Genomic DNA, 144,179 nt, shown 5'->3' on the forward strand with positions numbered 1-144,179 from the left:
AAACATCAGGCGCACTAGCCTCAATAGAATGGGAAATAGAGAGGAACAAGTATCCGAAGGAATGGATTTTCCCTAAGGAAATAACTGGAACTATTCCCTGCACATTCACTAATTCCACAGTAAAAGTTTCCTGTTAAGAATCCCTTGATCAGCTTTAGATATACAGAAGATAATGCATCTTGTATAGAAAGTCCAGTTGAAGCAAATAGGAGAGAATTAACATCAACTATAAAGTTACTAATTGAAAAGGAAACAAAGGGAAAACTAGACTCAATAGAATAGGAAATAGAGAGCAACAAGTATCCACAGGAATGGATTTTCCTAAAGGAAATAACTGGAACTATTGCCTGCACATTCACTCATTCCACTGTAAAGGATTCCTGTTAAGAATCCCTTGATCAGCTTTAGATATACAGAAGATAATGCATCTTGTACAGAAAGTCCAGTTGAAGCAAATAGGAGAGAATTATCATCAACTATAAATTTACTAATTGAAAAGGAAACATCAGGCACACTAGCCTCATATGGAATGGGAAATAGAGAGGAACAAGTATCCGAAGGAATGGATTTTCCCTAAGGAAATAACTGCAACTATTGCCTGCACATTCACTCATTCCACTGTAAAGGATTCCTGTTAAGAATCCCTTGATCAGCTTTAGATATACAGAAGATAATGCATCTTGTACAGAAAGTCCAGTTGAAGCAAATAGGAGAGAATTATCATCAACTATAAAGTTCCTAATTGAAAAGGAAACATCAGGCACACTAGCCTCAATGGAATGGGAAATAGAGAGGAACAAGTATGCGAAGGAATGGATTTTCCCTAAGGAAATAACTGCAACTATTGCCTGCACATTCACTCATTCCACTGTAAAGGATTCCTGTTAAGAATCCCTTGATCAGCTTTCGATATACAGAAGATAATGCATCTTGTACAGAAAGTCCAGTTGAAGCAAATAGGAGAGAATTATCATCAACTATAAAGTTCCTAATTGAAAAGGAAACATCAGGCACACTAGCCTCAATGGAATGGGAAATAGAGAGGAACAAGTATCCGAAGGAATGGATTTTCCCTAAGGAAATAACTGCAACTATTGCGTGCACATTCACTCATTCCACTGTAAAGGATTCCTGTTAAGAATCCCTTGATCAGCTTTAGATATACAGAAGATAATGCATCTTGTACAGAAAGTCCAGTTGAAGCAAATAGGAGAGAATTATCATCAACTATAAAGTTCCTAATTGAAAAGGAAACATCAGAAACACTAGTCTCAATGGAATGGGAAATAGAGAGGAACAAGTATCCGAAGGAATGGATTTTCCCTAAGGAAATAACTGGAACTATTGCCTGCACATTCACTCATTCCATTGTAAAGGATTCCTGTTAAGAATGCCTTGATCAGCTTTAGATATACAGAAGATAATGCATCTTGTACAAAAGTCCAGTTGAAGCAAATAGGAGAGAATTAACATCAACTATATAGTTCCTAATTTAAAAGGAAACATCAGGCACAGTAGCCTCAATAGAATGGGAAATAGAGACCAACAAGGATCCACAGGAATGGATTTTCCTAAAGGAAATAACTGGAACTATTGCCTGCACATTCACTCATTCCACTGTAACGGATTCCTGTTAAGAATCCCTAGATCAGCTTTAGATATACAAAAGATAATGCATCTTGTACAGAAAGTCCAGTTGAAGCAAATAGGAGAGAATTAACATCAACTATAAAGTTCATAATTGTAAAGGAAATATCAGGCACCCTAGCCTCAATAGAATGGGAAACAGAAAGGAACAAGTATCCGAAGGAATAGAATTTCCCTAAGGAAATAACTGGAACTATTGCCTGCACATTCACTCATTCCACTGTAAAGGATTCCTGTTAAGAATCCCTTGATCAGCTTTAGATATACAGAATATAATGCATCTTGTACAGAAAGTCCAGTTGAAGCAAATAGGAGAGAATTAACATCAACTATAAAGTTCATAATTGTAAAGGAAATATCAGGCACCCTAGCCTCAATAGAATGGGAAACAGAAAGGAACAAGTATCCGAAGGAATAGAATTTCCCTAAGGAAATAACTGGAACTAATGCCTGCACATTCACTCATTCCACTGTAAAGGATTCCTGTTAAGAATCCCTTGATCAGCTTTAGATATACAGAAGATAATGCATCTTGTACAGAAAGTCCAGTTGAAGCAAATAGGAGATAAATAACATCAACTATAAAGTTCATAATTGAAAAGGAAATATCAGGCACCCTAGCCTCAATAGAATGGGAAACAGAAAGGAACAAGTATCCGAAGGAATAGAATTTCCCTAAGGAAATGGCCTGCACATTCACTCATTCCACTGTAAAGGATTCCTGTTAAGAATCCCTTGATCAGCTTTAGATATACAGAAGATAATGCATCTTGTACAGAAAGTCCAGTTGAAGAAAATAGGAGAGAATTATCATCAACTATAAAGTTCCTAATTGAAAAGGAAACATCAGGCGCACTAGCCTCAATAGAATGGGAAATAGAGAGGAACAAGTATCCGAAGGAATGGATTTTCCCTAAGGAAATAACTGGAACTATTCCCTGCACATTCACTCATTCCACTGTAACGGATTCCTGTTAAGAATCCCTTGATCAGCTTTAGATATACAGAAGATAATGCATCTTGTACAGAAAGTCCAGTTGAAGCAAATAGGAGAGAATTATCATCCACTATAAAGTTCCTAATTGAAAAGTAAACATCAAGAACACTAGCCTCAATGGAATGGGAAATAGAGAGGAAGAAGTATGCGAAGGAATGGATTTTCTCTAAGGAAATAACTGGAACTATCGCCTGCACATTCACTCATTCCACTGTAAAGGATTCCTGTTAAGAATCCCTTGATCAGCTTTAGATATACAGAAGATAATGCATCTTGAACAGAAAGTCCAGTTGAAGCAAATAGGAGATAATTAACATCAACTATAAAGTTCATAATTGAAAAGGAAATATCAGGCCCCCTAGCCTCAATAGAATGGGAAACAGAAAGGAACAAGTATCTGAAGGAATAGAATTTCCCTAAGGAAATAACTGGAACTATTGCCTGCACATTCACTCATTCCACTGTAAAGGATTCCTGTTAAGAATCCCTTGATCAGCTTTAGATATACAGAAGATAATGCATCTTGTACAGAAAGTCCAGTTGAAGCAAATAGGAGAGAATTATCATCAACTATAAAGTTCCTAATTGAAAAGGAAACAAAGGGAAAACTCTAGACTCAATAGAATGGGAAATAGAGAGGAACAAGTATCCACAGGAATGGATTTTCCTAAAGGAAATAACTGGAACTATTGCCTGCACATTCACTCATTCCACTGTAAAGGATTCCTGTTAAGAATCCCTTGATCAGCTTTAGATATACAGAAGATAATGCATCTTGTACAGAAAGTCCAGTTGAAGCAAATAGGAGAGAATTATCATCAACTATAAAGTTCCTAATTGAAAAGGAAACATCAGGCACACTAGCCTCAAGGAATGGGAAATAGAGAGGAACAAGTATCCGAAGGAATGGATTTTCCCTAAGGAAATAACTGCAACTATTGCCTGCACATTCACTCATTCCACTGTAAAGGATTCCTGTTAAGAATCCCTTGATCAGCTTTAGATATACAGAAGATAATGCATCTTGTACAGAAAGTCCAGTTGAAGCAAATAGGAGAGAATTAACATCAACTATAAAGTTCATAATTGAAAAGGAAATATCAGGCACCCTAGCCTCAAGAGAATGGGAAACAGAAAGGAACAAGTATCCGAAGGAATAGAATTTCCCTAAGGAAATAACTGGAACTATTGCCTGCACATTCACTCATTCCAATGTAAAGGATTCCTGTTAAGAATCCCTTGATCAGCTTTAGATATACAGAAGATAATGCATCTTGTACAGAAAGTCCAGTTGAAGCAAATAGGAGAGAATTATCATCAACTATAACGTTTCTAATTGAAAAGGAAATATCAGGCGCACTAGCCTCAATAGAATGGGAAATAGAGAGGAACAAGTATCCGAAGGAATGGATTTTCCCTAAGGAAATAACTGGAACTATGCCCTGCACATTCACTCATTCCACGGTAAATGTTTCCTGTTAAGAATCCCTTGATCAGCTTTAGATATACAGAAGATAATGCATCTTGTACAGAAAGTCCAGTTGAAGCAAATAGGAGAGAATTAACATCAACTATAAAGTTCCTAATTGAAAAGGAAACAAAGGGAAAACTTGACTCAATAGAATGGGAAATAGAGAGGAACAAGTATCCGAAGGAATCAATTTTCCGTAAGCAAATAACTGGAACTATTGCCTGCACATTCACTCATTCCACTGTAAAGGATTCTTCTTAAGAATCCCTTGATCAGCTTTAGATATACAGAAGATAATGCATCTTGTACAGAAAGTCCAGTTCAAGCAAATAGTATTTAATTAACATCAACTATAAAGTTCCTAATTGAAAAGGAAACAAAGGGAATACTAGACTCAATAGATTGGGAAATAGAGAGGAACAAGTATTCGAAGGAATGGATTTTCCCTAAGGAAATAACTGGAACTATTCCCTGCACATTCACTCATTTCACTCTAAAGGATTCCTTTTAAGAATCCCTTGATCAGCTTTAGATATACAGAAGAAAATGCATCTTGTACAGAAAGTCCAGTTGAAGCAAATGGGATTTAATTAACATCAACTATAAGGTTCCTAATTGAAAAGGAAACAAAGAAAACTAGACTCAATAGAATGGGAAATAGAGAGGAACAAGTATCCACAGGAATTGATTTTCCTAAAGGAAATAACTGGAACTATTGCCTGCACATTCACTCATTCCACTGTAAAGGATTCCTGTTAAGAATCCCTTGATCAGCTTTAGATATACAGAAGATAAGGCATCTTGTACAGAAAGGCCAGTTGAAGCAAATAGGATTTAATTAACATCAACTATAAAGTTCCTAATTGAAAAGGAAACATCAGGCGCACTAGCCTCAATAGAATGGGAAATAGAGAGGAACAAGTATCCAAAGGAACGGATTTTCCCTAAGGAAATAACTGGAACTATTCCCTGCGCATTCACTCATTCCACGGTAAAAGTTTCCTGTTAAGAATCCCTTGATCAGCTTTAGATATACAGGAGATAATGCATCTTGTATAGAAAGTCCAGTTGAAGCAAATAGGAGAGAATTAACATCAACTATAAAGTTCCTAATTGAAAAGGAAACAAAGGGAAAACTAGACTCAATAGAATGGGAAATAGAGAGGAACAAGTATCCGAAGGAATCAATTTTCCGTAAGGAAATAACTGCAACTATTGCCTGCACATTCACTCATTCCACTGTAAAGGATTCCTGTTAAGAATCCCTTGATCAGCTTTCGATATACAGAAGATAATGCATCTTGTACAGAAAGTCCAGTTGAAGCAAATAGGAGATAATTAACATCAACTATAAAGTTCCTAATTGAAAAGGAAACATCAGGCACACTAGCCTCAATGGAATGGGAAATAGAGAGGAACAAGTATCCGAAGGCATCGATTTTCCCTAAGGAAATAACTGGAACTATTGCCTGCACATTCACTCATTCCACTGTAAAGGATTCCTGTTAAGAATGCCTTGATCAGCTTCAGATATACAGAAGATAATACATCTTGTACAGAAAGTCCAGTTGAAGCAAATAGGAGAGAATTAACATCAACTATAAAGTTCATAATTGAAAAGGAAATATCAGGCACCCTAGCCTCAATAGAATGGGAAAGAGAAAGGAACAAGTATCCGAAGGAATAGAATTTCCCTAAGGAAATAACTGGAACTATTGCCTGCACATTCACTCATTCCACTGTAAAGGATTCCTGTTAAGAATCCCTTGTTCAGCTTTAGATATACAGAAGATAATGCATCTTGTACAGAAAGTCCAGTTGAAGCAAATAGGAGAGAATTATCATCAACTATAAAGTTCCTAATTGAAAAGGAAACATCAGGCGCACTAGCCTCAATAGAATGGGAAATAGAGAGGAACAAGTATCCGAAGGAATGGATTTTCCCTAAGGAAATAACTGGAACTATTCCCTGCACATTCACTAATTCCACAGTAAAAGTTTCCTGTTAAGAATCCCTTGATCAGCTTTAGATATACAGAAGATAATGCATCTTGTATAGAAAGTCCAGTTGAAGCAAATAGGAGAGAATTAACATCAACTATAAAGTTACTAATTGAAAAGGAAACAAAGGGAAAACTAGACTCAATAGAATAGGAAATAGAGAGCAACAAGTATCCACAGGAATGGATTTTCCTAAAGGAAATAACTGGAACTATTGCCTGCACATTCACTCATTCCACTGTAAAGGATTCCTGTTAAGAATCCCTTGATCAGCTTTAGATATACAGAAGATAATGCATCTTGTACAGAAAGTCCAGTTGAAGCAAATAGGAGAGAATTATCATCAACTATAAATTTACTAATTGAAAAGGAAACATCAGGCACACTAGCCTCATATGGAATGGGAAATAGAGAGGAACAAGTATCCGAAGGAATGGATTTTCCCTAAGGAAATAACTGCAACTATTGCCTGCACATTCACTCATTCCACTGTAAAGGATTCCTGTTAAGAATCCCTTGATCAGCTTTAGATATACAGAAGATAATGCATCTTGTACAGAAAGTCCAGTTGAAGCAAATAGGAGAGAATTATCATCAACTATAAAGTTCCTAATTGAAAAGGAAACATCAGGCACACTAGCCTCAATGGAATGGGAAATAGAGAGGAACAAGTATGCGAAGGAATGGATTTTCCCTAAGGAAATAACTGCAACTATTGCCTGCACATTCACTCATTCCACTGTAAAGGATTCCTGTTAAGAATCCCTTGATCAGCTTTCGATATACAGAAGATAATGCATCTTGTACAGAAAGTCCAGTTGAAGCAAATAGGAGAGAATTATCATCAACTATAAAGTTCCTAATTGAAAAGGAAACATCAGGCACACTAGCCTCAATGGAATGGGAAATAGAGAGGAACAAGTATCCGAAGGAATGGATTTTCCCTAAGGAAATAACTGCAACTATTGCGTGCACATTCACTCATTCCACTGTAAAGGATTCCTGTTAAGAATCCCTTGATCAGCTTTAGATATACAGAAGATAATGCATCTTGTACAGAAAGTCCAGTTGAAGCAAATAGGAGAGAATTATCATCAACTATAAAGTTCCTAATTGAAAAGGAAACATCAGAAACACTAGTCTCAATGGAATGGGAAATAGAGAGGAACAAGTATCCGAAGGAATGGATTTTCCCTAAGGAAATAACTGGAACTATTGCCTGCACATTCACTCATTCCATTGTAAAGGATTCCTGTTAAGAATGCCTTGATCAGCTTTAGATATACAGAAGATAATGCATCTTGTACAAAAGTCCAGTTGAAGCAAATAGGAGAGAATTAACATCAACTATATAGTTCCTAATTTAAAAGGAAACATCAGGCACAGTAGCCTCAATAGAATGGGAAATAGAGACCAACAAGGATCCACAGGAATGGATTTTCCTAAAGGAAATAACTGGAACTATTGCCTGCACATTCACTCATTCCACTGTAACGGATTCCTGTTAAGAATCCCTAGATCAGCTTTAGATATACAAAAGATAATGCATCTTGTACAGAAAGTCCAGTTGAAGCAAATAGGAGAGAATTAACATCAACTATAAAGTTCATAATTGTAAAGGAAATATCAGGCACCCTAGCCTCAATAGAATGGGAAACAGAAAGGAACAAGTATCCGAAGGAATAGAATTTCCCTAAGGAAATAACTGGAACTATTGCCTGCACATTCACTCATTCCACTGTAAAGGATTCCTGTTAAGAATCCCTTGATCAGCTTTAGATATACAGAATATAATGCATCTTGTACAGAAAGTCCAGTTGAAGCAAATAGGAGAGAATTAACATCAACTATAAAGTTCATAATTGTAAAGGAAATATAAGGCACCCTAGCCTCAATAGAATGGGAAACAGAAAGGAACAAGTATCCGAAGGAATAGAATTTCCCTAAGGAAATAACTGGAACTAATGCCTGCACATTCACTCATTCCACTGTAAAGGATTCCTTTTAAGAATCCCTTGATCAGCTTTAGATATACAGAAGATAATGCATCTTGTACAGAAAGTCCAGTTGAAGCAAATAGGAGATAATTAACATCAACTATAAAGTTCATAATTGAAAAGGAAATATCAGGCACCCTAGCCTCAATAGAATGGGAAAGAGAAAGGAACAAGTATCCGAAGGAATAGAATTTCCCTAAGGAAATAACTGGAACTATTGCCTGCACATTCACTCATTCCACTGTAAAGGATTCCTGTTAAGAATCCCTTGATCAGCTTTAGATATACAGAAGATAATGCATCTTGTACAGAAAGTCCAGTTGAAGCAAATAGGAGAGAATTATCATCAACTATAAAGTTCCTAATTGAAAAGGAAACATCAGGCGCACTAGCCTCAATAGAATGGGAAATAGAGAGGAACATGTATCCGAAGGAATGGATTTTCCCTAAGGAAATAACTGGAACTATTCCCTGCACATTCACTAATTCCACAGTAAAAGTTTCCTGTTAAGAATCCCTTGATCAGCTTTAGATATACAGAAGATAATGCATCTTGTATAGAAAGTCCAGTTGAAGCAAATAGGAGAGAATTAACATCAACTATAAAGTTACTAATTGAAAAGGAAACAAAGGGAAAACTAGACTCAATAGAATAGGAAATAGAGAGCAACAAGTATCCACAGGAATGGATTTTCCTAAAGGAAATAACTGGAACTATTGCCTGCACATTCACTCATTCCACTGTAAAGGATTCCTGTTAAGAATCCCTTGATCAGCTTTAGATATACAGAAGATAATGCATCTTGTACAGAAAGTCCAGTTGAAGCAAATAGGAGAGAATTATCATCAACTATAAATTTACTAATTGAAAAGGAAACATCAGGCACACTAGCCTCATATGGAATGGGAAATAGAGAGGAACAAGTATCCGAAGGAATGGATTTTCCCTAAGGAAATAACTGCAACTATTGCCTGCACATTCACTCATTCCACTGTAAAGGATTCCTGTTAAGAATCCCTTGATCAGCTTTAGATATACAGAAGATAATGCATCTTGTACAGAAAGTCCAGTTGAAGCAAATAGGAGAGAATTATCATCAACTATAAAGTTCCTAATTGAAAAGGAAACATCAGGCACACTAGCCTCAATGGAATGGGAAATAGAGAGGAACAAGTATGCGAAGGAATGGATTTTCCCTAAGGAAATAACTGCAACTATTGCCTGCACATTCACTCATTCCACTGTAAAGGATTCCTGTTAAGAATCCCTTGATCAGCTTTCGATATACAGAAGATAATGCATCTTGTACAGAAAGTCCAGTTGAAGCAAATAGGAGAGAATTATCATCAACTATAAAGTTCCTAATTGAAAAGGAAACATCAGGCACACTAGCCTCAATGAGAATGGGAAATAGAGAGGAACAAGTATCCGAAGGAATGGATTTTCCCTAAGGAAATAACTGCAACTATTGCGTGCACATTCACTCATTCCACTGTAAAGGATTCCTGTTAAGAATCCCTTGATCAGCTTTAGATATACAGAAGATAATGCATCTTGTACAGAAAGTCCAGTTGAAGCAAATAGGAGAGAATTATCATCAACTATAAAGTTCCTAATTGAAAAGGAAACATCAGAAACACTAGTCTCAATGGAATGGGAAATAGAGAGGAACAAGTATCCGAAGGAATGGATTTTCCCTAAGGAAATAACTGGAACTATTGCCTGCACATTCACTCATTCCATTGTAAAGGATTCCTGTTAAGAATGCCTTGATCAGCTTTAGATATACAGAAGATAATGCATCTTGTACAAAAGTCCAGTTGAAGCAAATAGGAGAGAATTAACATCAACTATATAGTTCCTAATTTAAAAGGAAACATCAGGCACAGTAGCCTCAATAGAATGGGAAATAGAGACCAACAAGGATCCACAGGAATGGATTTTCCTAAAGGAAATAACTGGAACTATTGCCTGCACATTCACTCATTCCACTGTAACGGATTCCTGTTAAGAATCCCTAGATCAGCTTTAGATATACAAAAGATAATGCATCTTGTACAGAAAGTCCAGTTGAAGCAAATAGGAGAGAATTAACATCAACTATAAAGTTCATAATTGTAAAGGAAATATCAGGCACCCTAGCCTCAATAGAATGGGAAACAGAAAGGAACAAGTATCCGAAGGAATAGAATTTCCCTAAGGAAATAACTGGAACTATTGCCTGCACATTCACTCATTCCACTGTAAAGGATTCCTGTTAAGAATCCCTTGATCAGCTTTAGATATACAGAATATAATGCATCTTGTACAGAAAGTCCAGTTGAAGCAAATAGGAGAGAATTAACATCAACTATAAAGTTCATAATTGTAAAGGAAATATCAGGCACCCTAGCCTCAATAGAATGGGAAACAGAAAGGAACAAGTATCCGAAGGAATAGAATTTCCCTAAGGAAATAACTGGAACTAATGCCTGCACATTCACTCATTCCACTGTAAAGGATTCCTGTTAAGAATCCCTTGATCAGCTTTAGATATACAGAAGATAATGCATCTTGTACAGAAAGTCCAGTTGAAGCAAATAGGAGATAAATAACATCAACTATAAAGTTCATAATTGAAAAGGAAATATCAGGCACCCTAGCCTCAATAGAATGGGAAACAGAAAGGAACAAGTATCCGAAGGAATAGAATTTCCCTAAGGAAATGGCCTGCACATTCACTCATTCCACTGTAAAGGATTCCTGTTAAGAATCCCTTGATCAGCTTTAGATATACAGAAGATAATGCATCTTGTACAGAAAGTCCAGTTGAAGAAAATAGGAGAGAATTATCATCAACTATAAAGTTCCTAATTGAAAAGGAAACATCAGGCGCACTAGCCTCAATAGAATGGGAAATAGAGAGGAACAAGTATCCGAAGGAATGGATTTTCCCTAAGGAAATAACTGGAACTATTCCCTGCACATTCACTCATTCCACTGTAACGGATTCCTGTTAAGAATCCCTTGATCAGCTTTAGATATACAGAAGATAATGCATCTTGTACAGAAAGTCCAGTTGAAGCAAATAGGAGAGAATTATCATCCACTATAAAGTTCCTAATTGAAAAGTAAACATCAAGAACACTAGCCTCAATGGAATGGGAAATAGAGAGGAAGAAGTATGCGAAGGAATGGATTTTCTCTAAGGAAATAACTGGAACTATCGCCTGCACATTCACTCATTCCACTGTAAAGGATTCCTGTTAAGAATCCCTTGATCAGCTTTAGATATACAGAAGATAATGCATCTTGTACAGAAAGTCCAGTTGAAGCAAATAGGAGAGAATTATCATCAACTATAAAGTTCCTAATTGAAAAGGAAACAAAGGGAAAACTTGACTCAATAGAATGGGAAATAGAGAGGAACAAGTATCCACAGGAATGGATTTTCCTAAAGGAAATAACTGGAACTATTGCCTGCACATTCACTCATTCCACTGTAAAGGATTCCTGTTAAGAATCCCTTGATCAGCTTTAGATATACAGAAGATAATGCATCTTGTACAGAAAGTCCAGTTGAAGCAAATAGGAGAGAATTATCATCAACTATAAAGTTCCTAATTGAAAAGGAAACATCAGGCACACTAGCCTCAATGGAATGGGAAATAGAGAGGAACAAGTATCCGAAGGAATGGATTTTCCCTAAGGAAATAACTGCAACTATTGCCTGCACATTCACTCATTCCACTGTAAAGGATTCCTGTTAAGAATCCCTTGATCAGCTTTAGATATACAGAAGATAATGCATCTTGTACAGAAAGTCCAGTTGAAGCAAATAGGAGAGAATTATCATCAACTATAAAGTTCCTAATTGAAAAGGAAACATCAGGAACACTAGTCTCAATGGAATGGGAAATAGAGAGGAACAAGTATCCGAAGGAATGGATTTTCCCTAAGGAAATAACTGGAACTATTGCCTGCACATTCACTCATTCCATTGTAAAGGATTCCTGTTAAGAATGCCTTGATCAGCTTTAGATATACAGAAGATAATGCATCTTGTACAAAAGTCCAGTTGAAGCAAATAGGAGAGAATTAACATCAACTATATAGTTCCTAATTTAAAAGGAAACATCAGGCACAGTAGCCTCAATAGAATGGGAAATAGAGACCAACAAGGATCCACAGGAATGGATTTTCCTAAAGGAAATAACTGGAACAATTGCCTGCACATTCACTCATTCCACTGTAACGGATTCCTGTTAAGAATCCCTTGATCAGCTTTAGATATACAAAAGATAATGCATCTTGTACAGAAAGTCCAGTTGAAGCAAATAGGAGAGAATTAACATCAACTATAAAGTTCATAATTGTAAAGGAAATATCAGGCACCCTAGCCTCAATAGAATGGGAAACAGAAAGGAACAAGTATCCGAAGGAATAGATTTCCCTAAGGAAATAACTGGAACTATTGCCTGCACATTCACTCATTCCACTGTAAAGGATTCCTGTTAAGAATCCCTTGATCAGCTTTAGATATACAGAAGATAATGCATCTTGTACAGAAAGTCCAGTTGAAGCAAATAGGAGATAATTAACATCAACTATAAAGTTCATAATTGAAAAGGAAATATCAGGCACCCTAGCCTCAATAGAATGGGAAACAGAAAGGAACAAGTATCCGAAGGAATAGAAGTTCCCTAAGGAAATAACTGGAACTATTGCCTGCACATTCACTCATTCCACTGTAAAGGATTCCTGTTAAGAATCCCTAGATCAGCTTTAGATATACAAAAGATAATGCATCTTGTACAGAAAGTCCAGTTGAAGCAAATAGGAGAGAATTAACATCAACTATAAAGTTCATAATTGTAAAGGAAATATCAGGCACCCTAGCCTCAATAGAATGGGAAACAGAAAGGAACAAGTATCTGAAGGAATAGAATTTCCCTAAGGAAATAACTAAAACTAATGCCTGCACATTCACTCATTCCACTGTAAAGGATTCCTGTTAAGAATCCCTTGATCAGCTTTAGATATACAGAAGATAATGCATCTTGTACAGAAAGTCCAGTTCAAGCAAATAGGAGATAATTAACATCAACTATAAAGTTCATAATTGAAAAGGAAATATCAGGCACCCTAGCCTCAATAGAATTGGAAACTGAAAGGAACAAGTATCCGAAGGAATAGAATTTCCCTAAGGAAATTGCCTGCACATTCACTCATTCCACTGTAAAGGATTCCTGTTAAGAATCCCTTGATCAGCTTTAGATATACAGAAGATAATGCATCTTGTACAGAAAGTCCAGTTGAAGCAAATAGGAGAGAATTATCATCAACTATAAAGTTCCTAATTGAAAAGGAAACATCAAGAACACTAGCCTCAATGGAATGGGAAATAGAGAGGAACAAGTATGCGAAGGAATGGATTTTCCCTAAGGAAATAACTGGAACTATCGCCTGCACATTCACTCATTCCACTGTAAAGGATTCCTGTTAAGAATCCCTTGATCAGCTTTCGATATACAGAAGATAATGCAACTTGTACAGAAAGTCCAGTTGAAGCAAATAGGAGAGAATTATCATCAACTATAAAGTTCCTAATTGAAAAGGAAACATCAGGCACACTAGCCTCAATGGAATGGGAAATAGAGAGGAACAAGTATCCGAAGGAATGGATTTGCCTAAGGAAATAACTGAACTATTGCCTGCACATTCACTCATTCCACTGTAAAGGATTCCTGTTAAGAATCCCTTGATCAGCTTTAGATATACAGAAGATAATGCATCTTGTACAGAGAGTCCAGTTGAAGCAAATAGGAGAGAATTATCATCAACTATAAAGTTCCTAATTGAAAAGGAAACATCAGGAACACTAGTCTCAATGGAATGGGAAATAGAGAGGAACAAGTATCCGAAGGAATGGATTTTCCCTAAGGAAATAACTGGAACTATTGCTGCACATTCACTCATTCCATTGTAAAGGATTCCTGTTAAGAATCCCTTGATCAGCTTTAGATATACAGAAGATAATGCATCTTGTACAATAAGTCCAGTTGAAGCAAATAGGAGAGAATTAACATCAACTATAAAGTTCCTAATTTAAAAGGAAACATCAGGCACAGTAGCCTCAATAGAATAGGAAATAGAGACCAACAAGGATCCACATGAATGATTTTTCCAAAAGGAAATAACTGGAACTATTGCCTGCACATTCACTCATTCCACTGTAAAGGATTCCTGTTAAGAATCCCTTGATCAGCTTTAGATATACAGAAGATAATGCATCTTGTACAGAAAGTCCAGTTGAAGCAAATAGGAGATAATTAACATCAACTATAAAGTTCATAATTGAAAAGGAAATATCAGGCACCCTAGCCTCAATAGAATGGGAAACAGAAAGGAACAAGTATCCGAAGGAATAGAATTTCCCTAAGGAAATAACTGGAACTATTGCCTGCACATTCACTCATTCCACTGTAAAGGATTCCTGTTAAGAATCCCTTGATCAGCTTTAGATATACAGAAGATAATGCATCTTGTACAGAAAGTCCAGTTGAAGCAAATAGGAGAGAATTATTATCACCTATAAAGTTCCTAATTGAAAAGGAAACAAAGGGAAAACTTGACTCAATAGAATGGGAAATAGAGAGCAACAAGTATCCACAGGAATGGATTTTCCTAAAGGAAATAACTGGAACTATTGCCTGCACATTCACTCATTATACTCTAAAGGATTCCTGTTAAGAATCCCTTGATCAGCTTTAGATATACAGAAGATAATGCATCTTGTACAGAAAGTCCAGTTGAAGCAAATGGGATTTAATTAACATCAACTATAAAGTTCCTAATTGAAAAGGAAACAAAGGGAAAACTAGACTCAATAGAATGGGAAATAGAGAGGAACAAGTATCCGAAGGAATCAATTTTCCGTAAGGAAATAACTGGAACTATTGCCTTCACATTCACTCATTCCACGGTAAAAGTTTCCTGTTAAGAATCCCTTGATCAGCTTTAGATATACAGAAGATAATGCATCTTGTACAGAAAGTCCAGTTGAAGCAAATAGGAGAGAATTATCATCAACTATAAAGTTCCTAATTGAAAAGGAAACATCAGGCACACTAGCCTCAATGGAATGGGAAATAGAGAGGAACAAGTATCCGAAGGCATGGATTTTCCCTAAGGAAATAACTGGAACTATTGCCTGCACATTCTCTCATTCCACTGTAAAGAATTCCTGTTAAGAATCCCTTGAACAGCTTCAGATATACAGAAGATAATACATCTTGTACAGAAAGTCCAGTTGAAGCAAATAGGAGAGAATTAACATCAACTATAAAGTTCATAATTGAAAAGGAAATATCAGGCACCCTAGCCTCAATAGAATGGGAAAGATAAAGGAAAAAGTATCCGAAGGAATAGAATTTCCCTAAGGAAATAACTGGAACTATTGCCTGCACATTCACTCATTCCACTGTAAAGGATTCTTGTTAAGAATCCCTTGATCAGCTTTAGATATACAGAAGATAATGCATCTTGTACAGAAAGTCCAGTTGAAGCAAATAGGAGAGAATTATCATCAACTATAAAGTTCCTAATTGAAAAGGAAACATCAGGCACACTAGCCTCAATGGAATGGGAAATAGAGAGGAACAAGTATCCGAAGGAATGGATTTTCCCTAAGGAAATAACTGCAACTATTGCCTGCACATTCACTCATTCCACTGTAAAGGATTCCTGTTAAGAATCCCTTGATCAGCTTTAGATATACAAAAGATAATGCATCTTGTACAGAAAGTCCAGTTGAAGCAAATAGGAGAGAATTATTATCACCTATAAAGTTCCTAATTGAAAAGGAAACAAAGGGAAAACTTGACTCAATAGAATGGGAAATAGAGAGCAACAAGTATCCACAGGAATGGATTTTCCTAAAGGAAATAACTGGAACTATTGCCTGCACATTCACTCATTATACTCTAAAGGATTCCTGTTAAGAATCCCTTGATCAGCTTTAGATATACAGAAGATAATGCATCTTGTACAGAAAGTCCAGTTGAAGCAAATGGGATTTAATTAACATCAACTATAAAGTTCCTAATTGAAAAGGAAACAAAGGGAAAACTAGACTCAATAGAATGGGAAATAGAGAGGAACAAGTATCCGAAGGAATCAATTTTCCATAAGGAAATAACTGGAACTATTGCCTTCACATTCACTCATTCCACTGTAAAGGATTCCTGTTAAGAATCCCTTGATCAGCTTTAGATATACAGAAGATAATGCATCTTGTACAGAAAGTCCAGTTGAAGCAAATAGGAGAGAATTATCATCAACTATAAAGTTCCTAATTGAAAAGGAAACATCAGGCACACTAGCCTCAATGGAATGGGAAATAGAGAGGAACAAGTATCCGAAGGCATGGATTTTCCCTAAGGAAATAACTGGAACTATTGCCTGCACATTCTCTCATTCCACTGTAAAGAATTCCTGTTAAGAATCCCTTGAACAGCTTCAGATATACAGAAGATAATACATCTTGTACAGAAAGTCCAGTTGAAGCAAATAGGAGAGAATTAACATCAACTATAAAGTTCATAATTGAAAAGGAAATATCAGGCACCCTAGCCTCAATAGAATGGGAAAGATAAAGGAACAAGTATCCGAAGGAATAGAATTTCCCTAAGGAAATAACTGGAACTATTGCCTGCACATTCACTCATTCCACTGTAAAGGATTCTTGTTAAGAATCCCTTGATCAGCTTTAGATATACAGAAGATAATGCATCTTGTACAGAAAGTCCAGTTGAAGCAAATAGGAGAGAATTATCATCAACTATAAAGTTCCTAATTGAAAAGGAAACATCAGGCACACTAGCCTCAATGGAATGGGAAATAGAGAGGAACAAGTATCCGAAGGAATGGATTTTCCCTAAGGAAATAACTGCAACTATTGCCTGCACATTCACTCATTCCACTGTAAAGGATTCCTGTTAAGAATCCCTTGATCAGCTTTAGATATACAAAAGATAATGCATCTTGTACAGAAAGTCCAGTTGAAGCAAATAGGAGAGAATTATCATCAACTATAAAGTTCCTAATTGAAAAGGAAACATCAGGAACACTAGTCTCAATGGAATGGGAAATAGAGAGGAACAAGTATCCGAAGGAATGGATTTTCCCTAAGGAAATAACTGGAACTATTGCCTGCACATTCACTCATTCCATTGTAAAGGATTCCTGTTAAGAATCCCTTGATCAGCTTTAGATATACAGAAGATAATGCATCTTGTACAATAAGTCCAGTTGAAGCAAATAGGAGAGAATTAACATCAACTATAAAGTTCCTAATTTAAAAGGAAACATCAGGCACAGTAGCCTCAATAGAATGGGAAATAGAGACCAACAAGGATCCACAGGAATGGATTTTCCTAAAGGAAATAACTGGAACTATTGCCTGCACATTCACTCATTCCACTGTAACGGATTCCTGTTAAGAATCCCTTGATCAGCTTTAGATATACAAAAGATAATGCATCTTGTACAGAAAGTCCAGTTGAAGCAAATAGGAGAGAATTAACATCAACTATAAAGTTCATAATTGTAAAGGAAAAATCAGGAACCCTAGCCTCAATAGAATGGGAAACAGAAAGGAACAAGTATCCGAAGGAATAGAATTTCCCTAAGGAAATAACTGGAACTATTGCCTGCACATTCACTCATTCCACTGTAAAGGATTCCTGTTAAGAATCCCTTGATCAGCTTTAGATATACAGAAGATAATGCATCTTGTACAGAAAGTCCAGTTGAAGCAAATAGGAGAGAATTATCATCAACTATAAAGTTCCTAATTGAAAAGGAAACATCAGGCGCACTAGCCTCAATGGAATAGGAAATAGAGAGGAACAAGTATCCGAAGGAATGGATTTTCCCTAAGGAAATAACTGGAACTATTCCCTGCACATTCACTAATTCCACGGTAAAAGTTTCCTGTTAAGAATCCCTTGATCAGCTTTAGATATACAGAAGATAATGCATCTTGTATAGAAAGTCCAGTTGAAGCAAATAGGAGAGAATTAACATCAACTATAAAGTTACTAATTGAAAAGGAAACAAAGGGAAAACTAGACTCAATAGAATAGGAAATAGAGAGCAACAAGTATCCACATTAATGGATTTTCCTAAAGGAAATAACTGGAACTATTGCCTGCACATTCACTTATTCCACTGTAAAGGATTCCTGTTAAGAATCCCTTGATCAGCTTTAGATACACAGAAGATAATGCATCTTGTACAGAAAGTCCAGTTGAGCAAATAGGAGAGAATTATCATCAACTATAAAGTTCCTAATTGAAAAGGAAACAAAGGGAAAACTTGACTCAATAGAATGGGAAATAGAGAGCAACAAGTATCCGAAGGAATGGATTTTCCCTAAGGAAATAACTGCAACTATTGCCTGCACATTCACTCATTCCACTGTAAAGGATTCCTGTTAAGAATCCCTTGATCAGCTTTAGATATACAGAAGATAATGCATCTTGTACAGAAAGTCCAGTTCAAGCAAATAGTATTTAATTAACATCAACTATAAAGTTCATAATTGAAAAGGAAATATCAGGCACCCTAGCCTCAATAGAATGGGAAACAGAAAGGAACAAGTATCCGAAGGAATAGAATTTCCCAAAGGAAATAACTGGAACTATTGCCTGCACATTCACTCATTCCACTGTAAAGGATTCCTGTTAAGAATCCCTTGATCAGCTTTAGACATACAAAAGATAATGCATCTTGTACAGAAAGTCCAGTTGAAGCAAATAGGAGAGAATTAACATCAACTATAAAGTTCATAATTGTAAAGGAAATATCAGGCACCCTAGCCCCAATAGAATGGGAAACAGAAAGGAACAAGTATCCGAAGGAATAGAATTTCCCTAAGGAAATAACTGGAACTAATGCCTGCACATTCACTCATTCCACTGTAAAGGATTCCTGTTAAGAATCCCTTGATCAGCTTTTGATATATAGAAGATAATGCATCTTGTACAGAAAGTCCAGTTGAAGCAAATAGGAGATAATTAACATCAACTATAAAGTTCATAATTGAAAAGGAAATATCAGGCACCCTAGCCTCAATAGAATGGGAAACAGAAAGGAACAAGTATCCGAAGGAATAGAATTTCCCTAAGGAAATAACTGGAACTATTGCCTGCACATTCACTCATTTCACTGTAAAGGATTCCTGTTAAGAATCCCTTGATCAGCTTTAGATATACAGAAGATAAGGCATCTTGTACAGAAAGTCCAGTTGAAGCAAATGGGATTTAATTAACATCAACTATAAAGTTCCTAATTGAAAAGGAAACATCTGGCGCACTAGCCTCAATAGAATGGGAAATAGAGAGGAACAAGTATCCGAAGAAACGGATTTTCCCTAAGGAAATAACTGGAACTATTGCCTGCACATTCACTCATTCCACTGTAAAGGATTCCTCTTAAGAATCCCTTGATCAGCTTTAGATATACAGAAGATAATGCATCTTGTACAGAAAGTCCAGTTGAAGCAAATGGAATTTAATTAACATCAACTATAAAGTTCCTAATTGAAAAGGAAACAAAGGGAAAACTAGACTCAATAGAATGGGAAATAGAGAGGAACAAGTATCCGAAGGAATGGATTTTCCCTAAGGAAATAACTGGAACTATTCCCTGCACATTCACTCATTCCACGGTAAAAGTTTCCTGTTAAGAATCCCTTGATCAGCTTTAGATATACAGAAGATAATGCATCTTGTAGAGAAAGTCCAGTTGAAGCAAATAGGAGAGAATTATCATCAACTATAAAGTTCCTAATTGAAAAGGAAACATCAAGAACACTAGCCTCAATGGAATGGGAAATAGAGAGGAACAAGTATGCGAAGGAATGGATTTTCCCTAAGGAAATAACTGGAACTATCGCCTGCACATTCACTCATTCCACTGTAAAGGATTCCTGTTAAGAATCCCTTGATCAGCTTTCGATATACAGAAGATAATGCATCTTGTACAGAAAGTCCAGTTGAAGCAAATAGGAGAGAATTATCATCAACTATAAAGTTCCTAATTTAAAAGGAAACATCAGGCACACTAGCCTCAATGGAATGGGATATAGAGAGGAACAAGTATCCGAAGGAATGGATTTTCCCTAAGGAAATAACTGCAACTATTGCCTGCACATTCACTCATTCCACTGTAAAGGATTCCTGTTAAGAATCCCTTGATCAGCTTTAGATATACAGAAGATAATGCATCTTGTACAGAGAGTCCAGTTGAAGCAAATAGGAGAGAATTATCATCAACTATAAAGTTCCTAATTGAAAAGGAAACATCAGGAACACTAGTCTCAATGGAATGGGAAATAGAGAGGAACAAGTATCCGAAGGAATCAATTTTCCGTAAGGAAATAACTGGAACTATTGCCTGCACATTCACTCATTCCACTGTAAAGGATTCCTGTTAAGAATCCCTTGATCAGCTTTAGATATACAGAAGATAATGCATCTTGTACAGAAAGTCCATTTGAAGAAAATAGGAGAGAATTATCAGCAACTATAAAGTTCCTAATTGAAAAGGAAACATCAGGAACACTAGTCTCAATGGAATGGGAAATAGAGAGGAACAAGTATCCGAAGCAATGGATTTTCCCTAAGGAAATAACTGGTACTATTGCCTGCACATTCACTCATTCCATTGTAAAGGATTCCTGTTAAGAATCCCTTGATCTGCTTTAGATATACAGAAGATAATGCATCTTGTACAATAAGTCCAGTTGAAGCAAATAGGAGAGAATTAACATCAACTATAAAGTTCCTAATTTAAAAGGAAACATCAGGCACAGTAGGTTCAATAGAATGGGAAATAGAGACCAACAAGGATCCACAGGAATGGATTTTCCTAAAGGAAATAACTGGAACTATTGCCTGCACATTCACTCATTCCACTGTAAAGGATTACTGTTAAGAATCCCTTGATCAGCTTTAGATATACAGAAGATAATGCATCTTGTACAGAAAGTCCAGTTGAAGCAAATGGGATTTAATTAACATCAACTATAAAGTTCCTAATTGAAAAGGAAACATCAGGCGCACTAGCCTCAGTAGAATGGGAAATAGAGAGGAACAAGTATCCGAAGGAACGGATTTTCTCTAAGGAAATAACTGGAACTATTCCCTGCACATTCACTCATTCCACGGTAAAAGTTTCCTGTTAAGAATCCCTTGATCAGCTTTAGATATACAGAAGATAATGCATCTTGTACAGAAAGTCCAGTTGAAGCAAATAGGAGAGAATTAACATCAACTATAAAGTTCCTAATTGAAAAGGAAACAAAGGAAAAACTTGACTCAATAGAATGGGAAATAGAGAGGAACAAGTATCCTCAGGAATGGATTTTCCCTAAGGAAATAACTGCAACTATTGCGTGCACATTCACTCATTCCACTCTAAAGGATTCCTGTTAAGAATCCCTTGATCAGCTTTAGATATACAGAAGATAATGAATCTTGTACAGAAAGTCCAGTTGAAGCAAATGGGATTTAATTAACATCAACTATAAAGTTCCTAATTGAAAAGGAAAAATCAGGAACACTAGTCTCAATGGAATGGGAAATAGAGAGGAACAAGTATCCGAAGGAATGGATTTTCCCTAAGGAAATAACTGGAACTATTGCCTGCACATTCACTCATTCCATTGTAAAGGATTCCTGTTAAGAATCCCTTGATCAGCTTTAGATATACAGAAGATAATGCATCTTGTACAAAAGTCCAGTTGAAGCAAATAGGAGAGAATTAACATCAACTATAAAGTTCCTAATTTAAAAGGAAACATCAGGCACAGTAGCCTCAATAGAATGGGAAATAGAGACCAACAAGGATCCACAGGAATGGATTTTCCTAAAGGAAATAACTGGAACTATTGCCTGCACATTCACTCATTCCACTGTAAAGGATTCCTGTTAAGAATCCCTTGATCAGCTTTAGATATACAGAAGATAATGCATCTTGTACAGAAAGTCCAGTTGAAGCAAATAGGAGATAATTAACATCAACTATAAAGTTCATAATTGAAAAGGAAATATCAGGCACCCTAGCCTCAATAGAATGGGAAACAGAAAGGAACAAGTATCCGAAGGAATAGAATTTCCCTAAGGAAATAACTGGAACTATTGCCTGCACATTCACTCATTTCACTGTAAAGGATTCCTGTTAAGAATCCCTTGATCAGCTTTAGATATACAGAAGATAAGGCATCTTGTACAGAAAGTCCAGTTGAAGCAAATAGGGATTTAATTAACATCAACTATAAAGTTCCTAATTGAAAAGGAAACATCAGGCGCACTAGCCTCAATAGAATGGGAAATAGAGAGGAACAAGTATCCGAAGAAACGGATTTTCCCTAAGGAAATAACTGGAACTATTGCCTGCACATTCACTCATTCCACTCTAAAGGATTCCTGTTAAGAATCCCTTGATCAGCTTTAGATATACAGAAGATAATGCATCTTGTACAGAAAGTCCAGTTGAAGCAAATGGGATTTAATTAACATCAACTATAAAGTTCCTAATTGAAAAGGAAACAAAGGGAAAACTAGACTCAATAGAATGGGAAATAGAGAGGAACAAGTATCCGAAGGAATGGATTTTCCCTAAGAAAATAACTGGAACTATTCCCTGCACATTCACTCATTCCACGGTAAAAGTTTCCTGTTAAGAATCCCTTGATCAGCTTTAGATATACAGAAGATAATGCATCTTGTACAGAAAGTCCAGTTGAAGCAAATAGGAGAGAATTATCATCAACTATAAAGTTCCTAATTGAAAAGGAAACATCAAGAACACTAGCCTCAATGGAATGGGAAATAGAGAGGAACAAGTATGCGAAGGAATGGATTTTCCCTAAGGAAATAACTGGAACTATCGCCTGCACATTCACTCATTCCACTGTAAAGGATTCCTGTTAAGAATCCCTTGATCAGCTTTCGATATACAGAAGATAATGCATCTTGTACAGAAAGTCCAGTTGAAGCAAATAGGAGAGAATTATCATCAACTATAAAGTTCCTAATTTAAAAGGAAACATCAGGCACACTAGCCTCAATGGAATGGGATATAGAGAGGAACAAGTATCCAAAGGAATGGATTTTCCCTAAGGAAATAACTGCAACTATTGCCTGCACATTCACTCATTCCACTGTAAAGGATTCCTGTTAAGAATCCCTTGATCAGCTTTAGATATACAGAAGATAATGCATCTTGTACAGAGAGTCCAGTTGAAGCAAATAGGAGAGAATTATCATCAACTATAAAGTTCCTAATTGAAAAGGAAACATCAGGAACACTAGTCTCAATGGAATTGGAAATAGAGAGGAACAAGTATCCGAAGGAATGGATTTTCCCTAAGGAAATAACTGGTACTATTGCCTGCACATTCACTCATTCCATTGTAAAGGATTCCTGTTAAGAATCCCTTGATCAGCTTTAGATATACAGAAGATAATGCATCTTGTACTATAAGTCCAGTTGAAGCAAATAGGAGAGAATTAACATCAACTATAAAGTTCCTAATTTAAAAGGAAACATCAGGCACAGTAGCCTCAATAGAATGGGAAATAGAGACCAACAAGTATCCGACAGGAATGGATTTTCCTAAAGGAAATAACTGGAACTATTGCCTGCACATTCACTAATTCCACTGTAAAGGATTCCTGTTAAGAATCCCTTGATCAGCTTTAGATATACAGAAGATAATGCATCTTGTACAGAAAGTCCAGTTGAAGCAAATAGGAGAGAATTAACATCAACTATAAAGTTCATAATTGTAAAGGAAATATCAGGCACCCTAGCCCCAATAGAATGGGAAACAGAAAGGAACAAGTATCCGAAGGAATAGAATTTCCCTAAGGAAATAACTGGAACTAATGCCTGCACATTCACTCATTCCACTGTAAAGGATTCCTGTTAAGAATCCCTTGATCAGCTTTTGATATATAGAAGATAATGCATCTTGTACAGAAAGTCCAGTTGAAGCAAATAGGAGATAATTAACATCAACTATAAAGTTCATAATTGAAAAGGAAATATCAGGCACCCTAGCCTCAATAGAATGGGAAACAGAAAGGAACAAGTATCCGAAGGAATAGAATTTCCCTAAGGAAATAACTGGAACTATTGCCTGCACATTCACTCATTTCACTGTAAAGGATTCCTGTTAAGAATCCCTTGATCAGCTTTAGATATACAGAAGATAAGGCATCTTGTACAGAAAGTCCAGTTGAAGCAAATAGGGATTTAATTAACATCAACTATAAAGTTCCTAATTGAAAAGGAAACATCTGGCGCACTAGCCTCAATAGAATGGGAAATAGAGAGGAACAAGTATCCGAAGAAACGGATTTTCCCTAAGGAAATAACTGGAACTATTGCCTGCACATTCACTCATTCCACTGTAAAGGATTCCTGTTAAGAATCCCTTGATCAGCTTTAGATATACAGAAGATAATGCATCTTGTACAGAAAGTCCAGTTGAAGCAAATGGAATTTAATTAACATCAACTATAAAGTTCCTAATTGAAAAGGAAACAAAGGGAAAACTAGACTCAATAGAATGGGAAATAGAGAGGAACAAGTATCCGAAGGAATGGATTTTCCCTAAGGAAATAACTGGAACTATTCCCTGCACATTCACTCATTCCACGGTAAAAGTTTCCTGTTAAGAATCCCTTGATCAGCTTTAGATATACAGAAGATAATGCATCTTGTACAGAAAGTCCAGTTGAAGCAAATAGGAGAGAATTATCATCAACTATAAAGTTCCTAATTGAAAAGGAAACATCAAGAACACTAGCCTCAATGGAATGGGAAATAGAGAGGAACAAGTATGCGAAGGAATGGATTTTCCCTAAGGAAATAACTGGAACTATCGCCTGCACATTCACTCATTCCACTGTAAAGGATTCCTGTTAAGAATCCCTTGATCAGCTTTCGATATACAGAAGATAATGCATCTTGTACAGAAAGTCCAGTTGAAGCAAATAGGAGAGAATTATCATCAACTATAAAGTTCCTAATTTAAAAGGAAACATCAGGCACACTAGCCTCAATGGAATGGGATATAGAGAGGAACAAGTATCCGAAGGAATGGATTTTCCCTAAGGAAATAACTGCAACTATTGCCTGCACATTCACTCATTCCACTGTAAAGGATTCCTGTTAAGAATCCCTTGATCAGCTTTAGATATACAGAAGATAATGCATCTTGTACAGAGAGTCCAGTTGAAGCAAATAGGAGAGAATTATCATCAACTATAAAGTTCCTAATTGAAAAGGAAACATCAGGAACACTAGTCTCAATGGAATGGGAAATAGAGAGGAACAAGTATCCGAAGGAATCAATTTTCCGTAAGGAAATAACTGGAACTATTGCCTGCACATTCACTCATTCCACTGTAAAGGATTCCTGTTAAGAATCCCTTGATCAGCTTTAGATATACAGAAGATAATGCATCTTGTACAGAAAGTCCAGTTCAAGCAAATAGTATTTAATTAACATCAACTATAAAGTTCCTAATTGAAAAGGAAACAAAGGGAATACTAGCCTCAATAGATTGGTAAATAGCGAGGAACAAGTATGAGAAGGAATGGATTTTCCCTAAGGAAATAACGGGAACTATTCCCTGCACATTCACTCATTCCACTCTAAAGGATTCCTGTTAAGAATCCCTTGATCAGCTTTAGATATACAGAAGAAAATGCATCTTGTACAGAAAGTCCAGTTTAAGCAAATGGGATTTAATTAACATCAACTATAAAGTTCCTAATTGAAAAGGAAACAAAGGGAAAACTAGACTCAATAGAATGGGAAATAGAGAGGAACAAGTATCCACAGGAATGGATTTTCCTAAAGGAAATAATTGGAACTATTGCCTGCACATTCACTCATTCCACTGTAAAGGATTCCTGTTAAGAATCCCTTGATCAGCTTTAGATATACAGAAGATAATGCATCTTGTACAGAAAGTCCATTTGAAGAAAATAGGAGAGAATTATCAGCAACTATAAAGTTCCTAATTGAAAAGGAAACATCAGGAACACTAGTCTCAATGGAATGGGAAATAGAGAGGAACAAGTATCCGAAGCAATGGATTTTCCCTAAGGAAATAACTGGTACTATTGCCTGCACATTCACTCATTCCATTGTAAAGGATTCCTGTTAAGAATCCCTTGATCTGCTTTAGATATACAGAAGATAATGCATCTTGTACAATAAGTCCAGTTGAAGCAAATAGGAGAGAATTAACATCAACTATAAAGTTCCTAATTTAAAAGGAAACATCAGGCACAGTAGGTTCAATAGAATGGGAAATAGAGACCAACAAGGATCCACAGGAATGGATTTTCCTAAAGGAAATAACTGGAACTATTGCCTGCACATTCACTCATTCCACTGTAAAGGATTACTGTTAAGAATCCCTTGATCAGCTTTAGATATACAGAAGATAATGCATCTTGTACAGAAAGTCCAGTTGAAGCAAATAGGGATTTAATTAACATCAACTATAAAGTTCCTAATTGAAAAGGAAACATCAGGCGCACTAGCCTCAGTAGAATGGGAAATAGAGAGGAACAAGTATCCGAAGGAACGGATTTTCTCTAAGGAAATAACTGGAACTATTCCCTGCACATTCACTCATTCCACGGTAAAGTTTCCTGTTAAGAATCCCTTGATCAGCTTTAGATATACAGAAGATAATGCATCTTGTACAGAAAGTCCAGTTGAAGCAAATAGGAGAGAATTAACATCAACTATAAAGTTCCTAATTGAAAAGGAAACAAAGGAAAAACTTGACTCAATAGAATGGGAAATAGAGAGGAACAAGTATCCTCAGGAATGGATTTTCCCTAAGGAAATAACTGCAACTATTGCGTGCACATTCACTCATTCCACTCTAAAGGATTCCTGTTAAGAATCCCTTGATCAGCTTTAGATATACAGAAGATAATGCATCTTGTACAGAAAGTCCAGTTGAAGCAAATGGGATTTAATTAACATCAACTATAAAGTTCCTAATTGAAAAGGAAAAATCAGGAACACTAGTCTCAATGGAATGGGAAATAGAGAGGAACAAGTATCCGAAGGAATGGATTTTCCCTAAGGAAATAACTGGAACTATTGCCTGCACATTCACTCATTCCATTGTAAAGGATTCCTGTTAAGAATCCCTTGATCAGCTTTAGATATACAGAAGATAATGCATCTTGTACAAAAGTCCAGTTGAAGCAAATAGGAGAGAATTAACATCAACTATAAAGTTCCTAATTTAAAAGGAAACATCAGGCACAGTAGCCTCAATAGAATGGGAAATAGAGACCAACAAGGATCCACAGGAATGGATTTTCCTAAAGGAAATAACTGGAACTATTGCCTGCACATTCACTCATTCCACTGTAAAGGATTCCTGTTAAGAATCCCTTGATCAGCTTTAGATATACAGAAGATAATGCATCTTGTACAGAAAGTCCAGTTGAAGCAAATAGGAGATAATTAACATCAACTATAAAGTTCATAATTGAAAAGGAAATATCAGGCACCCTAGCCTCAATAGAATGGGAAACAGAAAGGAACAAGTATCCGAAGGAATAGAATTTCCCTAAGGAAATAACTGGAACTATTGCCTGCACATTCACTCATTTCACTGTAAAGGATTCCTGTTAAGAATCCCTTGATCAGCTTTAGATATACAGAAGATAAGGCATCTTGTACAGAAAGTCCAGTTGAAGCAAATGGGATTTAATTAACATCAACTATAAAGTTCCTAATTGAAAAGGAAACATCAGGCCCACTAGCCTCAATAGAATGGGAAATAGAGAGGAACAAGTATCCGAAGAAACGGATTTTCCCTAAGGAAATAACTGGAACTATTGCCTGCACATTCACTCATTCCACTCTAAAGGATTCCTGTTAAGAATCCCTTGATCAGCTTTAGATATACAGAAGATAATGCATCTTGTACAGAAAGTCCAGTTGAAGCAAATGGGATTTAATTAACATCAACTATAAAGTTCCTAATTGAAAAGGAAACAAAGGGAAAACTAGACTCAATAGAATGGGAAATAGAGAGGAACAAGTATCCGAAGGAATGGATTTTCCCTAAGAAAATAACTGGAACTATTCCCTGCACATTCACTCATTCCACGGTAAAAGTTTCCTGTTAAGAATCCCTTGATCAGCTTTAGATATACAGAAGATAATGCATCTTGTACAGAAAGTCCAGTTGAAGCAAATAGGAGAGAATTATCATCAACTATAAAGTTCCTAATTGAAAAGGAAACATCAAGAACACTAGCCTCAATGGAATGGGAAATAGAGAGGAACAAGTATGCGAAGGAATGGATTTTCCCTAAGGAAATAACTGGAACTATCGCCTGCACATTCACTCATTCCACTGTAAAGGATTCCTGTTAAGAATCCCTTGATCAGCTTTCGATATACAGAAGATAATGCATCTTGTACAGAAAGTCCAGTTGAAGCAAATAGGAGAGAATTATCATCAACTATAAAGTTCCTAATTTAAAAGGAAACATCAGGCACACTAGCCTCAATGGAATGGGATATAGAGAGGAACAAGTATCCAAAGGAATGGATTTTCCCTAAGGAAATAACTGCAACTATTGCCTGCACATTCACTCATTCCACTGTAAAGGATTCCTGTTAAGAATCCCTTGATCAGCTTTAGATATACAGAAGATAATGCATCTTGTACAGAGAGTCCAGTTGAAGCAAATAGGAGAGAATTATCATCAACTATAAAGTTCCTAATTGAAAAGGAAACATCAGGAACACTAGTCTCAATGGAATTGGAAATAGAGAGGAACAAGTATCCGAAGGAATGGATTTTCCCTAAGGAAATAACTGGTACTATTGCCTGCACATTCACTCATTCCATTGTAAAGGATTCCTGTTAAGAATCCCTTGATCAGCTTTAGATATACAGAAGATAATGCATCTTGTACTATAAGTCCAGTTGAAGCAAATAGGAGAGAATTAACATCAACTATAAAGTTCCTAATTTAAAAGGAAACATCAGGCACAGTAGCCTCAATAGAATGGGAAATAGAGACCAACAAGGATCCACAGGAATGGATTTTCCTAAAGGAAATAACTGGAACTATTGCCTGCACATTCACTAATTCCACTGTAAAGGATTCCTGTTAAGAATCCCTTGATCAGCTTTAGATATACAGAAGATAATGCATCTTGTACAGAAAGTCCAGTTGAAGCAAATGGGATTTAATTAACATCAACTATAAAGTTCCTAATTGAAAAGGAAACAAAGGGAAAACTTGACTCAATAGAATGGGAAATAGAGAGCAACAAGTATCCACAGGAATGGATTTTCCTAAAGGAAATAACTGGAACTATTGCCTGCACATTCACTCATTATACTCTAAAGGATTCTGTTAAGAATCCCTTGATCAGCTTTAGATATATAGAAGATAATGCATCTTGTACAGAAAGTCCAGTTGAAGCAAATAGGAGATAATTAACATCAACTATAAAGTTCATAATTGAAAAGGAAATATCAGGCACCCTAGCCTCAATAGAATGGGAAACAGAAAGGAACAAGTATCCGAAGGAATAGAATTTCCCTAAGGAAATAACTGGAACTATTGCCTGCACATTCACTCATTTCACTGTAAAGGATTCCTGTTAAGAATCCCTTGATCAGCTTTAGATATACAGAAGATAAGGCATCTTGTACAGAAAGTCCAGTTGAAGCAAATAGGGATTTAATTAACATCAACTATAAAGTTCCTAATTGAAAAGGAAACATCAGGCGCACTAGCCTCAATAGAATGGGAAATAGAGAGGAACAAGTATCCGAAGAAACGGATTTTCCCTAAGGAAATAACTGGAACTATTGCCTGCACATTCACTCATTCCACTCTAAAGGATTCCTGTTAAGAATCCCTTGATCAGCTTTAGATATACAGAAGATAATGCATCTTGTACAGAAAGTCCAGTTGAAGCAAATGGAATTTAATTAACATCAACTATAAAGTTCCTAATTGAAAAGGAAACAAAGGGAAAACTAGACTCAATAGAATGGGAAATAGAGAGGAACAAGTATCCGAAGGAATGGATTTTCCCTAAGGAAATAACTGGAACTATTCCCTGCACATTCACTCATTCCACGGTAAAAGTTTCCTGTTAAGAATCCCTTGATCAGCTTTAGATATACAGAAGATAATGCATCTTGTACAGAAAGTCCAGTTGAAGCAAATAGGAGAGAATTATCATCAACTATAAAGTTCCTAATTGAAAAGGAAACATTAAGAACACTAGCCTCAATGGAATGGGAAATAGAGAGGAACAAGTATGCGAAGGAATGGATTTTCCCTAAGGAAATAACTGGAACTATCGCCTGCACATTCACTCATTCCACTGTAAAGGATTCCTGTTAAGAATCCCTTGATCAGCTTTCGATATACAGAAGATAATGCATCTTGTACAGAAAGTCCAGTTGAAGCAAATAGGAGAGAATTATCATCAACTATAAAGTTCCTAATTTAAAAGGAAACATCAGGCACACTAGCCTCAATGGAATGGGATATAGAGAGGAACAAGTATCCGAAGGAATGGATTTTCCCTAAGGAAATAACTGCAACTATTGCCTGCACATTCACTCATTCCACTGTAAAGGATTCCTGTTAAGAATCCCTTGATCAGCTTTAGATATACAGAAGATAATGCATCTTGTACAGAGAGTCCAGTTGAAGCAAATAGGAGAGAATTATCATCAACTATAAAGTTCCTAATTGAAAAGGAAACATCAGGAACACTAGTCTCAATGGAATGGGAAATAGAGAGGAACAAGTATCCGAAGGAATCAATTTTCCGTAAGGAAATAACTGGAACTATTGCCTGCACATTCACTCATTCCACTGTAAAGGATTCCTGTTAAGAATCCCTTGATCAGCTTTAGATATACAGAAGATAATGCATCTTGTACAGAAAGTCCAGTTCAAGCAAATAGTATTTAATTAACATCAACTATAAAGTTCCTAATTGAAAAGGAAACAAAGGGAATACTAGCCTCAATAGATTGGTAAATAGCGAGGAACAAGTATGAGAAGGAATGGATTTTCCCTAAGGAAATAACGGGAACTATTCCCTGCACATTCACTCATTCCACTCTAAAGGATTCCTGTTAAGAATCCCTTGATCAGCTTTAGATATACAGAAGAAAATGCATCTTGTACAGAAAGTCCAGTTGAAGCAAATGGGATTTAATTAACATCAACTATAAAGTTCCTAATTGAAAAGGAAACAAAGGGAAAACTAGACTCAATAGAATGGGAAATAGAGAGGAACAAGTATCCACAGGAATGGATTTTCCTAAAGGAAATAATTGGAACTATTGCCTGCACATTCACTCATTCCACTGTAAAGGATTCCTGTTAAGAATCCCTTGATCAGCTTTAGATATACAGAGGATAATGCATCTTGTACAGAAAGTCCATTTGAAGAAAATAGGAGAGAATTATCAGCAACTATAAAGTTCCTAATTGAAAAGGAAACATCAGGAACACTAGTCTCAATGGAATGGGAAATAGAGAGGAACAAGTATCCGAAGCAATGGATTTTCCCTAAGGAAATAACTGGTACTATTGCCTGCACATTCACTCATTCCATTGTAAAGGATTCCTGTTAAGAATCCCTTGATCTGCTTTAGATATACAGAAGATAATGCATCTTGTACAATAAGTCCAGTTGAAGCAAATAGGAGAGAATTAACATCAACTATAAAGTTCCTAATTTAAAAGGAAACATCAGGCACAGTAGGTTCAATAGAATGGGAAATAGATACCAACAAGGATCCACAGGAATGGATTTTCCTAAAGGAAATAACTGGAACTATTGCCTGCACATTCACTCATTCCACTGTAAAGGATTACTGTTAAGAATCCCTTGATCAGCTTTAGATATACAGAAGATAATGCATCTTGTACAGAAAGTCCAGTTGAAGCAAATGGGATTTAATTAACATCAACTATAAAGTTCCTAATTGAAAAGGAAACATCAGGCGCACTAGCCTCAGTAGAATGGGAAATAGAGAGGAACAAGTATCCGAAGGAACGGATTTTCTCTAAGGAAATAACTGGAACTATTCCCTGCACATTCACTCATTCCACTGTAAAAGTTTCCTGTTAAGAATCCCTTGATCAGCTTTAGATATACAGAAGATAATGCATCTTGTACAGAAAGTCCAGTTGAAGCAAATAGGAGAGAATTAACATCAACTATAAAGTTCCTAATTGAAAAGGAAACAAAGGAAAAACTTGACTCAATAGAATGGGAAATAGAGAGGAACAAGTATCCTCAGGAATGGATTTTCCCTAAGGAAATAACTGCAACTATTGCGTGCACATTCACTCATTCCACTCTAAAGGATTCCTGTTAAGAATCCCTTGATCAGCTTTAGATATACAGAAGATAATGCATCTTGTACAGAAAGTCCAGTTGAAGCAAATGGGATTTAATTAACATCAACTATAAAGTTCCTAATTGAAAAGGAAAAATCAGGAACACTAGTCTCAATGGAATGGGAAATAGAGAGGAACAAGTATCCGAAGGAATGGATTTTCCCTAAGGAAATAACTGGAACTATTGCCTGCACATTCACTCATTCCATTGTAAAGGATTCCTGTTAAGAATCCCTTGATCAGCTTTAGATATACAGAAGATAATGCATCTTGTACAATAAGTCCAGTTGAAGCAAATAGGAGAGAATTAACATCAACTATAAAGTTCCTAATTTAAAAGGAAACATCAGGCACAGTAGCCTCAATAGAATGGGAAATAGAGACCAACAAGGATCCACAGGAATGGATTTTCCTAAAGGAAATAACTGGAACTATTGCCTGCACATTCACTCATTCCACTGTAAAGGATTCCTGTTAAGAATCCCTTGATCAGCTTTAGATATACAGAAGATATTGCATCTTGTACAGAAAGTCCAGTTGAAGCAAATAGGAGATAATTAACATCAACTATAAAGTTCATAATTGAAAAGGAAATATCAGGCACCCTAGCCTCAATAGAATGGGAAACAGAAAGGAACAAGTATCCGAAGGAATAGAATTTCCCTAAGGAAATAACTGGAACTATTGCCTGCACATTCACTCATTTCACTGTAAAGGATTCCTGTTAAGAATCCCTTGATCAGCTTTAGATATACAGAAGATAAGGCATCTTGTACAGAAAGTCCAGTTGAAGCAAATGGGATTTAATTAACATCAACTATAAAGTTCCTAATTGAAAAGGAAACATCAGGCGCACTAGCCTCAATAGAATGGGAAATAGAGAGGAACAAGTATCCGAAGAAACGGATTTTCCCTAAGGAAATAACTGGAACTATTGCCTGCACATTCACTCATTCCACTCTAAAGGATTCCTGTTAAGAATCCCTTGATCAGCTTTAGATATACAGAAGATAATGCATCTTGTACAGAAAGTCCAGTTGAAGCAAATGGGATTTAATTAACATCAACTATAAAGTTCCTAATTGAAAAGGAAACAAAGGGAAAACTAGACTCAATAGAATGGGAAATAGAGAGGAACAAGTATCCGAAGGAATGGATTTTCCCTAAGAAAATAACTGGAACTATTCCCTGCACATTCACTCATTCCACGGTAAAAGTTTCCTGTTAAGAATCCCTTGATCAGCTTTAGATATACAGAAGATAATGCATCTTGTACAGAAAGTCCAGTTGAAGCAAATAGGAGAGAATTATCATCAACTATAAAGTTCCTAATTGAAAAGGAAACATCAAGAACACTAGCCTCAATGGAATGGGAAATAGAGAGGAACAAGTATGCGAAGGAATGGATTTTCCCTAAGGAAATAACTGGAACTATCGCCTGCACATTCACTCATTCCACTGTAAAGGATTCCTGTTAAGAATCCCTTGATCAGCTTTCGATATACAGAAGATAATGCATCTTGTACAGAAAGTCCAGTTGAAGCAAATAGGAGAGAATTATCATCAACTATAAAGTTCCTAATTTAAAAGGAAACATCAGGCACACTAGCCTCAATGGAATGGGATATAGAGAGGAACAAGTATCCAAAAGAATGGATTTTCCCTAAGGAAATAACTGCAACTATTGCCTGCACATTCACTCATTCCACTGTAAAGGATTCCTGTTAAGAATCCCTTGATCAGCTTTAGATATACAGAAGATAATGCATCTTGTACAGAGAGTCCAGTTGAAGCAAATAGGAGAGAATTATCATCAACTATAAAGTTCCTAATTGAAAAGGAAACATCAGGAACACTAGTCTCAATGGAATTGGAAATAGAGAGGAACAAGTATCCGAAGGAATGGATTTTCCCTAAGGAAATAACTGGTACTATTGCCTGCACATTCACTCATTCCATTGTAAAGGATTCCTGTTAAGAATCCCTTGATCAGCTTTAGATATACAGAAGATAATGCATCTTGTACTATAAGTCCAGTTGAAGCAAATAGGAGAGAATTAACATCAACTATAAAGTTCCTAATTTAAAAGGAAACATCAGGCACAGTAGCCTCAATAGAATGGGAAATAGAGACCAACAAGGATCCACAGGAATGGATTTTCCTAAAGGAAATAACTGGAACTATTGCCTGCACATTCACTAATTCCACTGTAAAGGATTCCTGTTAAGAATCCCTTGATCAGCTTTAGATATACAGAAGATAATGCATCTTGTACAGAAAGTCCAGTTGAAGCAAATGGGATTTAATTAACATCAACTATAAAGTTCCTAATTGAAAAGGAAACAAAGGGAAAACTTGACTCAATAGAATGGGAAATAGAGAGCAACAAGTATCCACAGGAATGGATTTTCCTAAAGGAAATAACTGGAACTATTGCCTGCACATTCACTCATTATACTCTAAAGGATTCTTGTTAAGAATCCCTTGATCAGCTTTAGATATATAGAAGATAATGCATCTTGTACAGAAAGTCCAGTTGAAGCAAATAGGAGATAATTAACATCAACTATAAAGTTCATAATTGAAAAGGAAATATCAGGCACCCTAGCCTCAATAGAATGGGAAACAGAAAGGAACAAGTATCCGAAGGAATAGAATTTCCCTAAGGAAATAACTGGAACTATTGCCTGCACATTCACTCATTTCACTGTAAAGGATTCCTGTTAAGAATCCCTTGATCAGCTTTAGATATACAGAAGATAAGGCATCTTGTACAGAAAGTCCAGTTGAAGCAAATGGGATTTAATTAACATCAACTATAAAGTTCCTAATTGAAAAGGAAACATCAGGCGCACTAGCCTCAATAGAATGGGAAATAGAGAGGAACAAGTATCCGAAGAAACGGATTTTCCCTAAGGAAATAACTGGAACTATTGCCTGCACATTCACTCATTCCACTCTAAAGGATTCCTGTTAAGAATCCCTTGATCAGCTTTAGATATACAGAAGATAATGCATCTTGTACAGAAAGTCCAGTTGAAGCAAATGGAATTTAATTAACATCAACTATAAAGTTCCTAATTGAAAAGGAAACAAAGGGAAAACTAGACTCAATAGAATGGGAAATAGAGAGGAACAAGTATCCGAAGGAATGGATTTTCCCTAAGGAAATAACTGGAACTATTCCCTGCACATTCACTCATTCCACGGTAAAAGTTTCCTGTTAAGAATCTCTTGATCAGCTTTAGATATACAGAAGATAATGCATCTTGTACAGAAAGTCCAGTTGAAGCAAATAGGAGAGAATTATCATCAACTATAAAGTTCCTAATTGAAAAGGAAACATCAAGAACACTAGCCTCAATGGAATGGGAAATAGAGAGGAACAAGTATGCGAAGGAATGGATTTTCCCTAAGGAAATAACTGGAACTATCGCCTGCACATTCACTCATTCCACTGTAAAGGATTCCTGTTAAGAATCCCTTGATCAGCTTTAGATATACAGAAGATAATGCATCTTGTACAGAAAGTCCAGTTGGAGCAAATAGGAGAGAATTATCATCAACTATAAAGTTCCTAATTGAAAAGGAAACATCAGGCACACTAGCCTCAATGGAATGGGAAATAGAGAGGAACAAGTATCCGAAGGAATGGATTTTCCCTAAGGAAATAACTGCAACTATTGCCTGCACATTCACTCATTCCACTGTAAAGGATTCCTGTTAAGAATCCCTTGATCAGCTTTAGATATACAGAAGATAATGCATCTTGTACAGAAAGTCCAGTTGAAGCAAATAGGAGAGAATTAACATCAACTATAAAGTTCATAATTGTAAAGGAAATCAGGCACCCTAGCCTCAATAGAATGGGAAACAGAAAGGAAAAAGTATCCGAAGGAATAGAATTTCCCTAAGGAAATAACTGGAACTATTGCCTGCACATTCACTCATTCCACTGTAAAGGATTCCTGTTAAGAATCCCTTGATCAGCTTTAGATATACAGAAGATAATGCATCTTGTACAGAAAGTCCAGTTCAAGCAAATAGTATTTAATTAACATCAACTATAAAGTTCATAATTGAAAAGGAAATATCAGGCACCCTAGCCTCAATAGAATGGGAAACAGAAAGGAACAAGTATCCGAAGGAATAGAATTTCCCTAAGGAAATAACTGGAACTATTGCCTGCACATTCACTCATTCCACTGTAAAGGATTCCTGTTAAGAATCCCTTGATCAGCTTTAGACATACAAAAGATAATGCATCTTGTACAGAAAGTCCAGTTGAAGCAAATAGGAGAGAATTAACATCAACTATAAAGTTCCTAATTGAAAAGGAAATATCAGGCACAGTAGCCTCAATAGAATGGGAAACAGAAAGGAACAAGTATCCGAAGGAATAGAATTTCCCTAAGGAAATAACTGGAACTAATGCCTGCACATTCACTCATTCCACTGTAAAGGATTCCTGTTAAGAATCCCTTGATCAGCTTTAGATATATAGAAGATAATGCATCTTGTACAGAAAGTCCAGTTGAAGCAAATAGGAGATAATTAACATCAACTATAAAGTTCATAATTGAAAAGGAAATATCAGGCACCGTAGCCTCAATAGAATGGGAAACAGAAAGGAACAAGTATCCGAAGGAATAGAATTTCCCTAAGGAAATAACTGGAACTATTGCCTGCACATTCACTCATTTCACTGTAAAGGATTCCTGTTAAGAATCCCTTGATCAGCTTTAGATATACAGAAGATAAGGCATCTTGTACAGAAAGTCCAGTTGAAGCAAATGGGATTTAATTAACATCAACTATAAAGTTCCTAATTGAAAAGGAAACATCAGGCGCACTAGCCTCAATAGAATGGGAAATAGAGAGGAATAAGTAACCGAAGAAACGGATTTTCCCTAAGGAAATAACTGGAACTATTGCCTGCACATTCACTCATTCCACTCTAAAGGATTCCTGTTAAGAATCCCTTGATCAGCTTTAGATATACAGAAGATAATGCATCTTGTACAGAAAGTCCAGTTGAAGCAAATGGAATTTAATTAACATCAACTATAAAGTTCCTAATTGAAAAGGAAACAAAGGGAAAACTAGACTCAATAGAATGGGAAATAGAGAGGAACAAGTATCCAAAGGAATGGATTTTCCCTAAGGAAATAACTGGAACTATTCCCTGCACATTCACTCATTCCACGGTAAAAGTTTCCTGTTAAGAATCTCTTGATCAGCTTTAGATATACAGAAGATAATGCATCTTGTACAGAAAGTCCAGTTGAAGCAAATAGGAGAGAATTATCATCAACTATAAAGTTCCTAATTGAAAAGGAAACATCAAGAACACTAGCCTCAATGGAACGGGAAATAGAGAGGAACAAGTATGCGAAGGAATGGATTTTCCCTAAGGAAATAACTGGAACTATCGCCTGCACATTCACTCATTCCACTGTAAAGGATTCCTGTTAAGAATCCCTTGATCAGCTTTCGATATACAGAAGATAATGCATCTTGTACAGAAAGTCCAGTTGAAGCAAATAGGAGAGAATTATCATCAACTATAAAGTTCCTAATTTAAAAGGAAACATCAGGCACACTAGCCTCAATGGAATGGGATATAGAGAGGAACAAGTATCCGAAGGAATGGATTTTCCCTAAGGAAATAACTGCAACTATTGCCTGCACATTCACTCATTCCACTGTAAAGGATTCCTGTTAAGAATCCCTTGATCAGCTTTAGATATACAGAAGATAATGCATCTTGTACAGAGAGTCCAGTTGAAGCAAATAGGAGAGAATTATCATCAACTATAAAGTTCCTAATTGAAAAGGAAACATCAGGAACACTAGTCTCAATAGAATGGGAAATAGAGAGGAACAAGTATCCGAAGGAATCAATTTTCCATAAGGAAATAACTGGAACTATTGCCTGCACATTCACTCATTCCACTGTAAAGGATTCCTGTTAAGAATCCCTTGATCAGCTTTAGATATACAGAAGATAATGCATCTTGTACAGAAAGTCCAGTTGAAGCAAATGGGATTTAATTAACATCAACTATAAAGTTCCTAATTGAAAAGGAAACAAAGGGAAAACTAGACTCAATAGAATGGGAAATAGAGAGGAACAAGTATCCGAAGGAATGGATTTTCCCTAAGAAAATAACTGGAACTATTCCCTGCACATTCACTCATTCCACGGTAAAAGTTTCCTGTTAAGAATCCCTTGATCAGCTTTAGATATACAGAAGATAATGCATCTTGTACAGAAAGTCCAGTTGAAGCAAATAGGAGAGAATTATCATCAACTATAAAGTTCCTAATTGAAAAGGAAACATCAAGAACACTAGCCTCAATGGAATGGGAAATAGAGAGGAACAAGTATGCGAAGGAATGGATTTTCCCTAAGGAAATAACTGGAACTATCGCCTGCACATTCACTCATTCCACTGTAAAGGATTCCTGTTAAGAATCCCTTGATCAGCTTTCGATATACAGAAGATAATGCATCTTGTACAGAAAGTCCAGTTGAAGCAAATAGGAGAGAATTATCATCAACTATAAAGTTCCTAATTTAAAAGGAAACATCAGGCACACTAGCCTCAATGGAATGGGATATAGAGAGGAACAAGTATCCGAAGGAATGGATTTTCCCTAAGGAAATAACTGCAACTATTGCCTGCACATTCACTCATTCCACTGTAAAGGATTCCTGTTAAGAATCCCTTGATCAGCTTTAGATATACAGAAGATAATGCATCTTGTACAGAGAGTCCAGTTGAAGCAAATAGGAGAGAATTATCATCAACTATAAAGTTCCTAATTGAAAAGGAAACATCAGGAACACTAGTCTCAATGGAATGGGAAATAGAGAGGAACAAGTATCCGAAGGAATGGATTTTCCCTAAGGAAATAACTGGTACTATTGCCTGCACATTCACTCATTCCATTGTAAAGGATTCCTGTTAAGAATCCCTTGATCAGCTTTAGATATACAGAAGATAATGCATCTTGTACAATAAGTCCAGTTGAAGCAAATAGGAGAGAATTAACATCAACTATAAAGTTCCTAATTTAAAAGGAAACATCAGGCACAGTAGCCTCAATAGAATGGGAAATAGAGACCAACAAGGATCCACAGGAATGGATTTTCCTAAAGGAAATAACTGGAACTATTGCCTGCACATTCACTAATTCCACTGTAAAGGATTCCTGTTAAGAATCCCTTTATCAGCTTTAGATATACAGAAGATAATGCATCTTGTACAGAAAGTCCAGTTGAAGCAAATGGGATTTAATTAACATCAACTATAAAGTTCCTAATTGAAAAGGAAACAAAGGGAAAACTTGACTCAATAGAATGGGAAATAGAGAGCAACAAGTATCCACAGGAATGGATTTTCCTAAAGGAAATAACTGGAACTATTGCCTGCACATTCACTCATTATACTCTAAAGGATTCTTGTTAAGAATCCCTTGATCAGCTTTAGATATACAGAAGATAATGCATCTTGTACAATAAGTCCAGTTGAAGCAAATAGGAGAGAATTATCATCAACTATAAAGTTCCTAATTGAAAAGGAAACATCAGGCACACTAGCCTCAATGGAATGGGAAATAGAGAGGAACAAGTATCCGAAGGAATGGATTTTCCCTAAGGAAATAACTGCAACTATTGCCTGCACATTCACTCATTCCACTGTAAAGGTTCCTGTTAAGAATCCCTTGATCAGCTTTCGATATACAGAAGATAATGCATCTTGTACAGAAAGTCCAGTTGAAGCAAATAGGAGAGAATTAACATCAACTATAAAGTTCATAATTGTAAAGGAAATCAGGCACCCTAGCCTCAATAGAATGGGAAACAGAAAGGAAAAAGTATCCGAAGGAATAGAATTTCCCTAAGGAAATAACTGGAACTATTGCCTGCACATTCACTCATTCCACTGTAAAGGATTCCTGTTAAGAATCCCTTGATCAGCTTTAGATATACAGAAGATAATGCATCTTGTACAGAAAGTCCAGTTCAAGCAAATAGTATTTAATTAACATCAACTATAAAGTTCATAATTGAAAAGGAAATATCAGGCACCCTAGCCTCAATAGAATGGGAAACAGAAAGGAACAAGTATCCGAAGGAATAGAATTTCCCTAAGGAAATAACTGGAACTATTGCCTGCACATTCACTCATTCCACTGTAAAGGATTCCTGTTAAGAATCCCTTGATCAGCTTTAGACATACAAAAGATAATGCATCTTGTACAGAAAGTCCAGTTGAAGCAAATAGGAGAGAATTAACATCAACTATAAAGTTCATAATTGTAAAGGAAATATCAGGCACCCTAGCCTCAATAGAATGGGAAACAGAAAGGAACAAGTATCCGAAGGAATAGAATTTCCCTAAGGAAATAACTGGAACTAATGCCTGCACATTCACTCATTCCACTGTAAAGGATTCCTGTTAAGAATCCCTTGATCAGCTTTAGATATATAGAAGATAATGCATCTTGTACAGAAAGTCCAGTTGAAGCAAATAGGAGATAATTAACATCAACTATAAAGTTCCTAATTGAAAAGGAAACATCAGGCGCACTAGCCTCAATAGAATGGGAAATAGAGAGGAACAAGTATCCGAAGAAACGGATTTTCCCTAAGGAAATAAGTGGAACTATTGCCTGCACATTCACTCATTCCACTCTAAAGGATTCCTGTTAAGAATCCCTTGATCAGCTTTAGATATACAGAAGATAATGCATCTTGTACAGAAAGTCCAGTTGAAGCAAATGGAATTTAATTAACATCAACTATAAAGTTCCTAATTGAAAAGGAAACAAAGGGAAAACTAGACTCAATAGAATGGGAAATAGAGAGGAACAAGTATCCGAAGGAATGGATTTTCCCTAAGAAAATAACTGGAACTATTCCCTGCACATTCACTCATTCGACGGTAAAAGTTTCCTGTTAAGAATCCCTTGATCAGCTTTAGATATACAGAAGATAATGCATCTTGTACAGAAAGTCCAGTTGAAGCAAATAGGAGAGAATTATCATCAACTATAAAGTTCCTAATTGAAAAGGAAACATCAAGAACACTAGCCTCAATGGAATGGGAAATAGAGAGGAACAAGTATGCGAAGGAATGGATTTTCCCTAAGGAAATAACTGGAACTATCGCCTGCACATTCACTCATTCCACTGTAAAGGATTCCTGTTAAGAATCCCTTGATCAGCTTTCGATATACAGAAGATAATGCATCTTGTACAGAAAGTCCAGTTGAAGCAAATAGGAGAGAATTATCATCAACTATAAAGTTCCTAATTTAAAAGGAAACATCAGGCACACTAGCCTCAATGGAATGGGATATAGAGAGGAACAAGTATCCGAAGGAATGGATTTTCCCTAAGGAAATAACTGCAACTATTGCCTGCACATTCACTCATTCCACTGTAAAGGATTCCTGTTAAGAATCCCTTGATCAGCTTTAGATATACAGAAGATAATGCATCTTGTACAGAGAGTCCAGTTGAAGCAAATAGGAGAGAATTATCATCAACTATAAAGTTCCTAATTGAAAAGGAAACATCAGGAACACTAGTCTCAATGGAATGGGAAATAGAGAGGAACAAGTATCCGAAGGAATCAATTTTCCGTAAGGAAATAACTGGAACTATTGCCTGCACATTCACTCATTCCACTGTAAAGGATTCCTGTTAAGAATCCCTTGATCAGCTTTAGATATACAGAAGATAATGCATCTTGTACAGAAAGTCCAGTTCAAGCAAATAGTATTTAATTAACATCAACTATAAAGTTCCTAATTGAAAAGGAAACAAAGGGAATACTAGCCTCAATAGATTGGTAAATAGCGAGGAACAAGTATGAGAAGGAATGGATTTTCCCTAAGGAAATAACGGGAACTATTCCCTGCACATTCACTCATTCCACTCTAAAGGATTCCTGTTAAGAATCCCTTGATCAGCTTTAGATATACAGAAGAAAATGCATCTTGTACAGAAAGTCCAGTTGAAGCAAATGGGATTTAATTAACATCAACTATAAAGTTCCTAATTGAAAAGGAAACAAAGGGAAAACTAGACTCAATAGAATGGGAAATAGAGAGGAACAAGTATCCACAGGAATGGATTTTCCTAAAGGAAATAATTGGAACTACTGCCTGCACATTCACTCATTCTACTGTAAAGGATTCCTGTTAAGAATCCATTGATCAGCTTTAGATATACAGAAGATAAAGCATCTTGTACAGAAAGCCCAGTTGAAGAAAATAGGATTTAATTAACATCAACTATAAAGTTCCTAATTGAAAAGGAAACAAAGGGATAACTAGATTCAATAGAATTCGAAATAGAGAGCAACAAGTATCCAAAGGAATGGATTTTCCCTAAGGAAATAACTGGAACTATTGCCTGCACATTCACTCATTCCACTGTAAAGGATTCCTGTTAAGAATCCCTTGATCAGCTTTAGATATACAGAAGATAATGCATCTTGTACAGAAAGTCCAGTTGAAGCAAATAGGAGAGAATTATCAGCAACTATAAAGTTCCTAATTGAAAAGGAAACATCAGGAACACTAGTCTCAATGGAATGGGAAATAGAGAGGAACAAGTATCCGAAGGAATAGAATTTCCCTAAGGAAATAACTGGAACTATTGCCTGCACATTCACTCATTCCACTGTAAAGGATTCCTGTTAAGAATCCCTTGATCAGCTTTAGACATACAAAAGATAATGCATCTTGTACAGAAAGTCCAGTTGAAGCAAATAGGAGAGAATTAACATCAACTATAAAGTTCATAATTGTAAAGGAAATATCAGGCACCCTAGCCTCAATAGAATGGGAAACAGAAAGGAACAAGTATCCGAAGGAATTGAATTTCCCTAAGGAAATAACTGGAACTAATGCCTGCACATTCACTCATTCCACTGTAAAGGATTCCTGTTAAGAATCCCTTGATCAGCTTTAGATATATAGAAGATAATGCATCTTGTACAGAAAGTCCAGTTGAAGCAAATAGGAGATAATTAACATCAACTATAAAGTTCCTAATTGAAAAGGAAACATCAGGCGCACTAGCCTCAATAGAATGGGAAATAGAGAGGAACAAGTATCCGAAGAAACGGATTTTCCCTAAGGAAATAAGTGGAACTATTGCCTGCACATTCACTCATTCCACTCTAAAGGATTCCTGTTAAGAATCCCTTGATCAGCTTTAGATATACAGAAGATAATGCATCTTGTACAGAAAGTCCAGTTGAAGCAAATGGAATTTAATTAACATCAACTATAAAGTTCCTAATTGAAAAGGAAACAAAGGGAAAACTAGACTCAATAGAATGGGAAATAGAGAGGAACAAGTATCCGAAGGAATGGATTTTCCCTAAGAAAATAACTGGAACTATTCCCTGCACATTCACTCATTCGACGGTATAAGTTTCCTGTTAAGAATCCCTTGATCAGCTTTAGATATACAGAAGATAATGCATCTTGTACAGAAAGTCCAGTTGAAGCAAATAGGAGAGAATTATCATCAACTATAAAGTTCCTAATTGAAAAGGAAACATCAAGAACACTAGCCTCAATGGAATGGGAAATAGAGAGGAACAAGTATGCGAAGGAATGGATTTTCCCTAAGGAAATAACTGGAACTATCGCCTGCACATTCACTCATTCCACTGTAAAGGATTCCTGTTAAGAATCCCTTGATCAGCTTTCGATATACAGAAGATAATGCATCTTGTACAGAAAGTCCAGTTGAAGCAAATAGGAGAGAATTATCATCAACTATAAAGTTCCTAATTTAAAAGGAAACATCAGGCACACTAGCCTCAATGGAATGGGATATAGAGAGGAACAAGTATCCGAAGGAATGGATTTTCCCTAAGGAAATAACTGCAACTATTGCCTGCACATTCACTCATTCCACTGTAAAGGATTCCTGTTAAGAATCCCTTGATCAGCTTTAGATATACAGAAGATAATGCATCTTGTACAGAGAGTCCAGTTGAAGCAAATAGGAGAGAATTATCATCAACTATAAAGTTCCTAATTGAAAAGGAAACATCAGGAACACTAGTCTCAATGGAATGGGAAATAGAGAGGAACAAGTATCCGAAGGAATCAATTTTCCGTAAGGAAATAACTGGAACTATTGCCTGCACATTCACTCATTCCACTGTAAAGGATTCCTGTTAAGAATCCCTTGATCAGCTTTAGATATACAGAAGATAATGCATCTTGTACAGAAAGTCCAGTTCAAGCAAATAGTATTTAATTAACATCAACTATAAAGTTCCTAATTGAAAAGGAAACAAAGGGAATACTAGCCTCAATAGATTGGTAAATAGCGAGGAACAAGTATGAGAAGGAATGGATTTTCCCTAAGGAAATAACGGGAACTATTCCCTGCACATTCACTCATTCCACTCTAAAGGATTCCTGTTAAGAATCCCTTGATCAGCTTTAGATATACAGAAGAAAATGCATCTTGTACAGAAAGTCCAGTTGAAGCAAATGGGATTTAATTAACATCAACTATAAAGTTCCTAATTGAAAAGGAAACAAAGGGAAAACTAGACTCAATAGAATGGGAAATAGAGAGGAACAAGTATCCACAGGAATGGATTTTCCTAAAGGAAATAATTGGAACTACTGCCTGCACATTCACTCATTCTACTGTAAAGGATTCCTGTTAAGAATCCCTTGATCAGCTTTAGATATACAGAAGATAATGCATCTTGTACAATAAGTCCAGTTGAAGCAAATAGGAGAGAATTAACATCAACTATAAAGTTCCTAATTTAAAAGGAAACATCAGGCACAGTAGCCTCAATAGAATGGGAAATAGAGACCAACAAGGATCCACAGGAATGGATTTTCCTAAAGGAAATAACTGGAACTATTGCCTGCACATTCACTAATTCCACTGTAAAGGATTCCTGTTAAGAATCCCTTTATCAGCTTTAGATATACAGAAGATAATGCATCTTGTACAGAAAGTCCAGTTGAAGCAAATGGGATTTAATTAACATCAACTATAAAGTTCCTAATTGAAAAGGAAACAAAGGGAAAACTTGACTCAATAGAATGGGAAATAGAGAGCAACAAGTATCCACAGGAATGGATTTTCCTAAAGGAAATAACTGGAACTATTGCCTGCACATTCACTCATTATACTCTAAAGGATTCTTGTTAAGAATCCCTTGATCAGCTTTAGATATACAGAAGATAATGCATCTTGTACAATAAGTCCAGTTGAAGCAAATAGGAGAGAATTATCATCAAATATAAAGTTCCTAATTGAAAAGGAAACATCAGGCACACTAGCCTCAATGGAATGGGAAATAGAGAGGAACAAGTATCCGAAGGAATGGATTTTCCCTAAGGAAATAACTGCAACTATTGCCTGCACATTCACTCATTCCACTGTAAAGGATTCCTGTTAAGAATCCCTTGATCAGCTTTCGATATACAGAAGATAATGCATCTTGTACAGAAAGTCCAGTTGAAGCAAATAGGAGAGAATTATCATCAACTATAAAGTTCCTAATTGAAAAGGAAACATCAAGAACACTAGCCTCAATGGAATGGGAAATAGAGAGGAACAAGTATGCGAAGGAATGGATTTTCCCTAAGGAAATAACTGGAACTATCGCCTGCACATTCACTCATTCCACTGTAAAGGATTCCTGTTAAGAATCCCTTGATCAGCTTTCGATATACAGAAGATAATGCATCTTGTACAGAAAGTCCAGTTGAAGCAAATAGGAGAGAATTATCATCAACTATAAAGTTCCTAATTTAAAAGGAAACATCAGGCACACTAGCCTCAATGGAATGGGATATAGAGAGGAACAAGTATCCGAAGGAATGGATTTTCCCTAAGGAAATAACTGCAACTATTGCCTGCACATTCACTCATTCCACTGTAAAGGATTCCTGTTAAGAATCCCTTGATCAGCTTTAGATATACAGAAGATAATGCATCTTGTACAGAGAGTCCAGTTGAAGCAAATAGGAGAGAATTATCATCAACTATAAAGTTCCTAATTGAAAAGGAAACATCAGGAACACTAGTCTCAATGGAATGGGAAATAGAGAGGAACAAGTATCCGAAGGAATCAATTTTCCGTAAGGAAATAACTGGAACTATTGCCTGCACATTCACTCATTCCACTGTAAAGGATTCCTGTTAAGAATCCCTTGATCAGCTTTAGATATACAGAAGATAATGCATCTTGTACAGAAAGTCCAGTTCAAGCAAATAGTATTTAATTAACATCAACTATAAAGTTCCTAATTGAAAAGGAAACAAAGGGAATACTAGCCTCAATAGATTGGTAAATAGCGAGGAACAAGTATGAGAAGGAATGGATTTTCCCTAAGGAAATAACGGGAACTATTCCCTGCACATTCACTCATTCCACTCTAAAGGATTCCTGTTAAGAATCCCTTGATCAGCTTTAGATATACAGAAGAAAATGCATCTTGTACAGAAAGTCCAGTTGAAGCAAATGGGATTTAATTAACATCAACTATAAAGTTCCTAATTGAAAAGGAAACAAAGGGAAAACTAGACTCAATAGAATGGGAAATAGAGAGGAACAAGTATCCACAGGAATGGATTTTCCTAAAGGAAATAATTGGAACTACTGCCTGCACATTCACTCATTCTACTGTAAAGGATTCCTGTTAAGAATCCCTTGATCAGCTTTAGATATACAGAAGATAATGCATCTTGTACAATAAGTCCAGTTGAAGCAAATAGGAGAGAATTAACATCAACTATAAAGTTCCTAATTTAAAAGGAAACATCAGGCACAGTAGCCTCAATAGAATGGGAAATAGAGACCAACAAGGATCCACAGGAATGGATTTTCCTAAAGGAAATAACTGGAACTATTGCCTGCACATTCACTAATTCCACTGTAAAGGATTCCTGTTAAGAATCCCTTTATCAGCTTTAGATATACAGAAGATAATGCATCTTGTACAGAAAGTCCAGTTGAAGCAAATGGGATTTAATTAACATCAACTATAAAGTTCCTAATTGAAAAGGAAACAAAGGGAAAACTTGACTCAATAGAATGGGAAATAGAGAGCAACAAGTATCCACAGGAATGGATTTTCCTAAAGGAAATAACTGGAACTATTGCCTGCACATTCACTCATTATACTCTAAAGGATTCTTGTTAAGAATCCCTTGATCAGCTTTAGATATACAGAAGATAATGCATCTTGTACAATAAGTCCAGTTGAAGCAAATAGGAGAGAATTATCATCAAATATAAAGTTCCTAATTGAAAAGGAAACATCAGGCACACTAGCCTCAATGGAATGGGAAATAGAGAGGAACAAGTATCCGAAGGAATGGATTTTCCCTAAGGAAATAACTGCAACTATTGCCTGCACATTCACTCATTCCACTGTAAAGGATTCCTGTTAAGAATCCCTTGATCAGCTTTCGATATACAGAAGATAATGCATCTTGTACAGAAAGTCCAGTTGAAGCAAATAGGAGAGAATTAACATCAACTATAAAGTTCATAATTGTAAAGGAAATCAGGCACCCTAGCCTCAATAGAATGGGAAACAGAAAGGAAAAAGTATCCGAAGGAATAGAATTTCCCTAAGGAAATAACTGGAACTATTGCCTGCACATTCACTCATTCCACTGTAAAGGATTCCTGTTAAGAATCCCTTGATCAGCTTTAGATATACAGAAGATAATGCATCTTGTACAGAAAGTCCAGTTCAAGCAAATAGTATTTAATTAACATCAACTATAAAGTTCATAATTGAAAAGGAAATATCAGGCACCCTAGCCTCAATAGAATGGGAAACAGAAAGGAACAAGTATCCGAAGGAATAGAATTTCCCTAAGGAAATAACTGGAACTATTGCCTGCACATTCACTCATTCCACTGTAAAGGATTCCTGTTAAGAATCCCTTGATCAGCTTTAGACATACAAAAGATAATGCATCTTGTACAGAAAGTCCAGTTGAAGCAAATAGGAGAGAATTAACATCAACTATAAAGTTCATAATTGTAAAGGAAATATCAGGCACCCTAGCCTCAATAGAATGGGAAACAGAAAGGAACAAGTATCCGAAGGAATAGAATTTCCCTAAGGAAATAACTGGAACTAATGCCTGCACATTCACTCATTCCACTGTAAAGGATTCCTGTTAAGAATCCCTTGATCAGCTTTAGATATATAGAAGATAATGCATCTTGTACAGAAAGTCCAGTTGAAGCAAATAGGAGATAATTAACATCAACTATAAAGTTCCTAATTGAAAAGGAAACATCAGGCGCACTAGCCTCAATAGAATGGGAAATAGAGAGGAACAAGTATCCGAAGAAACGGATTTTCCCTAAGGAAATAAGTGGAACTATTGCCTGCACATTCACTCATTCCACTCTAAAGGATTCCTGTTAAGAATCCCTTGATCAGCTTTAGATATACAGAAGATAATGCATCTTGTACAGAAAGTCCAGTTGAAGCAAATGGAATTTAATTAACATCAACTATAAAGTTCCTAATTGAAAAGGAAACAAAGGGAAAACTAGACTCAATAGAATGGGAAATAGAGAGGAACAAGTATCCGAAGGAATGGATTTTCCCTAAGAAAATAACTGGAACTATTCCCTGCACATTCACTCATTCGACGGTAAAAGTTTCCTCTTAAGAATCCCTTGATAAGCTTTAGATATACAGAAGATAATGCATCTTGTACAGAAAGTCCAGTTGAAGCAAATAGGAGAGAATTATCATCAACTATAAAGTTCCTAATTGAAAAGGAAACATCAAGAACACTAGCCTCAATGGAATGGGAAATAGAGAGGAACAAGTATGCGAAGGAATGGATTTTCCCTAAGGAAATAACTGGAACTATCGCCTGCACATTCACTCATTCCACTGTAAAGGATTCCTGTTAAGAATCCCTTGATCAGCTTTCGATATACAGAAGATAATGCATCTTGTACAGAAAGTCCAGTTGAAGCAAATAGGAGAGAATTATCATCAACTATAAAGTTCCTAATTTAAAAGGAAACATCAGGCACACTAGCCTCAATGGAATGGGATATAGAGAGGAACAAGTATCCGAAGGAATGGATTTTCCCTAAGGAAATAACTGCAACTATTGCCTGCACATTCACTCATTCCACTGTAAAGGATTCCTGTTAAGAATCCCTTGATCAGCTTTAGATATACAGAAGATAATGCATCTTGTACAGAGAGTCCAGTTGAAGCAAATAGGAGAGAATTATCATCAACTATAAAGTTCCTAATTGAAAAGGAAACATCAGGAACACTAGTCTCAATGGAATGGGAAATAGAGAGGAACAAGTATCCGAAGGAATCAATTTTCCGTAAGGAAATAACTGGAACTATTGCCTGCACATTCACTCATTCCACTGTAAAGGATTCCTGTTAAGAATCCCTTGATCAGCTTTAGATATACAGAAGATAATGCATCTTGTACAGAAAGTCCAGTTCAAGCAAATAGTATTTAATTAACATCAACTATAAAGTTCCTAATTGAAAAGGAAACAAAGGGAATACTAGCCTCAATAGATTGGTAAATAGCGAGGAACAAGTATGAGAAGGAATGGATTTTCCCTAAGGAAATAACGGGAACTATTCCCTGCACATTCACTCATTCCACTCTAAAGGATTCCTGTTAAGAATCCCTTGATCAGCTTTAGATATACAGAAGAAAATGCATCTTGTACAGAAAGTCCAGTTGAAGCAAATGGGATTTAATTAACATCAACTATAAAGTTCCTAATTGAAAAGGAAACAAAGGGAAAACTAGACTCAATAGAATGGGAAATAGAGAGGAACAAGTATCCACAGGAATGGATTTTCCTAAAGGAAATAATTGGAACTACTGCCTGCACATTCACTCATTCTACTGTAAAGGATTCCTGTTAAGAATCCATTGACCAGCTTTAGATATACAGAAGATAAAGCATCTTGTACAGAAAGCCCAGTTGAAGAAAATAGGATTTAATTAACATCAACTATAAAGTTCCTAATTGAAAAGGAAACAAAGGGATAACTAGATTCAATAGAATTCGAAATAGAGAGCAACAAGTATCCAAAGGAATGGATTTTCCCTAAGGAAATAACTGGAACTATTGCCTGCACATTCACTCATTCCACTGTAAAGGATTCCTGTTAAGAATCCCTTGATCAGCTTTAGATATACAGAAGATAATGCATCTTGTACAGAAAGTCCAGTTGAAGCAAATAGGAGAGAATTATCAGCAACTATAAAGTTCCTAATTGAAAAGGAAACATCAGGAACACTAGTCTCAATGGAATGGGAAATAGAGAGGAACAAGTATCCGAAGGAATAGAATTTCCCTAAGGAAATAACTGGAACTATTGCCTGCACATTCACTCATTCCACTGTAAAGGATTCCTGTTAAGAATCCCTTGATCAGCTTTAGACATACAAAAGATAATGCATCTTGTACAGAAAGTCCAGTTGAAGAAAATAGGAGAGAATTAACATCAACTATAAAGTTCATAATTGTAAAGGAAATATCAGACACCCTAGCCTCAATAGAATGGGAAACAGAAAGGAACAAGTATCCGAAGGAATAGAATTTCCCTAAGGAAATAACTGGAACTAATGCCTGCACATTCACTCATTCCACTGTAAAGGATTCCTGTTAAGAATCCCTTGATCAGCTTTAGATATATAGAAGATAATGCATCTTGTACAGAAAGTCCAGTTGAAGCAAATAGGAGATAATTAACATCAACTATAAAGTTCCTAATTGAAAAGGAAACATCAGGCGCACTAGCCTCAATAGAATGGGAAATAGAGAGGAACAAGTATCCGAAGAAACGGATTTTCCCTAAGGAAATAAGTGGAACTATTGCCTGCACATTCACTCATTCCACTCTAAAGGATTCCTGTTAAGAATCCCTTGATCAGCTTTAGATATACAGAAGATAATGCATCTTGTACAGAAAGTCCAGTTGAAGCAAATGGAATTTAATTAACATCAACTATAAAGTTCCTAATTGAAAAGGAAACAAAGGGAAAACTAGACTCAATAGAATGGGAAATAGAGAGGAACAAGTATCCGAAGGAATGGATTTTCCCTAAGAAAATAACTGGAACTATTCCCTGCACATTCACTCATTCGACGGTATAAGTTTCCTGTTAAGAATCCCTTGATCAGCTTTAGATATACAGAAGATAATGCATCTTGTACAGAAAGTCCAGTTGAAGCAAATAGGAGAGAATTATCATCAACTATAAAGTTCCTAATTGAAAAGGAAACATCAAGAACACTAGCCTCAATGGAATGGGAAATAGAGAGGAACAAGTATGCGAAGGAATGGATTTTCCCTAAGGAAATAACTGGAACTATCGCCTGCACATTCACTCATTCCACTGTAAAGGATTCCTGTTAAGAATCCCTTGATCAGCTTTCGATATACAGAAGATAATGCATCTTGTACAGAAAGTCCAGTTGAAGCAAATAGGAGAGAATTATCATCAACTATAAAGTTCCTAATTTAAAAGGAAACATCAGGCACACTAGCCTCAATGGAATGGGATATAGAGAGGAACAAGTATCCGAAGGAATGGATTTTCCCTAAGGAAATAACTGCAACTATTGCCTGCACATTCACTCATTCCACTGTAAAGGATTCCTGTTAAGAATCCCTTGATCAGCTTTAGATATACAGAAGATAATGCATCTTGTACAGAGAGTCCAGTTGAAGCAAATAGGAGAGAATTATCATCAACTATAAAGTTCCTAATTGAAAAGGAAACATCAGGAACACTAGTCTCAATGGAATGGGAAATAGAGAGGAACAAGTATCCGAAGGAATCAATTTTCCGTAAGGAAATAACTGGAACTATTGCCTGCACATTCACTCATTCCACTGTAAAGGATTCCTGTTAAGAATCCCTTGATCAGCTTTAGATATACAGAAGATAATGCATCTTGTACAGAAAGTCCAGTTCAAGCAAATAGTATTTAATTAACATCAACTATAAAGTTCCTAATTGAAAAGGAAACAAAGGGAATACTAGCCTCAATAGATTGGTAAATAGCGAGGAACAAGTATGAGAAGGAATGGATTTTCCCTAAGGAAATAACGGGAACTATTCCCTGCACATTCACTCATTCCACTCTAAAGGATTCCTGTTAAGAATCCCTTGATCAGCTTTAGATATACAGAAGAAAATGCATCTTGTACAGAAAGTCCAGTTGAAGCAAATGGGATTTAATTAACATCAACTATAAAGTTCCTAATTGAAAAGGAAACAAAGGGAAAACTAGACTCAATAGAATGGGAAATAGAGAGGAACAAGTATCCACAGGAATGGATTTTCCTAAAGGAAATAATTGGAACTACTGCCTGCACATTCACTCATTCTACTGTAAAGGATTCCTGTTAAGAATCCATTGATCAGCTTTAGATATACAGAAGATAAAGCATCTTGTACAGAAAGCCCAGTTGAAGAAAATAGGATTTAATTAACATCAACTATAAAGTTCCTAATTGAAAAGGAAACAAAGGGATAACTAGATTCAATAGAATTCGAAATAGAGAGCAACAAGTATCCAAAGGAATGGATTTTCCCTAAGGAAATAACTGGAACTATTGCCTGCACATTCACTCATTCCACTGTAAAGGATTCCTGTTAAGAATCCCTTGATCAGCTTTAGATATACAGAAGATAATGCATCTTGTACAGAAAGTCCAGTTGAAGCAAATAGGAGAGAATTATCAGCAACTATAAAGTTCCTAATTGAAAAGGAAACATCAGGAACACTAGTCTCAATGGAATGGGAAATAGAGAGGAACAAGTATCCGAAGGAATGGATTTTCCCTAAGGAAATAACTGGTACTATTGCCTGCACATTCACTCATTCCATTGTAAAGGATTCCTGTTAAGAATCCCTTGATCAGCTTTAGATATACAGAAGATAATGCATCTTGTACAATAAGTCCAGTTGAAGCAAATAGGAGAGAATTAACATCAACTATAAAGTTCCTAATTTAAAAGGAAACATCAGGCACAGTAGGTTCAATAGAATGGGAAATAGAGACCAACAAGGATCCACAGGAATGGATTTTCCTAAAGGAAATAACTGGAACTATTGCCTGCACATTCACTCATTCCACTGTAAAGGATTACTGTTAAGAATCCCTTGATCAGCTTTAGATATACAGAAGATAATGCATCTTGTACAGAAAGTCCAGTTGAAGCAAATGGGATTTAATTAACATCAACTATAAAGTTCCTAATTGAAAAGGAAACATCAGGCGCACTAGCCTCAGTAGAATGCGAAATAGAGAGGAACAAGTATCCGAAGGAACGGATTTTCTCTAAGGAAATAACTGGAACTATTCCCTGCACATTCACTCATTCCACGGTAAAAGTTTCCTGTTAAGAATCCCTTGATCAGCTTTAGATATACAGAAGATAATGCATCTTGTACAGAAAGTCCAGTTGAAGCAAATAGGAGAGAATTAACATCAACTATAAAGTTCCTAATTGAAAAGGAAACAAAGGAAAAACTTGACTCAATAGAATGGGAAATAGAGAGCAACAAGTATCCTCAGGAATGGATTTTCCTAAAGGAAATAACTGGAACTATTGCCTGCACATTCACTCATTCCACTCTAAAGGATTCCTGTTAAGAATCCCTTGATCAGCTTTAGATATACAGAAGATAATGCATCTTGTACAGAAAGTCCAGTTGAAGCAAATGGGATTTAATTAACATCAACTATAAAGTTCCTAATTGAAAAGGAAACAAAGGGAAAACTAGACTCAATAGAATGGGAAATAGAGAGGAACAAGTATCCGAAGGAATGGATTTTCCCTAAGAAATTAACTGGAACTATTCCTTGCACATTCACTCATTCCACGGTAAAAGTTTCCTGTTAAGAATCCCTTGATCAGCTTTAGATATACAGAAGATAATGCATCTTGTACAGAAAGTCCAGTTGAAGCAAATAGGAGAGAATTATCATCAACTATAAAGTTCCTAATTGAAAAGGAAACATCAAGAACACTAGCCTCAATGGAATGGGAAATAGAGAGGAACAAGTATGCGAAGGAATGGATTTTCCCTAAGGAAATAACTGGAACTATCGCCTGCACATTCACTCATTCCACTGTAAAGGATTCCTGTTAAGAATCCCTTGATCAGCTTTCGATATACAGAAGATAATGCATCTTGTACAGAAAGTCCAGTTGAAGCAAATAGGAGAGAATTATCATCAACTATAAAGTTCCTAATTTAAAAGGAAACATCAGGCACACTAGCCTCAATGGAATGGGATATAGAGAGGAACAAGTATCCGAAGGAATGGATTTTCCCTAAGGAAATAACTGCAACTATTGCCTGCACATTCACTCATTCCATTGTAAAGGATTCCTGTTAAGAATCCCTTGATCAGCTTTAGATATACAGAAGATAATGCATCTTGTACAATAAGTCCAGTTGAAGCAAATAGGAGAGAATTAACATCAACTATAAAGTTCCTAATTTAAAAGGAAACATCAGGCACAGTAGCCTCAATAGAATGGGAAATAGAGACCAACAAGGATCCACAGGAATGGATTTTCCTAAAGGAAATAACTGGAACTATTGCCTGCACATTCACTAATTCCACTGTAAAGGATTACTGTTAAGAATCCCTTGATCAGCTTTAGATATACAGAAGATAATGCATCTTGTACAGAAAGTCCAGTTGAAGCAAATAGGAGATAATTAACATCAACTATAAAGTTCATAATTGAAAAGGAAATATCAGGCACCCTAGCCTCAATAGAATGGGAAACAGAAAGGAACAAGTATCCGAAGGAATAGAATTTCCCTAAGGAAATAACTGGAACTATTGCCTGCACATTCACTCATTTCATTGTAAAGGATTCCTGTTAAGAATCCCTTGATCAGCTTTAGATATACAGAAGATAAGGCATCTTGTACAGAAAGTCCAGTTGAAGCAAATGGGATTTAATTAACATCAACTATAAAGTTCCTAATTGAAAAGGAAACATCAGGCGCACTAGCCTCAGTAGAATGGGAAATAGAGAGGAACAAGTATCCGAAGGAACGGATTTTCCCTAAGGAAATAACTGGAACTATTCCCTGCACATTCACTCATTCCGCGGTAAAAGTTTCCTGTTAAGAATCCCTTGATCAGCTTTAGATATACAGAAGATAATGCATCTTGTACAGAAAGTCCAGTTGAAGCAAATAGGAGAGAATTATCATCAACTATAAAGTTCCTAATTGAAAAGGAAACATCAAGAACACTAGCCTCAATGGAATGGGAAATAGAGAGGAACAAGTATCCGAAGGAATAGAATTTCCCTAAGGAAATAACTGGAACTATTGCCTGCACATTCACTCATTCCACTGTAAAGGATTCCTGTTAAGAATCCCTTGATCAGCTTTAGACATACAAAAGATAATGCATCTTGTACAGAAAGTCCAGTTGAAGCAAATAGGAGAGAATTAACATCAACTATAAAGTTCATAATTGTAAAGGAAATATCAGGCACCCTAGCCTCAATAGAATGGGAAACAGAAAGGAACAAGTATCCGAAGGAATAGAATTTCCCTAAGGAAATAACTGGAACTAATGCCTGCACATTCACTCATTCCACTGTAAAGGATTCCTGTTAAGAATCCCTTGATCAGCTTTAGATATATAGAAGATAATGCATCTTGTACAGAAAGTCCAGTTGAAGCAAATAGGAGATAATTAACATCAACTATAAAGTTCCTAATTGAAAAGGAAACATCAGGCGCACTAGCCTCAATAGAATGGGAAATAGAGAGGAACAAGTATCCGAAGAAACGGATTTTCCCTAAGGAAATAAGTGGAACTATTGCCTGCACATTCACTCATTCCACTCTAAAGGATTCCTGTTAAGAATCCCTTGATCAGCTTTAGATATACAGAAGATAATGCATCTTGTACAGAAAGTCCAGTTGAAGCAAATGGAATTTAATTAACATCAACTATAAAGTTCCTAATTGAAAAGGAAACAAAGGGAAAACTAGACTCAATAGAATGGGAAATAGAGAGGAACAAGTATCCGAAGGAATGGATTTTCCCTAAGAAAATAACTGGAACTATTCCCTGCACATTCACTCATTCGACGGTAAAAGTTTCCTGTTAAGAATCCCTTGATCAGCTTTAGATATACAGAAGATAATGCATCTTGTACAGAGAGTCCAGTTGAAGCAAATAGGAGAGAATTATCATCAACTATAAAGTTCCTAATTGAAAAGGAAACATCAGGAACACTAGTCTCAATGGAATGGGAAATAGAGAGGAACAAGTATCCGAAGGAATCAATTTTCCGTAAGGAAATAACTGGAACTATTGCCTGCACATTCACTCATTCCACTGTAAAGGATTCCTGTTAAGAATCCCTTGATCAGCTTTAGATATACAGAAGATAATGCATCTTGTACAGAAAGTCCAGTTCAAGCAAATAGTATTTAATTAACATCAACTATAAAGTTCCTAATTGAAAAGGAAACAAAGGGAATACTAGCCTCAATAGATTGGTAAATAGCGAGGAACAAGTATGAGAAGGAATGAATTTTCCCTAAGGAAATAACGGGAACTATTCCCTGCACATTCACTCATTCCACTCTAAAGGATTCCTGTTAAGAATCCCTTGATCAGCTTTAGATATACAGAAGAAAATGCATCTTGTACAGAAAGTCCAGTTGAAGCAAATGGGATTTAATTAACATCAACTATAAAGTTCCTAATTGAAAAGGAAACAAAGGGAAAACTAGACTCAATAGAATGGGAAATAGAGAGGAACAAGTATCCACAGGAATGGATTTTCCTAAAGGAAATAATTGGAACTACTGCCTGCACATTCACTCATTCTACTGTAAAGGATTCCTGTTAAGAATCCATTGATCAGCTTTAGATATACAGAAGATAAAGCATCTTGTACAGAAAGCCCAGTTGAAGAAAATAGGATTTAATTAACATCAACTATAAAGTTCCTAATTGAAAAGGAAACAAAGGGATAACTAGATTCAATAGAATTCGAAATAGAGAGCAACAAGTATCCAAAGGAATGGATTTTCCCTAAGGAAATAACTGGAACTATTGCCTGCACATTCACTCATTCCACTGTAAAGGATTCCTGTTAAGAATCCCTTGATCAGCTTTAGATATACAGAAGATAATGCATCTTGTACAGAAAGTCCAGTTGAAGCAAATAGGAGAGAATTATCAGCAACTATAAAGTTCCTAATTGAAAAGGAAACATCAGGAACACTAGTCTCAATGGAATGGGAAATAGAGAGGAACAAGTATCCGAAGGAATGGATTTTCCCTAAGGAAATAACTGGTACTATTGCCTGCACATTCACTCATTCCATTGTAAAGTATTCCTGTTAAGAATCCCTTGATCAGCTTTAGATATACAGAAGATAATGCATCTTGTACAATAAGTCCAGTTGAAGCAAATAGGAGAGAATTAACATCAACTATAAAGTTCCTAATTTAAAAGGAAACATCAGGCACAGTAGGTTCAATAGAATGGGAAATAGAGACCAACAAGGATCCACAGGAATGGATTTTCCTAAAGGAAATAACTGGAACTATTGCCTGCACATTCACTCATTCCACTGTAAAGGATTACTGTTAAGAATCCCTTGATCAGCTTTAGATATACAGAAGATAATGCATCTTGTACAGAAAGTCCAGTTGAAGCAAATGGGATTTAATTAACATCAACTATAAAGTTCCTAATTGAAAAGGAAACATCAGGCGCACTAGCCTCAGTAGAATGCGAAATAGAGAGGAACAAGTATCCGAAGGAACGGATTTTCTCTAAGGAAATAACTGGAACTATTCCCTGCACATTCACTCATTCCACGGTAAAAGTTTCCTGTTAAGAATCCCTTGATCAGCTTTAGATATACAGAAGATAATGCATCTTGTACAGAAAGTCCAGTTGAAGCAAATAGGAGAGAATTATCATCAACTATAAAGTTCCTAATTGAAAAGGAAACATCAAGAACACTAGCCTCAATGGAATGGGAAATAGAGAGGAACAAGTATGCGAAGGAATGGATTTTCCCTAAGGAAATAACTGGAACTATCGCCTGCACATTCACTCATTCCACTGTAAAGGATTCCTGTTAAGAATCCCTTGATCAGCTTTCGATATACAGAAGATAATGCATCTTGTACAGAAAGTCCAGTTGAAGCAAATAGGAGAGAATTATCATCAACTATAAAGTTCCTAATTTAAAAGGAAACATCAGGCACACTAGCCTCAATGGAATGGGATATAGAGAGGAACAAGTATCCGAAGGAATGGATTTTCCCTAAGGAAATAACTGCAACTATTGCCTGCACATTCACTCATTCCACTGTAAAGGATTCCTGTTAAGAATCCCTTGATCAGCTTTAGATATACAGAAGATAATGCATCTTGTACAGAAAGTCCAGTTCAAGCAAATAGTATTTAATTAACATCAACTATAAAGTTCCTAATTGAAAAGGAAACAAAGGGAATACTAGCCTCAATAGATTGGTAAATAGCGAGGAACAAGTATGAGAAGTAATGGATTTTCCCTAAGGAAATAACGGGAACTATTCCCTGCACATTCACTCATTCCACTCTAAAGGATTCCTGTTAAGAATCCCTTGATCAGCTTTAGATATACAGAAGAAAATGCATCTTGTACAGAAAGTCCAGTTGAAGCAAATGGGATTTAATTAACATCAACTATAAAGTTCCTAATTGAAAAGGAAACAAAGGGAAAACTAGACTCAATAGAATGGGAAATAGAGAGGAACAAGTATCCACAGGAATGGATTTTCCTAAAGGAAATAATTGGAACTATTGCCTGCACATTCACTCATTCCACTGTAAAGGATTCCTGTTAAGAATCCATTGATCAGCTTTAGATATACAGAAGATAAAGGATCTTGTACAGAAAGCCCAGTTGAAGAAAATAGGATTTAATTAACATCAACTATAAAGTTCCTAATTGAAAAGGAAACAAAGGGATTACTAGATTCAATAGAATTCGAAATAGAGAGCAACAAGTATCCAAAGGAATGGATTTTCCCTAAGGAAATAATTGGAACTATTGCCTGCACATTCACTCATTCCACTGTAAAGGATTCCTGTTAAGAATCCCTTGATCAGCTTTAGATATACAGAAGATATACAGAAGATAATGCATCTTGTACAGAAAGTCCAGTTGAAGCAAATTGGAGAGAATTATCATCAACTATAAAGTTCCTAATTGAAAAGGAAACATCAGGAACACTAGCCTCAATAGAAAGGGAAATAGAGAGGAACAAGTATCCGAAGGAATGGATTTTCCTAAAGGAAATAACTGGAACTATTGCCTGGACATTCGCTCATTCCACTGTAAAGGATTCCTGTTAAGAATCCCTTGAACAGCTTTAGATATACAGAAGATAATGCATCTTGTACAGAAAGTCCAGTTGAAGCAAATAGGAGAGAATTAACATCAACTATAAAGTTCCTAATTTAAAAGGAAACATCAGGCACAGTAGCCTCAATAGAATGGGAAATAGAGACCAACAAGGATCCACAGGAATGATTTTTCCTAAAGGAAATAACTGGAACTATTGCCTGCACATTCACTCATTCCACTGTAAAGGATTCCTGTTAAGAATCCCTTGATCAGCTTTAGATATACAGAAGATAATGCATCTTGTACAGAAAGTCCAGTTGAAGCAAATAGGAGAGAATTATCATCAACTATAAAGTTCCTAATTGAAAAGGAAACATCAGGAACACTAGTCTCAATGGAATGGGAAATAGAGAGGAACAAGTATCCGAAGGAATGGATTTTCCCTAAGGAAATAACTGGAACTATTGCCTGCACATTCACTCATTCCATGGTAAAGGATTCCTGTTAAGAATGCCTTGATTAGCTTTAGATATACAGAAGATAATGCATCTTGTACAATAAGTCCAGTTGAAGCAAATAGGAGAGAATTAACATCAACTATATAGTTCCTAATTTAAAAGGAAACATCAGGCACAGTAGCCTCAATAGAATGGGAAATAGAGACCAACAAGGATCCACAGGAATGGATTTTCCTAAAGGAAATAACTGGAACTATTGCCTGCACATTCACTCATTCCACTGTAACGGATTCCTGTTAAGAATCCCTTGATCAGCTTTAGATATACAAAAGATAATGCATCTTGTACAGAAAGTCCAGTTGAAGCAAATAGGAGAGAATTAACATCAACTATAAAGTTCATAATTGAAAAGGAAATATCAGGCACCCTAGCCTCAATAGAATGGGAAACAGAAAGGAACAAGTATCCGAAGGAATAGAATTTCCCTAAGGAAATAACTGGAACTATTGCCTGCACATTCACTCATTCCACTGTAAAGGATTCCTGTTAAGAATCCCTTGATCAGCTTTAGATATACAGAAGATAATGCATCTTGTACAGAAAGTCCAGTTGAAGCAAATAGGAGATAATTAACATCAACTATAAAGTTCATAATTGAAAAGGAAATATCAGGCACCCTAGCCTCAATAGAATGGGAAACAGAAAGGAACAAGTATCCGAAGGAATAGAAGTTCCCTAAGGAAATAACTGGAACTATTGCCTGCACATTCACTCATTCCACTGTAAAGGATTCCTGTTAAGAATCCCTTGATCAGCTTTAGATATACAAAAGATAATGCATCTTGTACAGAAAGTCCAGTTGAAGCAAATAGGAGAGAATTAACATCAACTATAAAGTTCATAATTGTAAAGGAAATATCAGGCACACTAGCCTCAATAGAATGGGAAACAGAAAGGAACAAGTATCCGAAGGAATAGAATTTCCCTAAGGAAATAACTGGAACTAATGCCTGCACATTCAATCATTCCACTGTAAAGGATTCCTGTTAAGAATCCCTTGATCAGCTTTAGATATACAGAAGATAATGCATCTTGTACAGAAAGTCCAGTTGAAGCAAATAGGAGAGAATTATCATCAACTATAAAGTTCCTAATTGAAAAGGAAACATCAGGCGCACTAGCCTCAATAGAATGGGAAATAGAGAGGAACAAGTATCCGAAGGAATGGATTTTCCCTAAGGAAATAACTGGAACTATTCCCTGCACATTCACTCATTCCACGGTAAAAGTTTCCTGTTAAGAATCCCTTGATCAGCTTTAGATATACAGAAGATAATGCATCTTGTACAGAGAGTCCAGTTGAAGCAAATAGGAGAGAATTATCATCAACTATAAAGTTCCTAATTGAAAAGGAAACATCAGGAACACTAGTCTCAATGGAATGGGAAATAGAGAGGAACAAGTATCCGAAGGAATGGATTTTCCCTAAGGAAATAACTGGAACTATTGCTGCACATTCACTCATTCCATTGTAAAGGATTCCTGTTAAGAATCCCTTGATCAGCTTTAGATATACAGAAGATAATGCATCTTGTACAATAAGTCCAGTTGAAGCAAATAGGAGAGAATTAACATCAACTATAAAGTTCCTAATTTAAAAGGAAACATCAGGCACAGTAGCCTCTATAGAATGGGAAATAGAGACCAACAAGGATCCACAGGAATGATTTTTCCTAAAGGAAATAACTGGAACTATTGCCTGCACATTCACTCATTCCACTGTAAAGGATTCCTGTTAAGAATCCCTTGATCAGCTTTAGATATACAGAAGATAATGCATCTTGTACAGAAAGTCCAGTTGAAGCAAATAGGAGATAATTAACATCAACTATAAAGTTCATAATTGAAAAGGAAATATCAGGCACCCTAGCCTCAATAGAATGGGAAACAGAAAGGAACAAGTATCCGAAGGAATAGAATTTCCCGAAGGAAATAACTGGAACTATTGCCTGCACATTCACTCATTCCACTGTAAAGGATTCCTGTTAAGAATCCCTTGATCAGCTTTAGATATACAGAAGATAATGCATCTTGTACAGAAAGTCTAGTTGAAGCAAATGGGATTTAATTAACATCAACTATAAAGTTCCTAATTGAAAAGGAAACAAAGGGAAAACTAGACTCAATAGAATGGGAAATAGAGAGGAACAAGTATCCGAAGGAATCAATTTTCCGTAAGGAAATAACTGGAACTATTGCCTTCACATTCACTCATTCCACTGTAAAGGATTCCTGTTAAGAATCCCTTGATCAGCTTTAGATATACAGAAGATAATGGATCTTGTACAGAAAGTCCAGTTGAAGCAAATAGGAGAGAATTATCATCAACTATAAAGTTCCTAATTGAAAAGGAAACATCAGGCACACTAGCCTCAATGGAATGGGAAATAGAGAGGAACAAGTATCCGAAGGCATGGATTTTCCCTAAGGAAATAACTGGAACTATTGCCTGCACATTCTCTCATTCCACTGTAAAGAATTCCTGTTAAGAATCCCTTGAACAGCTTCAGATATACAGAAGATAATACATCTTGTACAGAAAGTCCAGTTGAAGCAAATTGGAGAGAATTAACATCAACTATAAAGTTCATAATTGAAAAGGAAATATCAGGCACCCTAGCCTCAATAGAATGGGAAAGATAAAGGAACAAGTATCCAAAGGAATAGAATTTCGCTAAGGAAATAACTGGAACTATTGCCTGCACATTCACTCATTCCACTGTAAAGGATTCTTGTTAAGAATCCCTTGATCAGCTTTAGATATACAGAAGATAATGCATCTTGTACAGAAAGTCCAGTTGAAGCAAATTGGAGAGAATTATCATCAACTATAAAGTTCCTAATTGAAAAGGAAACATCAGGAACACTAGCCTCAATAGAAAGGGAAATAGAGAGGAACAAGTATCCGAAGGAATGGATTTTCCTAAAGGAAATAACTGGAACTATTGCCTGGACATTCGCTCATTCCACTGTAAAGGATTCCTGTTAAGAATCCCTTGAACAGCTTTAGATATACAGAAGATAATGCATCTTGTACAGAAAGTCCAGTTGAAGCAAATAGGAGAGAATTAACATCAACTATAAAGTTCCTAATTTAAAAGGAAACATCAGGCACAGTAGCCTCAATAGAATGGGAAATAGAGACCAACAAGGATCCACAGGAATGATTTTTCCTAAAGGAAATAACTGGAACTATTGCCTGCACATTCACTCATTCCACTGTAAAGGATTCCTGTTAAGAATCCCTTGATCAGCTTTAGATATACAGAAGATAATGCATCTTGTACAGAAAGTCCAGTTGAAGCAAATAGGAGAGAATTATCATCAACTATAAAGTTCCTAATTGAAAAGGAAACATCAGGAACACTAGTCTCAATGGAATGGGAAATAGAGAGGAACAAGTATCCGAAGGAATGGATTTTCCCTAAGGAAATAACTGGAACTATTGCCTGCACATTCACTCATTCCATGGTAAAGGATTCCTGTTAAGAATGCCTTGATTAGCTTTAGATATACAGAAGATAATGCATCTTGTACAATAAGTCCAGTTGAAGCAAATAGGAGAGAATTAACATCAACTATATAGTTCCTAATTTAAAAGGAAACATCAGGCACAGTAGCCTCAATAGAATGGGAAATAGAGACCAACAAGGATCCACAGGAATGGATTTTCCTAAAGGAAATAACTGGAACTATTGCCTGCACATTCACTCATTCCACTGTAACGGATTCCTGTTAAGAATCCCTTGATCAGCTTTAGATATACAAAAGATAATGCATCTTGTACAGAAAGTCCAGTTGAAGCAAATAGGAGAGAATTAACATCAACTATAAAGTTCATAATTGAAAAGGAAATATCAGGCACCCTAGCCTCAATAGAATGGGAAACAGAAAGGAACAAGTATCCGAAGGAATAGAATTTCCCTAAGGAAATAACTGGAACTATTGCCTGCACATTCACTCATTCCACTGTAAAGGATTCCTGTTAAGAATCCCTTGATCAGCTTTAGATATACAGAAGATAATGCATCTTGTACAGAAAGTCCAGTTGAAGCAAATAGGAGATAATTAACATCAACTATAAAGTTCATAATTGAAAAGGAAATATCAGGCACCCTAGCCTCAATAGAATGGGAAACAGAAAGGAACAAGTATCCGAAGGAATAGAAGTTCCCTAAGGAAATAACTGGAACTATTGCCTGCACATTCACTCATTCCACTGTAAAGGATTCCTGTTAAGAATCCCTTGATCAGCTTTAGATATACAAAAGATAATGCATCTTGTACAGAAAGTCCAGTTGAAACAAATAGGAGAGAATTAACATCAACTATAAAGTTCATAATTGTAAAGGAAATATCAGGCACACTAGCCTCAATAGAATGGGAAACAGAAAGGAACAAGTATCCGAAGGAATAGAATTTCCCTAAGGAAATAACTGGAACTAATGCCTGCACATTCAATCATTCCACTGTAAAGGATTCCTGTTAAGAATCCCTTGATCAGCTTTAGATATACAGAAGATAATGCATCTTGTACAGAAAGTCCAGTTGAAGCAAATAGGAGATAATTAACATCAACTATAAAGTTCATAATTGAAAAGGAAATATCAGGCACCCTAGCCTCAATAGAACTGGAAACTGAAAGGAACAAGTATCCGAAGGAATAGAATTTCCCTAAGGAAATTGCCTGCACATTCACTCATTCCACTGTAAAGGATTCCTGTTAAGAATCCCTTGATCAGCTTTAGATATACAGAAGATAATGCATCTTGTACAGAAAGTCCAGTTGAAGCAAATAGGAGAGAATTATCATCAACTATAAAGTTCCTAATTGAAAAGGAAACATCAGGCGCACTAGCCTCAATAGAATGGGAAATAGAGAGGAACAAGTATCCGAAGGAATGGATTTTCCCTAAGGAAATAACTGGAACTATTCCCTGCACATTCACTCATTCCACGGTAAAAGTTTCCTGTTAAGAATCCCTTGATCAGCTTTAGATATACAGAAGATAATGCATCTTGTACAGAGAGTCCAGTTGAAGCAAATAGGAGAGAATTATCATCAACTATAAAGTTCCTAATTGAAAAGGAAACATCAGGAACACTAGTCTCAATGGAATGGGAAATAGAGAGGAACAAGAATCCGAAGGAATGGATTTTCCCTAAGGAAATAACTGGAACTATTGCTGCACATTCACTCATTCCATTGTAAAGGATTCCTGTTAAGAATCCCTTGATCAGCTTTAGATATACAGAAGATAATGCATCTTGTACAATAAGTCCAGTTGAAGCAAATAGGAGAGAATTAACATCAACTATAAAGTTCCTAATTTAAAAGGAAACATCAGGCACAGTAGCCTCTATAGAATGGGAAATAGAGACCAACAAGGATCCACAGGAATGATTTTTCCTAAAGGAAATAACTGGAACTATTGCCTGCACATTCACTCATTCCACTGTAAAGGATTCCTGTTAAGAATCCCTTGATCAGCTTTAGATATACAGAAGATAATGCATCTTGTACAGAAAGTCCAGTTGAAGCAAATAGGAGATAATTAACATCAACTATAAAGTTCATAATTGAAAAGGAAATATCAGGCACCCTAGCCTCAATAGAATGGGAAACAGAAAGGAACAAGTATCCGAAGGAATAGAATTTCCCGAAGGAAATAACTGGAACTATTGCCTGCACATTCACTCATTCCACTGTAAAGGATTCTTGGTAAGAATCCCTTGATCAGCTTTAGATATACAGAAGATAATGCATCTTGTACAGAAAGTCCAGTTGAAGCAAATGGGATTTAATTAACATCAACTATAAAGTTCCTAATTGAAAAGGAAACAAAGGGAAAACTAGACTCAATAGAATGGGAAATAGAGAGGAACAAGTATCCGAAGGAATCAATTTTCCGTAAGGAAATAACTGGAACTATTGCCTTCACATTCACTCATTCCACTGTAAAGGATTCCTGTTAAGAATCCCTTGATCAGCTTTAGATATACAGAAGATAATGGATCTTGTACAGAAAGTCCAGTTGAAGCAAATATAAGAGAATTATCATCAACTATAAAGTTCCTAATTGAAAAGGAAACATCAGGCACACTAGCCTCAATGGAATCGGAAATAGAGAGGAACAAGTATCCGAAGGCATGGATTTTCCCTAAGGAAATAACTGGAACTATTGCCTGCACATTCTCTCATTCCACTGTAAAGAATTCCTGTTAAGAATCCCTTGAACAGCTTCAGATATACAGAAGATAATACATCTTGTACAGAAAGTCCAGTTGAAGCAAATTGGAGAGAATTAACATCAACTATAAAGTTCATAATTGAAAAGGAAATATCAGGCACCCTAGCCTCAATAGAATGGGAAAGATAAAGGAACAAGTATCCAAAGGAATAGAATTTCGCTAAGGAAATAACTGGAACTATTGCCTGCACATTCACTCATTCCACTGTAAAGGATTCTTGTTAAGAATCCCTTGATCAGCTTTAGATATACAGAAGATAATGCATCTTGTACAGAAAGTCCAGTTGAAGCAAATTGGAGAGAATTATCATCAACTATAAAGTTCCTAATTGAAAAGGAAACATCAGGAACACTAGCTTCAATAGAAAGGGAAATAGAGAGGAACAAGTATCCGAAGGAATGGATTTTCCTAAAGGACATAACTGGAACTATTGCCTGGACATTCGCTCATTCCACTGTAAAGGATTCCTGTTAAGAATCCCTTGAACAGCTTTAGATATACAGAAGATAATGCATCTTGTACAGAAAGTCCAGTTGAAGCAAATAGGAGAGAATTAACATCAACTATAAAGTTCCTAATTTAAAAGGAAACATCAGGCACAGTAGCCTCAATAGAATGGGAAATAGAGACCAACAAGGATCCACAGGAATGATTTTTCCTAAAGGAAATAACTGGAACTATTGCCTGCACATTCACTCATTCCATTGTAAAGGATTCCTGTTAAGAATCCCTTGATCAGCTTTAGATATACAGAAGATAATGCATCTTGTACAGAAAGTCCAGTTGAAGCAAATAGGAGAGAATTATCATCAACTATAAAGTTCCTAATTGAAAAGGAAACATCAGGAACACTAGTCTCAATGGAATGGGAAATAGAGAGGAACAAGTATCCGAAGGAATGGATTTTCCCTAAGGAAATAACTGGAACTATTGCCTGCACATTCACTCATTCCATGGTAAAGGATTCCTGTTAAGAATGCCTTGATTAGCTTTAGATATACAGAAGATAATGCATCTTGTACAATAAGTCCAGTTGAAGCAAATAGGAGAGAATTAACATCAACTATATAGTTCCTAATTTAAAAGGAAACATCAGGCACAGTAGCCTCAATAGAATGGGAAATAGAGACCAACAAGGATCCACAGGAATGGATTTTCCTAAAGGAAATAACTGGAACTATTGCCTGCACATTCACTCATTCCACTGTAACGGATTCCTGTTAAGAATCCCTTGATCAGCTTTAGATATACAAAAGATAATGCATCTTGTACAGAAAGTCCAGTTGAAGCAAATAGGAGAGAATTAACATCAACTATAAAGTTCATAATTGAAAAGGAAATATCAGGCACCCTAGCCTCAATAGAATGGGAAACAGAAAGGAACAAGTATCCGAAGGAATAGAATTTCCCTAAGGAAATAACTGGAACTATTGCCTGCACATTCACTCATTCCACTGTAAAGGATTCCTGTTAAGAATCCCTTGATCAGCTTTAGATATACAGAAGATAATGCATCTTGTACAGAAAGTCCAGTTGAAGCAAATAGGAGATAATTAACATCAACTATAAAGTTCATAATTGAAAAGGAAATATCAGGCACCCTAGCCTCAATAGAATGGGAAAGAGAAAGGAACAAGTATCCGAAGGAATAGAAGTTCCCTAAGGAAATAACTGGAACTATTGCCTGCACATTCACTCATTCCACTGTAAAGGATTCCTGTTAAGAATCCCTTGATCTGCTTTAGATATACAAAAGATAATGCATCTTGTACAGAAAGTCCAGTTGAAGCAAATAGGAGAGAATTAACATCAACTATAAAGTTCATAATTGTAAAGGAAATATCAGGCACCCTAGCCTCAATAGAATGGGAAACAGAAAGGAACAAGTATCCGAAGGAATAGAATTTCCCTAAGGAAATAACTGGAACTAATGCCTGCACATTCAATCATTCCACTGTAAAGGATTCCTGTTAAGAATCCCTTGATCAGCTTTAGATATACAGAAGATAATGCATCTTGTACAGAAAGTCCAGTTGAAGCAAATAGGAGATAATTAACATCAACTATAAAGTTCATAATTGAAAAGGAAATATCAGGCACCCTAGCCTCAATAGAATTGGAAACTGAAAGGAACAAGTATCCGAAGGAATAGAATTTCCCTAAGGAAATTGCCTGCACATTCACTCATTCCACTGTAAAGGATTCCTGTTAAGAATCCCTTGATCAGCTTTAGATATACAGAAGATAATGCATCTTGTACAGAAAGTCCAGTTGAAGCAAATAGGAGAGAATTATCATCAACTATAAAGTTCCTAATTGAAAAGGAAACATCAGGCGCACTAGCCTCAATAGAATGGGAAATAGAGAGGAACAAGTATCCGAAGGAATGGATTTTCCCTAAGGAAATAACTGGAACTATTTCCTGCACATTCACTCATTCCACGGTAAAAGTTTCCTGTTAAGAATCCCTTGATCAGCTTTAGATATACAGAAGATAATGCATCTTGTACAGAGAGTCCAGTTGAAGCAAATAGGAGAGAATTATCATCAACTATAAAGTTCCTAATTGAAAAGGAAACATCAGGAACACTAGTCTCAATGGAATGGGAAATAGAGAGGAACAAGTATCCGAAGGAATGGATTTTCCCTAAGGAAATAACTGGAACTATTGCTGCACATTCACTCATTCCATTGTAAAGGATTCCTGTTAAGAATCCCTTGATCAGCTTTAGATATACAGAAGATAATGCATCTTGTACAATAAGTCCAGTTGAAGCAAATAGGAGAGAATTAACATCAACTATAAAGTTCCTAATTTAAAAGGAAACATCAGGCACAGTAGCCTCAATAGAATGGGAAATAGAGACCAACAAGGATCCACAGGAATGATTTTTCCTAAAGGAAATAACTGGAACTATTGCCTGCACATTCACTCATTCCACTCTAAAGGATTCCTGTTAAGAATCCCTTGATCAGCTTTAGATATACAGAAGATAATGCATCTTGTACAGAAAGTCCAGTTGAAGCAAATAGGAGATAATTAACATCAACTATAAAGTTCATAATTGAAAAGGAAATATCAGGCACCCTAGCCTCAATAGAATGGGAAACAGAAAGGAACAAGTATCCGAAGGAATAGAATTTCCCTAAGGAAATAACTGGAACTATTGCCTGCACATTCACTCATTTCATTGTAAAGGATTCCTGTTAAGAATCCCTTGATCAGCTTTAGATATACAGAAGATAAGGCATCTTGTACAGAAAGTCCAGTTGAAGCAAATGGGATTTAATTAACATCAACTATAAAGTTCCTAATTGAAAAGGAAACATCAGGCGCACTAGCCTCAGTAGAATGGGAAATAGAGAGGAACAAGTATCCGAAGGAACGGATTTTCCCTAAGGAAATAACTGGAACTATTCCCTGCACATTCACTCATTCCGCGGTAAAAGTTTCCTGTTAAGAATCCCTTGATCAGCTTTAGATATACAGAAGATAATGCATCTTGTACAGAAAGTCCAGTTGAAGCAAATAGGAGAGAATTATCATCAACTATAAAGTTCCTAATTGAAAAGGAAACATCAAGAACACTAGCCTCAATGGAATGGGAAATAGAGAGGAACAAGTATGCGAAGGAATGGATTTTCCCTAAGGAAATAACTGGAACTATCGCCTGCACATTCACTCATTCCACTGTAAAGGATTCCTGTTAAGAATCCCTTGATCAGCTTTCGATATACAGAAGATAATGCATCTTGTACAGAAAGTCCAGTTGAAGCAAATAGGAGAGAATTATCATCAACTATAAAGTTCCTAATTTAAAAGGAAACATCAGGCACACTAGCCTCAATGGAATGGGATATAGAGAGGAACAAGTATCCGAAGGAATGGATTTTCCCTAAGGAAATAACTGCAACTATTGCCTGCACATTCACTCATTCCACTGTAAAGGATTCCTGTTAAGAATCCCTTGATCAGCTTTAGATATACAGAAGATAATGCATCTTGTACAGAAAGTCCAGTTCAAGCAAATAGTATTTAATTAACATCAACTATAAAGTTCCTAATTGAAAAGGAAACAAAGGGAATACTAGCCTCAATAGATTGGTAAATAGCGAGGAACAAGTATGAGAAGGAATGGATTTTCCCTAAGGAAATAACGGGAACTATTCCCTGCACATTCACTCATTCCACTCTAAAGGATTCCTGTTAAGAATCCCTTGATCAGCTTTAGATATACAGAAGAAAATGCATCTTGTACAGAAAGTCCAGTTGAAGCAAATGGGATTTAATTAACATCAACTATAAAGTTCCTAATTGAAAAGGAAACAAAGGGAAAACTAGACTCAATAGAATGGGAAATAGAGAGGAACAAGTATCCACAGGAATGGATTTTCCTAAAGGAAATAATTGGAACTATTGCCTGCACATTCACTCATTCCACTGTAAAGGATTCCTGTTAAGAATCCATTGATCAGCTTTAGATATACAGAAGATAAAGGATCTTGTACAGAAAGCCCAGTTGAAGAAAATAGGATTTAATTAACATCAACTATAAAGTTCCTAATTGAAAAGGAAACAAAGGGATAACTAGATTCAATAGAATTCGAAATAGAGAGCAACAAGTATCCAAAGGAATGGATTTTCCCTAAGGAAATAATTGGAACTATTGCCTGCACATTCACTCATTCCACTGTAAAGGATTCCTGTTAAGAATCCCTTGATCAGCTTTAGATATACAGAAGATATACAGAAGATAATGCATCTTGTACAGAAAGTCCAGTTGAAGCAAATTGGAGAGAATTATCATCAACTATAAAGTTCCTAATTGAAAAGGAAACATCAGGAACACTAGCCTCAATAGAAAGGGAAATAGAGAGGAACAAGTATCCGAAGGAATGGATTTTCCTAAAGGAAATAACTGGAACTATTGCCTGGACATTCGCTCATTCCACTGTAAAGGATTCCTGTTAAGAATCCCTTGAACAGCTTTAGATATACAGAAGATAATGCATCTTGTACAGAAAGTCCAGTTGAAGCAAATAGGAGAGAATTAACATCAACTATAAAGTTCCTAATTTAAAAGGAAACATCAGGCACAGTAGCCTCAATAGAATGGGAAATAGAGACCAACAAGGATCCACAGGAATGATTTTTCCTAAAGGAAATAACTGGAACTATTGCCTGCACATTCACTCATTCCACTGTAAAGGATTCCTGTTAAGAATCCCTTGATCAGCTTTAGATATACAGAAGATAATGCATCTTGTACAGAAAGTCCAGTTGAAGCAAATAGGAGAGAATTATCATCAACTATAAAGTTCCTAATTGAAAAGGAAACATCAGGAACACTAGTCTCAATGGAATGGGAAATAGAGAGGAACAAGTATCCGAAGGAATGGATTTTCCCTAAGGAAATAACTGGAACTATTGCCTGCACATTCACTCATTCCATGGTAAAGGATTCCTGTTAAGAATGCCTTGATTAGCTTTAGATATACAGAAGATAATGCATCTTGTACAATAAGTCCAGTTGAAGCAAATAGGAGAGAATTAACATCAACTATATAGTTCCTAATTTAAAAGGAAACATCAGGCACAGTAGCCTCAATAGAATGGGAAATAGAGACCAACAAGGATCCACAGGAATGGATTTTCCTAAAGGAAATAACTGGAACTATTGCCTGCACATTCACTCATTCCACTGTAACGGATTCCTGTTAAGAATCCCTTGATCAGCTTTAGATATACAAAAGATAATGCATCTTGTACAGAAAGTCCAGTTGAAGCAAATAGGAGAGAATTAACATCAACTATAAAGTTCATAATTGAAAAGGAAATATCAGGCACCCTAGCCTCAATAGAATGGGAAACAGAAAGGAACAAGTATCCGAAGGAATAGAATTTCCCTAAGGAAATAACTGGAACTATTGCCTGCACATTCACTCATTCCACTGTAAAGGATTCCTGTTAAGAATCCCTTGATCAGCTTTAGATATACAGAAGATAATGCATCTTGTACAGAAAGTCCAGTTGAAGCAAATAGGAGATAATTAACATCAACTATAAAGTTCATAATTGAAAAGGAAATATCAGGCACCCTAGCCTCAATAGAATGGGAAACAGAAAGGAACAAGTATCCGAAGGAATAGAAGTTCCCTAAGGAAATAACTGGAACTATTGCCTGCACATTCACTCATTCCACTGTAAAGGATTCCTGTTAAGAATCCCTTGATCAGCTTTAGATATACAAAAGATAATGCATCTTGTACAGAAAGTCCAGTTGAAGCAAATAGGAGAGAATTAACATCAACTATAAAGTTCATAATTGTAAAGGAAATATCAGGCACACTAGCCTCAATAGAATGGGAAACAGAAAGGAACAAGTATCCGAAGGAATAGAATTTCCCTAAGGAAATAACTGGAACTAATGCCTGCACATTCAATCATTCCACTGTAAAGGATTCCTGTTAAGAATCCCTTGATCAGCTTTAGATATACAGAAGATAATGCATCTTGTACAGAAAGTCCAGTTGAAGCAAATAGGAGAGAATTATCATCAACTATAAAGTTCCTAATTGAAAAGGAAACATCAGGCGCACTAGCCTCAATAGAATGGGAAATAGAGAGGAACAAGTATCCGAAGGAATGGATTTTCCCTAAGGAAATAACTGGAACTATTCCCTGCACATTCACTCATTCCACGGTAAAAGTTTCCTGTTAAGAATCCCTTGATCAGCTTTAGATATACAGAAGATAATGCATCTTGTACAATAAGTCCAGTTGAAGCAAATAGGAGAGAATTAACATCAACTATAAAGTTCCTAATTTAAAAGGAAACATCAGGCACAGTAGCCTCTATAGAATGGGAAATAGAGACCAACAAGGATCCACAGGAATGATTTTTCCTAAAGGAAATAACTGGAACTATTGCCTGCACATTCACTCATTCCACTGTAAAGGATTCCTGTTAAGAATCCCTTGATCAGCTTTAGATATACAGAAGATAATGCATCTTGTACAGAAAGTCCAGTTGAAGCAAATAGGAGATAATTAACATCAACTATAAAGTTCATAATTGAAAAGGAAATATCAGGCACCCTAGCCTCAATAGAATGGGAAACAGAAAGGAACAAGTATCCGAAGGAATAGAATTTCCCGAAGGAAATAACTGGAACTATTGCCTGCACATTCACTCATTCCACTGTAAAGGATTCCTGTTAAGAATCCCTTGATCAGCTTTAGATATACAGAAGATAATGCATCTTGTACAGAAAGTCTAGTTGAAGCAAATGGGATTTAATTAACATCAACTATAAAGTTCCTAATTGAAAAGGAAACAAAGGGAAAACTAGACTCAATAGAATGGGAAATAGAGAGGAACAAGTATCCGAAGGAATCAATTTTCCGTAAGGAAATAACTGGAACTATTGCCTTCACATTCACTCATTCCACTGTAAAGGATTCCTGTTAAGAATCCCTTGATCAGCTTTAGATATACAGAAGATAATGGATCTTGTACAGAAAGTCCAGTTGAAGCAAATAGGAGAGAATTATCATCAACTATAAAGTTCCTAATTGAAAAGGAAACATCAGGCACACTAGCCTCAATGGAATGGGAAATAGAGAGGAACAAGTATCCGAAGGCATGGATTTTCCCTAAGGAAATAACTGGAACTATTGCCTGCACATTCTCTCATTCCACTGTAAAGAATTCCTGTTAAGAATCCCTTGAACAGCTTCAGATATACAGAAGATAATACATCTTGTACAGAAAGTGCAGTTGAAGCAAATTGGAGAGAATTAACATCAACTATAAAGTTCATAATTGAAAAGGAAATATCAGGCACCCTAGCCTCAATAGAATGGGAAAGATAAAGGAACAAGTATCCAAAGGAATAGAATTTCGCTAAGGAAATAACTGGAACTATTGCCTGCACATTCACTCATTCCAATGTAAAGGATTCTTGTTAAGAATCCCTTGATCAGCTTTAGATATACAGAAGATAATGCATCTTGTACAGAAAGTCCAGTTGAAGCAAATTGGAGAGAATTATCATCAACTATAAAGTTCCTAATTGAAAAGGAAACATCAGGAACACTAGCCTCAATAGAAAGGGAAATAGAGAGGAACAAGTATCCGAAGGAATGGATTTTCCTAAAGGAAATAACTGGAACTATTGCCTGGACATTCGCTCATTCCACTGTAAAGGATTCCTGTTAAGAATCCCTTGAACAGCTTTAGATATACAGAAGATAATGCATCTTGTACAGAAAGTCCAGTTGAAGCAAATAGGAGAGAATTAACATCAACTATAAAGTTCCTAATTTAAAAGGAAACATCAGGCACAGTAGCCTCAATAGAATGGGAAATAGAGACCAACAAGGATCCACAGGAATGATTTTTCCTAAAGGAAATAACTGGAACTATTGCCTGCACATTCACTCATTCCACTGTAAAGGATTCCTGTTAAGAATCCCTTGATCAGCTTTAGATATACAGAAGATAATGCATCTTGTACAGAAAGTCCAGTTGAAGCAAATAGGAGAGAATTATCATCAACTATAAAGTTCCTAATTGAAAAGGAAACATCAGGAACACTAGTCTCAATGGAATGGGAAATAGAGAGGAACAAGTATCCGAAGGAATGGATTTTCCCTAAGGAAATAACTGGAACTATTGCCTGCACATTCACTCATTCCATGGTAAAGGATTCCTGTTAAGAATGCCTTGATTAGCTTTAGATATACAGAAGATAATGCATCTTGTACAATAAGTCCAGTTGAAGCAAATAGGAGAGAATTAACATCAACTATATAGTTCCTAATTTAAAAGGAAACATCAGGCACAGTAGCCTCAATAGAATGGGAAATAGAGACCAACAAGGATCCACAGGAATGGATTTTCCTAAAGGAAATAACTGGAACTATTGCCTGCACATTCACTCATTCCACTGTAACGGATTCCTGTTAAGAATCCCTTGATCAGCTTTAGATATACAAAAGATAATGCATCTTGTACAGAAAGTCCAGTTGAAGCAAATAGGAGAGAATTAACATCAACTATAAAGTTCATAATTGAAAAGGAAATATCAGGCACCCTAGCCTCAATAGAATGGGAAACAGAAAGGAACAAGTATCCGAAGGAATAGAATTTCCCTAAGGAAATAACTGGAACTATTGCCTGCACATTCACTCATTCCACTGTAAAGGATTCCTGTTAAGAATCCCTTGATCAGCTTTAGATATACAGAAGATAATGCATCTTGTACAGAAAGTCCAGTTGAAGCAAATAGGAGATAATTAACATCAACTATAAAGTTCATAATTGAAAAGGAAATATCAGGCACCCTAGCCTCAATAGAATGGGAAACAGAAAGGAACAAGTATCCGAAGGAATAGAAGTTCCCTAAGGAAATAACTGGAACTATTGCCTGCACATTCACTCATTCCACTGTAAAGGATTCCTGTTAAGAATCCCTTGATCAGCTTTAGATATACAAAAGATAATGCATCTTGTACAGAAAGTCCAGTTGAAACAAATAGGAGAGAATTAACATCAACTATAAAGTTCATAATTGTAAAGGAAATATCAGGCACACTAGCCTCAATAGAATGGGAAACAGAAAGGAACAAGTATCCGAAGGAATAGAATTTCCCTAAGGAAATAACTGGAACTAATGCCTGCACATTCAATCATTCCACTGTAAAGGATTCCTGTTAAGAATCCCTTGATCAGCTTTAGATATACAGAAGATAATGCATCTTGTACAGAAAGTCCAGTTGAAGCAAATAGGAGATAATTAACATCAACTATAAAGTTCATAATTGAAAAGGAAATATCAGGCACCCTAGCCTCAATAGAATTGGAAACTGAAAGGAACAAGTATCCGAAGGAATAGAATTTCCCTAAGGAAATTGCCTGCACATTCACTCATTCCACTGTAAAGGATTCCTGTTAAGAATCCCTTGATCAGCTTTAGATATACAGAAGATAATGCATCTTGTACAGAAAGTCCAGTTGAAGCAAATAGGAGAGAATTATCATCAACTATAAAGTTCCTAATTGAAAAGGAAACATCAGGCGCACTAGCCTCAATAGAATGGGAAATAGAGAGGAACAAGTATCCGAAGGAATGGATTTTCCCTAAGGAAATAACTGGAACTATTCCCTGCACATTCACTCATTCCACGGTAAAAGTTTCCTGTTAAGAATCCCTTGATCAGCTTTAGATATACAGAAGATAATGCATCTTGTACAGAGAGTCCAGTTGAAGCAAATAGGAGAGAATTATCATCAACTATAAAGTTCCTAATTGAAAAGGAAACATCAGGAACACTAGTCTCAATGGAATGGGAAATAGAGAGGAACAAGTATCCGAAGGAATGGATTTTCCCTAAGGAAATAACTGGAACTATTGCTGCACATTCACTCATTCCATTGTAAAGGATTCCTGTTAAGAATCCCTTGATCAGCTTTAGATATACAGAAGATAATGCATCTTGTACAATAAGTCCAGTTGAAGCAAATAGGAGAGAATTAACATCAACTATAAAGTTCCTAATTTAAAAGGAAACATCAGGCACAGTAGCCTCTATAGAATGGGAAATAGAGACCAACAAGGATCCACAGGAATGATTTTTCCTAAAGGAAATAACTGGAACTATTGCCTGCACATTCACTCATTCCACTGTAAAGGATTCCTGTTAAGAATCCCTTGATCAGCTTTAGATATACAGAAGATAATGCATCTTGTACAGAAAGTCCAGTTGAAGCAAATAGGAGATAATTAACATCAACTATAAAGTTCATAATTGAAAAGGAAATATCAGGCACCCTAGCCTCAATAGAATGGGAAACAGAAAGGAACAAGTATCCGAAGGAATAGAATTTCCCGAAGGAAATAACTGGAACTATTGCCTGCACATTCACTCATTCCACTGTAAAGGATTCCTGGTAAGAATCCCTTGATCAGCTTTAGATATACAGAAGATAATGCATCTTGTACAGAAAGTCCAGTTGAAGCAAATGGGATTTAATTAACATCAACTATAAAGTTCCTAATTGAAAAGGAAACAAAGGGAAAACTAGACTCAATAGAATGGGAAATAGAGAGGAACAAGTATCCGAAGGAATCAATTTTCCGTAAGGAAATAACTGGAACTATTGCCTTCACATTCACTCATTCCACTGTAAAGGATTCCTGTTAAGAATCCCTTGATCAGCTTTAGATATACAGAAGATAATGGATCTTGTACAGAAAGTCCAGTTGAAGCAAATATAAGAGAATTATCATCAACTATAAAGTTCCTAATTGAAAAGGAAACATCAGGCACACTAGCCTCAATGGAATGGGAAATAGAGAGGAACAAGTATCCGAAGGCATGGATTTTCCCTAAGGAAATAACTGGAACTATTGCCTGCACATTCTCTCATTCCACTGTAAAGAATTCCTGTTAAGAATCCCTTGAACAGCTTCAGATATACAGAAGATAATACATCTTGTACAGAAAGTCCAGTTGAAGCAAATTGGAGAGAATTAACCTCAACTATAAAGTTCATAATTGAAAAGGAAATATCAGGCACCCTAGCCTCAATAGAATGGGAAAGATAAAGGAACAAGTATCCAAAGGAATAGAATTTCGCTAAGGAAATAACTGGAACTATTGCCTGCACATTCACTCATTCCACTGTAAAGGATTCTTGTTAAGAATCCCTTGATCAGCTTTAGATATACAGAAGATAATGCATCTTGTACAGAAAGTCCAGTTGAAGCAAATTGGAGAGAATTATCATCAACTATAAAGTTCCTAATTGAAAAGGAAACATCAGGAACACTAGCTTCAATAGAAAGGGAAATAGAGAGGAACAAGTATCCGAAGGAATGGATTTTCCTAAAGGACATAACTGGAACTATTGCCTGGACATTCGCTCATTCCACTGTAAAGGATTCCTGTTAAGAATCCCTTGAACAGCTTTAGATATACAGAAGATAATGCATCTTGTACAGAAAGTCCAGTTGAAGCAAATAGGAGAGAATTAACATCAACTATAAAGTTCCTAATTTAAAAGGAAACATCAGGCACAGTAGCCTCAATAGAATGGGAAATAGAGACCAACAAGGATCCACAGGAATGATTTTTCCTAAAGGAAATAACTGGAACTATTGCCTGCACATTCACTCATTCCATTGTAAAGGATTCCTGTTAAGAATCCCTTGATCAGCTTTAGATATACAGAAGATAATGCATCTTGTACAGAAAGTCCAGTTGAAGCAAATAGGAGAGAATTATCATCAACTATAAAGTTCCTAATTGAAAAGGAAACATCAGGAACACTAGTCTCAATGGAATGGGAAATAGAGAGGAACAAGTATCCGAAGGAATGGATTTTCCCTAAGGAAATAACTGGAACTATTGCCTGCACATTCACTCATTCCATGGTAAAGGATTCCTGTTAAGAATGCCTTGATTAGCTTTAGATATACAGAAGATAATGCATCTTGTACAATAAGTCCAGTTGAAGCAAATAGGAGAGAATTAACATCAACTATATAGTTCCTAATTTAAAAGGAAACATCAGGCACAGTAGCCTCAATAGAATGGGAAATAGAGACCAACAAGGATCCACAGGAATGGATTTTCCTAAAGGAAATAACTGGAACTATTGCCTGCACATTCACTCATTCCACTGTAACGGATTCCTGTTAAGAATCCCTTGATCAGCTTTAGATATACAAAAGATAATGCATCTTGTACAGAAAGTCCAGTTGAAGCAAATAGGAGAGAATTAACATCAACTATAAAGTTCATAATTGAAAAGGAAATATCAGGCACCCTAGCCTCAATAGAATGGGAAACAGAAAGGAACAAGTATCCGAAGGAATAGAATTTCCCTAAGGAAATAACTGGAACTATTGCCTGCACATTCACTCATTCCACTGTAAAGGATTCCTGTTAAGAATCCCTTGATCAGCTTTAGATATACAGAAGATAATGCATCTTGTACAGAAAGTCCAGTTGAAGCAAATAGGAGATAATTAACATCAACTATAAAGTTCATAATTGAAAAGGAAATATCAGGCACCCTAGCCTCAATAGAATGGGAAACAGAAAGGAACAAGTATCCGAAGGAATAGAAGTTCCCTAAGGAAATAACTGGAACTATTGCCTGCACATTCACTCATTCCACTGTAAAGGATTCCTGTTAAGAATCCCTTGATCTGCTTTAGATATACAAAAGATAATGCATCTTGTACAGAAAGTCCAGTTGAAGCAAATAGGAGAGAATTAACATCAACTATAAAGTTCATAATTGTAAAGGAAATATCAGGCACACTAGCCTCAATAGAATGGGAAACAGAAAGGAACAAGTATCCGAAGGAATAGAATTTCCCTAAGGAAATAACTGGAACTAATGCCTGCACATTCAATCATTCCACTGTAAAGGATTCCTGTTAAGAATCCCTTGATCAGCTTTAGATATACAGAAGATAATGCATCTTGTACAGAAAGTCCAGTTGAAGCAAATAGGAGATAATTAACATCAACTATAAAGTTCATAATTGAAAAGGAAATATCAGGCACCCTAGCCTCAATAGAATTGGAAACTGAAAGGAACAAGTATCCGAAGGAATAGAATTTCCCTAAGGAAATTGCCTGCACATTCACTCATTCCACTGTAAAGGATTCCTGTTAAGAATCCCTTGATCAGCTTTAGATATACAGAAGATAATGCATCTTGTACAGAAAGTCCAGTTGAAGCAAATAGGAGAGAATTATCATCAACTATAAAGTTCCTAATTGAAAAGGAAACATCAGGCGCACTAGCCTCAATAGAATGGGAAATAGAGAGGAACAAGTATCCGAAGGAATGGATTTTCCCTAAGGAAATAACTGGAACTATTTCCTGCACATTCACTCATTCCACGGTAAAAGTTTCCTGTTAAGAATCCCTTGATCAGCTTTAGATATACAGAAGATAATGCATCTTGTACAGAGAGTCCAGTTGAAGCAAATAGGAGAGAATTATCATCAACTATAAAGTTCCTAATTGAAAAGGAAACATCAGGAACACTAGTCTCAATGGAATGGGAAATAGAGAGGAACAAGTATCCGAAGGAATGGATTTTCCCTAAGGAAATAACTGGAACTATTGCCTGCACATTCACTCATTCCACTGTAAAGGATTCCTGTTAAGAATCCCTTGATCAGCTTTAGATATACAGAAGATAATGCATCTTGTACAGAAAGTCCAGTTGAAGCAAATAGGAGATAATTAACATCAACTATAAAGTTCATAATTGAAAAGGAAATATCAGGCACCCTAGCCTCAATAGAATGGGAAACAGAAAGGAACAAGTATCCGAAGGAATAGAATTTCCCGAAGGAAATAACTGGAACTATTGCCTGCACATTCACTCATTCCACTGTAAAGGATTCCTGTTAAGAATCCCTTGATCAGCTTTAGATATACAGAAGATAATGCATCTTGTACAGAAAGTCCAGTTGAAGCAAATGGGATTTAATTAACATCAACTATAAAGTTCCTAATTGAAAAGGAAACAAAGGGAAAACTAGACTCAATAGAATGGGAAATAGAGAGGAACAAGTATCCGAAGGAATCAATTTTCCGTAAGGAAATAACTGGAACTATTGCCTTCACATTCACTCATTCCACTGTAAAGGATTCCTGTTAAGAATCCCTTGATCAGCTTTAGATATACAGAAGATAATGGATCTTGTACAGAAAGTCCAGTTGAAGCAAATAGGAGAGAATTATCATCAACTATAAAGTTCCTAATTGAAAAGGAAACATCAGGCACACTAGCCTCAATGGAATGGGAAATAGAGAGGAACAAGTATCCGAAGGCATGGATTTTCCCTAAGGAAATAACTGGAACTATTGCCTGCACATTCTCTCATTCCACTGTAAAGAATTCCTGTTAAGAATCCCTTGAACAGCTTCAGATATACAGAAGATAATACATCTTGTACAGAAAGTCCAGTTGAAGCAAATTGGAGAGAATTAACATCAACTATAAAGTTCATAATTGAAAAGGAAATATCAGGCACCCTAGCCTCAATAGAATGGGAAAGATAAAGGAACAAGTATCCGAAGGAATAGAATTTCCCTAAGGAAATAACTGGAACTATTGCCTGCACATTCACTCATTCCACTGTAAAGGATTCCTGTTAAGAATCCCTTGATCAGCTTTAGATATACAGAAGATAATGCATCTTGTACAGAAAGTCCAGTTGAAGCAAATAGGAGAGAATTATCATCAACTATAAAGTTCCTAATTGAAAAGGAAACATCAGGAACACTAGCCTCAATAGAAAGGGAAATAGAGAGGAACAAGTATCCGAAGGAATGGATTTTCCTAAAGGAAATAACTGGAACTATTGCCTGGACATTCACTCATTCCACTGTAAAGGATTCCTGTTAAGAATCCCTTGAACAGCTTTAGATATACAGAAGATAATGCATCTTGTACAGAAAGTCCAGTTGAAGCAAATAGGAGAGAATTAACATCAACTATAAAGTTCCTAATTTAAAAGGAAACATCAGGCACAGTAGCCTCAATAGAATGGGAAATAGAGACCAACAAGGATCCACAGGAATGATTTTTCCTAAAGGAAATAACTGGAACTATTGCCTGCACATTCACTCATTCCACTGTAAAGGATTCCTGTTAAGAATCCCTTGATCAGCTTTAGATATACAGAAGATAATGCATCTTGTACAGAAAGTCCAGTTGAAGCAAATAGGAGATAATTAACATCAATTATAAAGTTCATAATTGAAAAGGAAATATCAGGCACCCTAGCCTCAATAGAATGGGAAACAGAAAGGAACAAGTATCCGAAGGAATAGAATTTCCCTAAGGAAATAACTGGAACTATTGCCTGCACATTCACTCATTCCACTGTAAAGGATTCCTGTTAAGAATCCCTTGATCAGCTTTAGATATACAGAAGATAATGCATCTTGTACAGAAAGTCCAGTTGAAGCAAATAGGAGAGAATTATCATCAACTATAAAGTTCCTAATTGAAAAGGAAACAAAGGGAAAACTTGACTCAATAGAATGGGAAATAGAGAGCAACAAGTATCCACAGGAATGGATTTTCCTAAAGGAAATAACTGGAACTATTGCCTGCACATTCACTCATTATACTCTAAAGGATTCCTGTTAAGAATCCCTTGATCAGCTTTAGATATACAGAAGATAATGCATCTTGTACAGAAAGTCCAGTTGAAGCAAATGGGATTTAATTAACATCAACTATAAAGTTCCTAATTGAAAAGGAAACAAAGGGAAAACTTGACTCAATAGAATGGGAAATAGAGAGCAACAAGTATCCACAGGAATGGATTTTCCTAAAGGAAATAACTGGAACTATTGCCTGCACATTCACTCATTATACTCTAAAGGATTCCTGTTAAGAATCCCTTGATCAGCTTTAGATATACAGAAGATAATGCATCTTGTACAGAAAGTCCAGTTGAAGCAAATGGGATTTAATTAACATCAACTATAAAGTTCCTAATTGAAAAGGAAACAAAGGGAAAACTAGACTCAATAGAATGGGAAATAGAGAGGAACAAGTATCCGAAGGAATCAATTTTCCGTAAGGAAATAACTGAAATTATTGCCTTCACATTCACTAATTCCACGGTAAAAGTTTCCTGTTAAGAATCCCTTGATCAGCTTTAGATATACAGAAGATAATGCATCTTGTATAGAAAGTCCAGTTGAAGCAAATAGGAGAGAATTAACATCAACTATAAAGTTACTAATTGAAAAGGAAACAAAGGGAAAACTAGAGTCAATAGAATAGGAAATAGAGAGCAACAAGTATCCACAGGAATGGATTTTCCTAAAGGAAATAACTGGAACTATTGCCTGCACATTCACTCATTCCACTGTAAAGGATTCCTGTTAAGAATCCCTTGATCAGCTTTAGATATACAGAAGATAATGCATCTTGTACAGAGGGTCCAGTTGAAGCAAATAGGAGAGAATTATCATCAACTATAAAGTTCCTAATTGAAAAGGAAACATCAGGAACACTAGTCTCAATGGAATGGGAAATAGAGAGGAACAAGTATCCGAAGGAATGGATTTTCCCTAAGGAAATAACTGGAACTATTGCTGCACATTCACTCATTCCATTGTAAAGTATTCCTGTTAAGAATCCCTTGATCAGCTTTAGATATACAGAAGATAATGCATCTTGTACAATAAGTCCAGTTGAAGCAAGTAGGAGAGAATTAACATCAACTATAAAGTTCCTAATTTAAAAGGAAACATCAGGCACAGTAGCCTCAATAGAATGGGAAATAGAGAGCAACAAGTATCCGAAGGAATGGATTTTCCTAAAGGATATAACTGGAACTATTGCCTGCACATTCACTCATTCCACTGTAAAGGATTCCTGTTAAGAATCCCTTGATCAACTTTAGATATACAGAAGATAATGCATCTTGTACAGAAAGTCCAGTTGAAGCAAACAGGAGAGAATTATCATCAACTATAAAGTTCCTAATTGAAAAGGAAACATCAGGCACACTAGCCTCAACGGAATGGGAAATAGAAAGGAACAAGTATCCGAAGGAATGGATTTTCCCTAAGGAAATAACTGGAACTATTGCCTGCACATTCACTCATTCCACTGTAAAGGATTCCTGTTAAGAATCCCTTGATCAGCTTTAGATATACAGAAGATAATGCATCTTGTACAGAAAGTCCAGTTGAAGCAAATGGCATTTAATTAACATCAACTATAAAGTTCCTAATTGAAAAGGAAACAAAGGGAAAACTAGACTCAATAGAATGGGAAATAGAGAGGAATAAGTTTCCGAAGGAATCAATTTTCCGTAAGGAAATAACTGGAACTATTACCTGCACATTCACTCATTCCCATGTAAAGGATTCCTGTTTAGAATCCCTTGATCAGCTTTAGATATACAGAAGATAATGAATGTTGTACAGAAAGTACAGTTGAAGCAAATAGGAGAGAATTATCATCAACTATAAAGTTCCTAATTGAAAAAGAAACATCAGGCACACTAGCCTTAATAGAATAGGAAATAGAGAGGAACAAGTATCCGAAGGAATGCATTTTCCTAAAGGATATAACTGGAACTATTGCCGGCACATTCACTCATTCCACTGTAAAGGATTCCTGTTAAGAATCCCTTGATCAGCTTTAGATATACAGAAGATAATGCATCTTGTACAGAAAGTCCAGTTGAAGCAAATAGGAGAGAATTATCATCAACTATAAAGTTCCTAATTGAAAAGGAAACATCAGGCACACTAGCCTCAATGGAATGGAAAATAGAGAGGAACAAGTATCCGAAGGAATGGATTTTCCTAAAGGATATAACTGGAACTATTGCCGGCACATTCACTCATTCCACTGTAAAGGATTCCTGTTAAGAATCCCTTGATCAGCTTTAGATATACAGAAGATAATGCATCTTGTACAGAAAGTCCAGTTGAAGCAAATAGGAGAGAATTATCATCAACTATAAAGTTCCTAATTTAAAAGGAAACATCAGGCACACTAGCCTCAATGGAATGGGAAATAGAGAGGAACAAGTATCCGAAGGAATGGATTTTCCCTAAGGAAATAACTGGAACTATTGCCTGCACATTCACTCATTCCACTGTAAAGGATTCCTGTTAAATATCCCTTGATCAGCTGTAGATATACAGAAGAAATGCATCTTGTACAGAAAGTCCAGTTGAAGCAAATGGGATTTAATTAACATCAACTATAAAGTTCCTAATTAAAAAGGAAACAAAGGGAAAACTAGACTCAATAGAATGGGAAATAGAGAGGAACAAGTATCCGAAGGAATGGATTTTCCCTAAGGAAATAACTGGAACTATTGCCTGCACATTCACTCATTCCACTGTAAAGGATTCCTGTTAAGAATCCCTTGATCAGCTGTAGATATACAGAAGATAAGGCATCTTGTACAGAAAGTCCAGTTGAAGCAAATGGGATTTAATTAACATCAACTATAAAGTTCCTAATTGAAAAGGAAACAAAGGGATAACTAGATTCAATAGAATTCGAAATAGAGAGCAACAAGTATCCAAAGGAATGGATTTCCCCTAAGGAAATAACTGGAACTATTGCCTGCACATTCACTCATTCCACTGTAAAGGATTCCTGTTAAGAATCCCTTGTTCAGTTTTAGATATACAGAAGATAATGCATCTTGTACAGAAAGTCCAGTTGAAGCAAATAGGAGATAATTAACATCAACTATAAAGTTCATAATTGAAAAGGAAATATCAGGCACCCTAGCCTCAATAGAATGGGAAACAAAAAGGAACAAGTATCCGAAGGAATAGAAGTTCCCTAAGGAAATAACTGGAACTATTGCCTGCACATTCACTCATTCCACTGTAAAGGATTCCTGTTAAGAATCCCTTGATCAGCTTTAGATATACAAAAGATAATGCATCTTGTACAGAAAGTCCAGTTGAAGCAAATAGGAGAGAATTAACATCAACTATAAAGTTCATAATTGTAAAGGAAATATCAGTCACCCTATCCTCAATAGAATGGGAAACAGAAAGGAACAAGTATCCGAAGGAATAGAATTTCCCTAAGGAAATAACTGGAACTATTGCCTGCACATTCACTCATTCCACTCTAAAGGATTCCTGTTAAGAATCCCTTGATCAGCTTTAGATATACCGAAGATAATGCATCTTGTACAGAAAGTCCAGTTGAAGCAAATTGGAGAGAATTATCATCAACTATAAAGTTCCTAATTGAAAAGGAAACATCAGGCACACTAGCCTCAATAGAATAGGAAATAGAGAGGAACAAGTATCCGAAGGAATGGAGTTTCCTAAAGGATATAACTGGAACTATTGCCTGCACATTCACTCATTCCATTGTAAAGGATTCCTGGTAAGAATCCCTTGATCAGCTTTAGATATACAGAAGATAATGCATCTTGTACAGAAAGTCCAGTTGAAGCAAATAGGAGAGAATTATCATCAACTATAAAGTTCCTAATTTAAAAGGAAACATCAGGCACACTAGCCTCAATGGAATGGGAAATAGAGAGGAACAAGTATCCGAAGGAATGGATTTTCCCTAAGGAAATAACTGGAACTATTGCCTGCACATTCACTCATTCCACTGTAAAGGATTCCTGTTAAGAATCCCTTGATCAGCTTTAGATATACAGAAGAAAATGCATCTTGTACAGAAAGTCCAGTTGAAGCAAATGGGATTTAATTAACATCAACTATAAAGTTCCTAATTGAAAAGGAAACAAAGGGAAAACTAGACTCAATAGAATGGGAAATAGAGAGGAACAAGTATCCACAGGAATGGATTTTCCTAAAGGAAATAACTGGAACTATTGCCTGCACATTCACTCATTCCACTGTAAAGGATTCCTGTTAAGAATCCCTTGATCAGCTTTAGATATACAGAAGATAAGGCATCTTGTACAGAAAGTCCAGTTGAAGCAAATGGGATTTAATTAACATCAACTATAAAGTTCCTAATTGAAAAGGAAACAAAGGGATAACTAGATTCAATAGAATTCGAAATAGAGAGCAACAAGTATCCAAAGGAATGGATTTCCCCTAAGGAAATAACTGGAACAATTGCCTGCACATTCACTCATTCCACTGTAAAGGATTCCTGTTAAGAATCCCTTGATTAGCTTTAGATATACAGAAGATAATGAATGTTGTACAGAAAGTACAGTTGAAGCAAATAGGAGAGAATCATCATCAACTATAACGTTTCTAATTGAAAAGGAAACATCAGGCGCTCTAGCCTCAATAGAATGGAAATAGGGAGGAACAAGTATCCGAAGGAATGGATTTTCCCTAAGGAAATAACTGGAACTATTGCCTGCACATTCACTCATTCCACTGTAAAGGATTCCTGTTAAGAATCCCTTGATCAGCTTTAGATATACAGAAGATAAGGCATCTTGTACAGAAAGTCCAGTTGAAGCAAATGGGATTTAATTAACATCAACTATAAAGTTCCTAATTGAAAAGGAAACAAAGGGATAACTAGATTCAATAGAATTCGAAATAGAGAGCAACAAGTATCCAAAGGAATGGATTTGCCCTAAGGAAATAACTGGAACTATTGCCTGCACATTCACTCATTCCACTGTAAAGGATTCCTGTTAAGAATCCCTTGTTCAGTTTTAGATATACAGAAGATAATGAATGTTGTACAGAAAGTACAGTTGAAGCAAATAGGAGAGAATTATCATCAACTATAACGTTTCTAATTGAAAAGGAAACATCAGGCGCTCTAGCCTCAATAGAATGGGAAATAGAGAGGAACAAGTATCCGAAGGAATGGATTTTCCCTAAGGAAATAACTGGAAATATTCCCTGCACATTCACTCATTCCACGTAAAAGTTTCCTATTAAGAATCCCTTGATCAGCTTTAGATATACAGAAGATAATGCATCTTGTACAGAAAGTCCAGTTGAAGCAAATAGGAGATAATTAACATCAACTATAAAGTTCATAATTGAAAAGGAAATATCAGGCACCCTAGCCTCAATAGAATGGGAAACAGAAAGGAACAAGTATCCGAAGGAATAGAAGTTCCCTAAGGAAATAACTGGAACTATTGCCTGCACATTCACTCATTCCACTGTAAAGGATTCCTGTTAAGAATCCCTTGATCTGCTTTAGATATACAAAAGATAATGCATCTTGTACAGAAAGTCCAGTTGAAGCAAATAGGAGAGAATTAACATCAACTATAAAGTTCATAATTGTAAAGGAAATATCAGGCACACTAGCCTCAATAGAATGGGAAACAGAAAGGAACAATTATCCGAAGGAATAGAATTTCCCTAAGGAAATAACTGGAACTAATGCCTGCACATTCAATCATTCCACTGTAAAGGATTCCTGTTAAGAATCCCTTGATCAGCTTTAGATATACAGAAGATAATGCATCTTGTACAGAAAGTCCAGTTGAAGCAAATAGGAGATAATTAACATCAACTATAAAGTTCATAATTGAAAAGGAAATATCAGGCACCCTAGCCTCAATAGAATTGGAAACTGAAAGGAACAAGTATCCGAAGGAATAGAATTTCCCTAAGGAAATTGCCTGCACATTCACTCATTCCACTGTAAAGGATTCCTGTTAAGAATCCCTTGATCAGCTTTAGATATACAGAAGATAATGCATCTTGTACAGAAAGTCCAGTTGAAGCAAATAGGAGAGAATTATCATCAACTATAAAGTTCCTAATTGAAAAGGAAACATCAGGCGCACTAGCCTCAATAGAATGGGAAATAGAGAGGAACAAGTATCCGAAGGAATGGATTTTCCCTAAGGAAATAACTGGAACTATTTCCTGCACATTCACTCATTCCACGGTAAAAGTTTCCTGTTAAGAATCCCTTGATCAGCTTTAGATATACAGAAGATAATGCATCTTGTACAGAGAGTCCAGTTGAAGCAAATAGGAGAGAATTATCATCAACTATAAAGTTCCTAATTGAAAAGGAAACATCAGGAACACTAGTCTCAATGGAATGGGAAATAGAGAGGAACAAGTATCCGAAGGAATGGATTTTCCCTAAGGAAATAACTGGAACTATTGCTGCACATTCACTCATTCCATTGTAAAGGATTCCTGTTAAGAATCCCTTGATCAGCTTTAGATATACAGAAGATAATGCATCTTGTACAATAAGTCCAGTTGAAGCAAATAGGAGAGAATTAACATCAACTATAAAGTTCCTAATTTAAAAGGAAACATCAGGCACAGTAGCCTCAATAGAATGGGAAATAGAGACCAACAAGAATCCACAGGAATGATTTTTCCTAAAGGAAATAACTGGAACTATTGCCTGCACATTCACTCATTCCACTGTAAAGGATTCCTGTTAAGAATCCCTTGATCAGCTTTAGATATACAGAAGATAATGCATCTTGTACAGAAAGTCCAGTTGAAGCAAATAGGAGATAATTAACATCAACTATAAAGTTCATAATTGAAAAGGAAATATCAGGCACCCTAGCCTCAATAGAATGGGAAACAGAAAGGAACAAGTATCCGAAGGAATAGAATTTCCCGAAGGAAATAACTGGAACTATTGCCTGCACATTCACTCATTCCACTGTAAAGGATTCCTGTTAAGAATCCCTTGATCAGCTTTAGATATACAGAAGATAATGCATCTTGTACAGAAAGTCCAGTTGAAGCAAATGGGATTTAATTAACATCAACTATAAAGTTCCTAATTGAAAAGGAAACAAAGGGAAAACTAGACTCAATAGAATGGGAAATAGAGAGGAACAAGTATCCGAAGGAATCAATTTTCCGTAAGGAAATAACTGGAACTATTGCCTTCACATTCACTCATTCCACTGTAAAGGATTCCTGTTAAGAATCCCTTGATCAGCTTTAGATATACAGAAGATAATGGATCTTGTACAGAAAGTCCAGTTGAAGCAAATAGGAGAGAATTATCATCAACTATAAAGTTCCTAATTGAAAAGGAAACATCAGGCACACTAGCCTCAATGGAATGGGAAATAGAGAGGAACAAGTATCCGAAGGCATGGATTTTCCCTAAGGAAATAACTGGAACAATTGCCTGCACATTCTCTCATTCCACTGTAAAGAATTCCTGTTAAGAATCCCTTGAACAGCTTCAGATATACAGAAGATAATACATCTTGTACAGAAAGTCCAGTTGAAGCAAATTGGAGAGAATTAACATCAACTATAAAGTTCATAATTGAAAAGGAAATATCAGGCAACCTAGCCTCAATAGAATGGGAAAGATAAAGGAACAAGTATCCGAAGGAATAGAATTTCCCTAAGGAAATAACTGGAACTATTGCCTGCACATTCACTCATTCCACTGTAAAGGATTCTTGTTAAGAATCCGTTGATCAGCTTTAGATATACAGAAGATAATGCATCTTGTACAGAAAGTCCAGTTGAAGCAAATAGGAGAGAATTATCATCAACTATAAAGTTCCTAATTGAAAAGGAAACATCAGGAACACTAGCCTCAATAGAAAGGGAAATAGAGAGGAACAAGTATCCGAAGGAATGGATTTTCCTAAAGGAAATAACTGGAACTATTGCCTGGACATTCACTCATTCCACTGTAAAGGATTCCTGTTAAGAATCCCTTGAACAGCTTTAGATATACAGAAGATAATGCATCTTGTACAGAAAGTCCAGTTGAAGCAAATAGGAGAGAATTAACATCAACTATAAAGTTCCTAATTTAAAAGGAAACATCAGGCACAGTAGCCTCAATAGAATGGGAAATAGAGACCAACAAGGATCCACAGGAATGATTTTTCCTAAAGGAAATAACTGGAACTATTGCCTGCACATTCACTCATTCCACTGTAAAGGATTCCTGTTAAGAATCCCTTGATCAGCTTTAGATATACAGAAAATAATGCATCTTGTACAGAAAGTCCAGTTGAAGCAAATAGGAGATAATTAACATCAATTATAAAGTTCATAATTGAAAAGGAAATATCAGGCACCCTAGCCTCAATAGAATGGGAAACAGAAAGGAACAAGTATCCGAAGGAATAGAATTTTCCTAAGGAAATAACTGGAACTATTGCCTGCACATTCACTCATTCCACTGTAAAGGATTCCTGTTAAGAATCCCTTGATCAGCTTTAGATATACAGAAGATAATGCATCTTGTACAGAAAGTCCAGTTGAAGCAAATAGGAGAGAATTATCATCAACTATAAAGTTCCTAATTGAAAAGGAAACAAAGGGAAAACTTGACTCAATAGAATGGGAAATAGAGAGCAACAAGTATCCACAGGAATGGATTTTCCTAAAGGAAATAACTGGAACTATTGCCTGCACATTCACTCATTATACTCTAAAGGATTCCTGTTAAGAATCCCTTGATCAGCTTTAGATATACAGAAGATAATGCATCTTGTACAGAAAGTCCAGTTGAAGCAAATGGGATTTAATTAACATCAACTATAAAGTTCCTAATTGAAAAGGAAACAAAGGGAAAACTTGACTCAATAGAATGGGAAATAGAGAGCAACAAGTATCCACAGGAATGGATTTTCCTAAAGGAAATAACTGGAACTATTGCCTGCACATTCACTCATTATACTCTAAAGGATTCCTGTTAAGAATCCCTTGATCAGCTTTAGATATACAGAAGATAATGCATCTTGTACAGAAAGTCCAGTTGAAGCAAATGGGATTTAATTAACATCAACTATAAAGTTCCTAATTGAAAAGGAAACAAAGGGAAAACTAGACTCAATAGAATGGGAAATAGAGAGGAACAAGTATCCGAAGGAATCAATTTTCCGTAAGGAAATAACTGAAATTATTGCCTTCACATTCACTAATTCCACGGTAAAAGTTTCCTGTTAAGAATCCCTTGATCAGCTTTAGATATACAGAAGATAATGCATCTTGTATAGAAAGTCCAGTTGAAGCAAATAGGAGAGAATTAACATCAACTATAAAGTTACTAATTGAAAAGGAAACAAAGGGAAAACTAGAGTCAATAGAATAGGAAATAGAGAGCAACAAGTATCCACAGGAATGGATTTTCCTAAAAGAAATAACTGGAACTATTGCCTGCACATTCACTCATTCCACTGTAAAGGATTCCTGTTAAGAATCCCTTGATCAGCTTTAGATATACAGAAGATAATGCATCTTGTACAGAGGGTCCAGTTGAAGCAAATAGGAGAGAATTATCATCAACTATAAAGTTCCTAATTGAAAAGGAAACATCAGGAACACTAGTCTCAATGGAATGGGAAATAGAGAGGAACAAGTATCCGAAGGAATGGATTTTCCCTAAGGAAATAACTGGAACTATTGCTGCACATTCACTCATTCCATTGTAAAGTATTCCTGTTAAGAATCCCTTGATCAGCTTTAGATATACAGAAGATAATGCATCTTGTACAATAAGTCCAGTTGAAGCAAGTAGGAGAGAATTAACATCAACTATAAAGTTCCTAATTTAAAAGGAAACATCAGGCACAGTAGCCTCAATAGAATGGGAAATAGAGAGCAACAAGTATCCGAAGGAATGGATTTTCCTAAAGGATATAACTGGAACTATTGCCTGCACATTCACTCATTCCACTGTAAAGGATTCCTGTTAAGAATCCCTTGATCAACTTTAGATATACAGAAGATAATGCATCTTGTACAGAAAGTCCAGTTGAAGCAAACAGGAGAGAATTATCATCAACTATAAAGTTCCTAATTGAAAAGGAAACATCAGGCACACTAGCCTCAACGGAATGGGAAATAGAGAGGAACAAGTATCCGAAGGAATGGATTTTCCCTAAGGAAATAAATGGAACTATTGCCTGCACATTCACTCATTCCACTGTAAAGGATTCCTGTTAAGAATCCCTTGATCAGCTTTAGATATACAGAAGATAATGCATCTTGTACAGAAAGTCCAGTTGAAGCAAATAGGAGATAATTAACATCAACTATAAAGTTCATAATTGAAAAGGAAATATCAGGCACCCTAGCCTCAATAGAATGGGAAACAGAAAGGAACAAGTATCCGAAGGAATAGAATTTCCCGAAGGAAATAACTGGAACTATTGCCTGCACATTCACTCATTCCACTGTAAAGGATTCCTGTTAAGAATCCCTTGATCAGCTTTAGATATACAGAAGATAATGCATCTTGTACAGAAAGTCCAGTTGAAGCAAATGGGATTTAATTAACATCAACTATAAAGTTCCTAATTGAAAAGGAAACAAAGGGAAAACTAGACTCAATAGAATGGGAAATAGAGAGGAACAAGTATCCGAAGGAATCAATTTTCCGTAAGGAAATAACTGGAACTATTGCCTTCACATTCACTCATTCCACTGTAAAGGATTCCTGTTAAGAATCCCTTGATCAGCTTTAGATATACAGAAGATAATGGATCTTGTACAGAAAGTCCAGTTGAAGCAAATAGGAGAGAATTATCATCAACTATAAAGTTCCTAATTGAAAAGGAAACATCAGGCACACTAGCCTCAATGGAATGGGAAATAGAGAGGAACAAGTATCCGAAGGCATGGATTTTCCCTAAGGAAATAACTGGAACAATTGCCTGCACATTCTCTCATTCCACTGTAAAGAATTCCTGTTAAGAATCCCTTGAACAGCTTCAGATATACAGAAGATAATACATCTTGTACAGAAAGTCCAGTTGAAGCAAATTGGAGAGAATTAACATCAACTATAAAGTTCATAATTGAAAAGGAAATATCAGGCAACCTAGCCTCAATAGAATGGGAAAGATAAAGGAACAAGTATCCGAAGGAATAGAATTTCCCTAAGGAAATAACTGGAACTATTGCCTGCACATTCACTCATTCCACTGTAAAGGATTCTTGTTAAGAATCCGTTGATCAGCTTTAGATATACAGAAGATAATGCATCTTGTACAGAAAGTCCAGTTGAAGCAAATAGGAGAGAATTATCATCAACTATAAAGTTCCTAATTGAAAAGGAAACATCAGGAACACTAGCCTCAATAGAAAGGGAAATAGAGAGGAACAAGTATCCGAAGGAATGGATTTTCCTAAAGGAAATAACTGGAACTATTGCCTGGACATTCACTCATTCCACTGTAAAGGATTCCTGTTAAGAATCCCTTGAACAGCTTTAGATATACAGAAGATAATGCATCTTGTACAGAAAGTCCAGTTGAAGCAAATAGGAGAGAATTAACATCAACTATAAAGTTCCTAATTTAAAAGGAAACATCAGGCACAGTAGCCTCAATAGAATGGGAAATAGAGACCAACAAGGATCCACAGGAATGATTTTTCCTAAAGGAAATAACTGGAACTATTGCCTGCACATTCACTCATTCCACTGTAAAGGATTCCTGTTAAGAATCCCTTGATCAGCTTTAGATATACAGAAGATAATGCATCTTGTACAGAAAGTCCAGTTGAAGCAAATAGGAGATAATTAACATCAATTATAAAGTTCATAATTGAAAAGGAAATATCAGGCACCCTAGCCTCAATAGAATGGGAAACAGAAAGGAACAAGTATCCGAAGGAATAGAATTTTCCTAAGGAAATAACTGGAACTATTGCCTGCACATTCACTCATTCCACTGTAAAGGATTCCTGTTAAGAATCCCTTGATCAGCTTTAGATATACAGAAGATAATGCATCTTGTACAGAAAGTCCAGTTGAAGCAAATAGGAGAGAATTATCATCAACTATAAAGTTCCTAATTGAAAAGGAAACAAAGGGAAAACTTGACTCAATAGAATGGGAAATAGAGAGCAACAAGTATCCACAGGAATGGATTTTCCTAAAGGAAATAACTGGAACTATTGCCTGCACATTCACTCATTATACTCTAAAGGATTCCTGTTAAGAATCCCTTGATCAGCTTTAGATATACAGAAGATAATGCATCTTGTACAGAAAGTCCAGTTGAAGCAAATGGGATTTAATTAACATCAACTATAAAGTTCCTAATTGAAAAGGAAACAAAGGGAAAACTTGACTCAATAGAATGGGAAATAGAGAGCAACAAGTATCCACAGGAATGGATTTTCCTAAAGGAAATAACTGGAACTATTGCCTGCACATTCACTCATTATACTCTAAAGGATTCCTGTTAAGAATCCCTTGATCAGCTTTAGATATACAGAAGATAATGCATCTTGTACAGAAAGTCCAGTTGAAGCAAATGGGATTTAATTAACATCAACTATAAAGTTCCTAATTGAAAAGGAAACAAAGGGAAAACTAGACTCAATAGAATGGGAAATAGAGAGGAACAAGTATCCGAAGGAATCAATTTTCCGTAAGGAAATAACTGAAATTATTGCCTTCACATTCACTAATTCCACGGTAAAAGTTTCCTGTTAAGAATCCCTTGATCAGCTTTAGATATACAGAAGATAATGCATCTTGTATAGAAAGTCCAGTTGAAGCAAATAGGAGAGAATTAACATCAACTATAAAGTTACTAATTGAAAAGGAAACAAAGGGAAAACTAGAGTCAATAGAATAGGAAATAGAGAGCAACAAGTATCCACAGGAATGGATTTTCCTAAAGGAAATAACTGGAACTATTGCCTGCACATTCACTCATTCCACTGTAAAGGATTCCTGTTAAGAATCCCTTGATCAGCTTTAGATATACAGAAGATAATGCATCTTGTACAGAGGGTCCAGTTGAAGCAAATAGGAGAGAATTATCATCAACTATAAAGTTCCTAATTGAAAAGGAAACATCAGGAACACTAGTCTCAATGGAATGGGAAATAGAGAGGAACAAGTATCCGAAGGAATGGATTTTCCCTAAGGAAATAACTGGAACTATTGCTGCACATTCACTCATTCCATTGTAAAGTATTCCTGTTAAGAATCCCTTGATCAGCTTTAGATATACAGAAGATAATGCATCTTGTACAATAAGTCCAGTTGAAGCAAGTAGGAGAGAATTAACATCAACTATAAAGTTCCTAATTTAAAAGGAAACATCAGGCACAGTAGCCTCAATAGAATCGGAAATAGAGAGCAACAAGTATCCGAAGGAATGGATTTTCCTAAAGGATATAACTGGAACTATTGCCTGCACATTCACTCATTCCACTGTAAAGGATTCCTGTTAAGAATCCCTTGATCAACTTTAGATATACAGAAGATAATGCATCTTGTACAGAAAGTCCAGTTGAAGCAAACAGGAGAGAATTATCATCAACTATAAAGTTCCTAATTGAAAAGGAAACATCAGGCACACTAGCCTCAACGGAATGGGAAATAGAGAGGAACAAGTATCCGAAGGAATGGATTTTCCCTAAGGAAATAACTGGAACTATTGCCTGCACATTCACTCATTCCACTGTAAAGGATTCCTGTTAAGAATCCCTTGATCAGCTTTAGATATACAGAAGATAATGCATCTTGTACAGAAAGTCCAGTTGAAGCAAATAGGAGAGAATTATCATCAATTATAAAGTTCCTAATTGAAAAGGAAACATCAGGAACACTAGTCTCAATGGAATGGGAAATAGAGAGGAACAAGTATCCGAAGTAATGGATTTTCCCTAAGGAAATAACTGGAACTATTGCCTGCACATTCACTCATTCCACTGTAAAGGATTCCTGTTAAGAATCCCTTGATCAGCTTTAGATATACAGAAGATAAGGCTTGTACAGAAAGTCCAGTTGAAGCAAATGGGATTTAATTAACATCAACTATAAAGTTCCTAATTGAAAAGGAAACAAAGGGATAACTAGATTCAATAGAATTCGAAATAGAGAGCAACAAGTATCCAAAGGAATGGATTTCCCCTAAGGAAATAACTGGAACTATTGCCTGCACATTCACTCATTCCACTGTAAAGGATTCCTGTTAAGAATCCCTTGTTCAGTTTTAGATATACAGAAGATAATGAATGTTGTACAGAAAGTACAGTTGAAGCAAATAGGAGAGAATTATCATCAACTATAACGTTTCTAATTGAAAAGGAAACATCAGGCGCTCTAGCCTCAATAGAATGGGAAATAGAGAGGAACAAGTATCCGAAGGAATGGATTTTCCCTAAGGGAATAACTGGAACTATTCCCTGCACATTCACTCATTCCACGGTAAAAGTTTCCTGTTAAGAATCCCTTGATCAGCATTAGATATACAGAAGATAATGCATCTTGTACAGAAAGTCCAGTTGAAGCAAATAGGAGAGAATTAACATCAACTATAAAGTTCCTAAATGAAAAGGAAACAAAGGGATAACTAGATTCAATAGAATGGGAAATAGAGAGGAATAAGTTTCCGAAGGAATCAATTTTCCGTAAGGAAATAACTGGAACTATTACCTGCACATTCACTCATTCCACTGTAAAGGATTCCTGTTAAGAATCCCTTGTTCAGTTTTAGATATACAGAAGATAATGAATGTTGTACAGAAAGTACAGTTGAAGCAAATAGGAGAGAATTATCATCAACTATAAAGTTCCTAATTGAAAAAGAAACATCAGGCACACTAGCCTTAATAGAATAGGAAATAGAGAGGAACAAGTATCCGAAGGAATGGATTTTCCTAAAGGATATAACTGGAACTATTGCCGGCACATTCACTCATTCCACTGTAAAGGATTCCTGTTAAGAATCCCTTGATCAGCTTTAGATATACAGAAGATAATGCATCTTGTACAGAAAGTCCAGTTGAAGCAAATAGGAGAGAATTATCATCAACTATAAAGTTCCTAATTGAAAAGGAAACATCAGGCACACTAGCCTCAATGGAATGGGAAATAGAGAGGAACAAGTATCCGAAGGAATGGATTTTCCCTAAGGAAATAACTGGAACTATTGCCTGCACATTCACTCATTCCACTGTAAAGGATTCCTGTTAAGAATCCCTTGATCAGCTTTAGATATACAGAAGATAATGCATCTTGTACAGAAAGTCCAGTTGAAGCAAATAGGAGAGAATTATCATCAACTATAAAGTTCCTAATTTAAAAGGAAACATCAGGCACACTAGCCTCAATGGAATGGGAAATAGAGAGGAACAAGTATCCGAAGGAATGGATTTTCCCTAAGGAAATAACTGGAACTATTGCCTGCACATTCACTCATTCCACTGTAAAGGATTCCTGTTAAGAATCCCTTGATCAGCTGTAGATATACAGAAGAAATGCATCTTGTACAGAAAGTCCAGTTGAAGCAAATGGGATTTAATTAACATCAACTATAAAGTTCCTAATTGAAAAGGAAACAAAGGGAAAACTATACTCAATGGAATGGGAAATAGAGAGGAACAAGTATCCGAAGGAATGGATTTTCCCTAAGGAAATAACTGGAACTATTGCCTGCACATTCACTCATTCCACTGTAAAGGATTCCTGTTAAGAATCCCTTGATCAGCTGTAGATATACAGAAGATAAGGCATCTTGTACAGAAAGTCCAGTTGAAGCAAATGGGATTTAATTAACATCAACTATAAAGTTCCTAATTGAAAAGGAAACAAAGGGATAACTAGATTCAATAGAATTCGAAATAGAGAGCAACAAGTATCCAAAGGAATGGATTTCCCCTAAGGAAATAACTGGAACTATTGCCTGCACATTCACTCATTCCACTGTAAAGGATTCCTGTTAAGAATCCCTTGTTCAGTTTTAGATATACAGAAGATAATGAATGTTGTACAGAAAGTACAGTTGAAGCAAATAGGAGAGAATTATCATCAACTATAAAGTTCCTAATTGAAAAAGAAACATCAGGCACACTAGCCTCAATAGAATAGGAAATAGAGAGGAACAAGTATCCGAAGGAATGGATTTTCCTAAAGGATATAACTGGAACTATTGCCTGCACATTCACTCATTCCACTGTAAAGGATTCCTGTTAAGAATCCCTTGATCAACTTTAGATATACAGAAGATAATGCATCTTGTACAGAAAGTCCAGTTGAAGCAAACAGGAGAGAATTATCATCAACTATAAAGTTCCTAATTGAAAAGGAAACATCAGGCACACTAGCCTCAATGGAATGGGAAATAGAGAGGAACAAGTATCCGAAGGAATGGATTTTCCCTAAGGAAATAACTGGAACTATTGCCTGCACATTCACTCATTCCACTGTAAAGGATTCCTGTTAAGAATCCCTTGATCAGCTTTAGATATACAGAAGATAATGCATCTTGTACAGAAAGTCCAGTTGAAGCAAATAGGAGAGAATTATCATCAATTATAAAGTTCCTAATTGAAAAGGAAACATCAGGAACACTAGTCTCAATGGAATGGGAAATAGAGAGGAACAAGTATCCGAAGTAATGGATTTTCCCTAAGGAAATAACTGGAACTATTGCCTGCACATTCACTCATTCCACTGTAAAGGATTCCTGTTAAGAATCCCTTGATCAGCTTTAGATATACAGAAGATAAGGCTTGTACAGAAAGTCCAGTTGAAGCAAATGGGATTTAATTAACATCAACTATAAAGTTCCTAATTGAAAAGGAAACAAAGGGATAACTAGATTCAATAGAATTCGAAATAGAGAGCAACAAGTATCCAAAGGAATGGATTTCCCCTAAGGAAATAACTGGAACTATTGCCTGCACATTCACTCATTCCACTGTAAAGGATTCCTGTTAAGAATCCCTTGTTCAGTTTTAGATATACAGAAGATAATGCATCTTGTACAGAAAGTCCAGTTGAAGCAAATAGGAGAGAATTATCATCAACTATAAAGTTCCTAATTGAAAAAGAAACATCAGGCACACTAGCCTTAATAGAATAGGAAATAGAGAGGAACAAGTATCCGAAGGAATGGATTTTCCTAAAGGATATAACTGGAACTATTGCCGGCACATTCACTCATTCCACTGTAAAGGATTCCTGTTAAGAATCCCTTGATCAGCTTTAGATATACAGAAGATAATGCATCTTGTACAGAAAGTCCAGTTGAAGCAAATAGGAGAGAATTATCATCAACTATAAAGTTCCTAATTGAAAAGGAAACATCAGGCACACTAGCCTCAATGGAATGGAAAATAGAGAGGAACAAGTATCCGAAGGAATCGATTTTCCTAAAGGATATAACTGGAACTATTGCCGGCACATTCACTCATTCCACTGTAAAGGATTCCTGTTAAGAATCCCTTGATCAGCTTTAGATACACAGAATATAATGCATCTTGTACAGAAAGTCCAGTTGAAGCAAATAGGAGAGAATTATCATCAACTATAAAGTTCCTAATTTAAAAGGAAACATCAGGCACACTAGCCTCAATGGAATGGGAAATAGAGAGGAACAAGTATCCGAAGGAATGGATTTTCCCTAAGGAAATAACTGGAACTATTGCCTGCACATTCACTCATTGCACTGTAAAGGATTCTTGTTAAATATCCCTTGATCAGCTGTAGATATACAGAAGAAATGCATCTTGTACAGAAAGTCCAGTTGAAGCAAATGGGATTTAATTAACATCAACTATAAAGTTCCTAATTGAAAAGGAAACAAAGGGAAAACTAGACTCAATAGAATGGGAAATAGAGAGGAACAAGTATCCGAAGGAATGGATTTTCCCTAAGGAAATAACTGGAACTATTGCCTGCACATTCACTCATTCCACTGTAAAGGATTCCTGTTAAGAATCCCTTGATCAGCTGTAGATATACAGAAGATAAGGCATCTTGTACAGAAAGTCCAGTTGAAGCAAATGGGATTTAATTAACATCAACTATAAAGTTCCTAATTGAAAAGGAAACAAAGGGATAACTAGATTCAATAGAATTCGAAATAGAGAGCAACAAGTATCCAAAGGAATGGATTTCCCCTAAGGAAATAACTGGAACTATTGCCTGCACATTCACTCATTCCACTGTAAAGGATTCCTGTTAAGAATCCCTTGTTCAGTTTTAGATATACAGAAGATAATGCATCTTGTACAGAAAGTCCAGTTGAAGCAAATAGGAGATAATTAACATCAACTATAAAGTTCATAATTGAAAAGGAAATATCAGGCACCCTAGCCTCAATAGAATGGGAAACAAAAAGGAACAAGTATCCGAAGGAATAGAAGTTCCCTAAGGAAATAACTGGAACTATTGCCTGCACATTCACTCATTCCACTGTAAAGGATTCCTGTTAAGAATCCCTTGATCAGCTTTAGATATACAAAAGATAATGCATCTTGTACAGAAAGTCCAGTTGAAGCAAATAGGAGAGAATTAACATCAACTATAAAGTTCATAATTGTAAAGGAAATATCAGTCACCCTATCCTCAATAGAATGGGAAACAGAAAGGAACAAGTATCCGAAGGAATAGAATTTCCCTAAGGAAATAACTGGAACTATTGCCTGCACATTCACTCATTCCACTCTAAAGGATTCCTGTTAAGAATCCCTTGATCAGCTTTAGATATACCGAAGATAATGCATCTTGTACAGAAAGTCCAGTTGAAGCAAATTGGAGAGAATTATCATCAACTATAAAGTTCCTAATTGAAAAGGAAACATCAGGCACACTAGCCTCAATAGAATAGGAAATAGAGAGGAACAAGTATCCGAAGGAATGGAGTTTCCTAAAGGATATAACTGGAACTATTGCCTGCACATTCACTCATTCCACTGTAAAGGATTCCTGTTAAGAATCCCTTGATCAGCTTTAGATATACAGAAGATAATGCATCTTGTACAGAAAGTCCAGTTGAAGCAAATAGGAGAGAATTATTATCAAGTATAAAGTTCCTAATTTAAAAGGAAACATCAGGCACACTAGCCTCAATGGAATGGGAAATAGAGAGGAACAAGTATCCGAAGGAATGGATTTTCCCTAAGGAAATAACTGGAACTATTGCCTGCACATTCACTCATTCCACTGTAAAGGATTCCTGTTAAGAATCCCTTGATCAGCTTTAGATATACAGAAGAAAATGCATCTTGTACAGAAAGTCCAGTTGAAGCAAATGGGATTTAATTAACATCAACTATAAAGTTCCTAATTGAAAAGGAAACAAAGGGAAAACTAGACTCAATAGAATGGGAAATAGAGAGGAACAAGTATCCACAGGAATGGATTTTCCTAAAGGAAATAACTGGAACTATTGCCTGCACATTCACTCATTCCACTGTAAAGGATTCCTGTTAAGAATCCCTTGATCAGCTTTAGATATACAGAAGATAAGGCATCTTGTACAGAAAGTCCAGTCTAAGCAAATGGGATTTAATTAACATCAACTATAAAGTTCCTAATTGAAAAGGAAACAAAGGGATAACTAGATTCAATAGAATTCGAAATAGAGAGCAACAAGTATCCAAAGGAATGGATTTCCCCTAAGGAAATAACTGGAACAATTGCCTGCACATTCACTCATTCCACTGTAAAGGATTCCTGTTAAGAATCCCTTGATCAGCTTTAGATATACAGAAGATAATGAATGTTGTACAGAAAGTACAGTTGAAGCAAATAGGAGAGAATTATCATCAACTATAACGTTTCTAATTGAAAAGGAAACATCAGGCGCTCTAGCCTCAATAGAATGGAAATAGAGAGGAACAAGTATCAGAAGGAATGGATTTTCCCTAAGGAAATAACTGGAACTATTGCCTGCACATTCACTCATTCCACTGTAAAGGATTCCTGTTAAGAATCCCTTGTTCAGTTTTAGATATACAGAAGATAATGCATCTTGTACAGAAAGTCCAGTTGAAGCAAATAGGAGATAATTAACATCAACTATAAAGTTCATAATTGAAAAGGAAATATCAGGCACCCTAGCCTCAATAGAATGGGAAACAAAAAGGAACAAGTATCCGAAGGAATAGAAGTTCCCTAAGGAAATAACTGGAACTATTGCCTGCACATTCCCTCATTCCACTGTAAAGGATTCCTGTTAAGAATCCCTTGATCAGCTTTAGATATACAGAAGATAATGCATCTTGTACAGAAAGTCCAGTTGAAGCAAATAGGAGAGAATTAATATCAACTATAAAGTTCCTAATTCAAAAGGAAACATCAGGCACACTAGCCTCAATAGAATGGGAAATAGAGACCAAAAAGGATCCACAGGAATGGATTTTCCTAAAGGAAATAACTGGAACTATTTCCTGCACATTCACTCATTCTACTGTAAAAGATTCCTGTTAAGAATCCCTTGATCAGCTTTAGATATACAGAAGATAATGCATCTTGTACAGAAAGTCCAGTTGAAGCAAATAGGAGAGAATTAACATCAACTATAAAGTTCCTAATTGAAAAGGAAACAAAGGGAAAACTAGACTCAATAGAATGGGAAATAGAGAGCAACAAGTATCCACAGGAATGGATTTTTCTAAAGGAAATAACTGGAACTATTGCCTGCACATTCACTCATTCCACTCTAAAGGATTCCTGTTGAGAATCCCTTGATCAGCTTTAGATAAACAGAAGATAATGCATCTTGTACAGAAAGTCCAGTTGAAGCAAATGGGATTTAATTAACATCAACTATAAAGTTCCTAATTGAAAAGGAAACAAAGGGAAAACTAGACTCAATAGAATGGGAAATAGAGAGGAACAAGTATCCGAAGGAATCAATTTTCCATAAGGAAATAACTGGAACTATTGCCTGCACATTCACTCATTCCACTGTAAAGGATTCCTGTTAAGAATCCCTTGTTCAGCTTTAGATATACAGAAGAAAATGCATCTTGTACAGAAAGTCCAGTTGAAGCAAATAGTATTTAATTAACATCAATTATAAAGTTCCTAATTGAAAAGGAAACAAAGGGAATACTAGCCTCAATAGATTGGGAAATAGAGAGGAACAAGTATCCGAAGGGATGGTTTTTCCCTAAGGAAATAACTGGAACTATTGCCTGCACATTCACTCATTCCACTGTAAAGGATTCCTGTTAAGAATCCCTTGTTCAGTTTTAGATATACAGAAGATAATGCATCTTGTACAGAAAGTCCAGTTGAAGCAAATAGGAGATAATTAACATCAACTATAAAGTTCATAATTGAAAAGGAAATATCAGGCACCCTAGCCTCAATAGAATGGGAAACAAAAAGGAACAAGTATCCGAAGGAATAGAAGTTCCCTAAGGAAATAACTGGAACTATTGCCTGCACATTCACTCATTCCACTGTAAAGGATTCCTGTTAAGAATCCCTTGATCAGCTTTAGATATACAAAAGATAATGCATCTTGTACAGAAAGTCCAGTTGAAGCAAATAGGAGAGAATTAACATCAACTATAAAGTTCATAATTGTAAAGGAAATATCAGTCACCCTATCCTCAATAGAATGGGAAACAGAAAGGAACAAGTATCCGAAGGAATAGAATTTCCCTAAGGAAATAACTGGAACTATTGCCTGCACATTCACTCATTCCACTCTAAAGGATTCCTGTTAAGAATCCCTTGATCAGCTTTAGATATACCGAAGATAATGCATCTTGTACAGAAAGTCCAGTTGAAGCAAATTGGAGAGAATTATCATCAACTATAAAGTTCCTAATTGAAAAGGAAACATCAGGCACACTAGCCTCAATAGAATAGGAAATAGAGAGGAACAAGTATCCGAAGGAATGGAGTTTCCTAAAGGATATAACTGGAACTATTGCCTGCACATTCACTCATTCCACTGTAAAGGATTCCTGTTAAGAATCCCTTGATCAGCTTTAGATATACAGAAGATAATGCATCTTGTACAGAAAGTCCAGTTGAAGCAAATAGGAGAGAATTATTATCAAGTATAAAGTTCCTAATTTAAAAGGAAACATCAGGCACACTAGCCTCAATGGAATGGGAAATAGAGAGGAACAAGTATCCGAAGGAATGGATTTTCCCTAAGGAAATAACTGGAACTATTGCCTGCACATTCACTCATTCCACTGTAAAGGATTCCTGTTAAGAATCCCTTGATCAGCTTTAGATATACAGAAGAAAATGCATCTTGTACAGAAAGTCCAGTTGAAGCAAATGGGATTTAATTAACATCAACTATAAAGTTCCTAATTGAAAAGGAAACAAAGGGAAAACTAGACTCAATAGAATGGGAAATAGAGAGGAACAAGTATCCACAGGAATGGATTTTCCTAAAGGAAATAACTGGAACTATTGCCTGCACATTCACTCATTCCACTGTAAAGGATTCCTGTTAAGAATCCCTTGATCAGCTTTAGATATACAGAAGATAAGGCATCTTGTACAGAAAGTCCAGTCTAAGCAAATGGGATTTAATTAACATCAACTATAAAGTTCCTAATTGAAAAGGAAACAAAGGGATAACTAGATTCAATAGAATTCGAAATAGAGAGCAACAAGTATCCAAAGGAATGGATTTCCCCTAAGGAAATAACTGGAACAATTGCCTGCACATTCACTCATTCCACTGTAAAGGATTCCTGTTAAGAATCCCTTGATCAGCTTTAGATATACAGAAGATAATGAATGTTGTACAGAAAGTACAGTTGAAGCAAATAGGAGAGAATTATCATCAACTATAACGTTTCTAATTGAAAAGGAAACATCAGGCGCTCTAGCCTCAATAGAATGGAAATAGAGAGGAACAAGTATCAGAAGGAATGGATTTTCCCTAAGGAAATAACTGGAACTATTGCCTGCACATTCACTCATTCCACTGTAAAGGATTCCTGTTAAGAATCCCTTGTTCAGTTTTAGATATACAGAAGATAATGCATCTTGTACAGAAAGTCCAGTTGAAGCAAATAGGAGATAATTAACATCAACTATAAAGTTCATAATTGAAAAGGAAATATCAGGCACCCTAGCCTCAATAGAATGGGAAACAAAAAGGAACAAGTATCCGAAGGAATAGAAGTTCCCTAAGGAAATAACTGGAACTATTGCCTGCACATTCACTCATTCCACTGTAAAGGATTCCTGTTAAGAATCCCTTGATCAGCTTTAGATATACAGAAGATAATGCATCTTGTACAGAAAGTCCAGTTGAAGCAAATAGGAGAGAATTAATATCAACTATAAAGTTCCTAATTCAAAAGGAAACATCAGGCACACTAGCCTCAATAGAATGGGAAATAGAGACCAAAAAGGATCCACAGGAATGGATTTTCCTAAAGGAAATAACTGGAACTATTTCCTGCACATTCACTCATTCTACTGTAAAAGATTCCTGTTAAGAATCCCTTGATCAGCTTTAGATATACAGAAGATAATGCATCTTGTACAGAAAGTCCAGTTGAAGCAAATAGGAGAGAATTAACATCAACTATAAAGTTCCTAATTGAAAAGGAAACAAAGGGAAAACTAGACTCAATAAAATGGGAAATAGAGAGCAACAAGTATCCACAGGAATGGATTTTTCTAAAGGAAATAACTGGAACTATTGCCTGCACATTCACTCATTCCACTCTAAAGGATTCCTGTTGAGAATCCCTTGATCAGCTTTAGATAAACAGAAGATAATGCATCTTGTACAGAAAGTCCAGTTGAAGCAAATGGGATTTAATTAACATCAACTATAAAGTTCCTAATTGAAAAGGAAACAAAGGGAAAACTAGACTCAATAGAATGGGAAATAGAGAGGAACAAGTATCCGAAGGAATCAATTTTCCGTAAGGAAATAACTGGAACTATTGCCTGCACATTCACTCATTCCACTGTAAAGGATTCCTGTTAAGAATCACTTGTTCAGCTTTAGATATACAGAAGAAAATGCATCTTGTACAGAAAGTCCAGTTGAAGCAAATAGTATTTAATTAACATCAATTATAAAGTTCCTAATTGAAAAGGAAACAAAGGGAATACTAGCCTCAATAGATTGGGAAATAGAGAGGAACAAGTATCCGAAGGGATGGTTTTTCCCTAAGGAAATAACTGGAACTATTCCCTGCACATTCACTCATTCCACTCTAAAGGATTCCTGTTAAGAATCGCTTGATCAGCTTTAGATATACAGAAGATAATGCATCTTGTACAGAAAGTGCAGTTGAAGAAAATAGGAGAGAATTATCATCAACTATAAAGTTCCTAATTCAAAAGGAAACAAAGGGAAAACTATACTCAATAGAATGGAAAATAGAGAGCAACACGTATCCGAAGGAATGAATTTTCCCTAAGGAAATAACTGGAACTATTGTCTGCACATTGTCTCATTCCACTGTAAATGATTATTGTTAAGAATCCCTTGTTCAGCTTTAGATATACAGAAGATATTGAATCTTGTACAGAAAGTACAGTTGAAGCAAATAGGAGAGAATTATCATCAACTATAAAGTTCCTAATTCAAAAGTAAACATCAGGCACACTAGCCTCAATGGAATGGGAAATAGAGAGGAACAAGTATCCGGAGGAATGGATTTTCCCTAAGGAAATAACTGGAACTATTGCCTGCACATTCACTCATTCCACTGTAAAGGATTCCTGTTAAGAATGCCTTGATCAGCTTTAGATATACAGAAGATAATGCATCTTGTACAGAAAGTCCAGTTGAAGCAAATAGGAGAGAATTATCATCAACTATAAAGTTCCTAATTGAAAAGGAAACATCAGGAACACTAGCCTCAATTGAATGGGAAATAGAGAGGAACAAGTATCCGAAGGAATGGATTTTCCCTAAGAAAATAAATGGAACTATTGCCTGCACATTCACTCATTCCACTGTAAAGGATTCCTGTTAAGAATCACTTGATCAGCTTTAGATATACAGAAGATAATGCATCTTGTACAGAAAGTCCAGTTGAAGCAAATAGGAGAGAATTAACATCAACTATAAAGTTCCTAATTGAAAAGGAAACATCAGGCACACTAGCCTCAATAGAATGGGAAATAGAGACCAACAAGGATGCACAGGAATGGATTTTCCTAAAGGAAATAACTGGAACTATTGCCTGCACATTCACTCATTCCACTGTAAAGGATTCCTGTTAAGAATCCCTTGATCAGCTTTAGATATACAGAAGATAATGAATCTTGTACAGAAAGTCCAGTTGAAGCAAATAGGAGAGAATTATCATCAACTATAAAGTTCCTAATTGAAAAGGAAACATCAGGCACACTAGCCTCAATAGAAAGGGAAATAGAGAGGAACAAGTATACGAAGGAATGGATTTTCCTAAAGGAAATAACTGGAACTATTGCCTGGACATTCACTCATTCCACTGTAAAGGATTCCTGTTAAGAATCCCTTGAACAGCTTTAGATATACAGAAGATAATGCATCTTGTACAGAAAGTCCAGTTGAAACAAATAGGAGAGAATTAACATCAACTATAAAGTTCCTAATTGAAAAGGAAACATCAGGCACACTAGCCTCAATAGAATGGGAAATAGAGAGGAACAAGTATCCGAAGGAATGGAATTTTCCTAAGGGAATAACTGGAACTATTGCCTGCAAATTCACTCATACCACTGTAAAGGATTCCTGTTAAGAATCCCTTGATCAGCTTTAGATATACAGAAGATAATGTATCTTGTACAGAAAGTCCAGTTGAAGCAAATAGGAGAGATTTAACATCAACTATAAGTTCGTAATTGAAAAGGAAACATCAAGCACACTAGCCTCAATAGAATGGGAAACAGAGAGGAACAAGTATCCGAAGGAATAGAATTTCCCTAAGGAAATAACTGGAAATATTGCCTGCACATTCACACATTCCACTGTAAAGGATTCCTGTTAAGAATCCCTTGATCAGCTTTAGATATACAGAAGATAATGCATCTTGTACAGAAAGTCCAGTTGAAGCAAATAGGAGAGAATTATCATCAACTATAAAGTTCCTAATTGAAAAGGAAACATCAGGCACACTAGCCTCAATAGAATGGGAAATAGGGACCAACAAGGATCCACAGGAATGGATTTTCCTAAAGGAAATAACTGCACATTCACTCATTGCATTGTAAAGGATTCCTGTTAAGAATCCCTTGATCTGCTTTAGATATACAGAAGATAATGCATCTTGTACAGAAAGTCCAGTTGAAGCAAATAGGAGAGAATTATCATCAACTATAAAGTTCCTAATTGAAAAGGAAACCTCAGGCACACTGGCCTCAATAGAATGGGAAATAGAGAGGAACAAGTATCCGAAGGCATGGATTTTCCTAAAGGACATAACTGGAACTATTGCCTGCACATTCACACATTCCACTGTAAAGGATTCCTGTTAAGAATCCCTTGATCAGCTTTAGATATACAGAAGATAATGCATCTTGTACAGAAAGTCCAGTTGAAGCAAATAGGAGAGAATTAACATCAACTATAAAGTTCCTAATTGAAAAGGAAACATCAGGCACACTAGCCTCAAGAGAATGGGAAATAGAGAGGAACAAGGATCCACAGGAATGGATTTTCCCTAAGGAAATATCTGGAACTATTTCCTGCACATTCACTCATTCCACTCTAAATGATTCTGGTTATGAATCCCTTCATCAGCTTTAGATATACAGAAGATAATGCATCTTGTACAGAAAGTCCAGTTGAAGCAAATAGGAGAGAATTAACATCAACTATAAAGTTCCTAATTGAAAAGGAAACAAAGGGAAAACTAGATTCAATAGAATGGGAAATAGAGAGCAACAAGTATCCGAAGGAATGGATTTTCCCTAAGGAAATAACTGGAACTATTCCCTGCAAATTCACTCATTCCAATGTAAAGGCTTCCTGTTAAGAATCCCTTGATCAGCTTTAGATATACAGAAGATAATGCATCTTGTACAGAAAGTCCAGTTGAAGCAAATAGGAGAGAATTAACATCAACTATAAAATTCCTAATTTAAAAGGAAACATCAAGGACACTAGCCTCTATTGAATGGGAAATAGAGAGGAACAAGTATCCGAAGGAATGGATTTTCCCTAAGGAAATAACTGGAACTATTCCCTGCAAATTCACTCATTCCAATGTAAAGGCTTCCTGTTAAGAATCCCTTGATCAGCTTTAGATATACAGAAGATAATGCATCTTGTACAGAAAGTCCAGTTGAAGCAAATAGGAGAGAATTAAAATCAACTCTAAAGTTCCTAATTGAAAAGGAAACATCAGGCACACTAGACTCAATAGATTGGGAAATAGAGAGGAACAAGTATCCGAAGGAATGGATTTTACCTAAGGAAATAACTGGAAATATTGCCTGCACATTCACTCATTCCACTGTAAAGGATTCCTGTTAAGAATCCCTTGATCAGCTTTAGATATACAGAAGATAATGCATCTTGTACAGAAAGTCCAGTTGAAGCAAATAGGAGAGAATTAATATCAACTATAAAATTCCTAATTCAAAAGGAAACATCAGGCACACTAGCCTCAATAGAATGGGAAATAGAGACCAAAAAGGATCCACAGGAATGGATTTTCCTAAAGGAAATAACTGGAACTATTTCCTGCACATTCACTCATTCTACTGTAAAAGATTCCTGTTAAGAATCCCTTGATCAGCTTTAGATATACAGAAGATAATGCATCTTGTACAGAAAGTCCAGTTGAAGCAAATAGGAGAGAATTAACATCAACTATAAAGTTCCTTATTGAAAAGGAAACAGCAGGCACACTAGCCTCAATAGAATGGGAAACAGAGAGGAACAAGTATCCGAAGGAATAGAATTTCCCTAAGGAAATAACTGGAACTATTCCCTGCACATTCACTCATTCCACTGTAAAGGATTCCTGTTAAGAATCCCTTGATCAGCTTTAGATATACAGAAGATAATGCATCTTGTACAGAAAGTCCAGTTGAAGCAAATGGGATTTAATTAACATCAACTATAAAGTTCCTAATTGAAAAGGAAACAAAGGGAAAACTAGACTCAATAGAATGGGAAATAGAGAGGAACAAGTATCCACAGGGATGGATTTTCCTAAAGGAAATATCTGGAACTATTGTCTGCACATTCACTCATTCCACTGTAAAGGATTCCTGGTAAGAATCCCTTGATCAGCTTTAGATATAAAGAAGATAATGCATCTTGTACAGAAAGTCCAGTTGAAGCAAATAGTATTTAATTAACTTCAACTATTAAGTTCCTAATTGAAAAGGAAACATCAGGCACACTAGACTCAATAGATTGGGAAATAGAGAGGAACAAGTATCCGAAGGAATGGTTTTTCCCTAAGGAAATAACAGGAACTATTGCCTGCACATTCACTCATTCCACTGTAAAGGATTGCTGTTAAGAATCCCTTGATCAGCTTTAGATATACAGAAGATAATGCATCTTGTACAGAAAGTCCAGTTGTACCAAATAGGATTTAATTAATATCAACTATAAAGTTCCTAATTGAAAAGGAAACAAAGGGAAAACTAGATTCAATAGAATGGGAAATAGAGAGCAACAAGTATCCACAGGAATGGATTTTCCTAAAGGAAATAACTGGAACTATTGCATGCACATTCATTCATTCCACTCTAAAGGATTCTTGTTAAGAATCCCTTGATCAGCTTTAGATATACAGAAGATAATGCATCTTGTACAGAAAGTCCAGTTGAAGCAAATAGGAGAGAATTAACATCAAGTATAAAGTTCCTAATTGAAAAGGAAACAAAGGGAAAACTAGACTCAATAGAATGGGAAATAGAGAGGAACAAGTATCCACAGGGATGGATTTTCCTAAAGGAAATATCTGGAACTATTGCCTGCACATTCACTCATTCCACTGTAAAGGATTCCTGTTAAGAATCCCTTGATCAGCTTTAGATATACAGAAGATAATGCATCTTGTACAGAAAGTCCAGTTGAAGCAAATAGGAGAGAATTAACATCAACTATAAAGTTCCTAATTGAAAAGGAAACATCAGGCACACTAGCCTCAAGAGAATGGAAAATAGAGACCAACAAGGATCCACAGGAATGGATTTTCCCTAAGGAAATAACTGGAACTATTGCCTGCACATTCACTCATTCCACTCTAAATGATTCCGATTAAGAATCCCTTCATCAGCTTTAGATATACAGAAGATAATGCATCTTGTACAGAAAGTCCAGTTGAAGCAAATAGGAGAGAATTAACATCAACTATAAAGTTCCTAATTGAAAAGGAAACAAAGGGAAAACTAGATTCAATAGAATGGGAAATAGAGAGCAACAAGTATCCGAAGGAATCGATTTTCCCTAAGGAAATAACTGGAACTACTGCCTGCACATTCACTCATTCCACTGTAAAGGATTCCTGTTAAGAATCCCTTGATCAGCTTTAGATATACAGAAGATAATGAATCTTGTACAGAAAGTCCAGTTGAAGCAAATAGGAGAGAATTATCATCAACTATAAAGTTCCTAATTGAAAAGGAAACATCAGGCACACTAGCCTCAATAGAAAGGGAAATAGAGAGGAACAAGTATCCGAAGGAATGCATTTTCCTAAAGGAAATAACTGGAACTATTGCCTGGACATTCACTCATTCCACTGTAAAGGATTCCTGTTAAGAATCCCTTGAACAGCTTTAGATATACAGAAGATAATGCATCTTGTACAGAAAGTCCAGTTGAAGCAAATAGGAGAGAATTAACATCAACTATAAAGTTCCTAATTTAAAAGGAAACATCAGGCACACTAGCCTCAATAGAATGGGAAATAGAGAGGAACAAGTATCCGAAGGAATGGAATTTTCCTAAGGGAATAACTGGAACTATTGCCTGCAAATTCACTCATACCACTGTAATGGATTCCTGTTAAGAATGCCTTGATCAGCTTTAGATATACAGAAGATAATGCATCTTGTACAGAAAGTCCAGTTGAAGCAAATAGGAGAGAATTAACATCAACTATAAAGTTCCTAATTGAAAAGGAAACATCAGGCACACTAGCCTCAATAGAATGGGAAATAGAGAGGAACAAGTATCCGAAGGAATGGAATTTTCCTAAGGGAATAACTGGAACTATTGCCTGCAAATTCACTCATACCACTGTAAAGGATTCCTGTTAAGAATCCCTTGATCAGCTTTAGATATACAGAAGATAATGTATCTTGTACAGAAAGTCCAGTTGAAGCAAATAGGAGAGATTTAACATCAACTATAAGTTCGTAATTGAAAAGGAAACATCAAGCACACTAGCCTCAATAGAATGGGAAACAGAGAGGAACAAGTATCCGAAGGAATAGAATTTCCCTAAGGAAATAACTGGAACTATTGCCTGCACATTCACACATTCCACTGTAAAGGATTCCTGTTAAGAATCCCTTGATCAGCTTTAGATATACAGAAGATAATGCATCTTGTACAGAAAGTCCAGTTGAAGCAAATAGGAGAGAATTATCATCAACTATAAAGTTCCTAATTGAAAAGGAAACATCAGGCACACTAGCCTCAATAGAATGGGAAATAGGGACCAACAAGGATCCACAGGAATGGATTTTCCTAAAGGAAATAACTGCACATTCACTCATTGCACTGTAAAGGATTCCTGTTAAGAATCCCTTGATCAGCTTTAGATATACAGAAGATAATGCATCTTGTACAGAAAGTCCAGTTGAAGCAAATAGGAGAGAATTATCATCAACTATAAAGTTCCTAATTGAAAAGGAAACCTCAGGCACACTGGCCTCAATAGAATGGGAAATAGAGAGGAACAAGTATCCGAAGGCATGGATTTTCCTAAAGGACATAACTGGAACTATTGCCTGCACATTCACACATTCCACTGTAAAGGATTCCTGTTAAGAATCCCTTGATCAGCTTTAGATATACAGAAGAAAATGCATCTTGTACAGAAAGTCCAGTTGAAGAAAATAGGAGAGAATTATCATCAACTTTAAAGTTCCTAATTCAAAAGGAAACAAAGGGAAAACTATACTCAATAGAATGGAAAATAGAGAGCAACAAGTATCCGAAGGAATGAATTTTCCCTAAGGAAATAACTGGAACTATTGTCTGCACATTCTCTCATTCCACTGTAAATGATTATTGTTAAGAATCCCTTGTTCAGCTTTAGATATACAGAAGATATTGAATCTTGTACAGAAAGTACAGTTGAAGCAAATAGGAGAGAATTATCATCAACTATAAAGTTCCTAATTCAAAAGTAAACATCAGGCACACTAGCCTCAATGGAATGGGAAATAGAGAGGAACAAGTATCCGGAGGAATGGATTTTCCCTAAGGAAATAACTGGAACTATTGCCTGCACATTCACTCATTCCACTGTAAAGGATTCCTGTTAAGAATGCCTTGATCAGCTTTAGATATACAGAAGATAATGCATCTTGTACAGAAAGTCCAGTTGAAGCAAATAGGAGAGAATTATCATCAACTATAAAGTTCCTAATTGAAAAGGAAACATCAGGAACACTAGCCTCAATTGAATGGGAAATAGAGAAGAACAAGTATCCGAAGAAATGGATTTTCCCTAAGGAAATAACTGGAACTATTGCCTGCACATTCACTCATTCCACTGTAAAGGATTCCTGTTAAGAATCACTTGATCAGCTTTAGATATACAGAAGATAATGCATCTTGTACAGAAAGTCCAGTTGAAGCAAATAGGAGAGAATTAACATCAACTATAAAGTTCCTAATTGAAAAGGAAACATCAGGCACACTAGCCTCAATAGAATGGGAAATAGAGACCAACAAGGATGCACAGGAATGGATTTTCCTAAAGGAAATAACTGGAACTATTGCCTGCACATTCACTCATTCCACTGTAAAGGATTCCTGTTAAGAATCCCTTGATCAGCTTTAGATATACAGAAGATAATGAATCTTGTACAGAAAGTCCAGTTGAAGCAAATAGGAGAGAATTATCATCAACTATAAAGTTCCTAATTGAAAAGGAAACATCAGGCACACTAGCCTCAATAGAAAGGGAAATAGAGAGGAACAAGTATCCGAAGGAATGGATTTTCCTAAAGGAAATAACTGGAACTATTGCCTGGACATTCACTCATTCCACTGTAAAGGATTCCTGTTAAGAATCCCTTGAACAGCTTTAGATATACAGAAGATAATGCATCTTGTACAGAAAGTCCAGTTGAAGCAAATAGGAGAGAATTAACATCAACTATAAAGTTCCTAATTGAAAAGGAAACATCAGGCACACTAGCCTCAATAGAATGGGAAATAGAGAGGAACAAGTATCCGAAGGAATGGAATTTTCCTAAGGGAATAACTGGAACTATGGCCTGCAAATTCACTCATACCACTGTAAAGGATTCCTGTTAAGAATCCCTTGATCAGCTTTAGATATACAGAAGATAATGTATCTTGTACAGAAAGTCCAGTTGAAGCAAATAGGAGAGATTTAACATCAACTATAAGTTCGTAATTGAAAAGGAAACATCAAGCACACTAGCCTCAATAGAATGGGAAACAGAGAGGAACAAGTATCCGAAGGAATAGAATTTCCCTAAGGAAATAACTGGAACTATTGCCTGCACATTCACTCATTCCACTGTAAAGGATTCCTGTTAAGAATCCCTTGATCAGCTTTAGATATACAGAAGATAATGCATCTTGTACAGAAAATCCAGTTGAAGCAAATAGGAGAGAATTATCATCAACTATAAAGTTCCTAATTGAAAAGGAAACATCAGGCACACTAGCCTCAATAGAATGGGAAATAGGGACCAACAAGGATCCACAGGAATGGATTTTCCTAAAGGAAATAACTGCACATTCACTCATTGCACTGTAAAGGATTCCTGTTAAGAATCCCTTGATCAGCTTTGGATATACAGAAGATAATGCATCTTGTACAGAAAGTCCAGTTGAAGCAAATAGGAGAGAATTAACATCAACTATAAAGTTCCTAATTGAAAAGGAAACATCAGGCACACTAGCCTCAAGAGAATGGGAAATAGAGAGGAACAAGGATCCACAGGAATGGATTTTCCCTAAGGAAATATCTGGAACTATTTCCTGCACATTCACTCATTCCACTCTAAGTGATTCTGGTTATGAATCCCTTCATCAGCTTTAGATATACAGAAGATAATGCATCTTGTACAGAAAGTCCAGTTGAAGCAAATAGGAGAGAATTAACATCAACTATAAAGTTCCTAATTGAAAAGGAAACAAAGGGAAAACTAGATTCAATAGAATGGGAAATAGAGAGCAACAAGTATCCGAAGGAATGGATTTTCCCTAAGGAAATAACTGGAACTATTCCCTGCAAATTCACACATTCCAATGTAAAGGCTTCCTGTTAAGAATCCCTTGATCAGCTTTAGATATACAGAAGATAATTCATCTTGTACAGAAAGTCCAGTTGAAGCAAATAGGAGAGAATTAAAATCAACTCTAAAGTTCCTAATTGAAAAGGAAACATCAGGCACACTAGACTCAATAGATTGGGAAATAGAGAGGAACAAGTATCCGAAGGAATGGATTTTACCTAAGGAAATAACTGGAAATATTGCCTGCACATTCACTCATTCCACTGTAAAGGATTCCTGTTAAGAATCCCTTGATCAGCTTTAGATATACAGAAGATAATGCATCTTGTACAGAAAGTCCAGTTGAAGCAAATAGGAGAGAATTAATATCAACTATAAAGTTCCTAATTCAAAAGGAAACATCAGGCACACTAGCCTCAATAGAATGGGAAATAGAGACCAAAAAGGATGCACAGGAATGGATTTTCCTAAAGGAAATAACTGGAACTATTGCCTGCACATTCACTCATTCCACTGTAAAGGATTCCTGTTAAGAATCCCTTGATCAGCTTTAGATATACAGAAGATAATGAATCTTGTACAGAAAGTCCAGTTGAAGCAAATAGGAGAGAATTATCATCAACTATAAAGTTCCTAATTGAAAAGGAAACATCAGGCACACTAGCCTCAATAGAAAGGGAAATAGAGAGGAACAAGTATCCGAAGGAATGGATTTTCCTAAAGGAAATAACTGGAACTATTGCCTGGACATTCACTCATTCCACTGTAAAGGATTCCTGTTAAGAATCCCTTGAACAGCTTTAGATATACAGAAGATAATGCATCTTGTACAGAAAGTCCAGTTGAAGCAAATAGGAGAGAATTAACATCAACTATAAAGTTCCTAATTGAAAAGGAAACATCAGGCACACTAGCCTCAATAGAATGGGAAATAGAGAGGAACAAGTATCCGAAGGAATGGAATTTTCCTAAGGGAATAACTGGAACTATGGCCTGCAAATTCACTCATACCACTGTAAAGGATTCCTGTTAAGAATCCCTTGATCAGCTTTAGATATACAGAAGATAATGTATCTTGTACAGAAAGTCCAGTTGAAGCAAATAGGAGAGATTTAACATCAACTATAAGTTCGTAATTGAAAAGGAAACATCAAGCACACTAGCCTCAATAGAATGGGAAACAGAGAGGAACAAGTATCCGAAGGAATAGAATTTCCCTAAGGAAATAACTGGAACTATTGCCTGCACATTCACTCATTCCACTGTAAAGGATTCCTGTTAAGAATCCCTTGATCAGCTTTAGATATACAGAAGATAATGCATCTTGTACAGAAAATCCAGTTGAAGCAAATAGGAGAGAATTATCATCAACTATAAAGTTCCTAATTGAAAAGGAAACATCAGGCACACTAGCCTCAATAGAATGGGAAATAGGGACCAACAAGGATCCACAGGAATGGATTTTCCTAAAGGAAATAACTGCACATTCACTCATTGCACTGTAAAGGATTCCTGTTAAGAATCCCTTGATCAGCTTTGGATATACAGAAGATAATGCATCTTGTACAGAAAGTCCAGTTGAAGCAAATAGGAGAGAATTAACATCAACTATAAAGTTCCTAATTGAAAAGGAAACATCAGGCACACTAGCCTCAAGAGAATGGGAAATAGAGAGGAACAAGGATCCACAGGAATGGATTTTCCCTAAGGAAATATCTGGAACTATTTCCTGCACATTCACTCATTCCACTCTAAGTGATTCTGGTTATGAATCCCTTCATCAGCTTTAGATATACAGAAGATAATGCATCTTGTACAGAAAGTCCAGTTGAAGCAAATAGGAGAGAATTAACATCAACTATAAAGTTCCTAATTGAAAAGGAAACAAAGGGAAAACTAGATTCAATAGAATGGGAAATAGAGAGCAACAAGTATCCGAAGGAATGGATTTTCCCTAAGGAAATAACTGGAACTATTCCCTGCAAATTCACACATTCCAATGTAAAGGCTTCCTGTTAAGAATCCCTTGATCAGCTTTAGATATACAGAAGATAATTCATCTTGTACAGAAAGTCCAGTTGAAGCAAATAGGAGAGAATTAAAATCAACTCTAAAGTTCCTAATTGAAAAGGAAACATCAGGCACACTAGACTCAATAGATTGGGAAATAGAGAGGAACAAGTATCCGAAGGAATGGATTTTACCTAAGGAAATAACTGGAAATATTGCCTGCACATTCACTCATTCCACTGTAAAGGATTCCTGTTAAGAATCCCTTGATCAGCTTTAGATATACAGAAGATAATGCATCTTGTACAGAAAGTCCAGTTGAAGCAAATAGGAGAGAATTAATATCAACTATAAAGTTCCTAATTCAAAAGGAAACATCAGGCACACTAGCCTCAATAGAATGGGAAATAGAGACCAAAAAGGATCCACAGGAATGGATTTTCCTAAAGGAAATAACTGGAACTATTTCCTGCACATTCACTCATTCTACTGTAAAAGATTCCTGTTTAGAATCCCTTGATCAGCTTTAGATATACAGAAGATAATGCATCTTGTACAGAAAGTCCAGTTGAAGCAAATAGGAGAGAATTAACATCAAGTATAAAGTTCCTAATTGAAAAGGAAACATCAAGGACACTAGCCTCTATGGAATGGGAAATAGAGAGGAACAAGTATCGGAAGGAATGGATTTTCCCTAAGGAAATAACTGGAACTATTCCCTGCACATTCACTCATTCCAATGTAAAGGATTCCTGTTAAGAATCCCTTGATCAGCTTTAGATATACAGAAGATAATGCATCTTGTACAGAAAGTCCAGTTGAAGAAAATAGGAGAGAATTATCATCAACTATAAAGTTCCTAATTCAAAAGGAAACAAAGGGAAAACTATACTCAATAGAATGGAAAATAGAGAGCAACAAGTATCCGAAGGAATGAATTTTCCCTAAGGAAATAACTGGAACTATTGTCTGCACATTTTCTCATTCCACTGTAAATGATTATTGTTAAGAATCCCTTGTTCAGCTTTAGATATACAGAAGATATTGAATCTTGTACAGAAAGTACAGTTGAAGCAAATAGGAGAGAATTATCATCAACTATAAAGTTCCTAATTCAAAAGTAAACATCAGGCACACTAGCCTCATTGGAATGGGAAATAGAGAGGAACAAGTATCCGGAGGAATGGATTTTCCCTAAGGAAATAACTGGAACTATTGCCTGCACATTCACTCATTCCACTGTAAAGGATTCCTGTTAAGAATGCCTTGATCAGCTTTAGATATACAGAAGATAATGCATCTTGTACAGAAAGTCCAGTTGAAGCAAATAGGAGAGAATTATCATCAACTATAAAGTTCCTAATTGAAAAGGAAACATCAGGAACACTAGCCTCAATTGAATGGGAAATAGAGAGGAATAAGTATCCGAAGGAATGGATTTTCCCTAAGGAAATAACTGGAACTATTGCCTGCACATTCACTCATTCCACTGTAAAGGATTCCTGTTAAGAATCACTTGATCAGCTTTAGATATACAGAAGATAATGCATCTTGTACAGAAAGTCCAGTTGAAGCAAATAGGAGAGAATTAACATCAACTATAAAGTTCCTAATTGAAAAGGAAACATCAGGCACACTAGCCTCAATAGAATGGGAAATAGAGACCAACAAGCATGCACAGGAATGGATTTTCCTAAAGGAAATAACTGGAACTATTGCCTGCACATTCACTCATTCCACTGTAAAGGATTCCTTTTAAGAATCCCTTGATCAGCTTTAGATATACAGAAGATAATGAATCTTGTACAGAAAGTCCAGTTGAAGCAAATAGGAGAGAATTATCATCAACTATAAAGTTCCTAATTGAAAAGGAAACATCAGGCACACTAGCCTCAATAGAAAGGGAAATAGAGAGGAACAAGTATCCGAAGGAATGGATTTTCCTAAAGGAAATAACTGGAACTATTGCCTGGACATTCACTCATTCCACTGTAAAGGATTCCTGTTAAGAATCCCTTGAACAGCTTTAGATATACAGAAGATAATGCATCTTGTACAGAAAGTCCAGTTGAAGCAAATAGGAGAGAATTAACATCAACTATAAAGTTCCTAATTGAAAAGGAAACATCAGGCACACTAGCCTCAATAGAATGGGAAATAGAGAGGAACAAGTATCCGAAGGAATGGAATTTTCCTAAGGGAATAACTGGAACTATTGCCTGCAAATTCACTCATACCACTGTAATGGATTCCTGTTAAGAATGCCTTGATCAGCTTTAGATATACAGAAGATAATGCATCTTGTACAGAAAGTCCAGTTGAAGCAAATAGGAGAGAATTAACATCAACTATAAAGTTCCTAATTGAAAAGGAAACATCAGGCACACTAGCCTCAATAGAATGGGAAATAGAGAGGAACAAGTATCCGAAGGAATGGAATTTTCCTAAGGGAATAACTGGAACTATTGCCTGCAAATTCACTCATACCACTGTAAAGGATTCCTGTTAAGAATCCCTTGATCAGCTTTAGATATACAGAAGATAATGTATCTTGTACAGAAAGTCCAGTTGAAGCAAATAGGAGAGATTTAACATCAACTATAAGTTCGTAATTGAAAAGGAAACATCAAGCACACTAGCCTCAATAGAATGGGAAACAGAGAGGAACAAGTATCCGAAGGAATAGAATTTCCCTAAGGAAATAACTGGAACTATTGCCTGCACATTCACTCATTCCACTGTAAAGGATTCCTGTTAAGAATCCCTTGATCAGCTTTAGATATACAGAAGATAATGCATCTTGTACAGAAAGTCCAGTTGAAGCAAATAGGAGAGAATTATCATCAACTATAAAGTTCCTAATTGAAAAGGAAACATCAGGCACACTAGCCTCAATAGAATGGGAAATAGGGACCAACAAGGATCCACAGGAATGGATTTTCCTAAAGGAAATAACTGCACATTCACTCATTGCACTGTAAAGGATTCCTGTTAAGAATCCCTTGATCAGCTTTAGATATACAGAAGATAATGCATCTTGTACAGAAAGTCCAGTTGAAGCAAATAGGAGAGAATTATCATCAACTATAAAGTTCCTAATTGAAAAGGAAACCTCAGGCACACTGGCCTCAATAGAATGGGAAATAGAGAGGAACAAGTATCCGAAGGCATGGATTTTCCTAAAGGACATAACTGGAACTATTGCCTGCACATTCACACATTCCACTGTAAAGGATTCCTGTTAAGAATCCCTTGATCAGCTTTAGATATACAGAAGATAATGCATCTTGTACAGAAAGTCCAGTTGAAGCAAATAGGAGAGAATTAACATCAACTATAAAGTTCCTAATTGAAAAGGAAACATCAGGCACACTAGCCTCAAGAGAATGGGAAATAGAGAGGAACAAGGATCCACAGGAATGGATTTTCCCTAAGGAAATATCTGGAACTATTTCCTGCACATTCACTCATTCCACTCTAAATGATTCTGGTTATGAATCCCTTCATCAGCTTTAGATATACAGAAGATAATGCATCTTGTACAGAAAGTCCAGTTGAAGCAAATAGGAGAGAATTAACATCAACTATAAAGTTCCTAATTGAAAAGGAAACAAAGGGAAAACTAGATTAAATAGAATGGGAAATAGAGAGCAACAAGTATCCGAAGGAATGGATTTTCCCTAAGGAAATAACTGGAACTACTGCCTGCACATTCACTCATTCCACTGTAAAGGATTCCTGTTAAGAATCCCTTGATCAGCTTTAGATATACAGAAGATAATGCATCTTGTACAGAAAGTCCAGTTGAACCAAATAGGAGAGAATTATCATCAACTATAAAGTTCCTAATTCAAAAGGAAACATCAGGCACACTAGCCTCAATGGAATGGGAAATAGAGAGGAACAAGTATCCGAAGGAATGGATTTTCCCTAAGGAAATAACTGGAACTATTCCCTGCAAATTCACTCATTCCAATGTAAAGGCTTCCTGTTAAGAATCCCTTGATCAGCTTTAGATATACAGAAGATAATGCATCTTGTACAGAAAGTCCAGTTGAAGCAAATAGGAGAGAATTAAAATCAACTCTAAAGTTCCTAATTGAAAAGGAAACATCAGGCACACTAGACTCAATAGATTGGGAAATAGAGAGGAACAAGTATCCGAAGGAATGGATTTTACCTAAGGAAATACTGGAAATATTGCCTGCACATTCACCCATTCCACTGTAAAGGATTCCTGTTAAGAATCCCTTGATCAGCTTTAGATATACAGAAGATAATGCATCTTGTACAGAAAGTCCAGTTGAAGCAAATAGGAGAGAATTAATATCAACTACAAAGTTCCTAATTCAAAAGGAAACATCAGGCACACTAGCCTCAATAGAATGGGAAATAGAGACCAAAAAGGATCCACAGGAATGGATTTTCCTAAAGGAAATAACTGGAACTATTTCCTGCACATTCACTCATTCTACTGTAAAAGATTCCTGTTAAGAATCCCTTGATCAGCTTTAGATATACAGAAGATAATGCATCTTGTACAGAAAGTCCAGTTGAAGCAAATAGGAGAGAATTAACATCAACTATAAGTTCGTAATTGAAAAGGAAACATCAGGCACACTAGCCTCAATAGAATGGGAAACAGAGAGGAACAAGAATCCGAAGGAATAGAATTTCCCTAAGGAAATAACTGGAACTATTGCCTGCACATTCACTCATTCCACTGTAAAGGATTCCTGTTAAGAATCCCTTGATCAGCTTTAGATATACAGAAGATAATGAATCTTGTACAGAAAGTCCAGTTGAAGCAAATAGGAGAGAATTATCATCAACTATAAAGTTCCTAATTGAAAAGGAAACATCAGGCACACTAGCCTCAATAGAAAGGGAAATAGAGAGGAACAAGTATCCGAAGGAATGCATTTTCCTAAAGGAAATAACTGGAACTATTGCCTGGACATTCACTCATTCCACTGTAAAGGATTCCTGTTAAGAATCCCTTGAACAGCTTTAGATATACAGAAGATAATGCATCTTGTACAGAAAGTCCAGTTGAAGCAAATAGGAGAGAATTAACATCAACTATAAAGTTCCTAATTGAAAAGGAAACATCAGGCACACTAGCCTCAATAGAATGGGAAATAGAGAGGAACAAGTATCCGAAGGAATGGAATTTTCCTAAGGGAATAACTGGAACTATTGCCTGCAAATTCACTCATACCACTGTAATGGATTCCTGTTAAGAATGCCTTGATCAGCTTTAGATATACAGAAGATAATGCATCTTGTACAGAAAGTCCAGTTGAAGCAAATAGGAGAGAATTAACATCAACTATAAAGTTCCTAATTGAAAAGGAAACATCAGGCACACTAGCCTCAATAGAATGGGAAATAGAGAGGAACAAGTATCCGAAGGAATGGAATTTTCCTAAGGGAATAACTGGAACTATTGCCTGCAAATTCACTCATACCACTCTAAAGGATTCCGGTTAAGAATCCCTTGATCAGCTTTAGATATACAGAAGATAATGTATCTTGTACAGAAAGTCCAGTTGAAGCAAATAGGAGAGATTTAACATCAACTATAAGTTCGTAATTGAAAAGGAAACATCAAGCACACTAGCCTCAATAGAATGGGAAACAGAGAGGAACAAGTATCCGAAGGAATAGAATTTCCCTAAGGAAATAACTGGAACTATTGCCTGCACATTCACACATTCCACTGTAAAGGATTCCTGTTAAGAATCCCTTGATCAGCTTTAGATATACAGAAGATAATGCATCTTGTACAGAAAGTCCAGTTGAAGCAAATAGGAGAGAATTATCATCAACTATAAAGTTCCTAATTGAAAAGGAAACATCAGGCACACTAGCCTCAATAGAATGGGAAATAGGGACCAACAAGGATCCACAGGAATGGATTTTCCTAAAGGAAATAACTGCACATTCACTCATTGCACTGTAAAGGATTCCTGTTAAGAATCCCTTGATCAGCTTTAGATATACAGAAGATAATGCATCTTGTACAGAAAGTCCAGTTGAAGCAAATAGGAGAGAATTATCATCAACTATAAAGTTCCTAATTGAAAAGGAAACCTCAGGCACACTGGCCTCAATAGAATGGGAAATAGAGAGGAACAAGGATCCACAGGAATGGATTTTCCCTAAGGAAATATCTGGAACTATTTCCTGCACATTCACTCATTCCACTCTAAATGATTCTGGTTATGAATCCCTTCATCAGCTTTAGATATACAGAAGATAATGCATCTTGTACAGAAAGTCCAGTTGAAGCAAATAGGAGAGAATTAACATCAACTATAAAGTTCCTAATTGAAAAGGAAACAAAGGGAAAACTAGATTAAATAGAATGGGAAATAGAGAGCAACAAGTATCCGAAGGAATGGATTTTCCCTAAGGAAATAACTGGACCTATTCCCTGCAAATTCACTCATTCCAATGGAAAGGCTTCCTGTTAAGAATGCCTTGATCAGCTTTAGATATACAGAAGATAATGCATCTTGTACAGAAAGTCCAGTTGAAGCAAATAGGAGAGAATTAAAATCAACTCTAAAGTTCCTAATTGAAAAGGAAACATCAGGCACACTAGACTCAATAGATTGGGAAATAGAGAGGAACAAGTATCCGAAGGAATGGATTTTACCTAAGGAAATAACTGGAAATATTGCCTGCACATTCACTCATTCCACTGTAAAGGATTCCTGTTAAGAATCCCTTGATCAGCTTTAGATATACAGAAGATAATGCATCTTGTACAGAAAGTCCAGTTGAAGCAAATAGGAGAGAATTAATATCAACTATAAAGTTCCTAATTCAAAAGGAAACATCAGGCACAATAGCCTCAATAGAATGGGAAATAGAGACCAAAAAGGATCCACAGGAATGGATTTTCCTAAAGGAAATAACTGGAACTATTTCCTGCACATTCACTCATTCTACTGTAAAAGATTCCTGTTAAGAATCCCTTGATCAGCTTTAGATATACAGAAGATAATGCATCTTGTACAGAAAGTCCAGTTGAAGCAAATAGGAGAGAATTAACATCAACTATAAGTTCGTAATTGAAAAGGAAACATCAGGCACACTAGCCTCAATAGAATGGGAAACAGAGAGGAACAAGAATCCGAAGGAATAGAATTTCCCTAAGGAAATAACTGGAACTATTGCCTGCACATTCACTCATTCCACTGTAAAGGATTCCTGTTAAGAATCCCTTGATCAGCTTTAGATATACAGAAGGTAATGCAGATTGTACAGAAAGTCCAGTTGAAGCAAATAGGAGAGAATTAACATCAACTATAAAGTTCCTAATTGAAAAGGAAACATCATGCACACTAGCCTCAATAGAATGGGAAACAGAGAGGAACAAGTTTCCGAAGGAATAGAATTTCCCTAAGGAAATAACTGGAACTATTGCCTGCACATTCACTCATTCCACTGTAAAGGATTCCTGTTAAGAATCCCTTGATCAGCTTTAGATATACAGAAGATAATGCATCTTGTACAGAAAGTCCAGTTGAAGCAAATAGGAGAGAATTAACATCAACTATAAAGTTCATAATTGAAAAGGAAATATCAGGCACCCTAGCCTCAATAGAATGGGAAACAGAAAGGAACAAGTATCCGAAGGAATAGAATTTCCCTAAGGAAATAACTGGAACTATTGCCTGCACATTCACTCATTCCAATGTAAAGGATTCCTGTTAAGAATCCCTTGATCAGCTTTAGATATACAGAAGATAATGCATCTTGTACAGAAAGTCCAGTTGAAGCAAATAGGAGAGAATTAACATCAAGTATAAAGTTCCTAATTGAAAAGGAAACATCAAGGACACTAGCCTCTATGGAATGGGAAATAGAGAGGAACAAGTATCGGAAGGAATGGATTTTCCCTAAGGAAATAACTGGAACTATTCCCTGCACATTCACTCATTCCAATGTAAAGGATTCCTGTTAAGAATCCCTTGATCAGCTTTAGATATACAGAAGATAATGCATCTTGTACAGAAAGTCCAGTTGAAGAAAATAGGAGAGAATTATCATCAACTATAAAGTTCCTAATTCAAAAGGAAACAAAGGGAAAACTATACTCAATAGAATGGAAAATAGAGAGCAACAAGTATCCGAAGGAATGAATTTTCCCTAAGGAAATAACTGGAACTATTGTCTGCACATTCTCTCATTCCACTGTAAATGATTATTGTTAAGAATCCCTTGTTCAGCTTTAGATATACAGAAGATATTGAATCTTGTACAGAAAGTACAGTTGAAGCAAATAGGAGAGAATTATCATCAACTATAAAGTTCCTAATTCAAAAGTAAACATCAGGCACACTAGCCTCAATGGAATGGGAAATAGAGAGGAACAAGTATCCGGAGGAATGGATTTTCCCTAAGGAAATAACTGGAACTATTGCCTGCACATTCACTCATTCCACTGTAAAGGATTCCTGTTAAGAATGCCTTGATCAGCTTTAGATATACAGAAGATAATGCATCTTGTACAGAAAGTCCAGTTGAAGCAAATAGGAGAGAATTATCATCAACTATAAAGTTCCTAATTGAAAAGGAAACATCAGGAACACTAGCCTCAATTGAATGGGAAATAGAGAAGAACAAGTATCCGAAGAAATGGATTTTCCCTAAGGAAATAACTGGAACTATTGCCTGCACATTCACTCATTCCACTGTAAAGGATTCCTGTTAAGAATCACTTGATCAGCTTTAGATATACAGAAGATAATGCATCTTGTACAGAAAGTCCAGTTGAAGCAAATAGGAGAGAATTAACATCAACTATAAAGTTCCTAATTGAAAAGGAAACATCAGGCACACTAGCCTCAATAGAATGGGAAATAGAGACCAACAAGGATGCACAGGAATGGATTTTCCTAAAGGAAATAACTGGAACTATTGCCTGCACATTCACTCATTCCACTGTAAAGGATTCCTGTTAAGAATCCCTTGATCAGCTTTAGATATACAGAAGATAATGAATCTTGTACAGAAAGTCCAGTTGAAGCAAATAGGAGAGAATTATCATCAACTATAAAGTTCCTAATTGAAAAGGAAACATCAGGCACACTAGCCTCAATAGAAAGGGAAATAGAGAGGAACAAGTATCCGAAGGAATGGATTTTCCTAAAGGAAATAACTGGAACTATTGCCTGGACATTCACTCATTCCACTGTAAAGGATTCCTGTTAAGAATCCCTTGAACAGCTTTAGATATACAGAAGATAATGCATCTTGTACAGAAAGTCCAGTTGAAGCAAATAGGAGAGAATTAACATCAACTATAAAGTTCCTAATTGAAAAGGAAACATCAGGCACACTAGCCTCAATAGAATGGGAAATAGAGAGGAACAAGTATCCGAAGGAATGGAATTTTCCTAAGGGAATAACTGGAACTATGGCCTGCAAATTCACTCATACCACTGTAAAGGATTCCTGTTAAGAATCCCTTGATCAGCTTTAGATATACAGAAGATAATGTATCTTGTACAGAAAGTCCAGTTGAAGCAAATAGGAGAGATTTAACATCAACTATAAGTTCGTAATTGAAAAGGAAACATCAAGCACACTAGCCTCAATAGAATGGGAAACAGAGAGGAACAAGTATCCGAAGGAATAGAATTTCCCTAAGGAAATAACTGGAACTATTGCCTGCACATTCACTCATTCCACTGTAAAGTATTCCTGTTAAGAATCCCTTGATCAGCTTTAGATATACAGAAGATAATGCATCTTGTACAGAAAATCCAGTTGAAGCAAATAGGAGAGAATTATCATCAACTATAAAGTTCCTAATTGAAAAGGAAACATCAGGCACACTAGCCTCAATAGAATGGGAAATAGGGACCAACAAGGATCCACAGGAATGGATTTTCCTAAAGGAAATAACTGCACATTCACTCATTGCACTGTAAAGGATTCCTGTTAAGAATCCCTTGATCAGCTTTAGATATACAGAAGATAATGCATCTTGTACAGAAAGTCCAGTTGAAGCAAATAGGAGAGAATTAACATCAACTATAAAGTTCCTAATTGAAAAGGAAACATCAGGCACACTAGCCTCAAGAGAATGGGAAATAGAGAGGAACAAGGATCCACAGGAATGGATTTTCCCTAAGGAAATATCTGGAACTATTTCCTGCACATTCACTCATTCCACTCTAAATGATTCTGGTTATGAATCCCTTCATCAGCTTTAGATATACAGAAGATAATGCATCTTGTACAGAAAGTCCAGTTGAAGCAAATAGGAGAGAATTAACATCAACTATAAAGTTCCTAATTGAAAAGGAAACAAAGGGAAAACTAGATTCAATAGAATGGGAAATAGAGAGCAACAAGTATCCGAAGGAATGGATTTTCCCTAAGGAAATAACTGGAACTATTCCCTGCAAATTCACTCATTCCAATGTAAAGGCTTCCTGTTAAGAATCCCTTGATCAGCTTTAGATATACAGAAGATAATGCATCTTGTACAGAAAGTCCAGTTGAAGCAAATAGGAGAGAATTAAAATCAACTCTAAAGTTCCTAATTGAAAAGGAAACATCAGGCACACTAGACTCAATAGATTGGGAAATAGAGAGGAACAAGTATCCGAAGGAATGGATTTTACCTAAGGAAATAACTGGAAATATTGCCTGCACATTCACTCATTCCACTGTAAAGGATTCCTGTTAAGAATCCCTTGATCAGCTTTAGATATACAGAAGATAATGCATCTTGTACAGAAAGTCCAGTTGAAGCAAATAGGAGAGAATTAATATCAACTATAAAGTTCCTAATTCAAAAGGAAACATCAGGCACACTAGCCTCAATAGAATGGGAAATAGAGACCAAAAAGGATCCACAGGAATGGATTTTCCTAAAGGAAATAACTGGAACTATTTCCTGCACATTCACTCATTCTACTGTAAAAGATTCCTGTTAAGAATCCCTTGATCAGCTTTAGATATACAGCAGATAATGCATCTTGTACAGAAAGTCCAGTTGAAGCAAATAGGAGAGAATTAACATCAAGTATAAAGTTCCTAATTGAAAAGGAAACATCAAGGACACTAGCCTCTATGGAATGGGAAATAGAGAGGAACAAGTATCGGAAGGAATGGATTTTCCCTAAGGAAATAACTGGAACTATTCCCTGCACATTCACTCATTCCAATGTAAAGGATTCCTGTTAAGAATCCCTTGATCAGCTTTAGATATACAGAAGATAATGCATCTTGTACAGAAAGTCCAGTTGAAGAAAATAGGAGAGAATTATCATCAACTATAAAGTTCCTAATTCAAAAGGAAACAAAGGGAAAACTATACTCAATAGAATGGAAAATAGAGAGCAACAAGTATCCGAAGGAATGAATTTTCCCTAAGGAAATAACTGGAACTATTGTCTGCACATTCTCTCATTCCACTGTAAATGATTATTGTTAAGAATCCCTTGTTCAGCTTTAGATATACAGAAGATATTGAATCTTGTACAGAAAGTACAGTTGAAGCAAATAGGAGAGAATTATCATCAACTATAAAGTTCCTAATTCAAAAGTAAACATCAGGCACACTAGCCTCAATGGAATGGGAAATAGAGAGGAACAAGTATCCGGAGGAATGGATTTTCCCTAAGGAAATAACTGGAACTATTGCCTGCACATTCACTCATTCCACTGTAAAGGATTCCTGTTAAGAATGCCTTGATCAGCTTTAGATATACAGAAGATAATGCATCTTGTACAGAAAGTCCAGTTGAAGCAAATAGGAGAGAATTAACATCAACTATAAAGTTCCTAATTGAAAAGGAAACATCAGGAACACTAGCCTCAATTGAATGGGAAATAGAGAGGAACAAGTATCCGAAGGAATGGATTTTCCCTAAGGAAATAACTGGAACTATTGCCTGCACATTCACTCATTCCACTGTAAAGGATTCCTGTTAAGAATCACTTGATCAGCTTTAGATATACAGAAGATAATGCATCTTGTACAGAAAGTCCAGTTGAAGCAAATAGGAGAGAATTAACATCAACTATAAAGTTCCTAATTGAAAAGGAAACATCAGGCACACTAGCCTCAATAGAATGGGAAATAGAGACCAACAAGCATGCACAGGAATGGATTTTCCCTAAGGAAATAACTGGAACTATTCCCTGCAAATTCACTCATTCCAATGTAAAGGCTTCCTGTTAAGAATCCCTTGATCAGCTTTAGATATACAGAAGATAATGCATCTTGTACAGAAAGTCCAGTTGAAGAAAATAGGAGAGAATTATCATCAACTATAAAGTTCCTAATTCAAAAGGAAACAAAGGGAAAACTATACTCAATAGAATGGAAAATAGAGAGCAACAAGTATCCGAAGGAATGAATTTTCCCTAAGGAAATAACTGGAACTATTGTCTGCACATTCTCTCATTCCACTGTAAATGATTATTGTTAAGAATCCCTTGTTCAGCTTTAGATATACAGAAGATATTGAATCTTGTACAGAAAGTACAGTTGAAGCAAATAGGAGAGAATTATCATCAACTATAAAGTTCCTAATTCAAAAGTAAACATCAGGCACACTAGCCTCAATGGAATGGGAAATAGAGAGGAACAAGTATCCGGAGGAATGGATTTTCCCTAAGGAAATAACTGGAACTATTGCCTGCACATTCACTCATTCCACTGTAAAGGATTCCTGTTAAAAATGCCTTGATCATCCAAGGAAAACAGGATTAGTGAGCTGGAAAAGGTAAACAACTCCAAGGAAAACAGGATTAGAGAGCTGGAAAAAGAAATCAGCTCTCTAAAAAATAAAATGGATAAAATGGAAAAAAATTCCATAGAGGATAAAAACTCAATTGGACAATTACAAAGAGATATAAAAAAAGTGAGTGAAGAAAATACATCATTGAAAATTAGACTGGAACAAGTAGAAATGAATGACTCAAGGAGAAACCAAGAGGGAGTCAAGCAAAACCAGAGAAATGAAACAATTGAAAAGACTGTCAAGTACCTTACCAGAAAGACAACAGACCTGGAAAACAGATCCAGGAGAGACAATTTGAGAATAATCGGACTCCCTGAAAAATGGGAGGAAAAAAAGAGCTTGGACACCATTTTCGAGGAAATTATCAAAGAGAACTGCCCAGACGTTTTGGAAACAGAGGGTAAAATAGACATTGAGAAAATTCATCGATCACCTGCTGAAAGGGACCCTAAAATCAAAACGCCAAGAAATATAGTGGCCAAGTTCAAGAACCATCAGACAAAGGAAAAGATATTGGAAGCTGCTAGAAAAAAACAATTCAGATATGGAGGATCCACAATAAGGATAACACAGGATCTAGCAGCATCCACATTAAAAGAACGCAGGGCCTGGAACATGATATTCCGAAAGGCTAAGGAACTTGGTATGCAGCCAAGAATAACTTACCCAGCAAGAATGAGCATCGTTTTCCAGGGAAGAAGATGGACATTTAACGAAATAAATGAATTCCATCTCTTTTTGATGAAAAAACCAGACCTACATAAGAGGTTTGATCTTCAAATACAGAACTCAAGAGACTTCTAAAAAAGGTAAAAAGAAATCTTGAGAACTATACTTCTGTCCAAAAAATATGTAAAGAACATATGTACAATTTGTCTTAGAAACTAGAGGTGGAAAGGAGATTATATCATAAAAAAGTATAAAGTGGTGGTACTACATCTCATGAAGAGGCAAAGGTAACCTATTATATCTGAGAGAAAGAAAGGAGGGAGATGAACATAGCGTCTATCAATAGACATATTCAATTTATGGTGAAACTTCTTCCACTTCATTGAAAAGTGAAAGGGAAGGAGTAAGCTAAGGGGAAGGGAATACAGTAATTTCGAGGAAAAGGGGTAAAATCAGGGGAGGATCTTTAAGGTGGGGGAGGGATCCTAAAAAGGGAGGGCTGTGAAAAGCAAGTGGTGTTTACCAGTTTAATACTGGATAGGAGGGTAAAAGGGAAGGAAAGGGGAAAAGCATAAGCAGGGGTTAATAGGATGGCAAGCAATATAGAATTAGTCCTTCTAACCATAAATGTGAATGGGGCAAACTGCCTCATAAAGAGGAAGCAGTTAGCAGACTGGATTAAAAGTCAGAATCCTACTATATGTTGTTTACAGGAAACACACCTGAAACAGGATGAGACATTCAAACTAAAAGTAAAAGGGTGGAGCAGAATCTATTATGCTTCAGGCAAAACCAAAAAAGCAGGAGTAGCCATCCTCATCTCAGATCAAGCAAAAACAAAAATTGATCTAATTAAAAGAGATAAGGAAGGGCATTATATCCTGCTAAAGGGCAGCATCAATAGTGAAGCAGTATCAATATTAAATATGTATGCACCAAGTGGTGCAGCATCTAAATTCTTAAAAGAGAAATTAAGAGAGCTGCAAGAGGAAATAGATAGCAAAACTATAATAGCGGGAGATCTCAACCTTGCACTCTCAGAATTAGATAAATCAAACCACAAAATAAATAAGAAAGAAGTCAAAGAGGTAAATAGAATACTAGAAAAGTTTGATATGATAGATCTTTGGCGAAAGCTAAATGGAGACAGAAAGGAATATACTTTCTTCTCAGCAGTTCATGGAACCTATACAAAAATTGATCATATACTAGGGCATAAAAACCTCAAAATCAAATGCAGTAAGGCAGAAATAGTAAATGCATCCTTTTCAGACCATAATGCAATCAAAATAACATTTAATAAAAAGCCAGGGGAAAATAGACCAAAAAATAATTGGAAACTAAATAATCTTATACTAAAGAATGATTGGGTAAAACAGCAAATCATAGACATAATTAATAACTTCACCCAAGAAAATGACAATAATGAGACATCATACCAAAATGTGTGGGATACAGCCAAAGCAGTAATTAGGGGAAGTTTTATATCTCTACAGGCCTACCTGCATAAAATAGAGAAAGAGAGGGCCAACGAATTGGATTTACAACTAAAATTGCTAGAAAAGGAACAAATTAAAAACCCCCAGACAAACACAAAACTTGAAATTCAAAAAATAAAAGGTGAGATTAATAAAATTGAAAGTAAAAAAACTGTTGAATTAATTAATAAAACTAAGAGTTGGTTTTATGAAAAAACCAACAAAATAGACAAACCCTTAGTAAACCTGATTAAAAAAAGGAAAGAGAAAAAGCAAATTGATAGTCTTGAAAATGAAAAGGGTGAACTCACCACTAATGAAGAGGAAATTAGAACAATAGTTAGGAGCTACTTTGCTCAACTTTATGCCGATAAATTCGATAACTTAAATGAAATGGAAGAATACCTTCAAAAATATAGCTTGCCCAGATTAACAGAGGAAGAAGTAAGTAGTCTAAATAGTCCCATCTCAGAAAAAGAAATAGACCAAGCTATTAACCAACTTCCTAAGAAAAAGTCCCCAGGACCAGATGGATTTACAGGTGAATTCTACCAAACATTTAAAGAACAACTAACTCCAATGCTATGTAAACTATTTGAAAAAATAGGGATTGAAGGAGTCCTACCAAATTCCTTCTATGACACAGACATGGTACTGATACCTAAACCAGGTATATCGAAAACGGAGAAAGAAAACTATAGACCAATTTCCTTAATGAATATTGATGCTAAAATCTTAAATAAGATATTAACAAATAGACTTCAGAAAATCATCCCCAGGATAATACACTATGACCAAGTGGGATTTATACCAGGAATGCAGGGCTGGTTTAATATTAGGAAAACTATTAGTATAATTGACCATATTAATAATCAAATTAATAAAAACCATATGATCATCTCAATAGATGCAGAAAAGGCATTTGATAAAATCCAACATCCATCCTAAAAACGCTTGAGAGTATAGGAATAAATGGACTATTCCTTAAAATAATAAGGAGCATATATTTAAAACCTTCAGTAAACATCATATGTAATGGTGATAAACTAGAACCTTTCCCTGTAAGATCAGGAGTGAAACAAGGTTGCCCACTATCACCATTACTATTCAATATAGTACTAGAAACTCTAGCCTTGGCAATAAGAGCCGAGAAAGAGATCCAAGGAATTAGAGTAGGAAATGAAGAAATCAAATTGTCACTTTTCGCAGATGACATGATGGTATACTTAGAGAACCCCAAAGACTCTGCTAAAAAGCTATTAGAAATAATTCAGAATTTTAGCAAAGTCGCAGGATACAAAATAAATCCACATAAATCCTCAGGATTTTTATACATTACCAACACAATCCAACAGCAAGAGATACAAAGAGAAATTCCATTCAAAATAACAGTCGATAGTATCAAATATCTGGGAATATATCTACCAAAGGAGAGTCAGGAATTATATGAGCAAAATTACAAAACACTTGCCACAAAAATAAAATCAGATTTAAATAATTGGAAAGACATTCAATGTTCTTGGATAGGCCGAGCGAATATAATAAAGATGACAATACTCCCCAAACTAATCTATTTATTTAGTGCTATACCAATCAGACTCCCAAGAAACTATTTTAATGACCTAGAAAAAATAACAACAAAATTCATATGGAAGAATAAAAGGTCGAGAATTGCAAGGGAACTAATGAAAAAAAAGTCAGAGGAAGGTGGTCTAAGTGTACCTGATTTAAAGCTATATTATAAAGCAACAGTCACCAAAACCATTTGGTATTGGCTAAGAAATAGACTAGTTGATCAGTGGCATAGGTTAGGTTCACAGGGCAAGATAGTGAATAAAAATAGCAATCTAATCTTTGACAAACCCAAAGATCCCAAATTTTGGGATAAGAATTCATTATTTGACAAAAACTGCTGGGAAAACTGGAAATTAGTATGGCAGAAACTAGGCATGGACCCACATTTAACACCACATACTAAGATTAGATCAAAATGGGTCCAAGAATTAGGCATAAAGAACGAAATCATAAATAAATTGGAGGAACATGGGATGGTTTACCTGTCAGACTTGTGGAGGAGGAAGGAGTTTGTGTCCAAGGGAGAACTAGAGACCATTATTGATCACAAAATAGAACATTTTGATTACACCAAATTAAAAAGTTTCTGCACAAACAAAACTAATGCAAACAAGATTAGAAGGGAAGTAACAAATTGGGAAAAAATTTTTACAGTTAAAGGTTCTGATAAAGGCCTCATCTCCAAAATATACAGAGAATTGACTTTAATTTATAAGAAATCAAGCCATTCTCCAATTGATAAATGGTCAAAGGATATGAACAGACAATTTTCAGATGATGAAATTAAAACTATTTCCACTCATATGAAAGAGTGTTCCAAATCACTATTGATCAGAGAAATGCAAATTAAGACAACTCTGAGGTATCATTACACACCTGTCAGATTGGCTAAGATGACAGGAACAAATAACGATGAATGTTGGAGGGGCTGTGGGAAAACTGGGACACTGATGCATTGTTGGTGGAGTTGTGAAAGAATCCAACCATTCTGGAGAGCAATCTGGAATTATGCCCAAAAAGTTATCAAAATGTGCATACCCTTTGACCCAGCCATACTACTACTGGGCTTATACCCCAAGGAACTACTAGAGAAGGGAAAGGGTCCTGTATGTGCCAAAATGTTTGTGGCAGCCCTTTTCATAGTGGCTAGAAGCTGGAAGATGAATGGATGTCCATCAATTGGAGAATGGTTGGGTAAACTATGGTATATGAATGTTATGGAATATTATTGTTCTATAAGAAATGACCAACAGGAGAAATACAGAGAGGCTTGGAGAGACTTACATCAACTGATGCTGAGTGAAACGAGCAGAACCAGAAGATCATTATACACTTCAACAATGATACTGTACAAGGATGTATGCTGATGGAAGTGGATTTCTTCAACATAGAGAAGAACTAATCCAATTCCAATTGATTAATGATGGACAGAACCAGCTACATCCAGAAAAGGAACACTGGGAAATGAATGTAAACTGTTATTTTTACCTTCTGAATCCAATTCTTCCTGTGCAACAAAAAATTCGGTTCTACACATATATATTGTATCGAAATTATACTGTAATATATTTAACATATATAAGACTGCTTGCCATCTGGGGGAGGGGGTTGGGGGAGGAAGGGAAAAAATCTGAATAGAAGTAAGTGCAAGGGATAATGTTGTAAAAAATTACCCATGCATATGTACTGTCAAAAAATGTTATAATTATAAAAATAAAATAAAAAATAAAAAAAATAAAATAAAATAAAAATAAAAAAAAAAAAAAAAAAAAAAAAAAAGAATGCCTTGATCAGCTTTAGATATACAGAAGATAATGCATCTTGTACAGAAAGTCCAGTTGAAGCAAATAGGAGAGAATTATCATCAACTATAAAGTTCCTAATTGAAAAGGAAACATCAGGCACACTAGCCTCCATTGAATGGGAAATAGAGAAGAACAAGTATCCGAAGAAATGGATTTTCCCTAAGGAAATAACTGGAACTATTGCCTGCACATTCACTCATTCCACTGTAAAGGATTCCTGTTAAGAATCACTTGATCAGCTTTAGATATACAGAAGATAATGCATCTTGTACAGAAAGTCCAGTTGAAGCAAATAGGAGAGAATTAACATCAACTATAAAGTTCCTAATTGAAAAGGAAACATCAGGCACACTAGCCTCAATAGAATGGGAAATAGAGACCAACAAGGATGCACAGGAATGGATTTTCCTAAAGGAAATAACTGGAACTATTGCCTGCACATTCACTCATTCCACTGTAAAGGATTCCTGTTAAGAATCCCTTGATCAGCTTTAGATATACAGAAGATAATGAATCTTGTACAGAAAGTCCAGTTGAAGCAAATAGGAGAGAATTATCATCAACTATAAAGTTCCTAATTGAAAAGGAAACATCAGGCACACTAGCCTCAATAGAAAGGGAAATAGAGAGGAACAAGTATCCGAAGGAATGGATTTTCCTAAAGGAAATAACTGGAACTATTGCCTGGACATTCACTCATTCCACTGTAAAGGATTCCTGTTAAGAATCCCTTGAACAGCTTTAGATATACAGAAGATAATGCATCTTGTACAGAAAGTCCAGTTGAAGCAAATAGGAGAGAATTAACATCAACTATAAAGTTCCTAATTGAAAAGGAAACATCAGGCACACTAGCCTCAATAGAATGGGAAATAGAGAGGAACAAGTATCCGAAGGAATGGAATTTTCCTAAGGGAATAACTGGAACTATGGCCTGCAAATTCACTCATACCACTGTAATGGATTCCTGTTAAGAATGCCTTGATCAGCTTTAGATATACAGAAGATAATGCATCTTGTACAGAAAGTCCAGTTGAAGCAAATAGGAGAGAATTAACATCAACTATAAAGTTCCTAATTGAAAAGGAAACATCAGGCACACTAGCCTCAATAGAATGGGAAATAGAGAGGAACAAGTATCCGAAGGAATGGAATTTTCCTAAGGGAATAACTGGAACTATTGCCTGCAAATTCACTCATACCACTGTAAAGGATTCCTGTTAAGAATCCCTTGATCAGCTTTAGATATACAGAAGATAATGTATCTTGTACAGAAAGTCCAGTTGAAGCAAATAGGAGAGATTTAACATCAACTATAAGTTCGTAATTGAAAAGGAAACATCAAGCACACTAGCCTCAATAGAATGGGAAACAGAGAGGAACAAGTATCCGAAGGAATAGAATTTCCCTAAGGAAATAACTGGAACTATTTCCTGCACATTCACTCATTCCACTGTAAAGGATTCCTGTTAAGAATCCCTTGATCAGCTTTAGATATACAGAAGATAATGCATCTTGTACAGAAAATCCAGTTGAAGCAAATAGGAGAGAATTATCATCAACTATAAAGTTCCTAATTGAAAAGGAAACATCAGGCACACTAGCCTCAATAGAATGGGAAATAGGGACCAACAAGGATCCACAGGAATGGATTTTCCTAAAGGAAATAACTGCACATTCACTCATTGCACTGTAAAGGATTCCTGTTAAGAATCCCTTGATCAGCTTTAGATATACAGAAGATAATGCATCTTGTACAGAAAGTCCAGTTGAAGCAAATAGGAGAGAATTATCATCAACTATAAAGTTCCTAATTGAAAAGGAAACCTCAGGCACACTGGCCTCAATAGAATGGGAAATAGAGAGGAACAAGTATCCGAAGGCATGGATTTTCCTAAAGGACATAACTGGAACTATTGCCTGCACATTCACACATTCCACTGTAAAGGATTCCTGTTAAGAATCCCTTGATCAGCTTTAGATATACAGAAGATAATGCATCTTGTACAGAAAGTCCAGTTGAAGCAAATAGGAGAGAATTAACATCAACTATAAAGTTCCTAATTGAAAAGGAAACATCAGGCACACTAGCCTCAAGAGAATGGGAAATAGAGAGGAACAAGGATCCACAGGAATGGATTTTCCCTAAGGAAATATCTGGAACTATTTCCTGCACATTCACTCATTCCACTCTAAATGATTCTGGTTATGAATCCCTTCATCAGCTTTAGATATACAGAAGATAATGCATCTTGTACAGAAAGTCCAGTTGAAGCAAATAGGAGAGAATTAACATCAACTATAAAGTTCCTAATTGAAAAGGAAACAAAGGGAAAACTAGATTCAATAGAATGGGAAATAGAGAGCAACAAGTATCCGAAGGAATGGATTTTCCCTAAGGAAATAACTGGAACTATTCCCTGCAAATTCACTCATTCCAATGTAAAGGCTTCCTGTTAAGAATCCCTTGATCAGCTTTAGATATACAGAAGATAATGCATCTTGTACAGAAAGTCCAGTTGAAGCAAATAGGAGAGAATTAAAATCAACTCTAAAGTTCCTAATTGAAAAGGAAACATCAGGCACACTAGACTCAATAGATTGGGAAATAGAGAGGAACAAGTATCCGAAGGAATGGATTTTACCTAAGGAAATAACTGGAAATATTGCCTGCACATTCACTCATTCCACTGTAAAGGATTCCTGTTAAGAATCCCTTGATCAGCTTTAGATATACAGAAGATAATGCATCTTGTACAGAAAGTCCAGTTGAAGCAAATAGGAGAGAATTAATATCAACTATAAAGTTCCTAATTCAAAAGGAAACATCAGGCACACTAGCCTCAATAGAATGGGAAATAGAGACCAAAAAGGATCCACAGGAATGGATTTTCCTAAAGGAAATAACTGGAACTATTTCCTGCACATTCACTCATTCTACTGTAAAAGATTCCTGTTAAGAATCCCTTGATCAGCTTTAGATATACAGAAGATAATGCATCTTGTACAGAAAGTCCAGTTGAAGCAAATAGGAGAGAATTAACATCAACTATAAGTTCGTAATTGAAAAGGAAACATCAGGCACACTAGCCTCAATAGAATGGGAAACAGAGAGGAACAAGAATCCGAAGGAATAGAATTTCCCTAAGGAAATAACTGGAACTATTGCCTGCACATTCACTCATTCCACTGTAAAGGATTCCTGTTAAGAATCCCTTGATCAGCTTTAGGTATACAGAAGGTAATGCAGATTGTACAGAAAGTCCAGTTGAAGCAAATAGGAGAGAATTAACATCAACTATAAAGTTCCTAATTGAAAAGGAAACATCAGGCACACTAGCCTCAAGAGAATGGGAAATAGAGACCAACAAGGATCCACAGGAATGGATTTTCCCTAAGGAAATAACTGGAACTATTGCCTGCACATTCACTCATTCCACTCTAAAGGATTCCGGTTAAGAATCCCTTCATCAGCTTTAGATATACAGAAGATAATGCATCTTGTACAGAAAGTCCAGTTGAAGCAAATAGGAGAGAATTAACATCAACTATAAAGTTCGTAATTGAAAAGGAAACATCATGCACACTAGCCTCAATAGAATGGGAAACAGAGAGGAACAAGTTTCCGAAGGAATAGAATTTCCCTAAGGAAATAACTGGAACTATTGCCTGCACATTCACTCATTCCACTGTAAAGGATTCCTGTTAAGAATCCCTTGATCAGCTTTAGATATACAGAAGATAATGCATCTTGTACAGAAAGTCCAGTTGAAGCAAATAGGAGAGAATTAACATCAAGTATAAAGTTCCTAATTGAAAAGGAAACATCAAGGACACTAGCCTCTATGGAATGGGAAATAGAGAGGAACAAGTATCGGAAGGAATGGATTTTCCCTAAGGAAATAACTGGAACTATTCCCTGCACATTCACTCATTCCAATGTAAAGGATTCCTGTTAAGAATCCCTTGATCAGCTTTAGATATACAGAAGATAATGCATCTTGTACAGAAAGTCCAGTTGAAGAAAATAGGAGAGAATTATCATCAACTATAAAGTTCCTAATTCAAAAGGAAACAAAGGGAAAACTATACTCAATAGAATGGAAAATAGAGAGCAACAAGTATCCGAAGGAATGAATTTTCCCTAAGGAAATAACTGGAACTATTGTCTGCACATTCTCTCATTCCACTGTAAATGATTATTGTTAAGAATCCCTTGTTCAGCTTTAGATATACAGAAGATATTGAATCTTGTACAGAAAGTACAGTTGAAGCAAATAGGAGAGAATTATCATCAACTATAAAGTTCCTAATTCAAAAGTAAACATCAGGCACACTAGCCTCAATGGAATGGGAAATAGAGAGGAACAAGTATCCGGAGGAATGGATTTTCCCTAAGGAAATAACTGGAACTATTGCCTGCACATTCACTCATTCCACTGTAAAGGATTCCTGTTAAGAATGCCTTGATCAGCTTTAGATATACAGAAGATAATGCATCTTGTACAGAAAGTCCAGTTGAAGCAAATAGGAGAGAATTATCATCAACTATAAAGTTCCTAATTGAAAAGGAAACATCAGGAACACTAGCCTCAATTGAATGGGAAATAGAGAGGAACAAGTATCCGAAGGAATGGATTTTCCCTAAGGAAATAACTGGAACTATTGCCTGCACATTCACTCATTCCACTGTAAAGGATTCCTGTTAAGAATCACTTGATCAGCTTTAGATATACAGAAGATAATGCATCTTGTACAGAAAGTCCAGTTGAAGCAAATTGGAGAGAATTAACATCAACTATAAAGTTCCTAATTGAAAAGGAAACATCAGGCACACTAGCCTCAATAGAATGGGAAATAGAGACCAACAAGCATGCACAGGAATGGATTTTCCTAAAGGAAATAACTGGAACTATTGCCTGCACATTCACTCATTCCACTGTAAAGGATTCCTGTTAAGAATCCCTTGATCAGCTTTAGATATACAGAAGATAATGAATCTTGTACAGAAAGTCCAGTTGAAGCAAATAGGAGAGAATTATCATCAACTATAAAGTTCCTAATTGAAAAGGAAACATCAGGCACACTAGCCTCAATAGAAAGGGAAATAGAGAGGAACAAGTATCCGAAGGAATGGATTTTCCTAAAGGAAATAACTGGAACTATTGCCTGGACATTCACTCATTCCACTGTAAAGGATTCCTGTTAAGAATCCCTTGAACAGCTTTAGATATACAGAAGATAATGCATCTTGTACAGAAAGTCCAGTTGAAGCAAATAGGAGAGAATTAACATCAACTATAAAGTTCCTAATTGAAAAGGAAACATCAGGCACACTAGCCTCAATAGAATGGGAAATAGAGAGGAACAAGTATCCGAAGGAATTGAATTTTCCTAAGGGAATAACTGGAACTATTGCCTGCAAATTCACTCATACCACTGTAATGGATTCCTGTTAAGAATGCCTTGATCAGCTTTAGATATACAGAAGATAATGCATCTTGTACAGAAAGTCCAGTTGAAGCAAATAGGAGAGAATTAACATCAACTATAAAGTTCCTAATTGAAAAGGAAACATCAGGCACACTAGCCTCAATAGAATGGGAAATAGAGAGGAACAAGTATCCGAAGGAATGGAATTTTCCTAAGGGAATAACTGGAACTATTGCCTGCAAATTCACTCATACCACTGTAAAGGATTCCTGTTAAGAATCCCTTGATCAGCTTTAGATATACAGAAGATAATGTATCTTGTACAGAAAGTCCAGTTGAAGCAAATAGGAGAGATTTAACATCAACTATAAGTTCGTAATTGAAAAGGAAACATCAAGCACACTAGCCTCAATAGAATGGGAAACAGAGAGGAACAAGTATCCGAAGGAATAGAATTTCCCTAAGGAAATAACTGGAACTATTGCCTGCACATTCACTCATTCCACTGTAAAGGATTCCTGTTAAGAATCCCTTGATCAGCTTTAGATATACAGAAGATAATGCATCTTGTACAGAAAGTCCAGTTGAAGCAAATAGGAGAGAATTATCATCAACTATAAAGTTCCTAATTGAAAAGGAAACATCAGGCACACTAGCCTCAATAGAATGGGAAATAGGGACCAACAAGGATCCACAGGAATGGATTTTCCTAAAGGAAATAACTGCACATTCACTCATTGCACTGTAAAGGATTCCTGTTAAGAATCCCTTGATCAGCTTTAGATATACAGAAGATAATGCATCTTGTACAGAAAGTCCAGTTGAAGCAAATAGGAGAGAATTATCATCAACTATAAAGTTCCTAATTGAAAAGGAAACCTCAGGCACACTGGCCTCAATAGAATGGGAAATAGAGAGGAACAAGTATCCGAAGGCATGGATTTTCCTAAAGGACATAACTGGAACTATTGCCTGCACATTCACACATTCCACTGTAAAGGATTCCTGTTAAGAATCCCTTGATCAGCTTTAGATATACAGAAGATAATGCATCTTGTACAGAAAGTCCAGTTGAAGCAAATAGGAGAGAATTAACATCAACTATAAAGTTCCTAATTGAAAAGGAAACATCAGGCACACTAGCCTCAAGAGAATGGGAAATAGAGAGGAACAAGGATCCACAGGAATGGATTTTCCCTAAGGAAATATCTGGAACTATTTCCTGCACATTCACTCATTCCACTCTAAATGATTCTGGTTATGAATCCCTTCATCAGCTTTAGATATACAGAAGATAATGCATCTTGTACAGAAAGTCCAGTTGAAGCAAATAGGAGAGAATTAACATCAACTATAAAGTTCCTAATTGAAAAGGAAACAAAGGGAAAACTAGATTCAATAGAATGGGAAATAGAGAGCAACAAGTATCCGAAGGAATGGATTTTCCCTAAGGAAATAACTGGAACTACTGCCTGCACATTCACTCATTCCACTGTAAAGGATTCCTGTTAAGAATCCCTTGATCAGCTTTAGATATACAGAAGATAATGCAACTTGTACAGAAAGTCCAGTTTAACCAAATAGGAGAGAATTATCATCAACTATAAAGTTCCTAATTCAAAAGGAAACATCAGGCACACTAGCCTCAATGGAATGGGAAATAGAGAGGAACAAGTATCCGAAGGAATGGATTTTCCCTAAGGAAATAACTGGAACTATTCCCTGCAAATTCACTCATTCCAATGTAAAGGCTTCCTGTTAAGAATCCCTTGATCAGCTTTAGATATACAGAAGATAATGCATCTTGTACAGAAAGTCCAGTTGAAGCAAATAGGAGAGAATTAAAATCAACTCTAAAGTTCCTAATTGAAAAGGAAACATCAGGCACACTAGACTCAATAGATTGGGAAATAGAGAGGAACAAGTATCCGAAGGAATGGATTTTACCTAAGGAAATACTGGAAATATTGCCTGC

This window comes from Sminthopsis crassicaudata, chromosome 6, assembly GCF_048593235.1.
Source record: "Sminthopsis crassicaudata isolate SCR6 chromosome 6, ASM4859323v1, whole genome shotgun sequence".
NCBI classification, from domain to species: Eukaryota; Metazoa; Chordata; class Mammalia; order Dasyuromorphia; family Dasyuridae; genus Sminthopsis; species Sminthopsis crassicaudata.